General features: G+C 40.3%; 1 protein-coding gene across 2 annotated transcripts; it reads right to left on the reverse strand.

The window, feature by feature from the left end:
- Positions 1 to 31,792: 31,792 nt before the first annotated feature.
- LOC105034223 (uncharacterized) lies at positions 31,793 to 82,707 on the reverse strand. Of its 2 annotated transcripts, none has more exons than XM_073256721.1 (8): positions 82,401 to 82,707; positions 81,323 to 81,448; positions 56,208 to 56,273; positions 51,435 to 51,577; positions 37,358 to 37,466; positions 35,575 to 35,682; positions 32,545 to 32,685; positions 31,793 to 32,460 (listed from the first exon to the last, which is right to left on the reverse strand). In XM_073256721.1, exons 1-8 carry the CDS (start codon positions 82,470 to 82,472, stop codon positions 32,110 to 32,112), a joined length of 1,116 nt encoding a protein of 371 aa, XP_073112822.1. In that variant the 5' UTR covers positions 82,473 to 82,707; the 3' UTR covers positions 31,793 to 32,109. The 2 variants fall into 2 exon arrangements, with proteins under 2 accessions (XP_073112822.1, XP_010907580.1); XM_010909278.4 differs by having other exon boundaries at positions 56,208 to 56,306; positions 82,401 to 82,704.
- Between the last annotated feature and the right edge of the window lie 61,472 nt (positions 82,708 to 144,179).

Consider the following 144,179-nt stretch of genomic DNA (forward strand, 5'->3'; position numbering starts at 1 on the left):
GTTGGCCTTGGTATTTTTTGCTCTTGGGATCTACCTGATATTAAAGCTGCTGAAGGTAGGGATGATCTCCCTTACCTTTTCTAGATACTTGGCCATACTATCCTCCCAAGCTTCATAATTTTCACTGACCTGTCCCACTACTAATTGAGAGTCACTGTAGACTTGAAGCCGATCTACTTCTAACTCTTTGGCGATCTTTAGTCCCGCAATCAGAGCTTCATATTCTGCTCTATTATTTGTCGCAGAGAATTCGAAGCGCAGCGCATACTCCGTGATAACTCCATCTGGATTGACCAAGACCAGGCCCGCGCCTGCGCCTGACATGTTGGAAGAACCATCCACGTAGAGGGTCCAAAAACCATCAGGGAGATCTGTTCTTTCTTCTAGGGAGTTTGGTTGGAGCCTTGGGTTGTCGGCTTCATCTCATCCAAGTTCGGCCTCTTCTGGGATAGTGCATTCCACCCCGAAGTCTGCTAGTATCTGAGCTTTTATTGTCGACCGAGGTCGATAGTCGATGTCGAACTTCGTGAGCTTGACTGCCCACTTCGCTATCCTCCCAGAGGTATCCACTCGATGCAAAACCACCTTGATCGGCTGGTCGGTGAGCAGTATTATGGTGTGTCCCTGAAAGTAAGGTCGGAGCCTCCGAGCTGCAACCAACAAGTGTAAGTTAGTTTCTCTAACTTAGTATACCTGATTTTGACATCTCTCAATACTCGGCTTATGTAATAGATCGGCCGTTGAATTTTTGCTTCTTCCTTAATTAGAACTGCTGCAAGGGCCACAGGAAAGACCACCAGATACAGGAACAACTCCTCTCCAGGCTCGGGCTTTGCCAATAGTGGAGATGAGCCGAGGTAGTTCTTCAGCTCCTCGAACGCTTGCTGACATCCAGGGGTCCAACAGAAGTTCTTCGACTGCTTGAGAGTCTGAAAGAAAGGCAGGCACCGCTCGGCCGACCTTGAGATGAAGCGGTTTAGGGCCGCTACTCTCCCAGTAAGGTGCTAAACTTCCTTTATTGACTTCAAGGCGATCATTTCCTGGATGGTATAAATTTTTTTTGGATTTGCTTCAATCCCGCACCCCGATACCATAAAGCCCAAAAATTTTTCTGAGGTTACTCCAAAAGCGCACTTGGTCGGGCTCAGCTTCATCTTATATTTTTGGAGGGCGCTGAAGGTCTCCTCAAGGTCGGCAACATGGTTCATCGAGGATTTACTTTTTACAAGTATATCATCCATGTAGACCTCCATGTAGCGGCTGATCTGCTCTCTGAAGATCTTGTTTACCAATCGTTGATAGGTTGTCCCTGCATTTTTTAGGCCAAAAGGCATGATCCTGTAACAATAAAGACCATGGTTAGTAATAAAAGCAATTTTTTCTTCATCCTCTGGCGCCATCAAAATTTGATTATAGCTGGAGAATGCATCTATGAAAGTGAGAAGCTCGTGGCTCGAGGTTGCATCCACCAATTGATCGCTTCTGGGCAGAGGGTAGCCGTCCTTTGGGCAGGCTTTATTTAGCTTTTTGAAGTCTATGCACATCCTTCATTTATCGTTCACCTTCTTAACCAGGACCATATTGAAAATCTAGCTCGGATAGTTGACCTCTCTGATGAACCCAGCTTTCAGGAGTTTATCAACTTCCTCGGCTATTGCCATCTGCCTTTCTGGCGCATAACTTCGAACTTTTTCCTTCGTCGGTCGGTGTTCGGGATCAACAGCCAGACGGTGTTCCATAACTTCAGCATCGATCCTCGACATGTCCGTCGGAGCTCAAGCAAAAACATCCGCATTCTTTTGTAAAAAGTTGATAAGCTGTGTCCGCACCTCTTCCCCCAAGTTGGAGCCAATCTTCACCATGTGCTCTTCATTCCCATCGTTCAGAGGAATTATGAGAGATCTTCAACTGCTCACCTCTTTCTTCAGCAAGATCGTCGCGAGTGTCCAATCCATCAACCGGACAGGGGTCGGACTGTCCTTTTCTCTGAAGGGCTATGTTGTAGCAATGTCTTGCTAGGGCTTGATCTCCTCTGACTTCTCCGACCCCCTGGCTAGTAGAAAATTTCAACTTCAAATGGTAGGTCAATACTACAGCTCAGAGGGCGTTGAGGTTAGGTCGGCTGAGGATGCGTTGTAGGCAGATGGTGCCCTCACTACTAGGAAATCCATCAGTGCTCTAGATTATTTTGGATACCGACCTGCAACTACGGTCAAGGTTATTACCCCTTCCACTGGCACTGCATCGCCAGTAAATCCCACCAATGAGGAGCTAACCGGCCCTAACCGACCATCAGGGATGGATATTTTTGAAAATGCATCGTAAAATAAAATATCGGCCGAGCTTCCACTATCAACAAGAATGCGACATACATCACAATTAGCAATATTTAAAAAACTACAACCACATCATTATGGGGGAATTGGATCTCCCAGGCATCTTCTTCAGTAAAGGTTATAGGTCCTTCAGTTCTTTGCCGCTTGAGTGGTTCGGCCGATCCACTGGCCGCTCCCTTCCGGGACCCTTCAGAGATGGTGTTGATGATTCCGATTGGAGGCCGATCCCCAAGCTGTTCTTCCCTCCTTCACGGCTCCGGTCGCGGCAAGGCCTTTGGCCAATCTTTCCTACTTCCAGGTTGGCGTCGAATGAATCCGTCGACTGTCGTTGTCAGAGGAGGAGGAGCCTGGGAAGCTGGAGGCGAGGCCGGAGCCTGAGATCTGGCCGCGGAGGCCATGGATCGCCTGGTGGATGCCTTTCGGAGAGGCATCAGGTAGAGATCTAGTAGGAGAAGGAGAAGAGGATGTCGAAGGAGATGACTGGAGGTAGTCTCATTGAGCACTCCTTCAAGAACAAGGATACTGCGAAGACACAGGGGCCTTCCTCTAGTGCCAATTCTGTTGGTGCAGAATTTCGCTGAAGCCAGAGTTACTGGGGTCGAGATGACTGCGACCACCATTGGGACCTGCAAGAAAAGTCTAAACTAGAGTTGGGGGTGCTCCGGTAAGATCCTTCGACGCTCAAGTCAGTACTCTGCTTCAACAGAAATGGAGTGCTCGAGTGAAAATTTTAGCAGAGTTTTGAGATAAAGTTTTAAGCTTAGAGAAGAACGTATCTGGGGGTCCCTTTTTATAGATAGAGAGCGTAACTGATTGACAGCGACGTCTGTAACCACCTGGTAGTGGGCTGTTCAGAGCCGTCCGGAGTTTGTTATGGAGAGTAGTGGTGTCAGGGGTTGTTCAGGGCCACGTGGAGTTTGTTACGGAGGGTAGTAGCGTCAGGGGTCGTTCAGGGCCACGTGGAGTTTGTTACGGAGGGTGGAGTGGTGTCCGTTGTCATGACTTGCCAGAGAGTGGTGGAGCCATGCAGAATTCATTGCAGAGAGTGGAGTAGGGTAGTGGCCACTGTCGTGACTTACCAGAGAGTTCGGATCTGTCGGTTGGAGCTCGACTGGGATATCTGATGGAGCGGAATGGCTCTCTATCCTATCGATCTAGGAGAAGCTTTGATGTTTTCGAGGCTGCTGATGAGTTTACTATTGTCGGATGCCTTTGGCACCGATGTTGCAGGCGGGAGTCATCTGCTGTAGAAGCTCGGATGGAGATTTTCTGTTGGTGAAGTCCGATAGGAGTCTGGTTGCTAGGGAAGGCCGTTTGAGATTTGCCTGATGTGAAAGCTCGTCTGAAGATTATCCATCAGAGAAGTCCGATTTCATGAGGAATCTGGCAGAGGGTCGGTCGGTGGTGGACCTCGGATGGCGTTGGGGAGGTTCGGCAGACATCAGAGGTGATCGATCATTGTAGAAATCCAGCTGCTGGAGTCTATCCGTCGTAGGAGCTGATATCCATCCACTATGAAAGTTTGGATGGAGTCTGATTCTTGTAGAAGGCTGAAGGGAGATCGCTTATTGTAGAAGCTCGATCAAAGATCGGTTGTCGTGAGAGCTCGAAGTAGCAAGCTGGTCGGTGGGTCCTGCCCCATTATAGAAGCTCATCTGGGATCCGGCTACGAAGAAGCTCGGTTGAAGTCTACCTATAATAGAAGTTTGGAAGAAATGTGTTTACAGTAGAGGTTCGAATGAAATTTGCTTACAGTAGAGATCCGAGATAGACCGCCCGCTGTAGCAGTTCGGAGTAGACCGCTCGTAGTAGAAGTTCGGCTCTCATCGGAGCTCGGTTGGAATCCTGAAGGCAGTCGACCGTCGTAGAAACTTGGACGGAGTCTGATTACTGTAGAAATGTCACCGTTGGAGAAGCTCGGATATTGACGAAGTTTAAAAGAAGTTCGGAGAATAGTTGATCACTGTAGAAGGTCGGCTGATAGTGAGACCTAGAGAGCCTGTGGAGCGGCTCGGTAGATGGATGGAGAGGCTCCTTGTCGGAGAAGTCCAGAAGCTCGGACGATCGAGGGGGTTCAGAGAGACGCCACACAAGATCGGAAGCCAGAAAAGCCCTGGAAGGGTCGATCTTTTACAAACTTCGGCCGGGGGGTATTTTATACCCAACAACAGTTAAACCCTAAGTCATCCTCGAGCATTCGAGGTCAAAGGGATGTATTATACGATAACCATATACGTAGGTTCTTGAATATTGCCTTGCATATATTCGACCTATCCGGAGTCAGAAATTATTGCTAGATGGTAACTTCAATTAGTACAAGAAATGGTTCCTATGCTACCGACTTAGCATTCAAACCTATAGAGTCATGCACAAAGTCAAGCAATATAGGAAAGAATTGACCTAAGTCTATAAGTTCAATTTAAAAATACATGACTTGTTTGAATGAATAGATTAGCTTGATTAAGAATTAAGTTAAGAGTCATACGGGATTAAACAAGTTGACTATATCTAGCTAGTACTAGACATGAGATTCAAGTTTAATTCTGGAGATGATAATGATCTGATCAATGATCCAAAAGATTTATGAGAGATTAAATTTATGTTCTAATTAATTTTATATTAAATCTGATTTAATTAAGAATTAATTAAGTTAAAAATTGAAGTTAGACTTAATCCAGAATCCTAATTAAATTAGGATTGACAGGCTCTTCAAATTTGATTCGAATTAGATCAAAAATGAGTCAAATTTGAAAATTTTGATTTAGAACCAAAGAGTCCCACTCATCTAGGACTCTCTCTCTCTCTCTCAGATTAGCTGACCAAAGGAGGGAGTGGTGTGCTAAAAACTTTCGCCCCATCAGATGTGCGCGCATGAAGAGGAAGGGTGCTCTCCTTTCTACGTTAGGTTTCCTATTTGGACAATGATTGAAAGTTCAAAATTGATTTGAACTAATGTCCTAATTAAATCAGGTCATGAGGTGCCACATCTATAAAAAGGGAGTACTCTTACAACCGGTATCTCTGAGATTTGTGTGACAAAAGTTAAAGGAGAACCACCATGAGAAAGAGTGGGGCGTGAAGGGTGTGCACGACAAAAGGAAAGAAGGTGTTCTTTCTTTCTTAACATGGAGATTTTTGGGCATCTTATTTTCTTGGTGTGAGGACTCCTTACCAGGTGCACAAAATCAGATCTCCTCCCTTGTCATGTTCCCTCCTGTAGATTGACGAAAAGAAAATCATCTTTCTTCCCTATGAAGCTTGGTGTGTGCACGAAGTAGAGGGCCTATGCTTTCAGACCTCGTGAGGTATTGGATTCAAGCAACCTCTGGAGATTTGATCCTTATTCTAGTATGATTAAGGTAATCCATAATTGTTATGTAAGCTTTTGAATAAAAAAAAAATTCAAAACACATCCTGACGATCCGATCATATCAGATATTTTCTCTTCAGTTAGAAATATTATTTCTGCATATGTGTTATTGGAATAAGATTTTGAAATAAAAGAAAAGGACAATGGTTGCTCTATTTATTTTTTAATAAATGTTATGGTAATACTTTTATAGATAATGATCTTTTATTCTTATCACTTAATGATAATATTCTTCATGTTAATCAAATGAAGAAAAAAAAGAGAGAAGATGTGAATGTCACATATTTTGGCATTGCCGACTTGGTCATATCCATGAGTCAAGAATTAACAAGTTATATAAAAAAATTAATCCTTATAATTTTGAATCATATGAAATTTATGAATCTTGTCTCATGGGTAAGATGACCAAGACTCTATTTACTAGATATGGAGATAGGACAAGTGATTTTTTGGGCCTAGTACATACTGATATCTGTGGTCTAATATCAACTCAGACCATAGGAGGATACTCTTATTTCATCACATTCACTAATGATTTATCTAGATTCAGATATGTGTATTTATTGAAATACAAATTTGAAGACTTTGATAAGTTTAAGGAGTACCAAAGAATGGTTGAGAAATAAATTGATAAGAGCATCAAGGCTCTTCGATCAGATCGAGGAGGAGAATACTTAACTAGTGAATTTTTTGATTATTTAAAAAAAATAAAATTTTCTCTTAATGGATACATTTTTATACTCCATAATTAAATAGTATTATAAAAAAAAATCATACCTTCTTAGATATGGTGCGGTCTATGATGTGCTTCATAGATCTTTCGATCTCTTTCTGAGGTCATGCCCTAGAGACTACCGCACATATTTTAAATAGGATACCTTGTAAATTTATACCTAGTACTCTATATAAGATATAAAAAGGAAGAAAGCCTAATCTTAAGTATCTTAAGATTTGGGGCTGTCCTGTTTATATCAAAAATACTGAAGGACATAAGCTAAGTACTAGGTTAGATAAATGCAGGTTTGTAGATTATCCTAAGAAGAGTATAGGATACTATTTTTACCATCCTACTCAATAAAAGATATTTGTTAGTAGGCATGCCACTTTTTTTGGAGAAAGAGTTCATTTAAGAAGGGGGCAGTGGGAGGACAGTTGAACTTAAGGAAGTTCAAGACCTACAATCTATCCAGAAGCAACATGTGAAAAGTCCACAAGTTGATCCTCAACCAGATGTGCCCATTATTGAGGCACAGCCACAACACACACCTCCTCTTCAAAGATCAGGAAGAGTGCATAATATACCACTTAGGTATGGATTTATCATTGAAAATGATAACTCATCCCACATTATTGAGAATGATGATCCTATGACCTATTCGAAAGCAGTCATGAGTAGTAACTTTCACAGATGGTTTGAGGTTATGAAATTTGAAATAGACTTCATGTATGCCAATCAAGTTTGGACTTTGGTTGATGCACCTGAGGGTGTGACCCCAATAGGCTGTAAATGGATCTTCAAGAAGAAGATTGGAGCAGATGGTCAGATAAAGACATATAAGGCCAAGCTAGTGGCAAAAGATTTTAGATAAAGACAAGCTATTGACTATGAAAAAAAATTTTTGTCTGTAGCCATGCTCAAGTCTATTCGGATCATGCTTGCAATAGCTACATATCATGACTATAAGATCTGGTAGATGGATGTCAAGACTGTCTTTCTTAATCGAAACCAAAGAAGAAGTCTATATGACTCAATCGGAAGAATTTATCTCCAGTGGGAGGGCAAATTAAGTATGCAAGCTAAAAAAATTTATTTATGGATTAAAGCAGGCATCGAGAAGTTGGAACATCTATTTTGATGAGACAATCAAATTATTTAACTTTATCAAAAATATAGATGAACCATGTGTGTACAAGAAGACTAGTAGGAGTGCCATTGTCTTCTTGATCTTGTATATGGATGACATACTACTCATTAGGAATACATCCTTATGTTGCAATCGATCAAAACATGGCTATCTCAAAAGTTTGCTATGAAAGATTTGGGTGAAGCATCCTATATACTTAGTATAAAGATCTATAGGGATAGATTGAAAAAGATGCTTGGTTTGTCCCAGTCTGGATATATAGATCTTGTGTTGAAGATGTTCAACATGGAAGGAAGTAAAAGAGGTTACTTACCCATGAGTCATGGCATACAACTCTTTAAGAAGATGTCTTCTAAGACACCTGAAGAGAGAAATAGAATGAGCTCTATTCGTTATGCTTTGACTGTAGGATCGATTATGTATGCTATGCTGTGTACCAGACCTGATGTGGCTTATACCTTGGGCATTGTGAGTAGATTTCAGACAGATCTAAGAGAAGATCATTAAAAAGCTGTAAAAAATATTCTCAAATACTTGAGAAGGGCTAAAAATATTTTTCTTATATATGGTGGATCTGATTTGAAACTAAAAGGCTTTATTGATTCTAGTTTTCAATCTAATCTGGATGATAGCAAATCCATATCTGAGTATGTGTTCATCATGTATAGTGATGTAGTGAGTTGAAAAAAGTTTCAAATAGTAAATTATTGCTGACTCAATCACTGAGGTCGAGTATATAGCTGCTAGTGATTGAGGCTACTAAAAAGGCCATCTGGATGAAGAAGTTCATCTCAGAGTTGGGTGTAGTTTTTGAAATTGATCAATCAATGCCTCTTTATTGTGATAATATTGAGGCAGTTACTTAAGCTAAGGAACCGAGGTCTTACCATAAATCCAAGCACATCCTAAGACGGTTCCACTTCACTCGGGAGAAAGTCGAAAGATGTGATGTGATCGCAGAGTGAGTTGATACCAAGAATAATATAGCAAATTCATTCACTAAGACCTTGTCATTGCAGCAGTTTGATCGTCACCTAGGTTGCATGGGCATCAAGTATAGGAGCGTTGGCTTTAGTGCAAGTGAGAGATTGAAAGAATAATGCCCTATAAGCCAATCATATATATGATACGATGGAGTATTTTTCTATATTTTATCTTTCAAACTCATGTATTTGATATTATTTATTAATAAAATTAGATATTTTGGTTCATTATATGCTGCATCTTATATTTATTTAAGATTATAATGAACTCTTTAGATTAGGATAATAATTTTAGGACAATGATGAGATCATACCAGTAAGATCTAAATCTTTGATAGTCTTATTCTAAAATATTTTCAATCATTGGTTCTTAAGTTGGAGATCAATGATATTGGTAAGATGGCACATCCTATGTATGCTCGATGGAGAGGATGGTTGATCTCACAATCACTTATATAGTGATACTAATACAAAGATGTAGGTGCTCATTAGAGAATGAGTTCACTGAACTGACCTATGAGAGAACATCAGATAGGACCTTATTTGCATATCAGTAGGTTATTCTTTAGTGAGAGTTCTGCAAGTGATCTTTAAACCTGAGATCACCATGGTACCTTGTTTATATGAATCCATATTTTGGTTTATTTTCTAGCTTGATTCTCTGATCCTTGTGTGGGATATTCTGGATGTGGTGTAGTATGCATGAAAGTTGTGAATGGTCAATAAGGGATCAATTCTCTTAATAAGGGAAGTGAACATCCTATGTGATCTCACAAGTCGATGATTCGAGAAGTCTTTGACCAAAGCAGGATAATAATTAGAAAGAAGTTTCTAATACATCATCATCTGAATCATCATCTTCTGATCGAGATACATATAGATAAATATTTGGATTTGATATGATTTCATATCCATAGCTCATTTGAGATGTTGTATGACTGAAGGATTAAATTGTACGGTAACTTGCCACTAAAAGATATTTTTAATATTTTTATTAAATTCTATCTCTTTCGGATAGTCATGACATATTGCTAGATGTTAATCTTGACTTGTAGACTCATAAGAATTAAAGAAGTTTAATTCAAAAATTAATTAGAAAGTATTTTGATTAATTGATGCAATTAGACTAACATAATTTAATCATATTAGGTTTAGGTCAAGAGCCTGAGTCCATTGCTAGCTAGATTTGGAACCCAATGGGTCACACACTTTGGATTTGATCTTGATCTAATTTAATTAGGGTTTAATATAAATTTTAGGAGTTAATTTGATAAGCTAGCACATTATGTTAACCTAAATTTTCAATTAGATTAGTTCAAAGTATTTGAGCTAGTCTTAACATGTTGCCTTTGACCTAATTGGATTAGATCTATTTTAATTAATTTCCTACCAAACTTCAAAGTGTTTTAAGTATGGAAGGACTCCTCCACGCCATCTAATTTTCCACACCAAAAATAGATGCCGCCCCATTTATTTCTTGCATTGGAAGGAGAGTCCTTCTGGAGCAAGTCTCTTAATCAATCTGATTTATCCCACTCATTTTTCTTAAATGTTACATGCCTTATTTAATAGAATTTATTGGACAAGAAGAGGAGGAGTCCTTATGTTTGAAGGACTCTTCCACACCAATAATTAACACATGGAGAATTGTTCTCTGTGTGAAGGAAATGGAGCGCCAAGAGTTGGTGCCCCATGGGTCTCCTTGCCATCCCTTCCTTCCTATTTATATAGCACATCCCATATGGGATGAAGCCTTGAAATTCCTAGTTGTTAGGCATGTGATAAGAGAGGAAAAGAGAGAAAAAATCAGAGAAAAAGATAAGAAAAATAAGAGAGAAAAAATAGAAAGAAGAGAAAAGAAAAAAAAGAAAAGCAAAGGTTGCTTGTCCTAGGGTTTGATTTTTTTCAAGTGTTGAAGTTTCAAAATTAAATTTGGATGGTGAGATCTCTTGAAAAGAGGCTCTTAGCATGATCCTAGTGGAGGAATCGAAGGCATACAGGTGGTAGTGTGATCGTTCCTTGTGAAGGAAGCCCGCAGTGTTCTTGTGAAGAAAAGATTGCAGCACTACATCGGTTGGAAAGGATCTTGATCATTTTTCATGTGAATCACCATTGGAGGGCATCTACTTCGAAGTCTTATGAAAACCATCTTGTTACTTGACCATCTTTCTCAGAAACTATAACTTCTGACTTATTGCATGCTTGACTGGTTTAATTAGAATCTACAAGGTGATCTAGGGTTTGAGTTCTGGTCGGCTTGTTTTAATTGTTAAAACTCTTTTTATGCATGTTAAAAAATTTTAAAATTCATATTCCGCTGCATGACCGAAATCCAACAGAAAATCTATCCATGCAAAAATAAAAATCAAAATTTTATTTATGCGTAAATTTTAATCTTGTATATTATAATGATGTCTGGATTATTATTTGAGATATGATCTCTATACATGCTTGATTAGATTAGATCTAATTAGTAACATCGTTTTGACATAAGGTTGTCCAGGTATAACATTGATATGTTATGTTGTATGGTTATCCTAGAACGATGTTAAAAAATTTTTAAAATTTTTTTTCCGCTGCTTCATGTTTTTGAAAATACTGCATGTATACCTGTGGCCATATGATGGTGATTCCTATACTAAGTATCATCAATAACTTTAGTCATATCATTTTCAGATAACTAGTTTCGATCAAACCTAAATGGTACTTTCCTCTTAGGTACAGTAGTAATGGTTGGTTTCACGAGTATATGATCCGAGCATGGGTTGGCGAGTGCAACTTGTAGAGCATGAGGAAAGAGATCATCCCATTCAATGGAGACCAAGAATCTATCTAACTTGGCCAAAATTGGTGATTCCCTATGATTGTTCCAGGTGTATTTCTTATCTTTCAGAGGTAAGTCAATCAGATGAGATATGCAAATGAAGGAGATGAATACTTCAAACACTTTCTTAGATTGAAAGGCTCCATTCCTTTCATGCATCTTGATGGTGGCATTGAAGTCACCCCCCACTATCCAGGGGCCATTGAAAGTAGTTCTAGTCTGTCTAAGTTCGTGCTAGAAGGTGGTCTTCAAATCATAGTCAATGGGACCATACACAGTTGTGAAAGTCCAAGTAGTGTTTAGAAAAATTATCCAGCCAATAAATAGTTATAGAGAATTATCCAATTTCCTTTCTAAAAAGAATAAATCTTTTAGCATTCCAACCCAGCAGTAAACCTCCAGTAGAACCTATTGAGTTACAAATAACCCAACTGCAGATTTTCCCCCAAGAGATTGATCTTAGAATGGCTTCAGTTCCTGAAGGCCAACAGGATGACAATCATTCATTGCAATGAAGTCTTGCACAATCTTTCTTTTGACAAGATCTCCCAGATCATGAACATTCCAACTTAGTAAAGACATGAATACAGATCAAACAACCTAAGTTGAGACAAAGCAATATTCAAACAATGATGCAAACAAGTGGCAGAAACAGCATTTGTAGGTAAATGATCCCATCAGGAGGTAAGCACAAATTATATACCAAAACTAAGAGGAAAGTTTAGGATTGTAATAAAGATATATCATTCACCAGGATCTGAACGACCACTAACCACAATAGAACACAATAGGGTGCTAAAGTGATTAAAGCTTTGCCCTTCTCCACGGTGAGCAAAATTTTTGCAAAACGATCTGCTTCTGCATCTGAGAGACTAACTCCACAGTTTTTCCCCCAGCCGACAAGTCTGGCCCATGCGAAAGATGAAGGATGAGATTTTGGCAGTTGTCTTCAACAGCATACTTGTCAGCATCAAACTGACATGGATTGAAAGATTCAGGAAGAGGGTGAGCAGAGAATATCTTCAGAAGATTGCTCAACCACTAGGATGAAGTTTTCATCTTTGTTTTCAGAAAATATTTTCTTTTTCCTAGTAGGGAGGAGTTTCGCAATTGCCAATTTGACCGACTGAAGCACTTTTTTCATGGTACCCTAGCCCCCAATCCCATCGGTGCCGGAGTGAACTAAGTCATCCTTAAGGAGTTGGCTGTTTGCTAGGAGATATGCAACTCCAGAGTGGATGCAAACTCCTTCGCATGCGAGGCCCCGAAAGTAGTAGATGAAGGTGGAGCACAATCAGCCGAGCAGCCTTAAGACGAGTGTACCAGTCTATGGGGTGATAGGATGTTGCTGCAAGTTGAAGAGGTCTGGTGTTTAAGGGGAGAGATGTGTCGAGAGACACCAAGGAACGGAGGTGCAAGTCTGTGAACTGGCAAGGTGCGTTCAAAGGCGAGTTCTAAAGATAGGCTGAAGGTTTTAAAGTTAGGTGAAGGCCCAAAGTAAGAGGACAAATGCATGATTTCTCTTGGCCAAAAGTCAGGGGTTTCGATCGGGTGGGGGGGGTGGGCGCGGTGGGGAGGAAATTTTGGGTTGGAGTTGGCGAGAGAATTTGAAAATTGATCGAGCTAGATAAGGTTCACGTAGAGAAATAGAATAGGTCAATTAAGGCATGGGATCTGGAAGGCATAGAAATAGGAGAAGAAATCTATCCATCTTGAAAAGCACGAAAATATGAGTAAATTGGTCAATAAGAAACTTGATCAATTTTTTTATGAGATTTATCCATAAAAAAATAGGTCCTAAATACACAAAATTGGACTCGCACAACCAAGGCAGCCGTGCCTCTTAGAGTAGTGGGTGCTTGTAGGGTCTCTAACACATGCGACGCGCCTAGGTTGCCTGAGTCGGCAAGTGACTCAGCGATTCCTCCATACAACTCGAGAGCAATTGGAGAAGTAAGGGCAGTGGAGGATGGCAACAGGATGGGGTTTGGAAAGGTGTTGATTTGATGCATGGCAAAGGTTTCAGAGAGTCTAAACTCGCCAGCTGCATTCAACAGAGGTGTACCAACTCTGGTTCGACATTCTCATGAGCTTTCAAGAGGGTCGCGGTGATGATGAAGAGATTCTTACTGGGGGAAGGAAAACCAGAGGAATGATGAAACGGCATTTCCATCCCATCCTCATTGAGGACAGAGCATCCTCTGCATTTTGAAAATGGTTGAGATTAGAGGTGGTGGGTGGGCTGATGAAATGTCCTCGATCACTGTTGGAGAAAACTGACTGGTCCCCATTTGCCGATCAATCTTCGGAACAGTCCGACCAACACCCGACTCTGACCCACCAAATAAACGAACGATCCTAAAAGCGACTACCGACTATATGTCGGTTGAGTAGGCCAACATTACTTTCAACCGATCGATCGAACGCCATTTGCCGACCCAGATCGATAAGTGGTCGATGTTCAGACTCTACAGACAACAGACTACTTCGACCGTTGGTATTTCAGAGTTACTAACCGATAACTGATCCTCGACACATAGTCGGCCGACTCATTCAAATATATCATAACCGTCATGGACGGTTACTCTACTGATATTGCGGCGTAATCTATTGGGACTAATAACCCATTGTGAGATTACCACCCTGTGATTCTACACCGCTAAATGCGGGACCATATCCGACAGTTACGACCATCTACTCTATAAAAAGGGGTAAAGCAACAGTTTCGGTAAGCCATTTTTTTGACGCTGAGCTCTGTCACTGTTCTCATTCTACTATTATCCAGTCTCCTTCTCTGACTTAAGCATCGAAGGGTCTTCATCGGAGATAACTTCGGTCAGTGCGGATTTTGTTTTGCATGTGCTCATTCCCAACAAACAGGCGACGAGGAGATTGACAGCATTAGATTGGTGCATCAGGTAGGGGGAAGACAGTGGCAAGAAGGAAACTCGCAATAACGAGAACTAGAGCTCAACAATCAACACGATCGGCTCGACGAGACACTCTTCCCATCGGGAAGAGGCCCCTCCCTTGCCTTCGGTAGCAGAGCCCAGTCTCCACATCCTGTGGTTACCACAGACACTCAGATTACTATGATCGTGCAACAAATGAACGTCCTAATGGAGGCAGTCAAAAGCCTCCAACAACAGCAAACCTAGCCACCACAACCGTCGGTGGAGCAACCGGTGGTGCATTCAGCGCCTTCCAAGCATAGCCACCATCATCCGTGACGATCTCCGTCTCCTCCACCAGAGCGGCGATCTCGACTCTCTCAATGAGATGAGCAGCGGTACTTACGGCACTCTTGACGTGCCACCCACCATTCATGATGCCCCTCTCCTTCCTAGTTAGATCGAGCAAGGAAGGGGAAGCGACTGCAAACACCGTCTGCCTCTAATTCATCGAGAGAATCAACCTCCGAAGTCTCCCACCACCGGTGGCTTGAAGACTACGAACGTAAGTTCGAGAAAATCGATCGCCGACTCATCCAGCTCCAAACAGACAGTCAAAAATCGTTAAACGACTTCAATTTCCATACCACCCAGCCTCTCTCCTGACTTATTTTGAATGAACCGATCCTGACTCAATTCAAGATGTCGCATGTGGAGCCCTATGATGATTCCATCGACCCAATCGATCACCTCGGGAGCTATAAGGCTCTTAGACAATCCAGGAAGCAACCGATGCCCTCCTACATCGACATCTTGGCTATACTTTGGAAAGCTGCTCGAGCCTGGTACTCTGGGCTTCAGTCGAAAAATATCCGCTCCTTCGAGCAGCTGGAACATTCCTTCGTGGCCCATTTCAACACCAGTCGGAGGCTGCCACGAACCTCGGATAGTCTCTTTTTGATCAAACAAGGAGAGACCGAAACACTCTGAGATTTCGTGGTCCAATTCAACACGGCCACGCTTGAGATCAAGACCTCAACGAAGACATGGCCATATCGGCCATGAAAAGAGGTCTGAGGGGGTCTTGATTCACGTACTCACTAGATAAGACCCTCCCTCGGATGTATGCTGAATTTTTGGAGCGCGCATACAAATACATGCACGCGGATGAAGGAGCTTCTGACCGACACCAAACAGAAGGCAAGGGTCAGAAGAAGAAGAAACAGAAGAAAGAAGAAGCTCCGACTGAATCAAGTCAACCACCTACAGATGAACAAACTTCGCCTCGACGATGGAGTGAGGCCGAACTACGACAGGTATGACTCTTACACTCCTCTCTCTGCTCCTCATGCGCAGATTCTTATAGAGATCGAAGGAGCAGAATACCTACGACACCCTCTATAGATGAGAGCACCGTCGAAAGGCCGCAATTGGAAGAAGTACTGTCGGTTCCATCATGATCATGATCACGATACCGAATAATGTATCCAGCTCAGAGATGAGATAGAGATCTTGATTCGATGAGGCTACCTCGAGAAATATCGGAGGGACCCACCGATTCAACCTCCTGTCGATCGACGACTCCAGCCGACTGAGGAAGCTGTGAATAACCAACCGACTGCAGAAGTCATCAACATGATCTCCAGACAGCTAGACCGAAGGGCAACTTCTGACGAGGAGTCAACGAAGCGATTGCAGCTCCATAATGTAATAACTCTCTTGGAAGATGATGTTCGAGGAATTCAAACTCCTCACTATGACATTGTTGTTGTATCGACAATTAGCTAATAAGACTTCTTTCCGAATGCAACCACCCAGAGAATCAACTGCTTCGATGTCGATTATATTTCGATCTTCTTGCAAAAATCGACATCTTGACTGTGATTTTAAAGCGACATCGAATATACTTCGACTTTCACTGTAAAAGTCAGAAGATCGACAATCTTGACACCAAATTGAAGCAAAAATTTAGTGCAGGGGCAAAATGGTAATTTTAAAACTTTTTCAAAATTACTATTTTACAGCAAAATTATTAATTAATCTCATTAATTAATACTAATTAACCCTACACTAGGATCTAAATATGATACAACAGTATGCATTTAAATTTGAAATTCAAATTTGAATCAGTAAACGTTTTACAGTACTGTGTTCAGAACACATCACCTTTTGCGGGTAGTCGATCACCGCAATCTAATCACCGTCGGAGGGCTCTGATCGTCATGTCGCAACCACCAACTGTCTGGCCTCTGCGGATCGTCCACACGAAGCTCCCGTCTGATCAGCTCCTCACGAATGCTAGTTCATGATTTCACCCTTTTGATGGCAGATGTTGATCGAACTCCTTCGATCGATGTGTGCCGACTTCTCGGATACTCCAGATCGTCTGCACAGTTACTTGAGAGGCTGATGGATCTCTCTCTAAAATTTGGTAGACTCACGACACTCGTGGCACACCAATCTCAGTTCCCGAACCCTAGGTAGAAACCCTAGGGTACACACCAAAAACCCTGCGCCCAATTTTCTCTCTTTTCTTTCTTTTTCTCTCGGAAGGTTTTGGACCTTCACCTTGCGCAGAAGCCTTCCTCACGCCCCAAAGTTTCTCTCCTAATTTTCTATGCACGTCCCACCTTTCTCCTCTTTTTAAAACAACGTCGAACGTGTCTTATCCGCGTGAGAGGATAAAGACAAGAGGTTACACATTTGAATTCAAATCAAATTTGAATTCAAACGAAAACCAACTTATCCCTATCCTTTTGGGCGTGAGAAGAGAAGGGGCGTGGCTCTTTGTGCATGGAAAAAGTTTCACGAGAAACCTTTTCTCGTGTAAGTAATATGGTGCACAAAATGGATAAGGATGAAAGGGCAAGTGATAAGTTATCCATTCAAATTCAAACATGCTTTGAATTTGAATGGCTAACTAATTAATTTATCCATCCATATGGCGCACAAATGAGGATGTGGGGAAGGGTTTTATGTGAGAAAAATTTCACGAGAAGTTTCTTCTCGTGAATTCAAATGGGTGCAAGGAAGTTGGGTGACGCAGGGAATTTAAAACAAGGTGGTTTGATTCAAATTGAGCCAACCTAGTTTAAAATAGGTTGAGCACAATTAGACCAAATTAAACCCAAATAATTAGGCTTAATTAGCTTAATAAAATCTTAATCAAATCAGGAATTAACTAAACCTAACCCCTGATCAAATCAGGGACTAAACCACCTTAGCGATTAGGTCAACATTTAACCTAATCGGGTCAATCCAAACTGAATCCAATTCAATTGGACTTGATCCAAAAATAATTACTCAATCAAATTGAGTTAATTAGTGATTAAATCACTAATTAAACCTCTCATAAATGTTGAGTCCAAATTCGATGGGTAATCGGCATCAGAGACCATCGATATGAAACCCTGATCAAAGAGTTCAAATTTCAAATTCAAAATTCGAAATTCAAAATTTTGACCCCGATACCCAAAATGTGTGGAACTCATGATTAGAGAATCCTAATTCTCAATCATAGAGTCCCAGATAGATAAGACTCATAATCAGCCATCAGATCAGAAAGGAACCTCTAATGTGTGTGACCCCGCAGGTTCGAACCTAAGCCGGTAGCACAGGAACCAATTTCTGTACTAATCGAAGTGACCATCTAGCAATGATACCGACGACCGGATAGGTCGAATAATTGCAATCGCAACATTCAGAACCTACGTGAATATGGTTACCGTATAATTCATCCCTTTTGACCCCTGTGTTTAGGATGACTCAGAGTTAAACTGTCAACCCTGATGATATCATCCGAATCGTGCTCAACTCAATTAGTCCTGTGACTCCTCACTAGGACTACCCTGGCCAAGATTTTGCTAAATTGAAACATGACTGTACACAGCTCCTAAACTGGAGTGGTCAATCCCATCTTGAACACGCACCGACAAGTCAAGTACTTGACTACACCCAGCAACCTTCCGTCACTGAATTAAAATTCAGGTAGTCCAGTGCCTAAGTGCAGTGAGTTGCTTGCAAGTCACCGTGGCGGTCTCAGGTCGGAGGGACATTTATACCCATATCCCATCGGAGCAAATCTTGACAGCAGAAATAGCTCCAGAGTTGGTCACGTTCAGTGCAGATGTACCATTACATCTCACCTGTATGCCATACCAGTGTCTCCACACTCTTTGGTTATGAGGACAACCAACCCATATGGCACACAATGACCTATGCTCGATAAATGTTGTCGTCCTTGGTAACAACGTATCATTTGGTCGCGAACATGTTTAAGGACTAACGACAAATCCTCCTTTGTCGAGTCTAAATAGTCCTAAGGACTTCACCACAACACAGGAGTTCATTAGAAGATGAAACATTTGTGATGAAAAAATACCAAAATAACTTTTATTTATTTATAATTCATGTACTAATACAAAAGGAGCACAACCGTCAAAGGCTGACGATTGGCTTTGGGACACTATTCCCAACAATCTCCACTTGGCCTAAAGCCTATCGGTGCAGTATCTAATACCCATCTTCGACTTGTAGTCGTTGAACTCCTTCACCGCAATGGCTTTAGTGAATGGGTCGGCCAGGTTCTCCTTCCCGTCGATCTTCTGAAGGTCGACGTCACCTCGATCCACGATCTCCCGGATGAGATGGTAGCGGCGCAGAATATGCTTCGTCCGCTGGTGTGCCTTTGGTTCTTCGCCTGAGCAATGGCTCCAGAGCTGTCGCAGTAGAGCAGAACTGGACCAACAAGGGAGGGTGCTACTCCGAGCTCGGTGATGAATTTCCTCAGCCACACCGCTTCTTTGGCAGCATCTGATGCAGAATATACTCCGCCTCGCATACTGAATCAGCCACAGTGTGCTGCTTGGAACTCTTCCAGCAGACAGCCCCACCATTAAGGGTAAAAATAAATCCTGACACACTCTTGCTATCATCGCGATCAGACTGGAAACTAGAGTCTGTAAACCCTATAAGTCTCAAGTCTGATTCACCATATATAAGCCACTGGTCCTTAGTATTTCTTAAATACTTCAGGATGGTTTTAACAACCTTCCAGTGATTCTCTCCTGGATCAGATTGGTATCTACTCACTACCCTAGTGAGTATGCCACATCTGGTCGTGTACATGTCATGGCGTACATGATAGATCCCACTATCGAAGCATATGGAATCCTACCCATACGCTCTCTCTCTTGAGGTGTTGTCGGACAATCCCTCTTCGAGAGAGAAATTCCATGGCCTATCGGTAGATAGCCTTTCTTGAAATTTTCCATGCTGAACCTTTTCAGCATAGTATCAATGTACGTGGACTGGGATAAGCCAAGCAACTTTTTGGATCTATCCCTATAGATCCTCATCCCTAGGATGTAGGAAGCTTCTCCCAGATCCTTCATGGAGAACTGTGACGATAGCCAAATCTTTATTCCCTGTAATGCAGGGACATCATTCCCGATTAAGAGAATGTCATCCACATACAATACAAGAAATACTACTGCTGGACCATTAGCCCACTTATAAATGCAGGGTTCTTCTCCGTTCTTAACGAAGCCATACGTTTTGATCGTCCTATCAAAACGTATGTTCCAACTCCGAGATGCCTGCTTAAGTCCATAAATGGACCTCTGTAGCTTGCACACCTTAGACTCATCTGTGGATGTGAACCCTTCAGGTTGTATCATATACACCTCTTCGTCCAGCTCTCCGTTTAGGAAAGCTGTCTTCACATCCATCTGTCAGATTTCATAGTCCAGATGGGCAGCTATCGCAAGCATAATCCGAATGGATTTGAGCATTGCCACAGGAGAAAATGTCTCGTCATAGTCTATACCATAACGTTGACGATATCCCTTGGCAACCAGACGGGCTTTATAGGTCTCCACCTTTCCGTCTGCGCCCTCTTCCTTTTGAAGACCCACTTACACCCTATGGGTTTTACTCCTTCGGATGGGTCAACCAATATCCACACATCGTTGACCTTCATGGACTCCATTTCGGATTTCATGGCCTCTAGCCATTTCTCAGAGTCAGATCTCTGCATTGCATCCATGTAGGTGATCGGATCCTCATCGTTTTCATCAAGTTCGATAGGATCACCATCCCGGATCAAGAAACCATAGTATTGTCCGGTTGATGTGGTACTCTACCAGACCGCCTTAAGGGTGCATAATCAATGGGCTCCGGATCTGATCTAATCAAATCCGGTTCAGGTTCAGTAACATGTGTCGGTTTTTCCACCTGTCGAACTTCGTCAAGTTCGACTTTAGAGGCAACAGTTCCTTCACTAAGGAACTCCTTTTCTAAAAAGATTGCCTTAAGACTGACAAACACCTTTTGCTCATCAGCAAGGTAGAAATAATACCCTTTGGTCTCTTTTGGGTACCCTATAAAATTACACTTGTCAGACCTAGGTCCAAGCTTATCTGTAATTAAACGTTTAACATAAGCCGGACACCCCAAACCCTAAGGTGCGAGAGTACTGGCTTACGTCCTATCCATATCTCATATGGCGTTTTGGCTACAGACTTACTCGGAACTTTATTTAGAAGGTAACAAGCCGATTCGAGCGCATATCCCAGAGGGAGATCGACAGACCAGCAAACCCATCATGGATCGAACCATGTCTAACAGGGTCCGATTCCTCCTTTCAGACACACCATTATGCTGTGGTGTTCCAGGAGGAGTCCACTGAGAGAGAATCCCATTCTCCCCTAGATACGTCAGAAACTCATTGGAAAGGTATTCACCTCCTCGATCAGATCGAAGAGTTTTAATACACTTCCCAATTTGTTTTTCTACCTCATTTCGGAATAGTTTGAACATTTCAAATGATTCCGACTTATGCTTCATTAAATAGACATACCCATACCTAGATAGGTCGTCTGTGAAGGTTATGAAGTAGAAAAATCCACCTCTTGCACTTGAGCTCATGGGTCCACATACATCAGAATGTACCAGACCTAAGAGTTCACTGGCTCGCTCACCTTTTCCAGTAAAAGATGACTTGGTCATCTTTCCAAGAAGACAGGACTCACAGGTTGGAAGTGATTCACAATCACTAACTTCAAGAATTCCTTCTTGAGCCAACCTGTTTATCCTGTTCTTATTGATATGACCTAGCCTACAGTGCCAAAGGTAGACTTCTGACACATTATCTATTCTAGAGCGTTTACCGAATTTTTGAACCACATTAACAGGCTGTGATAGTAAGTAAATTCTATTATTTAATTATCCAACAAATATTGTAACACCATTCAAAATGATATTGCAAATATTTTTTTTATTAAAAAATCATAACCGTACATGGCCAAAAGGCCTACAGAAATAATATTTAATAAAAAACTTGGACAATAGTGACATTCACTCAGAATTACATTACGAGAATTGATTACAAGACTCATGATTCCTAAAGCTAGAACTGGAACTTTGCTTCCATCTCCAACATTCAGGAACCTCTCGCCTTCATCAAATCTCCTACTGACCTGCAGACCCTGCATCGAATTACAAATATGATAAGGGCTTCCGGTATCCAATACCCAGGCAGTAGTATCACAAATCGAAAAGTTGCAAGGAGTTATCATATAATTACCTTGCTTCTTCTTTGGCCTGTTCGGGTCCAGGGAGGCAATGTATTGAGGACAGTTCCTCTTCCAATGCCCGTGCTTCTTGCAAAAGAAGCACTCCGCCTGGCTCTGGTCATGCTTGCACTTCTTGGTCTGACCCCGTGCTACTGTCCCAGCATGAGATTGCACCTTCTTATTTTTCTTCTTCTTGTTCTTCTTCCCTTCCCAAAGGGTTGACGATGAGAAGAAGACCCTCCCACTACATTCACCGACTCCTTATGGAGTTGGAAATCCTTCTCAAAGTTCTGCAGCAACCCCAACAATCCGTGGTAGTTTACTGCAGGCTTTGTCATTCAAAAATGAGTAAGGAATGGGAGGAAGGACTTGGGCAAGGAATTAAGGATCGCATCCTTACCGAGCTGCTCGTGCAGAGAAAACCCAATTTGCTTAGGCGCTCAATCATCTCGATCATATACAGTACATGATCAGTGACTGAGGCCCCATCCCTCATCTGAGCATTGAAAATAGCACAACTAGTTTTGTGCCTTTCAACGTCGTCAGGCGTGCCAAAGGAGTCGTTCAACATTTGAAGCATCTCCTGTGGCTGGGCGTTCTCAAACCTTCGGCTGAACTCATCATTCATTGCTGCCAGCATAATACATCGAACGGTGGTGCGGTCATTGAGCCACTTCAAGTAAGTGTCTCGGATCGCTTTACTAGCGTTCGGAGCTGGCTCCTCAGGTGCTGGATCCGTTACTACATAAAGGATCCGTTCATGCTCAAGGACGATTTTCAATTTTCGATACCAGCTATCGAAATTGGGTCCCATGAGCTTGTCATTATCTAATAATGACCGGAGCGACAGGGTAGTGGCCATAGCTGCTTAAAGGAAAACGAGACCTCTATTAGTACATAAATTAATACTAAAGACTTGGACTTTAGTCTAAAGTTTTTCCCAATATTTTTACGAACTGGTAGCCTCATCCTCCAATTCGAGAAATTACTTTAATTTCATAATGGGTACTAGAATCCACACAGACTACACACGAGCCCAACTTTGGTTGGTCAACCCATGTGCATCTATGGGTAGGTTCTTAACCAGTTGTTTCTCTAAACAACTTCTAGTAATTTATTTTTGCCCCAGAACCTAATCAGTAGGCTTTGGCCTCCACTGAAAAGATCTGGTTAGGTCCAACCATTAACATGACTTAATTTAGTGAATCGGACCAATAAATGATCAGGCCCGACTTTGGCCGGCCAACCTAACCACCATCAGAAAGACTCAATCAAATTATCATATTATGAATAAAAATTCATTAGCCAATGAGCACCAGGCCTTTGGGCCTCCAATGATCATTGAACTAATGGACTCATTATCATTCACTTAATGGGAGGCTATGACTTAGTTATCATTATAACTTAATCATTTTAGGGACCTAATAATTTTGAGGATTTTATTAAAGAATAGTAGAGCAGAAATCATCCAGCCAATTTCAATCCTCCCACTGACTTCACCAAGTCAGATTAAAAAGATTTAATTAAAGCTGGCATTAGGAGCACCTAAATCAGTCATACTGATTTACCTAATGACATGGGTGAGCTCTAATCATCAAGTGATCTAATCAAAATCTAACTTACCAGATTGGCCAGGTAAGTGAGATCAGTGGTGGGGATTTGCCATTAACTCGTCAATGATCGAATCAATGCGAGTAGCTCCCGCTTAAGAACCACTGGTCAAAACTGCCGAACTTACCTTAGACACCAACCGGTTCATTAGTTTTAATTTTGATCAAATTAGTAAATAGAGCTCCACCGCGTAGCCATGAATTAAGTCCATCTTGGTCTAGTTAAAGACATGGACCCATTCAACTACAACTATTGAAGTTGAGTCTAGAGTATCCTTAACCTAATCTAATTCAACTTTTGATTAGATTTGACCAATTACTCCAATTCGTCCATTTTTTAAACTAACCTTAGGTCTAACCCAATTATGGACCTAATTCATCTAACCCATTGACCCAAAAGTTTATGCAATTGTCTTAGGTCTTAATTCACAATTCTAGACCTACTAGACAACACTTAATTTTTTTAATTAAGTACTTGGGCTGATGGGTCAGGGTTTGGCATTTCAAAAATAATTTTCAAATTTGAAAGATTTTATTTTCTGTTCACCAAATGTGTTAACTCATTTCACAAACGGGTCAGCACATTTCATAAACAGCAATTCTATTGCTCATTTCATAACAGAAAATAACTCAAAATAAATCATAAATTTTCTTTTAGATCTAATCTAACACATTCATGATAAATTTCTTAATTAAGTCCTTTCACTGCTTCATCGGCATGGGATATAATTGCATCGGCACCCCTACCGCCCTAGGAGACCCCATCGAATGGGAAGAGAGGACCTTTAAACCCTACTTTTCTCCTATGACCGGATGGCCATGGCAACCAACCCAATTAGATTACTTGCTACTTGGATCATGTATATCTAAATATACAAATTTAAAATTTAAATTTTGAATTTCAAATTTCAAATTTCAAATTTTAAATTTTAAATTTCAAATTTGAGATTTCAACCAAATTTCAAATTTCGAATTTTCAATCTTTAAATTTTAAATTTTGAATTTCAAATTTTGAATTTCAATTTTCAAATTTCAAATTTCAAATTTCAAATTTCAAATTTGAGATTTCAACCAAATTTCAAATTTCAAATTTTGAATTTCAAATTTGAAACTTCTAACAAATTTCAAATTTCAAATTTCAAATCTTTTTGAATTTCAAATTTCGAATTTTGAATTTTAAATTTAAACTTATAGATTACACCTTAATCTACGCATGCATATGTATATCATATTCTAGAACCTGGCTCTGATACCAATTGAAGCAAAAATTTAGTGCAGGGGCAAAATGGTAATTTTAAAACTTTTTCAAAATTACTATTTTACAGTGGAATTATTAATTAATCTCATTAATTAATACTAATTAACCCTACACTAGGATCTAAATATGATACAACAGCATGCATTTAAATTTGAAATTCAAATTTGAATCAGTAAACGTTTTACAGTACTGTGTTCAGAACACATCACCTTTTGCGGGTAGTCGATCACCGCAATCTGATCACCGTCGGAGGGCTCTGATCGTCACGTCGCAGCCACCCAACTGTCTGGCCTCTGCGGATCATCCACACGAAGCTCCCGTCTGATCAGCTCCTCACGAATGCTAGTTCGTGATTTCACCCTTTTGATGGCAGATGTTGATCGAATCCTTCGATCGATGTGTGCCGACTTCTCGGATGCTTCGGATCATCTACACATTACTTGAGAGGCTGATGGATCTCTCTCTGAAATTTGGTGGACTCACGACACTCGTGGCACACCAATCTCACTTCCCGAACCCTAGGTAGAAACCCTAGGGTACACACCAAAAACCCTGCGCCCAATTTTCTCTCTTTTCTTTCTTTTTCTCTCGGAAGGTTTTGGACCTTCACCTTGCGCAGAAGCCTTCCTCACGCCCCAAAGTTTCTCTCCTAATTTTTCTACACACGTCTCACCTTTCTCCTCTTTTTAAAACAACGTCGAACGTGTCTTATCCGCGTGAGAGGATAAAGACAAGAGGTTACACATTTGAATTCAAATCAAATTTGAATTCAAACGAAAACCAACTTATCCCTATCCTTTTGGGCGTGAGAAGAGAAGGGGCGTGGCTCTTTGTGCGTAGAAAAAGTTTCATGAGAAACCTTTTCTCGTGTAAGTAATGTGGCGCACAAAATGGATAAGGATGAAAGGGCAAGTGATAAGTTATCCATTCAAATTCAAACATGCTTTGAATTTGAATGGCTAACTAATTAATTTATCCATCCATATGGCACACAAATGAGGACGTGGGGAAGGGTTTTATGTGAGAAAAATTTCACGAGAAGTTTCTTCTCGTGAATTCAAATGGGTGCAAGGAAGTTGGGTGACGCAGGAAATTTAAAACAAGGTGGTTTGATTCAAATTGAGCCAACCTAGTTTAAAATAGGTTGAGCACAATTAGACCAAATTAAACCCAACATAATTAGGCTTAATTAGACTTAATAAAATTCTAATCAAATTAGGAATTAACTAAACCTAACCCCTGATTAAATCAGGGACTAAACCACCTTAGCGATTAGGTCAACATTTAACCTAATCGGGTCAATCCAAACTGAATCCAATTCAATTGGACTTGATCCAAAAATAATTACTCAATCAAATTGAGTTAATTAGTGATTAAATCACTAATTAAACCTCTCATAAATGTTGAGTCCAAATCCGATGGGTAATCAGGCATCAGAGACCATCGATATGAAACCCTGATCAAAGAGTTCAAATTTCAAATTCAAAATTCAAAATTCAAAATTTTGACCCCGGTACCCAAAATGTGTAGAACTCATGATTTAGAGAATCCTAATTCTCAATCATAGAGTCCCAGATAGATAAGACTCATAATCAGCCATCAGATCAGAAAGGAACCTCTAATGTGTGTGACCCCGCAGGTTCGAACCTAAGCCGGTAGCACAGGAATCAATTTCTGTACTAATCGAAGTGACCATCTAGCAATTGTACCCGACGACCGGATAGGTCGAATAATCGCAATCGCAACATTCAGAACCTACGTGAATATGGTTACCGTATAATTCATCCCTTTTGACCCCTGTGTTTAGGATGACTCAGAGTTAAACTGTCAACCCTGATGATATCATCCGAATCGTGCTCAACTCAATTAGTCCTGTGACTCCTCACTAGGACTACCCTGGCCAAGGTTTTGCTAAATTGAAACACGACTGTACACAGCTCCTAAACTGGAGTGGTCAATCCCATCTTGATACACGCACCGACAAGTCAAGTACTTGACTACACCCAGCAACCTTCCGTCACTGAATTAAAAATTCAGGTAGTCCAGTGCCTAAGTGCAGTGAGTTGCTTGCAAGTCACCGTAGCGGTCTCAGGTCGGAGGGACATTTATACCCATATCCCATCGGAGCAAATCTTGACAGCAGAAATAGCTCCGGAGTTGGTCACGTTCAGTGCAGATGTACCATTACATCTCACCTGTATGCCATACCAGTGTCTCCACACTCTTTGGTTATGAGGACAACCAACCCATATGGCACACAACGACCTATGCTCGATAAATGTTGTCGTCCTTGGTAACAACGTATCATTTGGTCGCGAACATGTTTAAGGACTAAACGACAAATCCTCCTTTGTCGAGTCTAAATAGTCCTAAGGACTTCACCACAACACAGGAGTTCATTAGAAGATGAAACATTTGTGATGAAAAAATACCAAAATAACTTTTATTTATTTATAATTCATGTACTAATACAAAAGGAGCACAACCGTCAACAGGCTGACGATTGGCTTTGGGACACTATTCCCAACACGAATATACTTCGACTTTTACTATAAAAGTCAGAAGATCGATGATCTCGACACCGAATATACTTCGACTTTCACTGTAAAAGTCAGAGGATCGACTATCTTGACACTGACGACATACCGATTCTCCCAAAGAACTGATCTATTAACTTCAACTAGAGGCCAGCGCCGGCGACGGCTGGTCGAGGGATTATCAACATCAATGGGAGGCCAGTGCCGGCAATAAAGATCTCCTTTGCGAAAGTCGTGCTTCCCCATAGTCAACTCACGATCCAAGCAGCTGGCTAATTTGCTGACTTAGCATCAACTAAGAAAGGCAAAATGCCAAGACGATTAAGGTCGGATTGAAATTATACGATATGGCCACAGTCAGACTAGAGATATTCGGCTTGCCACCGTTTATCAGACAATACGACGTATGAGCCCGATCAAGGTCTGGGTGATGGATATTCGACTTGCCATCGTTATCCTAACCAAATACATCAGATACCGCTCAACTAGTAGATTCCACAAAGTCCACGAAATAGTCGGATCTACAATCTACTTTTCGAGATAGATCAACAAGCAAACGCTACAAATTTGATGACACAGAAAAATATTTTAGAAAAGAACTTTCATTATTAAAAAGAGGAGTTACAAAATTGGATCGGAGTTCGATCATACAAAAAGAAAAACCAAAGGCACCGACTAATCTTCATTCCATCGAAGAACTGGCAGGTCCGTCTTGGATCGACATCTCTGATAAATTTCGTCTTCCAGCTTGAGAGCTACGCATCGAGCCAGACTGCAAAGATGGTTAGCTGATCATGCAGCCTGGCCAACCACATCAGCAACCTGGTCCACTTTTACATGGAGAATGCGGTTAATGACTGCACCCTCCTGGTTGGAGCCCGATCGAGAATTGGAGTTAAAAAAAGATTTCAGAGTACGACCAACAATCGAACTATCCTCGACGAAACTCGAGCAGCGGCCGCACCCTCCTCGGAAGAGGAGCTAGGGGCGGGCTTCAGATTTTCATCCACTGACAAAAATGACCTTGATCATGCAGCTGAGACGGGGATGCAGAATACACAGAAACGGATCATCGGCCCCACCATTAGCACCAGGAGTAAAAAGCTGACATCGGCCTGAAGCACGATGCTACTTCCAAAATCGACTAATGGTCAGACCCCATAACGAAAAAACCTCCGAGTCCGACAGAGAGTCATCGATCGGAACCCACGACCGACCATCCCTGTGACAACCTCACTCATCGAAAGTACTTAAGGAATCGGAACTGAAGAAAGTGACAAGAGGTGGTTTTTGCTCAAAAGCTGCTCTCTAACAGAGCCCTCTTTCCAGAAAAGACAAAATGAGGGATGAGTACCTGGCTGACAAAGGCCCTTTATATAGAGGAATGCCCAACAGATTGGATGAAAGTGGCCAGATCGAAGCCATGCCAGATGACGACGCATGGCAACATCTAAGCCCATCACCGGCTCACGGTTCGACGCACTTGCACCAGATTGAACCACATCACCTCCATCCGCGTGAACAACTCCGACCCAATGACGCCCCGACACATGGCAGGAATCTACAAGCCAGAGTTGAATCGCGCGACGCCTGACACCAGATCTCTCTGCCGATACGACAGTTCAAGGATGACAAAGGGGATGATCGGTCGTATTTTGGAGAATGTGGCGATAAAATCGAGACTCGACATGATGGATAACCGCTCTTTTCGTCCAAAGTAACCGACCACGTAGCTACGCACGCGATGTCTCGCCATTTGGACTCAGAAGTGGGGGGGGGCAATTGTTGGAAAAAACTGACTGGCCCCCATTTGCCGACCAATCTCTGGAACAGTCCGACCAACATTTGATTCTGACCCACCAAATAAACGGACGACCCTGAAAGCGACTACCGATTATATGTCGGTTAAGCAGGCCGACACTACTTTCAACTGACCGACCGAACCTCCTTTGCCGATCCAGATTGGTAAGCGATTGATGTTCGGACTCTACAGACAACATACTACTTCGACCGTCGGTATTTCAGAGTTACTAACCGACAATCGATCCTCGACGCATAGTCGGCCGACTCATTTAAATATATCATAACCGTCACGGACGGTTACTCCACTGATATCACGGCGTAATCCATGGGACTAATAACCCATTGCGAGATTGTCGCCCTGTGATTCTATACCGCGATCATTTACTCTATAAAAAGAGGGTAAGGCAACAGTTTCGATAAGTCATTTTTTTGACGCTGAGTTCTGTCACTGTTCTCATTCTACTATTGTTCAAATTTTTTTTCTAATTTAAACATCGAAAGATTTCATCGAAGATAATTCTGGTTAGTGCAGACTTCGTTTTACGATTGCTCATCCGTAACGAACGACGAAGGAATTGGCAGCAACAATCACAACTTTGGTAAGGTCGCCACAGATCACTTCAATTGTTTCTGGAATCCTAACAGCATTCTCGATGAAGATGAGGATGACGTAGAAGTCCTGGTCCAGTCTAGATAGGGAGGACGGCGAAGTTTGGTCGTAAAGGCCAAACCCTATAGTGATCCGTCGGAGAGAATCCGGATTCTAGAGAAAGAGAGGAAGACCGGAGAGTTTGACCAAGGCTCTGTGGAAAAGTTTGCAGACAGTTCCACCATCTGTAAGAGATCAAGGAGTTACTTTGTAAGAGAAGTGCTTAATTTTAATTTCCCCCCTGCAACTTGTCAAGATGACCTCCCTACGATTCAAAGAAGGCGCTCTGGCAAAACTTTCTAGGCGCCCCATTCGTAGCAAGCATGGCATTAAGATCCCAACAATGCCGTAGTAGAGAGAGAAACCGAAGTGCTGCAAGATGAAGTCATCCAGGGGCACATAGGCAAGGAGTTTCAGAGGTCTGCCTCTGATTTCCATCTTCGTTTGCTGAACAGGGGGAGGAGTAGATCTATAGGGACGATGATAGAAGATGGCTCTATGTCTAGGCCCACTGTAGTTGAAACAAATGAGAGGGTTTTCTACACTCTCTCCTAAGGTGATCCCTGTCTCCACAATGAAAGCAGCGACCCCTCTTAAAATCAAGACCTCTAGGGGTAGTAGGAGGCAAAGCAGCGCGTGAGTTGTGAAGTAAATACTTGTACCAGTTCCTCCATTCAAAGTAGAGGTACTATAACTGGCCCTCAGTTTGCCACTAATGAGCATTGAAGCGTGTAGGAGGGTTGTTCACCTAACAATCTCTTCGAGCTTTTATTCTAAATGGGTGGAAGAGAGTCATCAATGGGTTTGGAAGCAGGGGCAGCACTTCAAATCCCAATAGGGATAGCATTAGCATCTGGCACCATAGAGGTAAAGGAGGTGCAAGGGAGAGGATGACGACCAGAACGAAGAAAACCCACAGGAGGTCTTGGCCTTCTTTGGTCAAGGAAGCTTCGGCATTCAGGACCGCCGGCAGAGCATCTAGCAACTCTGCTGAAGCTATTCATGTCCTGCTCCAAAACTTCAGTCAGCCGGTGTCAAATTTTAAGTTAGAAGGGCAAGGGTACTCTTCTCCCAATCCCAAAAATCTTTCTAAATCTATAAAGATAAGAAAATGATATTGAATTTGCAAATTGAAAAGGTCGATGTAATTTCTTGCAAAACTCTCATCATCTGGTCCTCCAAGTCTATTCCACTTGCATTTGCATGTATCTGCACACATGCGTGATTGCATACATGCATGTGCAATGTAAGGTTAAAAATATAGAATTTTTTATTTTTAAAATTTTTCACTTATTGCAAATTGTGAGCAACGTGGTTTCACTTTGAAATGCATAAAGCTTGCCTAATAATGCTTAAATCAAAAACTCAATGCTATTGAAAGTTGAATGACCTCTTTAAGCCAAGGCCCATGTTGTGCCACTCAACATTGGCCAGCCTGACATCCATTCAGACCTGGAAGTTTAGACCGTCCCCCCTAGGCCTATTGCCCCTTCTTCCCGAGCCTGGACTTAAAATGGCTCATCGCGAACTCCAAGTAAGCCTTTCTAGAGTTTTGATCAATCAATATGACGAATCAATAACCGCCATAAAAAAGGCAAAGGTTTCACCTAGCTACCTTTGCTTGAAGCTACTGGATGTGCATTAACATTTCATACAGTTCTACAAAAATGTGTATCAAGATTATTTGAAATGTCTGGTTATCAACCATCTTAACATCACGATGCTATTTTAATTGGAGCCTATTTGGGAAACCCAGCAAGATTGAGCTGGATTTCCTATAGGAATCGGGCTTGCCCAGCCCCTTTCTTTTCTACAAGCCTGTTCAAGTTTTGGTCTAAATCCCATCTACAGGTCCATTGGACAGCAGGATTAAAATAAAACGCCTATAAATGTCTCTTTTTCATCTCACAGAATTTGAAATGAGAGCAATTGGATTGACATGGATCTTACGTACAACTGTCTGTCCATGATCTTACGAGAGATCCAGCCCAATCCTTTTGGATTTGCCAAACAGGCCCCTAATGTCCGATAAATGTTGTAGTTCGTGGGCTTTGGCTGTAATTTGTGCACATTATTACGTGTCCAGAGTTGATGATCATAACAGAATAATACATTCAACAACTCCGGTACAAGATTCTCATCAATTAACTCTTTACAAAATTGAAAATTAAAAAAAAAATCAAATTTCAGAATATAAGTGGTTTTCCTAGATCAGAGAAATGCACAATTCATGCACTCATGGCATTCGACCAAGGTAATCTCAAAAAGGAAATGGAAAGGACAGAAGGGTGCCTATATGTTACAGCCCATGGCCATTCTGGAAGAATAACATTCCAACCACTGTAACGAGACGGTATATTTTGCCCAGGCACTGGAGAACAGTAACATTCAGCAAATGACTTTCATATTTTACACAAATTCTGACCGCCGTTTGCAAGTAATGTACAATGCACCCTTGTAGAATTCCAGTAGAGATGGGATATATGGCGCTTGCATGAGAAAGAATAAAGTCCCAAGGGTCATGCTGGTAATCTCTCTATTACTCAAGAACTGTTCATCCAAACCATGAACTTCAGATCCTGAAGCTTGAGGCTGATGATCACCACCATCACCTGCCCCAGGGCTACCATGGTCTTCTGGGGGTTTATCCAAGTGCCCTCCACCTTTCTTCTCATCACTAGAACTCCCGGAACTACCATCTCCTGAAACACCTTGTAGGAGAGCTGGTTTTGCTTCGAGTCCTACTCGTCTCAGATGAAGCTGTGAGATTTTGGTCATGAGCAGACAGCAAGCCAAAAAAAATTGTGCAGAGACGAAAAAAATAAATGCTGAGTGCTGAAGTACCTGAAGGTATAAGTTAACCTCATCCGGGCGAGAAAGAAATGGAAAATCACCGCCAGTCTTTAATACTGCTCGCCTTGCTCCAGGGTATCTTTCACTCACTTGATCTTTCAGTTCTTGTGGAACAGCACAGTAGTCGTTTGTCTGCAAGGATCAAGATATAATACTTAAATGACATTGTTGAGATGGCTTTTAGTTCATCATTAAAGCATCAAATAGAAAAGCTCATAAAAATTCTGACTTGTTGCACTATCCATGATTGAAGTTTCAGTGGAAATTATGAAACAGGAAAGTTTCAATTTTAAGAGGAACCAATCCAAAACTGGAGACAATTTTAGAGTTGTAGGGCAAAATATATTCATGGCCAAATGTATTGTACATATTGGTTGTTGATGATAATTTTTTATGACTTCTCATCTTTGTAAAATTGGGAAATCATTTTCTCTAAATTAAACTTTAACCTTGCAATTTCTGAAAGATCTTAAAGCATTTTAGTATTCCAAGTTTAGTATATTAAATATGTATCACAAACTTGGGTATCCCCAAGCTCAAATTTCATCAATATATCTAATGTCATGTCTGATTGGCAGCAACCAATACAAGTACTTAAAAACACATTCAACTCCAAATGGTACATCCAAGGCCAAAAATGGTATATTCCCTCAAAAAAGAAGGCCTGAAACAGTTTCTGTTTAGTATGCCTCGAGTTCCTTGATCCACCCAATCCATGATTAGTTTGACAAATTTGGGGAAAGAAACTGATTGAGAACTTTTTGTGAGGCCTGTGGTGGTAGCGGAGGGCTTGGGATTGTTGATATGCATCTTCTTTTGCCTCATTTTGTAAGGTGAGTGAAACAGGGTGTACTTGGATTAGGGTTTGTTGAGAGGTAGCTCTATGTGTGTACTCCAACCTTTTTTTGATTATAGTGAAATCTCTACTTCATTCTCGCCTTTGGATGTATGCCTGTAACTGAACCATGTAAACTTGTGTTTGCCGTGTTTTCCTTCTCTCTATTTCTCAAATCTCTTTGTTCTTCTTCGATTTCATCTAGATCCATTCCAATAGTATTATATGCTCTAAAATAAATTTGTAATTATTTCTTATCTCACTTTTTTTTTACATTTTCTTAAATTCAACATACTTTTCTGAGCCTCTTTTAGATTTTCGGGAAAGAATTGTAAAGACTAGGATAAAAATCAGTCACAAGAAAAACCAAAACTCATCCAGTATGACAAAACCAAAACTAATGTATTTCTGAGACCTGCTTCTACTTTACATTAACTTATTTTCACTGAATGCATCTTGCCCAAAGGTCATACAAGCAAATGCTATCTTCACACATCAACTCTTTTATGGAGGTTAACATTGTCTTTTTATATAATTGGTAGTAGTTATTCATGATTACCGATTTGGATGTACTTCAGGAAATGTGAAATAAGAAGTTAGAGCCATCTCACAATAATTTAAATGATCATGGAATGGCTGAGACATTATCGTGAATGCTGATCCTACAGGCTACAGCTACTACAGTTAAGTGAATGGGTCGGTTTCTTCAGTGATCTCATCAATTTAAACAATGGGGCCCTCGCGATCCTTAATCATTGCTTTTAAATTTCCCTGCTTCTCTTGCAGATTAATGGACGTTGGATTATATTAGTTGAACCTTATTCAATGGGGTCAGCTTCCTCAAAACTTTGTTCCACCATATTAGATGGTTGCCCTTTCCATGTTGCTAACAACAGTGATCCTCAAACCATTATTCATCTTCTTTAACTGATCTAACATGGTTTACTGCTCTTTCAAAAACCGGATAACTTAAAACAAGCTCCAGTGTTGAGTTAGTTAACTTTGACATTGAATGGTGTCACACTATTTTTTTTTCCTTTAAATCAACCATTTTCAGAAGGAAATTTGATTCTAAAATAGGTTCCCTTTCCCTCTCTCTTTCTCACACTCCTTGTGCGTATCTGTGTTTATGTTTGAGAGAGAGATGAGACAGAGAGAGAATATAAAGTTGTGATGGCATCATCTGTGGAGAAGAATGATAAAAGTTGACTAAGTTTTCACAGTTTTTCTTATAAGCCCAAATAAAATGCAATATGCCTTGTATCAAAGCCTCATGGCCATTAACATGACTGCTATTCTGTCCATATTGTGGAAGGTACTTGTTCTATTTCAAATAATAAAATACAGTAGTATAATCTGTTCCTAAATAAAAGCCAAATCTTATAACTTATACCTCAAGCAAGTTATCTGGCTCCAAATAACCTTCACAACAATTCAAATGCAGAAAATTACAAATCCAAATGTTCATAACTTATCTCTTGTCACCTAACAACTGAACCCTTGAGGCCTATTAGACTCTATAACTGAAAATAACATGTAGCAGTAAGAATAACAGCACAAACAACTACAGTCAGAAAATTTCTAAATAAATCCCCCTGCCCCCACTCACCTCACCTCCCAAAACAAAAAAAAAGAAAGAAATTTAGAACAATCCTTATGTTCCTTTTCTCTTTGCTCATCCTAATGAAGATCACTATGTGCAAGAAAGCTAATACCCTAAAGGATTTTTCCCTCTTTCCAGAATTCATTTCCCATCCTAAGTCTGATTTATTTAACTATGGACCTTCCTCAGTACCTAAGGTCCTTTGTTATTATGCTAGCTATCTTAGCAAGAGATCTTCTCACTCCTACCCAACATTATGCTAGTCATCTTATCATGTTTCTTCATTTTCATTGACTTGCTAAAAGATAAACTTACCATCCATATGCATATGCACATTGAAATGGGCTCTTAACAAAATAGAGTGAAGGTGTATGTGTGTATGATGGACATAGGTGCAAAAGTTGTTCTGGAAAGCCTCCCTTCTGACAGAATGTCATACTATCAATGGAAACATTAAATCATAGACATGGAAAGCTAAATTCTCAAAGCCATTTTTCATAGATCTCTTGGCAAACATGACATAAGAAATAACTCATGATTAGAGACAAGAATTTATTGAAGACTGCAAATATGGATGACTTACATCCATTATAGTGATAAAGGAATCTGGTAGTAAGAGAGGACCAACTGACGTGACATTCACATTCAAAGTTAACCTTGATGAAATATCCTCTCTTGACAATTTCTCAACCTGAAAATTTCAAAATATTGCTAATGTTATGATAGAAAAGGGAAATAACATTTGTTCCCAATAGACCATTAAATTATATTCAGGGAGAAGGAAAAAAGGAGCATTGCATCTTCCAAGGCATGCAAGACTTAAATTAACAGCCCACAAATACGTGATGAAATTTAAATTACTACAGGAATTATTTAAGTTCAAACACAGGTTAATTCAAGCTTGTCATTGTCCTGTATATAGAGTTGCAAGAGACAGCACACGGGACTCTGGTGCTACAGCAAATCCAGCATCGTCCATGATAAAAACTCCTGTGGCCCTAGAATAAATAAAGCTAGTCTTCAGCACTATTACTACACCATCCTGTACTTGACTACCCTCAGTTTCATGGACAAATAGTAACGTTCTTGCCAGAAAGGGATTGACTAGTAAGTAGAGAGAGAGGCAAAGAAAACATTCTCAGCACTAGTTAGGATTTAAAGCATAGTGGGAAAATGAAGCTGAAAAGGAAAAATGCACCATGTATCCAAAATTAGGAGTAGCAAAATTTTCACTCATATAACCCGTAAATGAGTTTAAACTCACAAACATGTGACACGATAGAGATTATCTTGTAACTGCACTGTTTGAGAATAGGCAAGACAGGTCATCAAACCATGTATCTCTGTTGAGACACTACCACTTTTTCATTTAATTCCTTCAAGCTTGCATCTCAAAGCCTCCATGCCCTTGTGGTATTGTCTCTCAGGAACATACAGGCATGTGAATATGGCATCTATTATGGTATACCTTCTTTGATTATAATTACTAGATTCAATTTTACAGCAAGTAAAATATTATTTAAATTATTTTCTCTAAGAATGCTTTCAAATATAAAGAAAAAATGAGTCAGCTTAATTTCAATCCATCGATCCTATGTATAAATAATGATCTTGAATCTTTCATGCATCCATTTGGAAATGCAGGCATTAATTCTTTGAAAATTGAAGAATAAAAAAAAGAAAAATAAAAGAAAGAACCATAAAATATTCCAAGCAGGTGCATCAGAGAGATGAATCGGCAGATGTAAATATGCAGCAATAGGGGTTGGTATGGATGATCCCAAAGTTTGCATCCATATTTCATGTCGATAAACTTCTAGAATGATATTCTACTTGACAAAAATATAGTTAAACCCATCTTACAGCCCCCCACCTATCAAAACAAAGGGTGAATCCCATGTCTCACACTAAAAACGAGGAAATCATGTCACACATGCACACAAATACATCCAAGAGATGAAAACACAAGCATATGGATGTGGTCTGCAACTTTGAAAGAGTGAAATGCTTACAGAGCATGAATCAAATTCAACTAACACAATTCAATGATCAAAATGAATCCATGTCAAGCATCAATATATTCTATGTTCAATTAGATAAAATAGAACTTCAGGTAGCATGTTGTAATGCTTTTGTAGAATTAAGTAGATATACAAGATTGTGAAAGTATCATAATGACAAGGACACCAGGTGAAACATGCCTAGAAAAAAAAAGATTATATGACTTGAAATTCAGCTTTAACAAAGTCAGCTTTAGCAAGGCAGAACACCAAGAATTTATTGATGCCATCAGTGGGAAAAAAAAAGGAAGAAAATATGATAACCTATTCAACAACATATTAACAACAAATTCTATGTATGCATACCTGGCCAACAACGAAGTCCACAGAATCAGCTATAAATGGTTCATGTGGACCATCATGAATTCCTGTTAAGATGTGTCTCTTCAGCAAAAATGAAGGAGTCCAACTAACACTGCAACATTTAGAGAAAAAAACAAAATGACAATCAGATGAAAACTTCAATAATATCTATACTTGCCCTATGAATATCTTGGGTTTCTCAATTCTTTTGTTTTCTAGATTAGTAACAATATAGCAATAAGAATACAACTCAACTCAACTCAAGTCAATCAAGCCTTAATCCTAAGCTAGTTGGGTCAGCAACATGAATGCTTTTCCTCCATTCTGCTCGGTTTAGCCCAAAGTTTCTGCAAGATGTTGAGATATCAAATCCTTTCTTACTACATCCCATGTGAATATAGATCTAGCTCTACCCCTCTTCATTTATTCTATATAAGGTTGGGGGGCCTGGACCGGTCGGTTGGCAGCATGGTTCGGTACGACCTCGTGCCGTTCCATGTTGGGTCCAAATTGACACAACAAAAAAGGCAGGGGAGAGGGAATTCGGCAGAGAGGAAAAGATAGAGAAGGAGAGGGAGGGAAGAAAAGGGAGGGGCCATTGGAGACCGCTAGAGGCCTATGGAGGCCTTAGGAGAACCAAGGGGCTCTACCCTGCTTAGGATTGAAACAGGGGTGATGCGCTCCTGTTCCTTTTTTATTTTTGCCAACTCATGGTAAAGTTGAATCACCATGAGTCAACAAAAATAAAAAAGAAACAAGGGCGAGTTGCCCCTATTTCAATCTAGAGGAGAGCAATGGCCCTCCTCTGGTCCTCCGAATGCCTCTACTGCCCTCTGATGGCCTCCCAGCCTATCCATCTCCATCCCTTCCCCCTCTTTTTTCTCTCTCTCTTTCTTTCTCCCTCTCCCACTCCAATGGCCTCTCCAGCCTCTCCCTCTCCTTCCCTCTACCCCTCTCTTTTTTCCTCTTTCTTTCTCCCTCTCCCTCTCACTATTGGTTTCTCATTTGGAATGCTAGAACCATCCTGATTTGCTGCCGATACGATTCAATATGCTCTAAATCGGATAACTTGGGATGATTCTAGAATCCTTGATTCTATGTGTCAAATCACTTCTTTGTATAGGTGCATCCCTAGGCCTATGTTCTCCATGTTCAAACCATCTAAGTTATCCTTCTCCCAGTTTGTCCTCAGAATGGAGATATGAAAAAGAAAAGGAAAAAAGGCAGTCGCTACCTAAAAGGATAACACATTCAATTTAAAATACACATTAGACAATAATCAAAAAGTAACATAATGAATAGAACAACCCAATATTTGCAAAGCTGTCCAAGAGAAAGCTTAAGTAAACATATAAAGTCTAGTAGTGTTTGATGCACATCAAACATGCCTTGACATCCAATTCTGTCACTATATGACAGACAAATCAAAATGTGAATCCATTATGATACCCCATCTAGGTAGCCATGTCCCAAGCAATCTAAGTTGTCATGGAGAAGCAAAGCCACAAAGCTACCAAGGCATGCCATACTTTCCCAGACCACTAAGTTTGGGGCACACCAAATTGTACTACTCCTGAACCAAGATAGTGCACCTCCTTAGCACAGTTCAGGGCCCAAACCAAGCAGTTCGAACTCGACCCAAGCAGCACTCCCTGGCTCTGCTTCGTTCAGAGTGGTTCAAGCCCTGTTCCTTTAAAATAATTAAGAGGGAGGTAGAGAAGGCTTCCCCATGCCATCTCTACCTATCTCTATATCTTTTTCCTCCAATAGTGAAAAAAGAACGGATTTTCAAGGATGTCCACTCAAATTCAATCCAAAATTAGTTCAAAGGCCCTTTTCCCTTCTCCTTTTTCTCTCTTTTATGCTAAAAATCAGCCAAAATAGAGAAAATAAGGGCCATACACCAAAATTTTGGCATGATTTCATGATATATTGTAGATCTATAGATGATTTGCAGATGCAACCAAAATCATAATTTTGGTTAAGTACATAAGTTTTTAGATCAAAAAATATATGTTTAGATTAACAATAATAATAAATAAATAATGATAAAAATTCTTTTGAAAAGTTGGTGGCATGCTTAGGGATAACGTGCTACTTGCTATCTTAATTTGATAAAGAGATCCTGAGAAGAGGCCAGCATGGAACCTAGTCTAATCAAGATAGTAATCATAGTTGAACCATCCAACAAAGCTAAGCAGTCAGGTATATCCAGAGAAAGAAGGTAGTTCCTTAGGTTAGCAAAAATAGGAAAGAAAAGGAAATTCCAGTTCCATTTGAGAGTGGATGACGAATCTATTCACTCTAATTCGGAGATTAATGAACTCTCGAATGATAGATTGCCTAGATCTCGAGATACCAACAATGATGATAGTGATAGTTTGAGCAATGATGCATCTGATGAACAGGAAGGTTGCAATGGACATGGCACAATTGCATACAACTCATAGCCCTAGGATTTTTAGTTCATCGGTGAGTCCCAGCTCAATCATGCCACACAAGAGTGCACATATTGGTAGAGCCCATGAGGATACCATTGAATATAGGAGATAGGCCTCTCAAGATCATTCAAGATATGGCGCCATTGTTGCAGATGACCACACTTATGAAGTAGGGTTTGTAGACATATCTGGATCTAAGTCATCCACCGAATCCTATTCCACATAGCTAGACTATGACTTGCATGGATATCTTTTGTTTGGGATGTCACATTCAAGTGGATACTACCCTCTATAGCCTCCATCTTCAGATGACAAGTTTAGTATCAGACAAAGGATCAGTATCAGGATGGCTATCCAACAGGTGCATGTTATAGGATATAGGAATATGGGGCAAATTATATAAAAACTTATATAATATCCTAGACTCGATTCCCATATCTATGAGGGACATGGACACTTGACAAAACTTTAGATGTCAGTACATATTTGTACTTTTAAGTCCATTTGTTATATTATATGTGTATTCAATTATATGTACTTTAATTGTATTTCAAGTCCTTTTGATGACAAAAGACATCTGAAAAACATCAAAATACTAAACTAAACAACCATGATGATTAAAATAATAACTAAAAAAATGAATAATAAAAATAAAAAATAAAGAAAATGGTGTATCGAGGATACCGTAGGTATGTTACCGAACTAGTACCTAACATACCATCCTGATCACCAACTAGTATGGCACTCAGTACCGGTTCGTGGATATTGGTTTTTCCATTAGTTGAAGAAATATGTCAAGAGTTTCTAATGAAATTAGAAAATGTCTCTAGGCAGCCTAATATTCAACATAATGCTAGGGATGCCCCATTTTGATTGTTATGATAATGTATGATGATGTGCCCACAATTAGGATGCATGAATTTGTTGATTATTAACTTCATGAGGGTATAGTTACATGTTGACCTCTAATAACATGACAAGTTTGACCTAATGCCAAATATGATCATTATTCTAATTATGATAACTACAGTACATGACAAATACGTGATGGAGAACTTCAATAATGTTTGTTTTCTGGATTTTATATGAATGTGCATTTGTGTGCTAACAGGAGGCAAGCAAACAGCAAGAGTCAAGGTGTACGTGCATGTCAGCACCATGTTGGAGATGGTAACCAGGCTAAATATATTTAGATTGAGGATGATTGATTTTTTTTTCCATTGTCACAGATTAAGGATTTTGCTTTTGAAGATCTAATGCTAAAATTATAGGCCTTCTAATTCGCTAGACTGCTGGAAACAAATGACACTGAAGAAATATGTATTGAGGCTTCAAAACATGCAGACCTAGTTGTTCAAGATAGTGGTTGAAGGAGATAAGGGCCTGTTTGGATGCAGACGTTCTTATTGGCCTGATAGGATCTTATTGGCCCGATAGGATTCCATTTAAAACTTATGGGGGAAGCAGAGCACTTCTAAAAGATCAAGCAGCTGGTGGAAATATTCAAGCAGCTGGTGGACATATTGAATCCTGGGTTGATAGAGATAAGATAAATCACCAGAGACTTGGATTTACTTATCCCTTAAAAGTAGGGATCTGGGAATCTTCAATCCCCCAGCAACTTCTTTGTTTGTTTGCCACCACAATGGAGAGAGAAAACTATGGATTCAAACACCACCAGAATGGTGCAGTATTGAAGGTCTCATACCATTCTGATAAGAAACCGCCACTGGGATAGGTGTCGGGATGCCAAAACAGCCTACCGGCCATACTGGTACATACCACTAGTGTTATACTGACCATACCACTTGGTACAAATAGCTTTTTATTCTTTTTAATGATTTTGGTTTCTGTACATAACATTGGTACTGGTACCATACCGAAAGTTCTGATACAAGAAACAGTATGGGGTTCAATACCAGTTTTTGAAAAACTTGAAGAAAACACTGTGGACAGATTATCCATAGGTAGTGGCTCCCACTATCCAAACAGGCCTTAAGGGTTTAATAATTTTTTTAAGGGAATATTTAAGTGAAAAGTATAGAAAAGCCAAAAGAATAATATCCAAGTTTTACTAGAATGACAAATAATAACTATGGAAGAGTCAATATCACAGTAATACAAAGAAAACATCAGTATAAAGAAATCCACAGAATCTACACCACTAAAAGCACTTGGAAATCATCACCTAATGCTGGAGTGCCCACACGTGATCAAGAAGTGACAACATATAAGAAGATAAAGAGCTGTTGTGCATGTGCTGTTCTCATCATCATGATAGCCTTTTCCCATAAAAATGGGGTCTGTTATGGAGCAAACTCTAGGTCAAGAAGGTTCCAGGAAGGATACTGATTCTCACAACCATCTATCAGCTCAACATCTATCATCTAAAGATTAGTTGAATATCTAACCAAGGCAACTTTAAGAAGGAGAGGGTCCAGCCACGACATAAAGGGTGGTCGGGAATTAAGAAAGGGTAACCTACTGATTCCAGGTTAAGTTTATGCCTCCAAGGACCAACCCTCCAAAGTTCCAAAGTTTCCTGAAACCTAGAAGATTCTGAACAAATTAAAAAAAAAAAAAGAAAGGGTTTAACATTTATTGGTATTGACAGATAATGTTCATAACCAACAAAGTTACAGTTCCATATCCATAAACATGTCAAAATGGGGTAAAAGTTTTAAATTGTCACTAGTAATGCACACAGTATGGAAAAGAGACAACTGAAACAGTCCTAAATACATTTCCTGTCATCCACCCCATTTTGAACAAAAAGGAAAAGAAGCGCTCTACCTCTTGAGCCTATTTAGTCATCAAAGTTTTTCCCCATTTTACTGCATTTAACCACCCATTTCCTCAAACCCCACCCTTCTTAACTCATTTCTTAAATTCAAGGTATGAACTCATTTTAAATTAAAAACATGCAAGATCCAATAGTTCATATGGTAACTTATGTAATTATTGAAATTGCATTGGTGGTAACCCACCATTACTTTCAAAATTCAGAGGATTAGATGCTCTCAAGAGCAACTATCCCTACCATTTCTAGGCCTTGATCATTATCCCCACTCTCTAGATGGCAGGTATTGATTTTTGTCCCTAATTTTTCATTTGTTAATTTCCAGTAGCTAGGGGCTATTGCTTGGTGCAATGGTAAAGGATCAAGCTAACAATTGCAACAGCACAAGTTCGAGTCCTAGGGCAACCGCTGCATGTAGAAAAAGGAAAACAAAGATTAGGTATGTTCCCAATTCGCCCCTCCTAGAGCCCCAGATTGTTAGGAATATTACCAGATAATGCAGTTTCTTTTTTTATTAAAAAAAAATACTTTGGAAGCTAAAACATAAATAGATTTCTCGGATCATTGCTAAATTAATACAAGTTTTGCATCCCTTAAGCAATAGTGCTATCTCTGTTAGCTTTCCCTTTTACAGGAATCAAAATCATTCATTATTTTATACTAGCTTGTAGTAGTCATACCTTTTGTCTAATTATACCATGGATTTCTCATAAGATATCTTTTGTCACCTTTTGGAATTACCTACCTCTTTGTATGCTAATGCAAAGCACCATGAGTGCAAGAGCCTGACATGTCAGTCCCAGCCATAAAGGAAATGATATATTTAATATCATACAAATAAACATAATCTTTTTTATTCTTTTTCATTTCCAGATAAATTTCTATACTTTGTTGATCATTTAAAAAAAAATAAATCTATATTTAGCAGCTTTAATTATAAAACGACCACGTAACATATACAAAATACAAGGATATGAAGCAGACACTTGTAATGTGCAATAAATTTGTAATAAAAAAATAATCTATTAATCAAAGAAAATCTTCATGAGCATATTCTTTTCTAATGAGTTTATTAATTTTTCTTAGTGTTGTTTATTGTGGTAAATCAAGATTGTAATTGATGTTCAATGAATCTCCATTTAAGGAACAACACTGACCCTTGTTTAAAATCCTGGTTTTGCTCTTGCAAACATGTGTTGGAAACTTCAAGACTTGTCTCAGACACTTAAGGGGCTAGCAAGTTACAAATCTGATAAGTTCAACACCAAGATTCATGACCCACTATGATAAATAAAACCCTGTTTGTCCTTCAACCATCATGTTTGCCATGACCAACAAAGAAAGGGGAATGAGACAGAGGAATCCACATGGTAGCAGAATCAAGCACAACACCCAGCAGTGACATACCTAAACACCAAATGTTTCTCATTTTCCCCCATTTCTTCTTCCTTCTCTTCCTCCATATCAACCACCCAAGCTTCATAATACCCTCATCCTTTTTTCACCACTATTCCATCTCCATTCTACTTTTCTTTTGTTTCTTTTCTTGATGGGCCCTTTTTTCTGGATGACCATTAAATGATGAATATGTTGGCTGGTCTAGGGAAAAAAAAGATATCATGTTTGTGAGTAAGCATAAATGTCATTTGTTGTAATACAGCAATTATTACATAAATCTTACCAACATATATAATTAACCTAATATAGATAAATTAAAATAGAAACTAGTAATCTATATTGAGAAAAAATCTCAAGCCTATCATCATAGGCAACAATGGATCTAGTCCATCAACATCAATTGAATTACCAAAATCTATAAGAACCACCAGGTTTAAAAAGCCCTTCGTGGGAAGCATCAGCTTGACCAATCTCCAATGATCCCACAAAACATGGTTTAGACATTGCGCATATTAACAAGGATGAATGGCATTGAGCTGATCCTTAAGCAACTGGTATCTGACATTTCACCTCTACTATAGCATCCATGATGCCTAGATGTACATTCTTTGAGATTCCGCATTCCTTGAAGTTTCCAATTCATTATGCACTCAGAGGCAGTTAACACACAGTCCCATCACAATCCAAAGAGACAGGACAGGAGGATGAGTTTAGTGCATTCTCTTAAGTCATTCACAGGGCTTTACTGACATTAAGGAGCATATAATGAAGTCTGAATGGCCAAAACTTTTCTCAACTTTTAATGAAGTTTGGATACACTAATTTTTCTCGATTTCCACAGACAAATACAAATGACACAAGGAACTTGGATACAGATTCGGCAACAATCTACAACATCGAGCATCTTTTTTATAAGGATGATAAGATGAAATATTAAAAACAAAGAAAGAACAGAAAAAGAAAAGAGAACATTCAAACTCAAAAGACTGAAAAACTGAATAATGCCAGGATTTGGGACATAGAAACATACGTTACGTTTGGAATGATGATGGCTAGACAAAGTTTAGTTGGTTTTGCTTCGAATTCAGTCATATCCAATAGATCTCAAATTAATCATCACTTCGAAGTTGATTTTGCTTCAAACTGAATATACCATTCACATGATCATGATTTAGAGAAGAGACGGGTGGCTTTTAGGAGAGGGTGGGGGTTCAAAAGACTCAAAGTACAAAAGGAAAACCCTCCCACTCTTAGAGGTTTGAAGATACAAATATTGAAAGCATTGATGCAGACGTCACAGCCACCAGATACTTGGATCTGAGGGATAGGATCCGAAAGGGTGCAAATTCTACTTGACAACCATTATATTTGCCAGGATACTGACTGATCCAAGGTATCCATGGTGCATCCGAGATATACACTGAGCTATCCGAGGTATACACTGAGCTATCTGAGGTATATACTGAAGTATCCAAGGTACATCCGAGGTACCACTGATTTCTGTAGAGTTTTAACACAGTCTCAATAAAAAGATCATAACTTTGTCATCTGATGTCAGAATACCTCAGTTGACCCCATTCCGGAAAGCTCTTTTCGAGCTCTACAAGACTGACGCTTCGCCACCACTGCAAATTTCAGAGCCTAATTCAATCATCTGATAAACCTACGGGAGCATGCAAACTTCTAGTCTGACATGAAGTTTGTGTTTTAATTTGTTTAGTATTTTATTTTCTTTCAAATTTCTTTTTTTAGTTGAGTTAGGACTTTTACACTATAAATAAGGCCCTTGGCTATTATTGTAATCAGTTTATTTTGGAGATTATTGAATCAAACTCATGAAAAGAGAATTTCTTCTTTTTTTCGTCTTTCTTTGTTTCGTGCGTCTTCCATCCTTCTTTTCCAACGATTGTCGCACTATAGACTACGTCAATTGGTATCAAAGCCCTTTTAGATCCGTGAGTGTTGATTCTTCTCTGTAGTTCAGATGGCGGGTAGTGGTCGTAAGAAGAACCAACCTACGAATCAAGCAGCAGCCCATGAAGAAATCACGCAACAGGAACGGGATCTGATATTAGAGTGTGAAGATTTGAAGAGACAAGTGATGGATCTGACTGCACGTTTTACGCAGTTAGAAACCCAAGATGCGAGATCCGAGACGGAACCTGATGATCGCAGATTGAAAAGGTAGTTTTCATATTTCGAAAATCCTTTTCATGGGGGTCTTCCCACATGCCGATGAGAGGGTCATGGAGAATTGTTTGAGCGATCAACCCGTTGGTTCGACTCTATCAGAGTAGACTTAACTGAATATTCAGGCAGTCTACAAACGCAGGTATTCCTTAATTGGTTGGACCAGATCGAGCGCATCTTCGAATACAAGGAGATACCTGATGATAAAAGGGTAAAATTTGTTGCCTTAAAATTGACAGGCCGAGCTTCTGGATAGTGGCAACAGTTAAAGAAAACTAGGAAGCGCAAGGGCAAACCAAAGATCCAAAATTAAGAGAAGATGAAGAAAGCATTGAGGAAACAGTTTTTACCCTTCAACTATATGCAATCTTTGTACCAGCACCTACAGAACCTGCGACAAGGTCCTAGATCCGTGGATGATTACACGGAAGAGTTTTACCAACTCGTGGCTAGGAATGATCTGACGGAGAGCGAGGAGCAGATGGTCGTGCGATATCTTGGAGGTCTACGACAGCAGATCCAAGATGCCTTGAGGCTTCACACCATGTGGACAGTCAAAGAGGCATATCATCGGACTGTTGTGGCTGAGGATTAGCTGCTGTGCAGACCTATATCCAGATCTGATCCGCCCCAACAAAGCAAACAAGCAACGAGAAACCAGGGTGATATGCAGCGTAATACTACTAACCCTCCTATTTGTATTGCTGATACAAGATCCTTAAATCCAACTTCAGTTGGTTCATCAAATTTGTCGTGTTACAATTGCGGTGAGATTGGACACACGCAGAATAATTGTAAAAAGCCCGTGGGACGTCTTGAGAAATAATTGTTGATTGAAGAAGGAGAACCATCTAAGGAAGAACAAGAGCTTGTTTATGATGAAATGGGTAACAAAGAGGATGACTCCTTACTATTTGGCAATAGCAGGGAGGCTCTAGTTATTCGAAAGAGCTTGCTTGCTCCCAAAAGAGAAAAAAAAAGATGGAGCTGAACCAATACTTTTCATACCTACTGCACCATTGAGAAGGTCTGCAAGATCATCATAAATGGTGGAAGTTGTGAAAACGTCATCTCCCAGGAAGATGTAACAAAATTAAATCTAGCCATCGAAAAGCACCCGCGACCATACAAGCTGTATTGGTTTCAAAAAAGAAGTGAGGTGATTGTTGACAGTCGCTGTCTTGTTTCGTTCTCTATTGGGCAGAAGTACTATGACAAGGTACGGTGTGATATTGTTGCAATGGACGCTTGTCATCTACTCTTTGGAAGGCCGTGGCAGTATGACTGTGGTGTTATCATGATGGCCGTCGGAATACCTATACCTTCTGGAAGGATAATCAGAAGATTACTCTGGTGCCGATAAAAGAAGAGGACTTATCCAAACCTAAAGCAGAGACCAGCATCAACCTTCTGACAAAGCACACCTATTTAAAGGAGGCAATGGAGGCTGACTACCTGCTGGTAGTGGTGGAGAAGGACGAGTCAGCTAAGCATGACATTCCACTTCCGGTACGTCCTATACTCTAGAAATTTGCTGATGTATTTTTTGAAGACTTGCTTGCAGGATTACCACCAGAAAGGGACATACAACACCACATCGATCTTATTCCTGAGGCGAGTCTACCAAACAAGCCGACGTATCGTATGAGCCCAACTGAACATAAGGAGTTGTAGCGGTAGGTCCAAAGCTGTTGGACAAGAGATACATCCGTCCAAGCATAAGTTCATGTGCAGTACCTGCTCTGCTAGTTCCAAAGAACGGTTCGTGGCGTATGTGCATAGATAGTCGAGCCATCCATCGGATCACCATCAAATACCAATTTTCGATCCCAAGGCTGGACGACATGCTTGATCAACTTGCTGGAGCCAAGGTGTTTACCAAAATCGACTTGAAGAGTGGCTACCATAGTTGCGCATCAGACCTGAAGACGAGTGGAAGATAGCCTTCAAGATGAGGGAGGGTCTGTATGAGTGGCTGGTGATGCCGTTCGAACTTTCTAATGCACCGAGTACTTTTATGAGGTTGATGAACCATGTGCTGCAACCATACATTGGTAAATTCGTTGTGATTTACTTTGATGATATACTTATTCACAGTCCGACTTTAGAAGATCACTTGCAGCATCTCGAGAAGGTTCTTAGCACACAGAGGAAGGAGAAGTTATTTGACAATCCCAAGAAGGGCAATTTTATGGCGGATAGCCTGACCTTTCTGAGCTATATCATCTCTTTTGAAGGACTGAGGGCTGATCCATCCAAGATCCGAGCTATACAGAACTGGCAGGTGCCGCACAATATCTCTGAAGTCTGAAGTTTTCATGGCCTGACGTCATTTTACCACAAGTTCATCCAAAGTTTTTCTTCAGTGATGTCTCCTATGACTGACTGCATGAAAGGCGATTTCAGTGGACTCTGAAGGCACAGGCTGCTTTTGAAGAAATCAAACAAAAGATTACCTCTGCTCCTGTCCTTGCCCTTCTTGATTTCACTAAGATCTTTGAAGTGGAGTGTGATGCATCCTCTACTGGGGCCAGTGGAGTACTCAGTCAAGAGGGGCGATCCATTTGTTTCCACAGCAAAAAATTATCTGGGTCCAAGCTGAACTATTCAACATATGATGTGGAGTTTTATGAGGTGATCAGCGCACTTCGGCAGTGGTGACATTATTTGGTCCAGGAGTTCATCTTGTACACTGATCATGAAGCTCTGAAGTTCATCAATGAACAAGAAAAGCTGAACCACGGGCATATCAAATGGGTAAACTACTTGCAAGAGTTCCACTTTGTTCTAAAACACAAATCTGGTGCTCAGAATCAAGTGGCAGATGCATTAAGTCGGACAGCCAAGCTGCTAGGAGTTCTTCATGTGGAGGTGATTGGATTTGATACCCTGAAGTACCTCTACACCAGCGATCCAGACTTTGGCTAAATTCTACAAGAGATACATTCTAATGAATGAACTGATTTCCAATTACATGATGGCTTCTTGTTTCGAGGTGTACAGCTTTGTATCCCCGATTGTTCTTTACGGGAGAAGATAGTACAGGAGCTTCATGCAGAGGGTCATTTCGGCAGAGATAAAACTCTCACCTTGATTCACAGTAAATATTTTTGGCCCAAGATGAAGCGTGACGTGACTCGCCATGTGCAGCAATGCTGGATCTGTAAGTTTCTAAGGGAACAGCGACCAATGCTAGACTGTACACTCCTTTACCTGTTCCTGATCATCCCTAGGAGGAAGTTAGCATGGATTCCATATTGGGATTGCCTATGACTCAACGGAGGAGCGATTCGGTCCTTATAGTTATGGATCGATTTTCTAAGATGACCTACTTCATCGCCTGTCACAAGACCATGGATGCTTCAAACATTGCTCAATTATTTTTTAAAGAGATTGTACGACTCCATGGAGTGCTCAAATCCATTACATCTAATCGAGACACAAAGTTCATGAGTCATTTTTGGAGGAGCCTGTGGAGAAGTTTAGAAACTACTTTACAGTTCAGTTCAGCATATCATCCTCAAACAGATGGTCAGATCGAGTCCATTAACAAGAGCTTGAGAAATTTATTGAGTCTTACTAGCAAGCATCCGAAGCAGTGAGATTTGACCTTAGCACAGGCTAAGTTCACATTCAACCATTCAGTAAACAGAAGTACAGGCTACAGCCCATTTCAAATTATCTATGGATTGAATCCGAGCAGCGTTTTGGACTTAACCCCCATCAATTTCAAAGGACGATCCAGTACAAAAGCTGAGAATTTGGTGGCAGATATCCAAGCTACTCATCAATCAATAAAAGAACAGATTGAAGCCAGCAATGCCAAGTACAAGGAGGTTGCAGACAAACATAGAAAGAAGGTAACTTTTGAAGTTGGAGACTGTGTGAATTGTTCTAACCAAAGATCGGTATCCGATGGGAGAATACAACAAACTGAGCCAACGCAAGATCGATCCTTTCGAGATAGTCAAGAAAGTCAATGACAATGCCTACCAATTGAAATTATCAAGTCATCTTCGAATATCTGATGTGTTCAATGTGAAGCATTTAATTCCTTATATAGGTGATTCATCAGATGAGGAGGTTACCAACTCAAGGATGAGTTCTTTCCAGCCAGGGGAGGATGACGTAGATGTCACAACCACCAGATACTTAGATCTGAGGGATAGGACCCGAAGGGTGCAAATTCGACTTGACAACCATTATATTTGCCAGGATACTGACTGATCCGAGGTATCCATAGTGCATCTGAGGTATACACTGAGGTATCTGAGATATACACTGAGCTATCCGAGGTATACACTGAAGTATCCGAGGTACCACCGATTTCTGTAAAGTTTTGACACAGTCCTGGTAAAAAGGTCATAACTTTGTCATCTGATGTCAAAATACCTCAGTTAATCCCATTCCGGAAAGCTCTTTTTGAGCTCTACAAGATTGGTGCTTCACTGCCACTACAAATTTCAGAACCTAATTCAATCATCTGATAAGCCTACGAAAGCGCACAAGAGTCCTAGTCCGACGTGGAGTCTGTGTTTCGATTTGTTTGGTATTTTATTTCCTTTCAAATTCCTTCTTTTAGTTGAGTTAAGACTTTTATACTATAAATAAGACCCTTGGCTATTATTGTAATCAGTTTATTTTGGAGATTATTGAATCAAAACACGTGAGAAGAGAGTTTCTTCTTCTTCTCTCAACCTTTCTTTGTTTCGTGCGTCTTCCATCCTTTTTTCCCAACGATCGCCGCGCTATAGGCTGCGTCAAGCATTTAATGGTATTAAATAAGTCTTAGAAGTACCATTAGGTCCATTAATCACTAAAATTATCATTTCTCTTGTACAGTACATATTACAGATATTTTTTACTTGTTCAATACAATGACCTTGTGATACATAGGATCCACACAAAAGTGACCTTGAATCAAGGACCACATAGGACTTTTCTCAGCTTCAAGTCATTTGCATTTCAAATGAAAGGATGCACCTGAATAAAATTAACAATCAATATATCATGTATGAAATTGAACTTTCCATGCAACAGTTTAGAATGCAAAATAAAAAATGGATTGAGTAAACTCAAGTTAACAGCACTCGTTACAGAAAATCATCATAACCAAGGGACAAAAGTTTATGTCATTGGCAATATAAGATATGTCACTAATAGTCACACTAGAGCAAAGCATAATTTTGTTGATCATAAGACATGTACACTTGAAACCTTATAGAACATGTAGAGAAGATGAGAACACTACATTGGAGACCATGGCATGGCAGCCGCAAACTTGTGCGTCTCTAGAAAAGTATTTGATAGAACCAATGATTTAACACGCCTTGGTCGGTGTTGAGCAAAAATTTGTGCGAGAAATCCCCCAAGAGATGTTCCATAGAGATGAACCTGCAAACTGAGACTGGTCAACCTACTCATGAATGCTAACTTTTATGTGAGAGATGGTAATATGCACAAAATGAAGATAGAATTGTGTTATAGACACTACTCAAAACGACAGAAGAGATACCAACTACACAAGTTCTGCTGCTAATATTTACCAGGTGCAATGCATATTCAGATGCAGCAATCTAAACAGAACATAGCTCATTGTCTAATGCAATGTTAAAATGCATACATGCAAGGCAAGACATTCAGAATCTCAACGAGATGATATTAAAACTCTATCCATAAAGCATAAGTAACTTTGAATTTTCTTTTTATACAACTCAACTCAACCTAAATAAGCCTTAATCCCAAACTAGTTGGGTCAATTACATAACCCTTTTCCTCTATTCCACTCTATTAAGGACCACACTTTATAAAAGATGGAGTGATATTAAGTCTTTCCTTACTACTTCATCATATGTGATTTCAACCTACCTCTACCACTCGTTCTTTCTACATGTATCAAATCACCCCAACATATTGGTACATCCCTTGGCCTATGTTGTACCAAACTAAGTCATTCTTCTCTCAACTTGTCCACAATTGATGCTACCTCTACCATTTTACGAGGGCTTTATTTCTTATTCTATCTTGTATTACCACATATCCATCTCTACATTTTTATTTATGCAATAGACATCTTGTTGCACATGTTGTTCTTTAACCATCCAACATTCTATAGCATAAAGTATGGCTGGTCGTATGGCTGTCCTATAAAATTTTTCATCATCTTAGTAGGTATCCTACAATCACATAATATCCCAGTTGCACTTCACTATTTTAACCATCCTTCTTTAATCCTATGGATCAAGGAAAGTCAAACCAGCTAGTTAGGGCATACCGAGCCAGACCAATCAAGGAATGACATGGTTCAGGCTATATGTTCGGTTCATTCTAGTCCCAGGCTCAGAAACATTAAGACCCTTCCCCCACCCCCTAGCTTGGAAAAATCGAAAGAGCGGAAGAGAGCACTCCCCGCTGGCAAGCACTACGCCCCCCTCCTGATGGTCCGCCCTCCCACCAGCGGTAGGTCCCTCCCTCTCCCTCTTCTTCCCTCCCTCCCTCCTTCCCTCCCTTCTCATGTGCCTCGAGTTAGGATTAGGGTTAGGGTTTGCTAAGGCAGTCCTCCCCCTTCCTCCCTCCGTCCCTCAACCTCCCTCTCTCTCATGCATGCACTTGTCTTAAGGTTAGGGTTTGCCGAGGCATTCATCATTCCCTCCCTCGCTCCCCATTCCTCTCCCTCTCTATGAGAAAGGAAACGAATTGGTCCCCACTTTTTTTAAGTTTTCAAATTTTGAATTGAAATTGGCAAAACCATACGCCGATTTCAATTCAAAATTTGAAACTAAAAAAAGTGCAAAATGGACAAAAATGGCATGGTATAGACCTGTGCTATACCATTCTGTCTGCCCATCAACATGAGTTCCGATACCCAAGATTTTAAATCCTATGGAATAAAGATGTCCTGGTATCTCTATGGAACGAGACGCCCCACTGTCCTATCCCATCTCGACAGCCATCCCAGCCATACATCTCAATAGATATTCTCCATCTCTCTCCTCTTCTTTTTTTCCTTTCTTTCCTTCATTTCTTTCTCTTTCTTCTACATTCCTTTTTTCTTTTTTTTCCCTTCTTTTTGTCATCACTTCCTTTCTTTTTCTCCCTTTTCTTCTTCTTTCTCTTTCCTTTGTTCGTTCTTTCCTTCCTTTCTTTTTCTTTTCCCTTCCCTTCATTCTTTCATTTCCTCTTCTTCTTTTCTTTCACTTTTCACTTTTTTCATCTTCCTTTCTTTTTTTCTTCTTTCTTCTTCTTTTCCTACATAGATGGGTTTCGAAGTCCTGATCCCATCCCAATCTCATTTTCTTACAGGAACGGGATGAGACAGTTAGGACATAAAACCTTGCCGGTACCAATTCTGTAAACCTTGCTACAGTAACATCCTCTTCAGTCTTCCCTTCCTTATAAATAATCGATCCTAAACACTAAAAATGATCCCGCTTAGGAACTTCATGATCCTCAATCTTCACTCTATTTTCATTTCCATTTCTAATTTTAATAAAACTACATTCCATGTATTTTGCCTTGGTCCTACTTAACATAAAATCTTTACATTCTAATGCACTCCTCTATAATTCCAACTTATGATGAACTCTAGCTTTAATTTTATTCATGAAGATTATATCATCCACAAATAGCCTATACTAAGGATTATCATCTTGAATATGTCTACTAAGCTCATCTATAACTAGCACAAGAAGATAAAGACTTGGAGTAGATCCTTGGTGTAAACTATTATGATTGAAAACTCACTAGTACTACTAGTAGTAGTTCTCACACTAGTCATTATTCTATTACACATCCTTGATCACATGAAGATAACTAACGGAATTCTTTTCTTTTCTAACACCTATCATAAGACTTCTTTAGGGACTCTAACATATGTTTCTCTAAATCAATAACCATATAAAGACCTTGTCTCTTTTCTCTATAATCTTCCATTACTCTCCAAAAGTTAAAAATCACTTCCACAGACAGCCTTCCTAGCATAAACCCAAATTGGTACTCTGATATTTTTGTGTTTCACCTTAGTCTTAATATGGCTCATGAATTTAATACCACAATAGAAAAATTTTGAGTATCATCTTTATTTTTATAAATCAATGCTCTAGTGCTTTTCCTCCATTCATCAGGCATTTTTTTGGTCTTTAAAATCTTACTAAACAAATTGATCACTTAAGTTACTCCCAAGGTCTGCAGAACCGGTACCGATGGCCGGATCGGCCGATCGACGGTACGGTTCGACACGCCTCCGCTCCGTTCCGTTCCGAACCGAGGCGAACCGATGAAGGAAAACAAAGCCGAACTGAAGAAGAGAAAGAGAGAGAAATAGAGAGGAGGAAGAAAAAAAAAGAGGGAGGAGGTCCACCGGAGGGCCCGACGGGCCGCCGTGGCCGTCGTGAAGCCGGCAAACGACATGCCGGCTTCATTTTGAAAAATATTTTTAAAAACAAAAAACATGCGCGGAGCCGCGGGAGGCATTTACACCGCCCGACGGCCACGGCGGACTCCCCTCCCTCTTTTTCTTCCTCTCTCTCTCTTCCTCTCTTTTTCTCTCTCCTTTCTTCTCCGACACCGGCATGTGCCGTTTTGCATGCCGAAACCATCTCGATTCCCTACCGGGATGGTTCGACACGCCTCGTACCGAATGGTTCGGCCCAGTACGGCATTCCTTGGTTACTCCCATAGTTCCACATCACCTAAGCACCTCCAAACCTCCATAGAGATTCCACCAATATATTTTCTTCTTTTCATAGCCTTCATCAATTTATATATTAAATTTAACTCCAAGAAAGAAAGAAAAGGTAATGAAAATTGATAACCGATAATCAACAAATAAAAAATGAGCCTAACATGATTTTAAATACTAAAATATAACATAAAAACCATCTATGGCTAGTCTTGGTCAATTTGGCAGAATCTAGGCTATAACCACCAAAATTGGGACAAAACCAGCTAGTCCTAGTAAACAACGACAAAAATTCCTAAAGCTAATTGAAACCCAATATTAGCTATTAGTTTCAGTTAGGTCTCCACCAAAAAATAATCCACTTCAACTCAAATGGACTAGTTTCAGTGAAAATATAAAACCCTGCTGTAAAAAAGTTATTTTATAAGGATCGGATTGGGCTTGCTTGAGCTCAATTTTGGTTGAGCCCATATGGGCTTCAGTTCGGGCTCAAGCAGTCCTTGAGCTTGACTCTACAAGAAAATTTCTAGCCAAGGCCTAGCCCAAAGCCCCAAAAATTCATTTTAGTGGACCTTTTTATCAAACCTGACTAGCGCAGCCTTGTTCCAACCCTACACATCATGAGATCCTTGACCAGCAAGTACAATAGATAGTCCAGGTGAATCCTTAGCTAATGATCCTATTGATAAGTGAACCCTTCACCAACAAGTATAATAATTGGTTACTGTCTATTCTGTGTTAAAATAATTGTACCAAGGGTTTTTTAACTTTTCTGTGTTCAAGTTTTTGCGAGTGAATTCCAACGTATTCAAGCGTTTGCAACTGTACTTTAGTGTTTTGAAATTCTAAAAGGTGCATCTACTTTGATAAGTATAGTTGGTAACTACGTGAGTTTCAATAATAACCCATTTAGATTACCTTGGCCTTCTACTACCCTTAATTTTAATTTGTCTTTGGATCCTTGTTGAGCTATGTAGCTAGTCATTGAATTATGACATTTCAAAGTGAGAAGCTGATCTGCATTAGGCTATGAGCAAGCTTGAAGTGCTTGTTTTGTACATAACATCAATTCTCTACCTCTTCTTCCAGGCTGGAAATCAGCATTGGCAATGTTTGGTATGATAAGAAGCATCAAATTATGTCAGCCGGCACACATTACATAGCGACATTGTAGTATTTTAAACTAAATAAACTACACCATTGAATGCTTTTGAATTGTAAAAAACTTCATAATAAAGCATACAAAACATTACATTTCAAAGGGTAAAATCTCCTAAAAATAATTGTCAATCACTTGAAACTCAGCAATAAAAGATGATAATTGAAAGAATAGAACTTCCTTACATGATGAACATTGATTGTGTCCAAGAATTTCTCAAAAGCATGAATCCACTCGTGGTGATTCCAAACCTGAGGTATATCAATAGAAATCACTCGATAACCCTGAAAAGCAATTTCAAGGTCATTGACAATTAAACCACTAAAAAGACAGACAAGGCTTCATATAATTATTAACTGAAAAATGAATGATAACTGCTAAACATGTCAAATAAGAAAGGCATATAACTAATTACAATAACCTATGGGTGCAGCAGTATGCTGAAATTGCAAAGATGGATAGACCAACCTTAAGAGAAGTTCAAGATGATAAGGATAAAACACAATGAGTCAGTAGGATGCTACCTTGTGCATAACTCTTCTTCCTTTTATTAATTCTGAATTTGATACCATCGATTGTGATGGATGAGAGGTAGCGCTACATCTGACCTAGGTGTCATGGGTTTGGTATGTGAAAATAGCCCCTCCACATGCAGGAGTAATATATAACCCTTCCAAAGCCCATAGCGGCGGGAGGCCTATGCACTGAGCTGCCCTTGTTTCAATTATGATGAAAGGCCATGAAATAGGAAAGGCACATTTCTTTAATAAAAGATATGTTTCTAGAAAACATATTGCATATTGTAAACGTCTCTAAAATTCATTAACTTCAATATTAGGTAGGCATATTGACACAGAGGAGAAGTACACAATATTTAGAATATGTTAATGCTTGGCTCAACAACACCCTTCTGCTTATATACATGAGCATAGGGGAGATTCATTAAGTGCCTTATGAAAATATAAACAGTTGTATGATGGGCACTCATCTCTGGAGGTAAAATAGATAATATTAGTGGCTCTAATAACTTGTGTATGAACCAGTGCATCAAAAGTTTCATGATGTGAACACACTTAAAACTAATGGTTCATGATACAAGCCATCTAAAAGACATTATTAATGAATATTGCAACTATAATTTCCACAAGCCTATGAGCTTTATAATGCACTAGATCAAAAGAACAGTGGAAATAATGCGCTAGCATCAAAGTGAAGAGTTGTTCAGTTTGCAGATACATAGACAACAGAAGGCTTGGTAGAGATCTTCTTTTATGTTTTCTTCCCCCTTTTTTTTCGTTTGAGGTGAGGGGCTAAAAGCACAAATAGGTCTTATTTTTGAGGAAACCAATAGATGTTAGTTATAGGTGTTAGTTATAACATATTATTATTTAAAGAACAAGAGTAACAATAATACTATAATCAAAATATGCATGAGATGCATTGACATTTCTAATCCTTTCAAACTCATGGTGCATCTAGAAAAGAGAGTATACGAGGAGAAGGGAGAGATGGTGTTCGATATGTGAAGAAATGAGCAAATTAGAGAACAAAGAAAAAATGTGATACAAATAACAGTTCAAAGTAATAACAAGTAAACCCATTCATCAACCCTATTTTCTCTTTTTCTTTTGGCATAAGTTTAGCCCACATTTAGGATTAATTTAAGTAAACTATTATTCAAATTACATCTGTTTTTCCTCCTGTTGGTGCAAAAATCCGCCTGCGTCGGAGAAGCTGAAGTCGAGGGAGTCGCGGTCACCGCCGGGACCTGCAAAAGAAGTCTAAACCGGAGGTGGGGTTGCTCCGGCAAGACCCTCCGACACTCAAGTCAGTTCTCTGCCTCAACAAGAATGAAGTGCTCAAACGGAAATTTTAGCAGAGTTTTTAGGTAAAAACGAGAGCTTAGAGAATAACGTATCTGGGGTCCCTTTTATAGGCAGAGGGAGCAACAGACTGATAGCGACGTTTGTAACCGTCCGACAGTGGGCTGCTCACGGTCAGGAGGAGTTTGTTGCGAAGAGTAGTGGAGTGGAATCGTGGCTATCACCGGGACGTGCCACGTGGAGTCTGTCGCGGGGGGTGGAGCGGCGTCCGTTGTCGCGACTTGCCAGAAGATGGAGGAATCGCGTGGTATCCGTCGCAGGAAGTGGAGCAGGATCGTGGCCATTATTGCGGTCTGCCAGGGAGTGATGGAGCCGTGCGAAATCCGTCGCAGGAAGTGGAGCAGAGTCGTGGCCGTTGCTGTGGCCTGCTAGAGGGTCCAGGCCTGTCGGCCGAAGTCCGGCTGGAGTGTCTGGCGGAGAGGGGGTGGCTAGTTGCCCGTCTGAGAGGAGCTCGGAGTCCGACTCTCGTGGGAGTTCGGACGAAGTCTTCCTTCAGTTGAAGTCGGAGACGAGGTCCGGCTCCCACAGGAGTCCGGGCGGAGTCTACCTGCAATCAAAGTCAGGGGCGAAGTCCGGCTTCCTTAGGAGTCCGGACGAAGTTTACCAGCAGTCGGGGTCGAGGACGGAGCCCGGCTCCCATAGGAGTCCGGGCGAAGCCTTCCCGCAGTCAAGGTCGGGGACGAAGTCCGGACGGAGTCTTCCTTCGGCCGGAGTTGGAGACGAGATCCGGCTCCCGTAGGAGTCCGGGCTGAGTCTTCCTGCAATTGGAGTTGTGGGTGAAGTCCGGCTCCGTGGAGTCCGGACGAGTTTTACTTGTAAGTGAAGTCGTGGGCGGAGCCCGGCTCCCGTAGGAGTCCGGGCGAAGTCCGCCTGCAGCCGGAGTCGGGGACGAGGTCCGGCTCCCGTAGGAGTCCGGACTGAGTCTTCCTGCAATTGGAGTTGTGGGTGAAGTCCGGCTCTCGTAGGAGTCCAGATGAAGTTTACCTGTAAGTGAAGTCGTGGGCGGAGCCCGGCTCCCGTAGGAGTCCGAGTGAAGTCCGCCTGCAGCCGGAGTTGGGGACGAGGTCCGGCTCCCGTAGGAGTCCGGACTGAGTCTTCCTGCAATTGGAGTTGTGGGTGAAGTCCGGCTCCCGTAGGAGTCCGGACGAGTTTTACCTGTAAGTGAAGTCGTGGGCGGAGCCCAGCTCCCGTAGGAGTCTGGGCGAAGTCCGCCTGCAGCCGGAGTCAGGGACGAGGTCCGGCTCCCGTAGGAGTCCGACTGAGTCTTCCTACAATTGGAGTTGTGGGTGAAGTCCGGCTCCCGTAGGAGTCCGGATGAAGTTTACCTGTAAGTGAAGTCGTGGGCGGAGCCCGGCTCCCGTAGGAGTCCGGGCGAAGTCCGCCTGCAGCCGGAGTCGGGGACGAGGTCCAACTCCCGTAGGAGTCCGGACTGAGTCTTCCTGCAATTGGAGTTGTGGGTGAAGTCCGGCTCCCGTAGGAGTCCGGACGAGTTTTACCTGTAAGTGAAGTCGTGGGCAGAGCCCAGCTCCCGTAGGAGTCCGGGCGAAGTCTGCCTGCAGCCGGAGTCGGGGACGAGGTCCGGCTCTCGTAGGAGTCCGGCGAATGAAGTTTTCCTGTAAGTGAAGTCGTGGGCGGAGCCCGGCTCTCGTAAGAGTCCGGGCGAAGTCCGCCTGCAGCCGGAGTCGGGGATGAGGTCCGACTCCCGTAGGAGTCCGGATGAAATCTGGTAGTTGTAGGAATCTACCGTTGGAGAAGTTCAACTGTTGACAAAGTTCGGGGTAGTTCGGATTGGAGTTGAACCTGACTGGAAGAAGTCTGGAAGGGGTTCGGGGAACAGCTGATAGTCGTAGAAAGTCGGCTGGCGACGGAGCTCAGTGAGCACTTGGGGTGGCTTAATAGATGACTGGGGGAACTCATGTTGAAGGAGCTTGGGTGGTGCAGTGGGAGTTCGTCCGTAGGGAAAATTCAATCAGCATTGTGGGAATCCGGCTGTTGGAGAAATCCGGAGAAATACCATCTGCGGTCGAAAGCCGGAGGAGTCCTGGGAGGGTCAATCCTGTCAAGAACTTCGGCTGAGGGTATTTTATACCCAACACCTTCATTTTTAAAAATTTGCTACATGTCTAAAGTTCAAAATTAAATTCATCTGTTAACATGCATAAATGCTGAAACTATATCCAAATAACTACACTTCAACACCTTTATTTTTCTCGACTATCATGAATAGACAACTCAAATACTAGTTGTTGCAGTTAAACCTTCCTCCAAATAATTGATTTGGAACCTAAGTCATTCAAAATCAATTTTATATGTTAACATGCATAAATGCTGAAACTATATCCAAATAATTAGACTTCAACTCATCTATTTGACTATCATGAATGTACGACTCAAATAATTGATTTGGAACCTATGTCCTGGCTCGCATCCAACTCATATCCAGATTCCTTCAACAGAATATGGATATAACTAATATCAGACAAGAATTTGTATCCATTTTATAGCTGACCCCAACTAGTTTGGGATTAAGGCTTTGTTGAGTCGGTAGCTATATTTGTATCTGTTTAGAACAAATATGGGTGTGTTAGAACTCATACAGGTAACAATTTTAGCATCAATTCGATATCCATGTTTGCATCTATATTGACCAAACAGAAATGGATAAAAGTGTACCAAAACCTGATCCATCTTCAAACTGATATAGTGATTACTTAGTTTATTAAGATTATATGAATCTTTAAATTAAAACCTAATTTAAGATTTAATTTTTTATTTCAAAGTCCTAAGATTTTGGGCTTCAATCAAAAACTGAGTTCTTTTTAGATAAAATATATATGATTTTGAGGTGCCACTATGAGGAAAATCTTTTGGATGTGTTGCTTGCACCAAACAGTCCCATATTAACCAAAGTTAACATGGTACAAAGACATGGCGACAAGATTAGGGATATAAATCTTTTTTTTTTCTTGCTTTATTCTATCATGAGTCTAGTTTAATAGTTAAGATTAATTTAATCAAATAAATGATATTGAATAAGTACCTATTTTTAGAGTTAACACTGACATTATTAGTCCCAAGCCTAGATGAAAAGGAGGAGGGTTGAACTCGGGTTGAGAGCCAATTGCAAAAATATGTCAAAAACTATGAAATAGATCCAAACTTCATATGCATGATAAATAATAGGGCATTCCCTATTCTATTTAACATGCCACAGCTTGGCCTAATTATGGGATAACAAGGGAAGAGTTGGCTAGGTTATTGTGCATATGCAACACGCTACAGCATGATCTGGTTGTAGTCACAAATGAGCAAGGGTTACTGAGGATCAGGAAGTCTTCTGGTAACAACCTAGTATAGTGGTGGCCAGATGGAGTGGTAAGGGGATAAGAGAAATTACATCATATGAAGAAGGTAACCATATAAAATTAGTAAATTAGCTTTGTTGCTTGGAATATTGGAACTTTAAATCCAAAAAGTAGACACCAAATATAAGAAGTTATGTAAGAGAACCAATATTAGTTGCTTACAAGAAACTAAAAGAGAGGTAGTAGACATAAGAAGATTAGGAACAGGTATAAACTATTATATGATAATAGAAATGGAGTACGCATTGGTAGTGAGTAAAAAAATGATAGAAAAAAAATTGAACATGTAAATAGCACAAGTGCCATATTGGTAGCTACAAAATTAGTTTTAGGTGAGGAAATTATTGATTAATTAGTGCTTAGACACCACAAGTAGGTTCAAAGGAGAGGTTTAGGAAAAAATTTTGGGAAGAAATGAATGAATTAACCTACCCAATTATATGCTTGCAGGAGTTGGGAGTGCAAGCTAAGAGTGTGATAGCCCTCACTTAGACCTTAGGTACCCTCCCTCATCTTGGCTTCTCAAACCTTCCTCATTTTTCTCTTCTGTCCAACTCCATCACCCCCTTTTAACCTCCTCATTTCTGCACCCTTGCTAGCCTTCCTCTCCCTCTTTGGTTCTCGCTACTCAACCAAGCACCCAACCCACCTCTTGTCCCCTTTTCTTTTCTCCTTATCCGATCTCTTCTCTTCCTTAGTTTCCTTTGCCCTTAAGTCCTTATCAATCTTCACCTCTCCTCTCTAGACTTCCCACCATTATCCTCACTGGATCTCACCACCATTTGCAACCATCAATGCTTCCACAAGCTTCCCTAGCGGCACTAGCACCGACCACACTCAGGCCGCTATGCACCGCTATCTATCAGCATCAAGATTTTAAGTCCCGACAAGACATGGGCATTCCAGCTATCCTATTCCATTCCTATGAGAAAATGGGACTAAAACAGGGTCAAATCTCCAAAACCCATCAATGTGGGGAAAGAAGGAAAAAAGGAAAGAAAGAAAAGAAGGAAAGATGAAGAAAGATAAAAGTGAAAGGAAAAAAGAAAGGAAAAAGAAAGAAAGAAAGATAGGGAGAAGAAAAAGAATGAAAGGAAGAAAAGAAGAAAGAAAGGAAAGAGAAAGAAGAAGAAAAAGGAAAGAAAGAAAGAAGCAAAAAAAGGGATAAGAAAAAGAAAGATGAAGAAAAAAATATAAGAAAGAAAGCTAAGGAAAAAGGGAGGAAAGAAGGAATAAAGGAAAAAAAGATTAATGAGAAAGATAGAAAGAGAAAGAAAATAAAAGGAAAGAAGAAGGGAAGAGAGATGAAGGATATCTACTGGACACTCAACCGAGACTACCACTGGGATAAGATGCGATAGTAAGGCATTTCGTTTCATGGACAAACCAAGACGCTCTCGTCCCACAGGATTTAAAATCTTGACCAACATTGCAGCCTTCTTTTCTTACCCTTCTCGAGCTCCACCAGCACCTCATTGCCATCGGCCACCCCTATTCCACCACCGGCCGCTCTCCCTTCTCTCTCTTCCCCTCCCAATACCCAACTTTCCCATCAACCTTTCCCCTATGCCCCTTCTCCTTCTCCTAAATCCCCTACTTCCACAAACTCTCTCTCTCTGGGAATCTTCCATCCTTAATCCCTAATTAGCACCTCCTACTCTCTAATGAGATTCATTATTTTTCTCTAACTTTTGTTGGCTTAATTTTGTATAGGGGTGTGACCATCTAGGCAAGAAGGTTAGCATAAGGTTTTACACACCAGGCCCTAATTGAGAAAAAATCCCGAGATGCTCACTCCTTTAATTTAAGTAAATAGCATAGATTAGACTTAAATTAGGGAAACCATGGGGCTAGGGTTGGTTTTAAACACCAAAAAATTTGAGATTAGAAAATGTGGGAAAAATTAGTAATTATTTATGCTTCGAAGGTGACTAATTATATTGATTTCCAAGCAAGTTGGTCCTCCAATTTCATGAGAGTGATTAAATTTTATTATAATAATAATAATAAATATTAATATCAATTGAATTGGATGTGTTAAATGAACATGTGGACTGGTTGGCACGTCTTGATCAGGTAAGGCAGCCTGGTAAATATAAGAAACCCTTTTGTTTTCGATATAGATATTACAAAATTGTGAAATGAACATGCACATTATAATATTGAATGGCTTTGTTTGTGAATGACTTCTGAATTGGTCTTGAATGTGAATGCTTCGGGCTTCATTTAAATTGTGAATGCTTTGAATGATAATGATTATGAATACTCATGATTTGGTCTCGGGTGTGAATGCTTGTGAGTATTCCTAAATTGAGATATTCTGGTGGAATGAAAACCTTTCAGGTTGGAAATTATATTCTGGAAACCCTTAATGTGATTGCGTTGTGCATAGAAAATGATGGCATTTTATCTTGATAATGAAGAGAATAATGATTTGTTTCCAGCATAAACTAGAATTCCACATGATATGACTAAATGGATGGGTGTGAGCTGTGTGCCAGACTCATTATCAAGGTCAACCGAACTGGTACCAGGTTTCACAATGATTAGTGACTGGTAGGGTACAATATCTATTTAGATTGCACCTACACTCAGTATTTTGTACCAAGTCTATACTGATTTGATACGGTTCTACCATTAAATATTGTACCATACCATTCTGTAGCAATACACATTTTCCTTTTATTCCTTTTTTCTTAATTTTTTATAATTTAGTCTTGAGGGATTATTTCAAGGATTGTGGTTGTTTGAATGAAAGTACAATATTATTGAATGCACACATACATATAATTGAATCTACATCTACCAAATCGATTTGAAGTACAAAATACGTAACTAGATCTAATTCCTTATTGAGTGTCTATGTCGCTCATAGAGGCCAAGATCCTAGTCATAGTCTAGGCCTGAGATCTGACTCCAACCCAGATGATCTGTCCATCCTTGCATCCTATAACCTGAGCCTCTTAGATAGCCATCCTGACACTAATCCAATATCTGATACTGGGATGGCCGTCCCATTTGAGGGAAGATCAAGACAACAAAATCCAACCTGTAATTTGAGTGAGACTGTGGAGGGTACTACTACTCAAATATGATACCTTGGGTGAAGGGTTTCTATACAAGTCAGACCTTGGTTGTGTGGAATAGAATCCAATATATGATTTGGATCCAGAGACGTCCAAGAACCCTACTCCACATGCTAGGTCATCTGAGCAGCAATCCTGTGTCTTGAACCACCTCAACAGGCCCATCTCTTGTATACAATCCCATGGGTTCTAGGTTATGCAATCCATATCCTCTATGGCTTGAGTGAACTATGACTCACTGGTGAACCAACTAGAACCATAAGACTATGAATCGTATGAACACATACCATTCCCATTGCCACTTCCCTAATCACCAGGTGCCTCATCACTCAAACTGTCATTATCATTATTGCTCATATTGCGAAATATCCGGGCAACCAGTCATTCGAGAGATGATCTAGGCAACCAATCATACGAGAGATAATACAAGCAACCAGTCATCCATGGGCTTATTAGTCTTAGAACTAGAGTGAACATAGTTTACTTTCCTTTCCCTTTCTTATTGATCTAAGAAATTACTTTCTTTCCTTGCATACCCCTGCTTGCCTAGCTCTATGGGGTGGCTCAAGTAGGCCCACCACCCTATCCAGCCCTATCTCCTTAACTAAATTGCATGCATGGTGGCTTCTTCTTAGCATCTCTCTATCAAATCTCTAAGAGGATGCCTCCAATATACAGAGGCGATTCTAGCTTAGCAATGTTTGGCTGCTATTGCTGAACCTCAAACCCACCATTTATCAAATCCTTCTCACCATATACAAAGTCGTTGTAAAGTGGACCATCATGCTTCAATTCCACTTCTTGTACGCACTTCAATCGGAGTCTTATATGGTAGTGGAAATATACCAAATGATTCAGTCTAAGGTCTGCAGAATTGGTATCGAGACCTGTGTCAATTGATCGATGGTATGAGTCGGTACAGGTCCATATCGGATTGGACCAGCATGAATCGACACAGAAGCGAAAAAAGGAATCGAGGAGGAAAAGAAAGAGATGAGAGGAGGGAGGGAGAGCGAGAAGGGGGGAGAGAGGGAGAGGATGGCCAGAGGAATGCTGGCAGTGCCTACATCTCAGAGAGCCATGGGCACACTCGGAGGGCTGCCAAGGCCTCCACTTCCTTCGCCAAATTGCGGCGAAGAGAGAGAGAGAGGGGTAGGAAAAGAAAAGAAGGGAGGGGAAGCCAACAGAGATTTTTTTTAAAAAAATCCGACCATAGTGAAGCCGGCAATTGATTTGTCTGCTTCACTATTCATCATTGTTTTAAAAAAACATGATAAACAGGGACAATCGCCCCTGTTCCATAGCTCCATCCATGCCTTTTCCACCGCCCGATGGCCATGGGGACCACTTGATGCCTTCCGACAACCTCTCTGCCGACTGCACCTCCTTCCGATATCTTGCTTCCCTTCTTTCTATATCTCTCTCAATTAAACGTCCTATCAGACAACATGGAACTGTAGAGGCCTCCATGACCCTTCGACGGCCTCGATGGGCCACCGCCAGCCCTCCGATAGCCTTGGTCACCGCCAGCCCTCCGATGGCATCATCCCCACTTTCCCTTCCCTCCTCTCTCTCTTTCTCTCTTTCCCTCTCTCTCATCTGGTGTTTCGCTTCGAAAGGCCAATTGTCCCGCTGTGCGATTAGTATGGTTCGAAATGCCAAAGCTGCCCGATTTGGGATGGTTCAACGAACCATGATTTAGCCTCTTCCATATTAGGTGGTTCCTCTATTTGTTGGGAATTAATGTAAAGCTTGACAAATTGGACTCGGCCATCGGATGAGGCCATATGCAAGAGGATTTAGACTTCTATGGTATTTTAGTGACATGTCATGCTCCACATATTTTTTCTTCTTTATTCGATCAATTTCTACAAATTTGATGAACACATGATATTTTTAGTTAAACTAATAATTATTTAAATTATTATTTAAAAATTGCATAATTTACATTATCGTGCAAAATATAGTTGAATTACTATAGAAAATACTTCTATTTTGTCAATACATAATACTAATTTTCATAATTTAATGATTTTTAAGTAGTTCAATGTTTTTGGTAAGAAATTAATATTTAATTATAAAATATCTAAAAGTTAGTTTCAATTTGAATTAGTGTAGCATGCTATTAGAGGTGGTACATATGTATTTTTTAGTCCATGTATATGCACTAATCACCACTTATTTTTTAAATTTGTTTAAATTTGGGCATAGGTTCATACAGTCATGATCATGCCCAAATTTAAATAAATTGCTATTAATTAAGATAGCAAGTAGCATACATACCTCTAAATATGCTACTAATTTTACCCAACTTTTTTAAATAATATTTTATTTATTATTATTTTTAAATCTGAATGTTTTTTAATCTAAAAGATTATATGAAGAATAGAAAATTATAAATTATTTGGATTGTGTAGATCACCAATAGAACTCTAGCATATCATGAAATCATGCCAAAAAATAAAATTTTACAGAAATTTTAGCATTATGTCCTCTCATTTTCACCATTTTTTGCCGATATTAGGCTTCAAAAAGAAAAAACTTGGGAGAGGGAAGGGAAGAGGGAGTTTTACCACTAGAAGTTGGATTTTGGATGAAATCTAAGTTGTACCCAAAAAAAAAGATGAAAGCTAAAAATAATAAGCCTTCTCTGGCTCATTTTGGTTGGGGAAAAAAAAAAAAAAACTGAGAGAGCTAAGAAGATAAAAGAAGGCTCCTATGTGCTACCCCTCTTTTATTAAGGGCGAGATAAGCCAAGAACCGCCCAAAACCAAGTAGAACAAGGTGGTTATCCTTGGTATGTTTGCCAAATACAAACCCTATCAAAAACATTACAAAATGATAATAAACTATTTATCTAAACCATTGTTGAAAGGAATTATTTCTTTGGTTGTGTGACATACACTAATACATCATGATCTATCGAGTAGTCAACATGAGAATTAAAATACTACTTAACTAGAATAGAGATTTCATGGTAATAAAACTTTAATCATGATTTATTTCCTGTATTGGTATGGGATTGTTATTATTGTTAGATGTATGTCGTAGAAGCCAATTGTTGGCTGATATATTTTTATTTTATGACACAAATTTATATTTAAACTGTTGATTTGATCAATAAAGGGCAAGTTTTCTTTTTCCATTCAAGTGTTATGTGTCTTTAAATCGTTCTTGGAATTGATGTTACGATACATATTCTCAAATATTGAGAATTAGAGGCATGTATGATCGATTGCTAAATTACCCCCGATTTTAGGATAGTCATAGGGATGGTGATCCTTTCAGATAGACCGACACACAGTTCACTTCCTTCGGGATAGATGAATCTCTAATCTACAGTGTAGAGATACTGAACGGAAAGTACGGATAATTCTTAGAAAACAACTAGTACTGAGCGTGATCATACGAGAAATCACATGAATTTTTATTCGATCGTCAGTGATTATCTCGATGCTGTAGTTGTATGACTAGTCCTTTGACCTGCGGTGCCACAATTGCTCACAGTAAGGCTACTATAGTTTGACTACACATAAACATTAACTACATTATGAGTTTTTGCAGTGGATGTTAGCTTCAGTTAGTTGAGCTGTGCAAGCAACATGTGCATCTAGATGGGTCTATCGATTTTGATAGAGAGAAGTAGTCCTATGAGATTTGAGAAGCTGAATCCATAAATCTATGGCCATAGCAATGTGATTAATCAAAAGAAGTTTCTATTTGGAAGCACTATTAGACTTAAGCTGATCGGATCTATCATATAACTGATGATAAGATTTGATGATTTATCTATGACCTGCCATCTAGTCGGAACTCACAATAGACGGACTGTATCATACATTAACTACACCTAGAGATTCTATTTCAGTTCTGCTGGATTGCCACTACATATTGCTAGATGTCACTGGTAGATTGTGAGAGCTCAATAGGTTCGTTTTGGATCAATGATCCTTGTCGAGTTAGAGTGAAACTGTTCCAATCCACTGAAAGAGATTTCAATGATACCTATGATAGAGATCATGGTATGTCTCACTATCAGATAGAATTGAATCTATGGGATCACACATAAAGGGAGAAGATCTGGATTGATTATAATTGGGCTTATGAAGCATCAATTTATATAGATTTAGAGAAATTCTATTGGGTTCATGTTAACCTTGCTAGCACCTGGGTGAACCCAATTTCTCTTGTGATTGGTTTGCTTATATGATAAGTTTTTACCAATTTCTGCACTTGATTTGAACCTAATTGAATTTGATTCAATAAGATTCAATGGTTGGATGTTTAATTTATAGTTTGAATTAAATCACGAAAGAGTTTCTTGATTAAAAACCCTTGAAGAGAATTTATTGAACCATGTGGACTGATTTGTGCATTCAATTGGATCCCATATGATGGGACGCCTAGAGTAGGGTGTGGCTTTGGGTGAATAATGGGTGGCACCCCATTTATTTGGTCCAACTATATTTTGGCTAGAGATTCTAATATGATTAGAATGAGGGATCCTAATTTGATTAGGACATCCTTAAGTTATCTCTGTAAAGAACCCTAGTCCTTTAGTTGTGCCATAAGCTTTCTCTCCCATTGTTGCCGCCACCCTTCACTAAGCCCACGCCTCCCCTCCTCTTTCTCTCTCTAGCCCACGCCTCTCCTCTCTCTAGGCATCCTTCCTTGGAGCCACTAGAGAGTGGGCGCCATCAAGGAAGTGGGTCAATTATTGGCATCACTTATTTAGTTCTTGTTCCCTTTGCTCTCAAGTTTGTTGAGAGTTAATTACAACCACTTCTTGGCTGTTGTTCTTCTTGATTAGTTGAAGGATCAAGAAAGGTTCTTCATTTCTTTAAGAATCAAGCAAAGCAAGATCAAAAGGGTTCACAATTAAAAGCCTCTTCAGACTTGGTTCAAGCCTATTCAGGCTTTTGATTCAAGCAAGCAGGAGTCAAGAGGATCTATTCAGGTTGGCCCTGTGGATACCCATAGAGGCAGGACGCTTGTGCTGCTGATTCAAAACCTGTTCAAGCCCCAAAGGGAAAGCGATTCAGGTATGTGAATTGATTACGGGCTTTCGTTTGTTCTTCCTAAAATCAGTTTATGTTAATTTCAACATATGAACTAGATCCATAGGTACTTTTATATGATGAATGCATGCTAGATTAAAAGTATTTTAATCTGAATTTTTTGCTGCATTTTGGATTTAAAAAAATTTTGAAATCCACATGCACTAGCATCTTGAAAAAATCCAACAATGGTATCAGAGCCACATGTTCATATGTATGAAAGTAGCATAAAAATTTTAAAAATTATTTTCAAAATTCTGATTTTAGATTATACATGAGATGTATATGTTTATGTTCAGATCTGAAAAGTGTTTTAGATCTGATTTTTATTCATATATGCGACATATGAAAGCATGCATAGGCTAGAAATTAAATTTCTGCGATCTGAAATTTTCGTATGTGCGATATATAATGGTATGTTTAGATCTGAAATTGATTTCTGAAAGATCTGAAAATTTTTTACGTATATGATATATGATTGCATGCATGTTCTAAAAGTATTTTGAGAATCAAAAACTTATCTTTTATGCAATTAATTTAGATCTGAAATTTATTTCAATGATCTAAAATTAATGTTTGCATGAATTGTTGGACATGGATAGTTTTGCATTAGATCAATGAATTGCATCTTAGATTACAATTAGATCACATTAGGTTGAAATCGATATAGCTATTGATCAAACCGAGTCAAGTGTTAATTTGGATTTACATCAATTGAACTTATGATTCTACAAGTGTTGTAGATTGAGTTGGTTAAACTCCATATGTAGAATCGTATCAACTTAAGGACCTAATCCGGCTTTATGGCTTGAATCCAATTCACGTAAGCTGATTAATTAAAACCAATAAGCCACTTGGTGTCTAAGACAAGTCTCAATCGGTAGTTTTTAATTGGGAGGCTACTCACCTAAACAATTTTGTCTATGGCGAGTTAATGGCGTACCCTCCCATCGGTCTCACTTACCTGGCCAATTGGATGATTGAATTCACTAGTTGCTAAGGAGTTTTGATTTAGCCCATGTCAATTAGATCGGTCATATGATGACTGATTAGATGAGACCTAACCTAAACTTCTCTAATTAATATTAAGCCTTATGGTCTTCCACCATTGTAGAAGTGCGGGCATGCTACTGGCGTTGACTGTTCTCGGCTGGTTACAGTGGTTCAGTTGCATCGGAAACACGCAACCACTCTACTAGCAAAGAATCGCCCTAAGGTGAAGATGGGGTGGACCCAATATGTGTTATCTGAGGCAATCAATGACGGCTTCATACCTGCTTATGAATGGTAGGTTAGGCTTAACTAAAGAGTGGAACAATATGTGTTATCTGAGCTCTTATGACTTAGAGATCAAGTTGCTGCAATATGCTTAGAGAAGCATCTGGACAAAGAGTTGCCTATGCATCGATGTGCGTGTCATCAATAACTGTTAGATGAGGTGCACGGCATCGGTGAGACCGCAGCACCCACCAGAAATCTTGCATTGATCGCGTTAGGTTTTCATTTTTCATCCGAGTATCAAAATTCGAAAAAATAATGGAAGTCCATTTACATCTAAAAGTCTCTAGAGCAAATATAATTTTAAGTACAAATGTCTAACTAGAATATCTACTCTCACAGATAAACAATATCGGCCTCTAAGCCACTAGTCCGCATCGTTGAAACCAATCGACTGATCGGTACAAATTATAAGGAGTGGCTCAGAAACCTCAAGATAGTCCTGACAACAGAAAAGATTGGGTATGTGCTTGATCAGGATGCCCCAGCCTTACCAGCCCATCCTATGGCAGAGCAAAGAGCTACTCTGGACAAGTGGACGGATGATGACCTTAGGGTGAAGTGCTATGTTCTGGCTTTCATGTCAAACGAGTTGCAGAGTCAGCATAAGCACATGCCCACTGCCCATGCCATGATCACTCACCTGTAAGAGTTATACAGTGAGTAGAGCCGGACCACACACTTCGAATTGTCCAAGTGGTTGTTCAATATGAAGATGCGCGACAGGCAGTCAATCCACGAACATTGTATGACAATGATCAAGAACCTTGAGAAGCTTGAGAAGCTCGGGCTAAATATGCAGAGGGAGTTAAAGATGGATTTGATCCTCCAATCTCTAACCAGTTCGTTTGGACAGTTTATCGTAAACTACAATATGAACAAATTGGACGCAACTTACCCGAATTGATCAAAATACTAGTCACTGCTGAGGGTACCTTGAAAGGTTCAAGGCACTCTTTCCTGGAAAGCCTAAAGAAAAGGGGTGAAACGCCTTGCGAAGGCATGCTCATAATAGAATCTAACCTAACGGTTTCTTCTACTTCTAGTTGGGTATTGGACTCTGGTTCTAGTGCTTATATATGCACTTCAATGTAGGTCTAATAGGAAGTAGGAGGTTAAGAAAATGTGACATAACCCTTCGGATCGACAATGAAGCAAAAGTTGCTGCAGAAGCCGTTGGAACCTATCCTTTTCGATTACCGTCACGTTTTAGATTAGATTTAAAAGACTGTTATTTTGTTCCTATAGCTAGCCAAAATTTGATTTCGATCTCTGTACTAGCACAGGATGGATTTATTTTTCAACTTAATAAAAACTTTTGTTCTATTTATTTACGAAATAAATTGATTGCATCTGGTCTTTTGATTGATAGTATTTATCATTTGCATGTTGATGCTAATGTGAACTTAAATGAGCAAGTAGTGAGTACCGTAGACCAAAAGAGATCTAGAGATGAATTTAACCATAAGTACTTGTGGCACCATAGACTTGGCCATATTGGAGAGGACAGGATAAACAAACTGAAAAATGATAGAATCCTTGACTTAGTTAAATCTGAGTCAATTCCAACCTATGAATCATGTCTTTAAAAAAGAATGACTAGGTTACCCTTTGTGGGACAAGGAGAAAGGGCCATTGAGTTACTAGCTCTGGTACATACCGATGTGTGTGGCCCATTTGATGTGCAGACTAAAGATGGTTATAGCTACTTTATTATCTTTACTGATGATTTGTCACGGTACGGATATGTGTTTCTCATGAAACACAAGTCTAAAGCCTTTGAAAGGTTCAAAGAATTCAGACAAGAGATAGAGAAGTAAACAGATAAACCCATCGAAGTCCTACGATCTAATCGAGGAGGAAAATACCTGAGTGCTGAATTTTTGAAATATCTTAAGGAGAATGGCATTGTCTCTCAATGGACTCCTTCCAGCATATCTCAACTCAACGAGATATCCGAAAGGAGAAATAGGATCCTATTGGATATGATCCGATCCATGATGAGCTTCACTGATTTACCCATATATCTTTGGGGACATGCCTTACTGCGATGCATATTTTAAATAAGATTCCTTCTAAGTATGTTCCTACCACACCATATGAGATATGGCATGGTAAGAAGTCGAGTCTGAGTTACTTTAAGACTTGGGGATGTCCAGCCTATGTTAAGAGATAGAAAGCTGACAAGTTAAAGGATAGATCAGTTGTAGCTCAATTTATAGAGTATCCCAAGAAATCCATTGGGTACTACTTTTATTTTTCATAAGATCGTAATATGATTGTAAGTCGCAATGCCACATTCCTAAAATAATAGTTATCCAGGATGGCGGCAGTGGGAGGTTAATTAAGCTCGATGAGAGTCTCTGAAAAGCAACGAGCTATAGATCCTCAGGAACCTGTTCATGATGAGTCAGTAGTTAATGTTCTACCTTCACCTCGTAGATCAGGTAGAATCTTCCGTCTTCCTGAAAGATACATAGGTATACTGAAAGAGGATGTAGAGGAAGCATTCCTTGTGGAAGATGGAGGTCATGATGATGATCCTAGTACTTTTGATAAGACGATGTCTGATATCGATTTCGAGAAACGGTTAGATGCGTTGAAGTCAGAAATTGACTCAATGCATTTGAACCAAATATGGTCCTTAATGGATCCACTGGAAGAAATTATTCTCATTGGGTGTAAATGGATCTACAAAAGAAAATTAAATGCCGATGGCAAGGTAGAGACCTATAAGGCAAGGTTGGTGACGAAGGATTATAGTCAGCATGAAGGCATTGACTATCATGACACCTTTTCGTCTGTAGCCATACTGAAATCCATCCGCATATGACTTGCTGTTACAGCTTACTATGATTATGAAATCTGGCAAATTGATATGAAAACTGCTTTCCTAAATAAATATCTTGAGGAAGATATCTATATGGAGCAGCCTTTGGATTTCACATGTGGTGATAGTGATTACCGAGTCTGCAAGCTACAAAAATTCATCTATGGACTAAAGCAGACTTCTCGAAGTTGGAATCTTTGTTTCAATAATTCGATCAAATCGTTTGGCTTCATAAGAAACAAAGAGAAACCTTATATTTACAAAAAGGTCAGTGGGAGCGTGCTCATCTTCCTCCTACTGTACGTCGATGACATCCCCCTTATTAAGAATGATATTCCTATGCTGACTTCAGTCAAAGCTTGGTTGTCTAAGAAATTCTCCATGAAAGATCTAAGGGAAGCGTCCTATATCCTTGGGATAAAGATCTATAAAGATAGATCTAGAATGATGCTTGGTCTGTCACAAAAACTGTACATAGAGAAGATGCTGAAGCGATTCAGCATGAAAAACTCCAAAAGAGGTTTGCTACCCCTTAGGTGTGGTATTCGACTCTCCAAGATGATGTATCCTAACACTTCTGAGGAGATCAAGTGCATGAGTAGGATCCCTTATGCTTCGGCAATTGGGAGCCTCATGTACGCCATGCTATGTACTCGACCTGATATTGTCATTGCTGTAAGTGTCACAAACAGATATCAGTCGAATTCAGATAAGAAGCACTGGATGGCTGTGAAGAACATTCTTAAGTACTTACGAAGGACTAAGAATTTGTTCTTGATCTTTGAAGGAGCACATGAACCATTGATTCGGTATATTGGAAGAGTTCCAAAGTAATTGATCAATGGAGGCTGAGTATGCTGTAGATGTGTAAAATGCATTCTGATTCTTTTGTTAGTTGCAAAACTGGATGTCGTGCCATCAGATGCCATGACATTATACTGTAAAGATAATGGCCCCATACCCTTTTCTAAGGAGTCAAGATCTTATCAAAAATCCAAACACATAGATCAGCAGTATACGCGACTACCTCGAGTAGAAATACATAGAGGCACGAAGAATTGACTCGCAGATAACGTGGCAGACCCGCTGACTAAGCAGTTGAGCCAACCCAAAATGGAAGCTCATCTGGAGAAGATGGGGCTTAGATTAATGACCAATTGGCTTTAGTCTAAGTGGAAGATTGTTAGATGTATGTCCTAGAAACTAATTGTTGGCTGATACATTTTTATTCTATGACACAAATTTATACTTAAACTATTGATTTGATCAATAAAGGATAATTTTTTTTTTCATTCAAGTGTTATTTGTCCTTGAATCGTCTTTAAAATTGATGTTACGATACATATTCTAAAATATTGAGAATTAGAGACATGTATGATCGATTCCTAAATTACTCCCGATTTTAGGATAGTCATGGAGATGGTGATCCTTCCAGATAAACCGACATACAGTTCGCTTCCTTCGAGGTAGATGAGTCTCTAATCTACAATGTAGAGATACTGAGCGAAAAGTGCAGATAGTTGTTAGAGAACAACTAGTACTGAGCGTGACCATACAAAAAATCACATGAATTTCTATTCGATCGTCAGTGATTATCTCGATGCAGTAGTTGTGTGACTAGTCCTTTGACCTGCGGTGTCACAATTACTCAAAATAAGACTACTGTAATTTGACTACACATAAATATTAACTAGATTATGAGTTTTTGTAGTGGATGTTAGCTTCAATTGGTTGAGCTGTATGAGCAACATGTGCATCTAGATGGGATCTACCAATTTTGATAGAGAGAAGTAGTCCTATGAGATTTGAAAAGTTAAATCCATAAATCTATGACCATAGCAGTATGATTAATGAAAAGAAATTTCTATTTGAAATCACTATTGGACTTGAGCTGATCGGATCTATCATATAACTGATAATGAGGTTTGATGATTTATCTATGACCTGCCATCTAGTCGGAACTCACGATAGACGGACTGTATCATATATTAACTACACCTAGAGATTCTATTTCGGTTCTGCTGGATTGCCACTACATATTGCTAGATGTCACTGGTAGATTGTGAGAGCTCAATAGGATCGTTTTGGATCAATGATCCTTGTCGAGTTAGAGTGGAACTGTTCCAATTCACTGAAAGGGGTTTCAGTGATACCTATGATAAAGATCATGGTATGTCTCACTACCAGACAGAATTGAACCTATGGGGTCACACATAAAGGGAGAAGACCTGGATTGATTATAATTGAACTTATGAAGCATCAATTTACATGGATTTAAAAAAATCCTATTGGATTCATGTTAACCTTGCTAGCATCTGGATGAATCCAATTTCTCTTGTGGTTAGTTTGCTTATATGATAATTTTTTACCAATTCCTGCACTTGATTTGAACCTAACTGAATTTGATTCAATTAGATCCAATGATTGGATGTTTAATTTATGGTTTAGATTAAATCAAGAAAGAGTTTCTTGGTTCAGAACCCTTGAAGAGAATTTATGAAACCATGTAGACTGATTTGTGTATTCAATTGGGTCCCATATGATGGGACGCCTAGAGTAAGGTGTAGCTTTGGATGAATAATGGGTGGTGCCCCATTTATTTGGTCCAACTATATTTTGACTAAGAATTCTAATATGATTAGAATGAGGGATCCTAATTTGATTAGGACATTCTTAAATTGTCTATATAAAAGACCCTAGCCCTTTACTTGTGACATAAGCTCTCTCTCCCATTGTTGCCGCCACCCTTTATTGAGCCCATGCCTCCTCTCCTCTTTCTTTCTCTAGCCCTACCGCTCCTCTCTTTGGGCATCTTTCCTTGGAGCCAATAGAGAGTGGGCAGCATCAAGGAAGTGGGTCAATTGTTGGCACCACTAGTTTGGTTCTTGTTCTCTTTGCTCTCAAATTTCTTGAGAGTTAGTTACAACCATTTCTTGGTTGTTGTTCTTCTTGATTAGTTGAAGGATCAAGAAAGATTCTTGGTTTCTTCAAGAATCAAGCAAAGAAAATCAAAAGGGTTCACAATTAAAAGTCTCTCCAGACTTGGTTCAAGCCTATTCAGGCTTTTGGTTCAAGCAAGTAGGAGTCAAGAAGATCTATTCAGATCGGCCCTGTAGATACCCATAGAGGTAGGACGCTTGTGCTGCTGATTAAGAACCTGTTCAGGCCCTAGATCCAGAGATTAAATCAGATTTAACCCCAATTACAGGTTTGAAGCAAAGAAAAAGTGATTCAGATATGTAAATTGATTACAGACTTTCGTTTGTTCTTCCTAAAATCAGTTTATGTTAATTTCAGCATATGAACTAGATCTATAGGTGCTTTCATATGGTGAATGCATGCTAGATTAAAAGTATTTTAATCTGAATTTTTCACTGCGTTTTGGATTTAGAAAAGTTTTGAAATCCACATACACTAGCACCTTGAGAAAATCCAACAGTTATTAACTTGTAACAACCTAGGACCTCATCCAAAAAGACTAGTCAGAAGATATTAATTGGATTTCTTTGTCCTATATAAGTATCCAAGATCTTTCCAACGAATAAATGATATAAAACTAAATACATGCCCGTACAGATCCTCACATATTTCTGCTATTTAAGTCCTGATGTTCTCATCAGAGTAATGATCCAAATCTATGTATTCATTCATAAACACCATGATCGGCCTATGGTCAGTCTCAATGAGCCTATGCTACAGTATTTTCTAGTCCACATAGATAATGGGCTAGATCAATTCTGATATCATTTCTAACAATCTAGGATCTTATCCAAAAAGACTAGTCAGACAGTATTATTTGGATTTCTTATCCCTACATAAGTTCCTAAGATCTTCCCAACGAATAACCGATGTGAAACCAAATACACGTCTGCACAGGTCTACACATAATAACAACATAGGATCTCACCCAAAAAAGCTAGTCGGAAGGTATTATTTGGGTTCCTTGATCTTGTATGAGTGCCTAAGATCTTCCCAGCAAATAACTGATGTAAGACTAAATATACACCATATGGATCCTTACATATTCTTCTCATAAACCCTAGCATCCTCATCGAGCTAAGAGTGCAAAGCCATGCATCCATTCATAAACATCACAATCGATCCATAATCAACCCTAATGAATCTGTGCTATAGCATTCCATAGTCTATATAGACTATGGGCTGAATCAGCTCTGATACTATTTGTAACAAGCCAGGACCTCATCCAAAAAAGCTAGTCGGACATATTATTTGGATTCCTTGATCCTGTATAAGTATCCAAAATCTTTCTAGTGAATGATCGATGTGAGACTAATACACGCCCGCACGAATCCTCACCTATACCATTTTTAAGTTGTAACAATTGAGGACCTTATCCCAAAAGGTTAGCCAGAAAATATTATTTAAATTTCTTAATCCTGTATAAGTATCCAAGATCTTCTCAGTGAATAAGTGATTTGGGACTGAATATACACTCTTACAGATCCTCACATACTCCTCCCATTTAAGCCCCAACATCCTCACCAGACTAAGGTCCAAATCTATCATACTTCCATTCACAAATAACACGATCGGCCCGTGATCAATCCTAATGAATCTGTGCTGCAGTATCCCCTAATCCACATAAGCTATGGGCTGAATTAGTTCTGATACTATTTGTAACAAACTAACAACCCAGAACCTCACCCTAAAAAGCTAATTGGAAGATATTATTTGGATACCTTGGCCCTATGTAAGTATCTAAGATTTTTTCCACGAATAATCGATATGGAACTAAATACACGCCTATATGGGTCCTCATACAACTGTTATTTATTTATGTTATATTGGTATGGGTGTCAAGATTCTTACTGTGCTATTTATCGCATATCTTTTCTTTTATCTTTCTTTTTCGAGATGCAAGACACTTAGTAGTTATCTATCATGTATGGCTACTAGTGAGAGATGGATCACTTAGAATATATCTAATACTATTTTGAATTTTTGGAATCCTAACTCATGCTCATTTGCAATGGTGGGATCTAGTTGCTCCATTTTGAAAAGATATTTATAGCTTGTGTCTTCTCTGATATTGTTGATATTTTTTACAGCTTTCTTGTCCCTGCATATTTCCAAGGATCAAACCTATGGAATGTACAGCATGTCACGTGCCCAGCTCGAGTGATAGGTTGGCGCGTGACATATAGGTAAGCATATAAATGGATATGTAGGCATGAAAAATATAGGATATGAAAGTGCACAAAGGTCCCAGTTTTGGAGATAAGAATTTAATGAGAGGTTGAATTCTTGAATTTGTAGTAGCTTATGATTTAGCAATTGCAAACACATATTTTAGTAAAAGAAATGGACACTTCATAACCCTTAAAAGCTGATCAACTTGATCACAAACAATTTTTTTTAATTAAGCTAAATGGAAGATCAATACATTAAGACTATAAGGTGATATCAAAAGAAGTTTGACACTACATAGATTACTATTTTTAGTGTGTATATTAAGTGCAAGAAGAAAGAAAAAGAAATTAATCCATGTCCAAACATAAGATAGTGAAATTTAAAAAGGGAAAAAATTATACATTTTTGGGATAAATTATCAAAAAGGAAAATGGAATTTTAAAACTGAACCAAACGAAATGAGATCAAATGGCCAACCGCATGAAGAGAGTGGCTAAACATGTTTTAGGAGAGACAAAGGAGGAAAGATATACACACAAAAAAAAAAACTTGGTAACGGAATAATGAGAAACAAGAGGCAATTAAAACAAAAATGGAATTGTTTTAAAGAATGACAGCAAACAAAAGATGTCAAGAATTTTATAAAATATAAGTTAAAAAAGATGCAAAAGGGGTAAGAAGTACTGCTAAATATGTAGTGTCTGATAATTTATCTGATAGGTTGGGTTGAAAAGAAAGTGGAAATGAAATTAACACAACCGTTGAATTTAGAGAACAGAAAACTAAAAATATTGACCAAGTTAAATAGACTAAAAGTGAGGATAATCAAATATTAGTGAAAGATGAGGATATTAAAGAAGGATGGAGGCATTATTTTGAAAGATTACTAAATAAGTGTTCTACTAAAGAATTCCTTATTAAAAAAGGTACAGCAAGAAGAGTTTTTAAATTTCTACTCATGCAATTTATAAAACTGAAATAACAATAACTTTGAGAAGAAAGCAAAAGGATAGTGTGCTAAGGCCAGATGAAAGACTTGACAGAGATTTGGAAAAAAATTATAGGAGATATCAAGTTAAATTTGCTTCCTAACCTATTGCATGAAATTATGAAAATTAAGAAAACGTCAGATGATTGGAGAACTATTGTACAAAACCATTCCAGTTATCCGGAATTAACCTTATAAGTCACTCTAGATTTAATTGAACAAAGATTAAAACAGACAAAAATTGTTTCAAATAACTAATTTATATTTGTGCATGAAAGATCAGATAATGGAGGCTATCATTTTCATTTAGACAATTGATATAAGAAAAACAGAGAAAAGGTAAAAGTCTATAATGGTCATTATTGGTCTAGATAAAGCTTATGATATTGTGCCAAGAAAAGTGATCTACTAGACTTTAATAAGGAAGGGTGTGCATAATGATATATCCAAATAATTAAGGATATGCATGCTAAGGCATTAGCAAGTGTTGGGAATTGTTATGGTACGGTTAGTGGATTCCAGTCAAAACAGGCTTACATTAAAGATCAGCACTAAGTCCATATCTTTTAATATTAACCATGGACAAAAGCACATATAAAATTCAGGACAATGTACCATGATATATGTTATTTACGGATGATATAGTATTATATAAATTGGAAATATAAAGAAAAATTTCAAAGAATAAGGGCTGAAAAGTTAGTAGAACAAAGAGAGTATATGAAATACAAATTTAATGAAAGGAAATAAAGACACAATATCAATTAAGATCGATGACAAGAGATGCCATGGAGTGACCAACTCGGTTATTTAGAATCTATCACACAAAATAATAGGGAGATAGATTAAGTATGTAATAGAATTATAGCTGGTTGGATGAAGTAGGGAGGTGCATTTGGAAAATTACATGAACCATAGAAATTGCAGATTCAATCCATGTATTGTTTTTCGTATCATCTTATCTTAGTTCAAGGCTTCAAGCTATAACCTGGACAGAAATGAAAAGGCCTTTAGACATGATTAAAGGAAGAGCAAAATGTATCCTTTCTTATGTGTGTGTATTTGGAAGGATATTACAAAAAACAAATATTAGTTTCTCACACATTTCTAGGAGAGAAACCATTTTGAAAAAAATTTGCTCTCCAACATATAAAAGGGTTCATCTATGGCATAGATAGTCATGTGTCACCAGTTCTATATAATGTGTGTTGCTCAGCAGCTCAGCGTAAAACTTGAAATATTTAAGGAGAAACTGAAGGCACTAAGAAGCTAAATTCAAGCTTCGTTTTTCAAACAAGAACTTGATTTACCTAGGAACTAGGAATTTCTGTTCAAACACTGAGAATCCTTGATTTTCTTATCGTTTGTCTTCTTTGTTGTATCTACAATTCATAGATTCCTCATATCACATAAAGATTTATTTTATGAACAATACTAATATTATTAGCAACTAGTGCAGGAGAAAAAAGAATAAAAGTGAATGTTCAAACACTGAAATCTGGTTCTAGATTTTACAAACATAGCGCAATCATGATAACAGTTAGAAAAAAAGGCCTTGATAGGTTTTAATTCTATATAAACAGCATCTCTACAAGGAAGTTCTATGGAAATAGAAAGTAATAGACACTATAATTGAATGGAAACATTTTCTAACAGTAGTACCTTCAAGGACAGGAACATGATCTGTTTGTAGTAGACATCAGCAGTTCCTGCAATTCCAGGGATGCAGATGAGGGGAAGCACAGACTTGGGACCAAAATCATAGTACCTCCATTGTTTAGATCCAATCTGAAAATAAAGATATTTTGCAGGAATGAAGACTCAGCAAGGCAATTATAGGTTTGATAATCTATACATTTAGGCACTACAATAACTAAACAAAACAGGAAGAAAAGAAAATTAAATACCATGATATATAAACAGAAGCAAGTTGTTTTATTGTGATGGCATGGTTAACATCTAGAAATACTATAGTAATCAATATACTTGTGCCATATATTGCTTCATTCTCGAGAGTAAACATTGTATACAGTTTTGAAGTAAGCTAACACGTACACGAGTCCACAATTTATGCATCCTCAGTTCTTCAAACACTATCTAAGCATCAAAACCATTCATTTCCCACAATCAAACTAGGTTTTCAGTTATCTATAACTATTAAATATCACATTTTCTTCTCAAAATGCCAATTCATACAACACTGGCGATTATTAATGTTGTTATAATAACAACAACCACTGTACTAATCATATGAATCAAGAAAATTTGATCAAACAAGACGATAGCCCTCACAAACTTCTGAGTGAAACACCCAAAAGCACCCACTCTTGCCAAATACAGCAGAAGAATTACAATCAGCAGGTTATATTAAAACATAAATAAATAAATAAATAAACAGATTTTCTCTAAAAATCCAATCGAAACAATTCACTCATTTAGAAAGGAAACAGAACCAAGTATCAGGCGAAATCGTGATAGCAATCCAACAGACCTGCTTAGCTATTTTTATTTACATGCCCTACTAAAATTGGAGAGCGAATCTTGTATAAGCTATTTTCATTTACACGCCTTGGTAAAATTGGAGTGCGTGTTGGATATCTTGTCAAATTAAGGTCCGAATCGCTTAGAAGTTAGCAGACAACAAACATGTTTATATTAGACGAAATTAAATACGAGGAAGAAATTGATAGCCAGCCAGCTCTAAACTAGATGGTCTGAGGGGAGGGAGGAGAGCACATACGGAGATCTTGTAAAGTGGGACCTGCGACTTGAAGTGGACGTAATCTCCCGGCGCCGACGAGATGCCTTTCATTGCTCGCTCACTTTTTCGAACGGATTCTCGAACAACAGATAAAATTCAAAACCAACGCCCGAATAATTTCTGAGCCATCGAAGGAAGACAAGAGGCCAGACAGAGGGGGGTGGGAGAAGGAGAGGAGAGGACGGGAAATCGCAATGATTGCAAATCTTTAGGGGCAGAATGGGAAAGGTCTCGGACTAGGGGAGCTTATTTTAGAAAAATGAAAAAGAATACAGCCGAAATGCTATGGAAGTAGCTGTCAAGAAGGCGTGAGATGAGTTTGCGCCCTCAGGCGAAGGAGTAGAAAGGGCGACGGAGGGGCTGTCCAGCTCATCCAAAGTAACGTTGGAATATAAAAAGGCCCCACGAGATGGGCTGGGGCATTGCACATGGGCCTGGCAGTACGCCGATGCTAAACTCTAGCGAACTCGCGTTACGCAGATAAAAAAACCAAAAAAAGAAAAGAAAAGCAAAGAAAAACTCTTACAATCTTGCACCCAGGTGGTGGGAACGGTAGACGAGCAGAGCCAGTTAGTGGCTCCCTCAACCGCCGGTCATCTACACCTACAAATAAAAGAGGCAGGTATCAACACCCGTCAAATAACTGAGCCGGGATTCATTTCGGTTCAGGGTTCAAGTGTCAGACTCTAGCTAGAACTGAACATAGGCAGGCAGCCCGCCTGGCCCAATAGTCCCGGCCCGATTTTGGTGTGCTTGGACATGAAAAATTTATATGAGGCCCAACCCGGCCCGAGAGGCTTATTACTTTTATAGTCAAGCCTGAGAATTTATACAAATAATTAGCACGGCTCAGCCTAGCCGACAACTAAATGGAGGTTTAAAAATCCTTCGTCTTCCCCACCTCACATTTTGCTATAAGTGGACTCATATACTAGACTTGTTTAGAGAAACTTCTTATTGTTTTTGATTTATAGAGCTATAATATGGTGTCAATGGTGTACTTTATGATTTTTGACTCTTTAGACACAATTGTCAATCTTGATCTTTGAATATAAATTTTTGTTAATTACATAAAAATTGCTCATGTTTTACTTTATTTACCCATATGTTTTTTCATATAGGATCTTTACTGTTCAAAAGAAAAAAATAGGTGGGCCTCTTGGGCAGGCTTAGGCAATCGGTCTATCATCTAGGGCCAAGCTTAGGTAGCAAAGATAAGCTCGATGGTCAGGCCAGATCTAGGTTAAGAAAAAAGTACTAATATCTTAGCAAGGCCCACCCATTGCTTAGGTCTAAGCACAGTCTCTCAAATCTCAATTGACTAGCTTTCGTTATGTTAGCATAGAGCATCCCATGCCATGGGTTCAGGTTATATCTTTCACGTGCAAGAATGACTGATTTTCTTCCTTAACATCAACCATTGAATATATCATGCTCTAAACTCGAGTTTGCAAGTCAGAGGTTGCAGCAACCACCACATACTCATAAAAAATTCTTTCCACAAATATACAAGATATCTCATCATGATATTATAAACAAATGGCAGAATAAAATTCAGTAATATTTAAAAGATCTTACATCAAACTTCTATACACCTTTTAATCTAAAATAAAGATATCAAAGTTTTACTTCTAATCACATTTTCATACATATTTCATATCATCTTAGTTCTCAAAATCTATAAAAAAAATAGTAAAATATGGACAATAAGTTAACAAACCAGTAAGCAATGAATACTTCACTAGATAAATATAATCATTTATATAAAATAAGTATTGCCACTGAGCTCCAATGGTGCCGCATTGGGAAGTCGGTGGGTACACCTAAGGATGCAAGTTGCTCTCCACGGTCAAAAAACCTGCAAAAAAAATCCTCTTGCTAGAGTGTGTCTGACAGAGGACCCTTTGATGCCAAAGTTAGTCGGAGCTTAAGAAATAGTTGAAGAAGAAAAAAAGATAAAGGAGTGACAGCACTGGTCCTTTCCATCAGGAGTTTGCCCTTTTCTCGAGGGTCTCTTTTTTCCTTTTATATAAAAAAGGTGGTGTAGGTTGTTACACCGAAATCTGGTAGGTTGATAGGGCCTACAAGGGCACGATCTAACAGGCTATTGAGACTTGCCCACCATCCTGTAATCCAGGTTGTTAGTCATGCTTGTAGATTATGTCAGTTAATCATGGGCACAAGTTGTGTCCATGTCCTAAAGGTTGCTGGAGAATCTCAGAGATCACTCGTACGCCCGAGTGAGCTGGAATCTGGGATGAGGTTCCATCCAGGGGGTGCGGGTGTTTGCACAAGTAGTCGGATGCTATTGGCCACATCCTGACCTTAGGATCGGTAGTTGGCAGAGGTGAAGGTCAGGCAAAGACCAATGTCATAGCACCACCTAGTCTTGGGAGGCGGTCTAGTCTTGTCGGACTTTTAATGGGTATTTGGCTTCAACCTATGGAGAAGAGGTTAAGTCTGATAATGGATAATCTCTATAACAGTTGCCTCCCACTTTCGAGTCTAAAGTGGCTTCACTATTTTGGGTGAAGGGAGTAGTCAATTACCGATCCCCCCCACCCACCCCGACCTCTCTCTTTAGAGCATCTATTTGCTAGCACATGGCAAGTGGGGTCTTGGAAATCCCAAGTTTAACTGCATCCACCACATGTTGGACATTGGTAGGCATTATGTTGTGCTTCATACCTTATTAGAGGTGGTCTATTTCAAGGATCGTACAACGACGAGTCATATAGTTTGGAGGCTTAGGTGTGCATGGCCTTTGTTGTGAATGCATGGTGCTCCCAAGCCTTGGGAGGCCATGAGAGGAGTCACGACGACAGCTCCGACAGGCTAGGACCAGATATGAGTCCTCAGGTTAGAATGGGAGAGATCCTAGGGTGTGAAGGAAAAAACTAGCTTTTTCTGTCGTAGGATCTTCCAGATCTAATGAGATCTGGGATGGAATATTTCAAAAAAAAATCCTATGATTATTTCAGATCTAAAATCGATTAGATCTAATTTCTATTATCTGATATTAAATCTAAAATTAAATCTAAAAATATGAAGAATAGAGAAATACCTCTAGGATAATTTGATTACCTTGTAGATGATCGCAGCAATGCCCGAGATTCTGATGTAGCCACGCAGTCATCTGGCCTCTATCGGTATCCACTCGAGCAGGATCTGGATCATCTTCTCTTCACGGATCTTCGCTCTAAAAATCAGATCTGGATCTGATCTGGAAGTTCTTCAAAAGACCTTCTGAAGCTGGAGCAGTGGCTTCTCGACAGATTGCTGCAGCCTCCTGATCAGGCCGCCACCACGTCTTGGATTAGCACCAGATGGATGCTTAACTTCTTGGGCGTGAAGAGGGGAGAGAGAGCACCAGAGGGGGCATGGAGAGGTGGAGGGGTTTCAGGCTTTTGTTGGGTATGGCGCAGGTCTTTCTTTAACCCTAGGCGCAGATAGGGTTTAAATAGACCCTGCTGCGCCACACAGTGCCACATCATTCGATCAATCAAAAAATTTTAATTAATTCTAAAAAATTCTGATTGGTGGAGTGATATCATCTGATCAAATAAGATGAGAATCTCCACAATCTCTCCTACTATTGGCGCCAACACTGGATAAGCCCAGTGAGGTTGGCGCCCAACAGTCCAGGTTGATCAAGGCATCAGAGTTCTCATCTCATGAGACTCTGATCCTTATTCAATTGGGATGCAAGCCCAATCTGATTATTGTTGTAATTTCAATGCAAGGGTAAAAAGGTAATTTTGAAACTTTTTTAAAAATTATAATTTTACAGTGAAAATTATTAATTAATCTAATTAATTAACATGTATTAATCCTACACAAGGATCTAAATATGATATATGTAGCATGCATTTAAATTTGAAATTTAAAATTCTACAGTAAATATTTTACTGTTATGTGTTCAGAACACATTACCTTCGTACGGATAGTCGATCGCCGCAGTCTGATCACCGTCGAAAAGGTCTGATCATCGCAATGCAACCACACAATATGTCTGGCCTCCGTGGATCGTCCACACGAAGCTCCCGATCTGATCGGCTCCTCTCGAATGCTAGTTCGTCGCAAAATCTTTTCGACGGTCGATGCTGATCGAACTCCTTCGATCGATATCTGTCGATTCCTCGGATACTTTGGATCATTAGCAAAGATACTTGAGAGGTTGATGAAGCTGTCCCTGAAGTTTGATGGGCTCACAACACTCGTAGCTCACCTTCTCACTTTTCGAACCCTAAGCAGTAACCCTAGGATACTCGCAGAAAATCCTGCGCCCAAAATCTTTCTATTCTTTTCTCTCAAAATTTTTTTTGAACTCTCAACTCACGCACAAGGCCTTCTCACACAACCTTTTCTCTCTCAGAAAAGTTCTTACGCACCCCCACCTTCTCTTCCCTTTTAAAACAGTGCAAGAGCGCATCTTCACCGCGTGAGAGGATAAAGCTAGGTAGTTGCTCACTTGAATTCAAATCGAATTTGAATTCAAATGCCAACCAACCTATCTTTATCCACTCAAGATGAGAGAAGAGAGGGGCGTGGGCTTCTCTGTGCATGGAGAGTCTACATGAGAAACCTTTTCTCGTGTAGAGCAAGTGGTGCACAAAAGGATAAGGTGGCGCATGGGGTTAGTTGCCCATTCAAATTCAAACATCATTTGAATTTGAATGGCCAACCAACCAATCTTTATCCACTCAAATGGCGCACAAAGGAGGGGTGTGGGAAGGCTTCTGCGTGGGAGAAAATTCATGAGAACTTATTTCTCATGAATTCAAATAGGCACAGGTGAGGTGAGGTGGCGCAGGGAGACAAGTCAAAGGTGATTTCAAATGTTAAACCAACCTAATTGAACCAACCTTATTAAAATAGGTTAGGCACAATTAGACTAAGTTAAACCCAACATAATTAGGTTTAATTAGGCTCAATAAAATCTTAATCAAATCAAAAATTGACTAAGCCCAACCCCTGATCAGATCAGGGACCAAACCACCTCGGCGATTAAGTCAACTCTTAACTTAATCGGGTCAAACCCAACTGAATCCAATTCAATTGGACTTGATCCAAAAATAATTACTCAATCAAATTGAGTTAATTAGCAATCAAATCACTAATTAAACCTCTCATAAATATTGAATCCAAATTCGATGGACAATCGGGCATTAGAGTCCATTGATATGAAACCTTGATCGAAGAGTCCCAAACCAGTGGGACTCTTGACCCCGGTACCCAAAATGTATGGAACTCGTGATCAGAAAATCCTAATTCTCGATCACAGAATCTCAGACACGTAGGACTCAGAGTCCTCGAGCATTAGGACTCTTGGTTGAAAAGTTTCAGTCCAGTGGAACTTTTCACCAACCATCAGATCAGATAGGAACCTCTAATGTGTGTGATCCCGTAGGTTCGAACCTAAGCCGGTAGCATAGGAACTAATTTTTGTACTAATTGAAGTGACCATCTAGTAATGGTACCCGACATCCGGATAGGTCGAATAGTCGCAATCGTAATACTCAGAACCTACGCAAATATGGTTATTGTATAATTCATCTCTTTTGACCCCTGTGTATAGGATGACTCAGGGTTAAACTGTCAACCCTGATCAGATCATCCGAATCATGCTCAATTCAAACAGTCCTGTGACTCCTCACTAGGACTACCTTGACCAAGATTTTGCTAAATTGAAACACGACTGTACACAGCTCCTGAACTGGAGTGGTCAATCCCATCTTGACATATGCACCGATAAGTCAAGTACTTGACTACACCCAGCAGCCTTCTGTCACTGAATTAGAAATTCAAGTAGTCCAGTGCTTAAGTGCAGTGAGTTGCTTGCAAGTCACCGTGATGGTTTCAGGTCGGAGGAACAGTTATACCCATATCCCATCGGAGCAAATCTTGACAGCAGAAAAAGCTCCGGAGTCGGTCACATTCAGTGCAGATGTACCCTTACATCTCACCTGTATGCCATACCAGTGTCTCCACACTCCTTGGTTAAGAGGACAACCAACCCATATGGTACACAATGATCTATGCTTGATAAACATTATCGTCTTTGGTAACAACGTATCATTTGGTCGCGAACAGATTTAAGGACTAAACGATAAATCCTCCTTTATCAAGTCTAAATAGTCCTAAGGACTTCACCACAACACAGGAGTTCATTAGAAAATAAAATAATTTGTGATGAAAAATATTAAAATAATTTTTATTTATTTATAATTCATATATTAATACAAGAAAGAGCACAACCGTCAACAGGCTGACAATTGACTTTGGAACATTATTCCCAACAATCTCCCACTTGGCCTAAAGCCAATTGGTGCAGTATCTGTGGGAAAATCAGTGCAGAAGTAAAATGATAATTTTAAAACTTTTTCAAAATTATGATTTTATAGTGAAAAAATATTAATTAATCTAATTAATTAATATAAATTTATCCTACATTAGGATCTAAATATGATGTTGGTGCAAAAATCCGCCTGCGTCGGAGAAGCTGGAGTTGAGGAAGCCACGGTCGCCGCCGGGACCTGCAAGGGAAGTCTAAACCGGAGGTGGGGTTGCTCCGGCAAGACCCTCCGACGCTCAAGTCAGTTCTCTACCTCAACAAAAATGGAGTGCTCGAACGGAGAATTTAGCAGAGTTTTGAGATAAGACAAAAGAGCTTAAGGAATAACGTATCTGAGTCCCTCCCTTTTATAGGCGGGGGAAGCAACGGACTGATGGCGACGTCTGCAACCGCCTGGTAGTGGGCCGCCCATGGTCAGGGGAATTGATTGCGAAAGATAGTGGAGCAGACACGTGGCCATCATCATATCCCGCCACATAGGGCCTGCTGCAGGTAGTGGGGCGGCATCCGTTACTGCTAGTTGTCAGCGAGTAGTGTGATCGTGCAGCACCTGCCGCAGGGAGTGGAGCAGCATCATAGCTGTCGACACAGCCTGTCAGAGAGTAGTGGGATCGTGCCACACCTTTCGCAGGGGGAGGTGGAGCCGCGTGGAATCCGCTACAGGATCATGGCAGTTATTGTTATCTGCCAGGGGACACAGATCTGTTGATCAAGGCTCGGCAGTAGTCGGAGTTCGGCCTTTGCAGGAGTCCGGGAGGAGTCTGCCTGCGGTTGTAGTCGTTGGCGTCAGGGATGAGGCTCGGCTCCTTTAAGGCTCGGCTCTTTTGAGGCTCGGCAGTGGTCGGAGTTCGGCCTTTGCAGGAGTCCGGGAGGAGCTGCAACTGCTGTCGATGGTGGAGCCCGGCTCCCGTAGGAGTCCGGGCGGAGTCGTTTTGCTGTTGATGGAGGAGCCCGGCTCCCGTAGGAGTTCGGGCGGAGCCGTTCTGCTGTTGATGGAGGAGTCCGACTCCCGTAGGAGTCCGGGCGGAGCCGTTCTGCTGTTGAAGGAGAAGCCCGGCTCCCGTAGGAGTCTGGGCGGAGCCGTTCTGCTGTTGAAGGAGGAGCCCGGCTCCCGTAGGAGTCCGGGCGGAGCCGTTCTGCTGTTGAAGGAGGAGCCCGGCTCCCGTAGGAGTCCGGGCGGAGCCGTTCTGCTGTTGAAGGAGGAGCCCGGCTCCCGTAGGAGTCCGGGCGGAGCCGTTCTACTATCGATTTCGACTGCGGGTAATTTATACCCAACACCAGTCCCCCTACTTCCAAGTTTGAATTTCAAGCGAAGGAAGTATGCAGAGAGAGATGTGCGCAGCCGGAATCATCCCTTCGAATCCTGCGCACTGCCGCCCCTATTTAATGCGCGCACGTCAGAGTCCATTTTTCGGTGAAGGTGACTTGAAAAGTCTTTTCGGAACCCCCGCTGAAACGCGATCCCAAGCGTCGCTTTGCGGGAATTTGTGAGCGGTCAACCCTCGATGGTGGTGAAGGGGATAAGCGCGCCACGCGGCACACCTTAGTTGGCCCAGGAATACCCGCCGCCATAACTGCGCCAGGATTCATCGGCTATTTAAACCCCTCGGCCCCTTCGTAGCTTCATTCTGGCGTTGTTCTTTCATCTGAGAGCCCTGCTTCTCTCGCCCCAGTCCTTGTCCCCTTCCCTTAAACCATGTTATCTACTTGGGAGGCTGTCCTCGAGGGAGTTCTTAGGGTTTGGAGGAAGGAGAGAAGGAGAATGGCGGCCGGTGAGAATCTCCGTCGCTCTAGAGGGAGCCCAAGGAAGAATTCCTTCAACAACAGGGGTTTAATAATGGGGGCTGTCGGGGAAGCTATTCTGCCCGCGAATCTCGGGGCAGCAAGGCGGGGTGATACCGGTCAAGAGGGCAGAATAGACGTCACAAGCCATGACGGGATCCTTGACGCCGTCGGGGCCAAGAGACCAGAGACGGTCGGTGTTGACGGTGGGGCAGTAGAACTTGTTGCGGGGGCGGTGGAAGTAACGCATGCCGACCTTGCCGGAGCGTCTTGGGTGGCGGCCGTCGTTGCCCCCTCCGCCTCCGGGGATCTACCCCACCCCTTTTCTGCCAAGGTTGGGACTCGGGAACAGAATGAGGTGAGATGGGCGAGAGCTGTTACACGCACTGGAGCATGCGATTGAGAAGGACAGAGACGGAGTTCGTAGCTCGGAGCGGTCTTCGGTTCATCCTGCCCGAACCGTGCCCGCGATACTTGCGATGACGTGTATCTTCTTTTTTCTTGACCCATCGGGTCCTGTAATGTGTACTTCTGTTAAATGAAAAAGTGATTTCAGTACCTTGTTTGCATCTTGTGTTAAATAGTTGTCTGCCGGACTTCTTCATTTTTTTTTCGTTCTCTTTGTCTGTGTTACGTTGTTCCAAGGTCGTCAGCGACTTTTTCAGTTCATGTGGCGTCGTCATTTGCCGAGCTCCTTTTCGGCTTTTGTGCCGTTCGGGGATACCCACTTGTCAGGTTCGCTCAGATTCTTCTCCGCTGAAGTCGGGGCCGAGTTTGGCCCCCTTGATAGTCCGAACGGAGAAGCCTTCCGGGAGTTGGAGTAGCTCGATTCTCGTAAGAGCCAGGGCAGAGTTTTTCTGCAATCAAAGTCGTAAGTAAAGTCCGGCTTCTGTAGAAGTCCGGACGGAGTCGTCCTGTAGCTGTCGTTGGCGGTGGAGCCCGGCTCCCGTAGGAGTCCGGGCGAAGCCTTTATTGCTGTCGATGGCAGGGCCCGGCTCCCGTTGGAGCCCGGGCGAAGTTTTCTTTGCGGCGGAACCCGGCTCCCGTAGGAGTCCGGGCGAAGTTTTCCTGGCGTAGGGACCCGGCTCCCGTAGGAGTCCGGGCGAAGTCTTTTTTTGCGGCGGAACCCGGCTCCCGTAGGAGTCCGGGTGAAGTCTTCTTGGCGGCGGAACCCGGCTCCCGTAGGAGTCCGGGCGAAGTCTTTTTTTGCGGCGGAACCCGACTCCCGTAGGAGTCCGGGTGAAGTCTTCTTGGCGGCGGAACCCGGCTCCCGTAGGAGTCCGGGCGAAGTCTTTTTTTGCGACGGAACCCGGCTCCCGTAGGAGTCCGGGTGAAGTCTTCTTGGCGGCGGAACCCGGCTCCCGTAGGAGTCCGGGTGAAGTTTTCCTGGCGTAGGAACCCGGCTCCCGTAGGAGTCCGGGCGAAGTCTTTTTTTGCGGCGGAACCCGGCTCCCGTAGGAGTCCGGGTGAAGTCTTCTTGGCGGCGGAACCCGGCTCCCGTAGGAGTCCGGGCAAAGTTTTCCTGGCGTAGGGACCCGGCTCCCGTAGGAGTCCGGGTCTTCCACTTTGCTCATGTCAGGACGAGGTTCTTCTCCTGTTCCTGACAGGGCTGCGGGGGCACATATGGGCATTGCAAGGCCTCTCCCCCCATCCGGTCTAAAAGAACCGGGCCTTCGACTTTGCTCAAGTTAGGGCGAGGTTCTCCTCCTGTCCCTAACAGGGCTGTGGGGGCACATATGGGCGTTGTAAGGCCTCTCCCCCCATCCGGTCTAAAAGAACCGGGCCTTCGACTTTGCTCAAGTTAGGGCGAGGTTCTCCTCCTGTCCCTAACAGGGCTATGGGGGCACATATGGGCGTTGTAAGGCCTCTCCCCCCATCCGGTCTAAAAGAATCGGGCCTTCGACTTTGCTCAAGTTAGGGCGGGTTCTCCTCCTGTCCCTAACAGGGCTGTGGGGGCACATATGGGCATTGTAAGGCCTCTCCCCCCATCCGGTCTAAAAGAACCGGGCCTTCGACTTTTATAAGGTTGCCCTCTCGTTCTTGATACCGCCTGCTTGAATTGTCCTAAGACAAATGGGCACGCATTTTTTGATTAGGACGAAATCACTGGTAGTACATCCGCAAGTTTTCTGAGCTCCACGGTCGCGGGAGGTCAGCTCCCCCAAGCTCCCTGAGATAATAAGTTCCAGGTCGGACTACTTCCTTGACCTCATAAGGTCCCTCCCAGTTTGGGGCAAGCTTCCCCTGGCTCTGAGGTTGTGAGACAGCAGCTCGTCGGAGCACTAGATTCCCTGCTTTGAATGCCTTGTTCTTCACTCGGGCGTTGTAATATCGGGCAACTTTCTGTCTGTAGGCTGCCATTCGAACCTGAGCAATCTCCCGCCTTTCTTCCAGTAGGTCGAGGTTGGCTCTGAGACTTTGCACGTTTTGGGGTTCGTCGAATGCCACGACTCGTGCCGACGGGAGCTTGAGCTCGATCGGGATGACGACTTCCGTACCAAAGGCTAGAGCAAAGGGAGTCTCTCCTGTAGGCAACCTCTGGGTGGTCCGATAAGCCCATAGTACATGATAAAGTTCGTCTGCCCAAGTCCCTTTTGCTCTTTCGAGCCTGGTCTTAATCTCCTGCAAAAGGGTTCTGTTCGTTACCTCGGCTTCGCCGTTCGCCTGAGGATGGGCCACTGATGTGAATTTGTGGGAGATGTTTAGGTCTTCACAGAATTCAGCAAATCTGGTTTCCGCGAATTGCCGTCCATTATCAGTGATGAGGGTCCTAGGTAAACCGAACCTGCACACGATCGATTTCCAGACGAAATCCTGCACTTTCGCTTCTGTGATCTTGGCCAGTGGCTCGGCCTCGACCCATTTGGTGAAGTAGTCGATCGCTACAAGGAGGAATTTCCTCTGACCAGACGCCATGGGAAAGGGGCCAAGAATATCCATTCCCCATTGCGCAAAAGGCCATGGGGCGCTCAAGGGTGTAAGCTCGGTAGCAGGTTGTCTCTGGATGCTGGCGTATCTCTGGCATCGATCACACTTTTTGGCATATTCAATTGAATCATGGTGCATTGTTGGCCAGTAATACCCTTGACGGAGTAGCTTGTGGGATAGAGACCTGGCACCTAAATGGCTTCCGCAAGCTCCCTCGTGCACTTCCATAAAGCGTAGTCAGCTTCTGAGGGTCGGAGGCATCTCAAGAGAGGCAAGGAGTACGATCTTTTGTATAATTTGCCCTCATAAAAGATGTACCGGGAGGCTTGATTTTGGAGTTTCCGGGCTTCTTTCGCATCCTGGGGGAGAATCCCATCTCTAAGATAGGTTATTAGCGGGTCGACCCAGCTGGGCTCATGGTCGATCTCCATTACGAGTCGCGGCTCCTCCGTACTCGGATGCTTTAGAACTTCAAAGAGGATGCCTTTTGGCAATTCGGCCGGAACCGATGTCGCCAGTTTGGAGAGAAGATCGGCTCTGGTGTTCTCCGACCTTGGAATTTGCCTGATGTCGAAATTGCCAAAGGCAGGGATGAACTCCTTCACCTTCTCAAGATATTTGGCCATACTGTCCTCCCGTGCCTCAAAGCTCCCGCTGACCTGCCCTACCACAAGTTGGGAATCGCTGTGCACCCGGAGCTGACCTATTTCAAGCTCCTTAGCGATCCTCAACCCTGCGATCAGAGCTTCATACTCCGCTCCATTGTTCGTTGTGGAGAATTCGAAACACAGAGCGTACTCCACAATGACTCCCTCCGGGCTGGTCAAGATCAGGCCTGCACCCGCGCCTGCCATGTTGGACGATCCGTCCACATGGAGGGTCCAAAAGTCATCGGACGAACTGGCTTCTTCGTCGGGGGAGTTCGGTTGAGTCCTCAGGTCGTCGATTTTGTTTTGCTCGAGTTCGGCCTCCTCGGGGATGGTGCATTCTACTATGAAATCCGCCAACACTTGGGCTTTTATCGTCGGTCTAGGCTTGTAGTTGATGTCGAATTCTGTGAGCTCGATGGCCACTTCGCCATTCTTCCGGAGATATCAGCTCGGTGTAAAACCGCCTTGATCGGTTGGTCGGTGAGTAACGTCACCGTGTGCTCTTGAAAGTAAGGTCGGAGTCTCCGGGCTGCAATCAACAAGGCGTAGGTTAGTTTTTCTAATTTAGTATACCTGGTCTCGGCGTCCCTCAACACGCGACTAACGTAGTAGACCGATCGCTGGACTTTCATTTCCTCCTTAACAAGGACGGCTGCAAGGGCTGTGGGAGAGACCACCAGGTACAAAAATAATTCCTCCTTGGGCTCGGGCTTTGCCAGCAGCGGGGGTGAGCCAAGATAGCTTTTCAACTCTTCGAATGCCTGCTGGCATTCAGGGGTCCAACAGAAGTTTTTCGGCTGCTTGAGAGTTTGAAAGAAGGGCAGACATCGCTCGGCCGACCTTGCGACAAAGCGATTGAGAGCCGCAACTCTTCCCGTGAGGCACTGAACCTCTTTGATCGTTCTTGGGGCAATCATATTTTGGATGGCGCGGATTTTCTCCGGATTGGCCTCGATCCCGCGCCCTGATACCATGAAGCCCAGGAACTTCCCCGAGGTTACCCCAAAGGCGCATTTGGTTGGGTTCAGCTTCATTCTATACTTTCGAAGAGCGCCAAAGGTTTCTTCGAGGTCGGTGACATGATTCCCGGAAGACCTGCTTTTCACGAGCATATCGTCCACATAAACTTCCATATTTCGGCCGATCTGTTCCTTGAAGATTTTGTTCACCAATCGTTGATAGGTTGCACCCGCGTTCTTGAGGCCGAATGGCATAACCCTGTAGCAGTAAAGGCCGCGATTAGTGATAAAAGCAGTCTTTTCTTCATCTTCCGCTGCCATTCTAATCTGGTTATAGCCGGAGAATGCGTCCATGAAAGTGAGAAGCTCATGGCCCGAGGTAGCGTCCACCAGTTGGTCGATCCTGGGAAGGGGGTAGCTGTCCTTTGGGCAAGCTTTATTCAGCTTTTTGAAGTCGATACACATCCTCCACTTGCCGTTTGCTTTCTTGACCAAGACAACATTGGAGATCCATTCTGGATAATTGACCTCTTTGATGAATCCGGCCTTGAGAAGTTTATCCACTTCCTCGGCTATCGCCTTCTGCCTCTCCGGGGCATGACTCCGGATTTTTTTTTTGTTGGCCGATGTTTAGGGTCGACCGCCAGATGATGTTCCATGACTTCCGTCTCAATCCCCGACATATCCGTCGGGACCCATGCGAAAACGTCCGCATTCCTTCGGAGAAAATCCACGAGATGCGTCCGCACCTCCTCCTCCAGGTTGGAGCCAATTAACACCACATGCTCCGCATTCCCATCATTCAAAGGAATTGGTATTAAGTCCTCGATCGGGCTGCCCCTCTCTTCAGTAGGTCGTCGCACGCATCCAACCCGTCGACTGGACAGAGGTCCGCTTGATCGCTTCTTTGCAGGGCAATATTGTAGCAGTGCCTGGCCAGCGCTTGGTCTCCCCGAACTTCTCCAATCCCCTTGTCAGTGGGGAACTTCAACTTCAAATGGTAGGTTGAAACAACGGCCCTAAGGGCATTGAGGCCGGGTCGGCCGAGGATTGCATTGTAGGCAGACGGCGCCTTTACCACCAGGAAATTCACCAGGGCTCTGGACTGCTTTGGATGCTGACCAGCGGTCACAGTTAGAGCTATCATTCCTTCCGTCGGGACGGCGTCACCAGTAAACCCTATCAGGGGAGAGCACATCGGTCTTAGATGACCGCCAAGAGTGGCCATTCTCGAATAGGCGCTGTAGAATAAGATGTCGGCCGAACTTTCGTTGTCGACGAGAATGCGACGGACATCATAATTTGCTATGTTCAAGGAAACTACGACCGCATCGTTATGAGGGAATTGGACTCCCCGGGCGTCTTCTTCAGTGAAGGCTATGGGCTCTTCAACTTTTTGCCGCTTGAGGGGTGCAGCTGATGTGCTGGTTGCCTCCAGCCGGGATTCTCCCGAGATGACGTTGACGAAATCCGGCGAAGGCTGGTTATCCGGCCCCCCTTTATCATCAACCATAGTCGGAGGTAGTTGTGCGGAAACCTCACAGGAGGGCATCGGATGAGAAAAAGAGGATTGGGTGCCGGAAAAGATGGCCGGAAGCGGGTCCGTTGAGCGCTCCTTCAAGAACAAGGGTGCTGCGAAGACAGCCGCCCTTCCTCTAGCGCCAAACCTGTTGGTGCAAAAATCCACCTGCGTCGGAGAAGCTGGAGTTGAGGAAGCCACGGTCGCCGCCGGGACCTGCAAGGGAAGTCTAAACCGGAGGTGGGGTTGCTCCGGCAAGACCCTCCGACGCTCAAGTCAGTTCTCTGTCTCAACAAGAATGGAGTGCTCGAACGGAGAATTTAGCAGAGTTTTGAGATAAGGCAAAAGAGCTTAAGGAATAACGTATCTGAGTCTCCCCCCTTTTATAGGCGGGGGAAGCAACGGACTGATGGCGACGTCTGCAACCGCCTGGTAGTGGGCCGCCCATGGTCAGGAGAATTGATTGTGAAAGATAGTGGAGCAGACACGTGGCCATCATCATATCCCGCCACATAGGGCCTGCTGCAGGTAGTGGGGCGGCGTCCGTTACTGCTAGTTGTCAGCGAGTAGTGTGATCGTGCAGCACCTGCCGCAGGGAGCGGAGCAGCATCATAGCTGTCGACACAGCCTGTCAGAGAGTAGTGGGATCGTGCCGCACCTTTCACAGGGGGAGGTGGAGCCGCGTGGAATCCGCTACAGGATCATGGCAGTTATTGTTATCTGCCAGGGGACACAGATCTGTTGATCAAGGCTCGGCAGTGGTCGGAGTTCGGCCTTTGCAGGAGTCCGGGAGGAGTCTGCCTGCGTTGTAGTCGTTGGCGTCAGGGATGAGGCTCGGCTCCTTTAAGGCTCGGCTCTTTTAAGGCTCGGCAGTGGTCGGAGTTCGGCCTTTGCAGGAGTCCGGAAGGAGCTGCAACTGCTGTCGATGGTGGAGCCCGGCTCCCGTAGGAGTCCGGGCGGAGTCATTTTGCTGTTGATGGAGGAGCCCGGCTCCCGTAGGAGTCCGGGCGGAGCCGTTCTGCTGTTGATGGAGGAGCCCGGCTCCCGTAGGAGTCCGGGCGGAGCCGTTCTACTGTTGAAGGAAAGCCCGGCTCCCGTAAGAGTCCGGCGGAGCCGTTCTGCTGTTGAAGGAGAAGCCCGGCTCCCGTAGGAGTCCGGGCGGAGCCGTTCTGCTGTTGAAGGAGGAGTCCGGCTCCCGTAGGAGTCCGGACGGAGCCGTTCTGCTGTTGAAGGAGAAGCCCGGCTCCCGTTGGAGTCCGGGCGGAGCTGTTCTGCTATCGATTTCGGCTGCGGGTAATTTATACCCAACATATGATATATAGCATGCATTCATTTAAATTTGAAATTCAAATTCGAATAGTAAACACTTTACGGTAATGTGTTCAGAACACAATACCTTTGTGCGGGTTGTAGATCGCCATAATCTGATCACCGTCGGGAGAATTGATCATCGTGACACAGCCACACAGCATGTCTAGCCTCTGCGGATCGTCCACATGAAGCTTCCGGTCTGATCGACTCCTTACGAGTGCTAGCTCATTGTAGAGCCCTTTTGACGGTCGATGCTGATCGAACTCCTTTGATCGATGTCTGTCGATTCTTTGGATGCTCCAGATTATCAACAGATGTGCTTGAGAGGATGTTGAAGAACTTCCTAAAATTTTGTGGGCTCACGACACTCGTAGCTCACTTTCTCACTTTCCGAACTCCAGGCTAAAACTCTAGGAAACTCACTGGAAACCTTGCACCCACTTTTCTTTCTTTTCTTTCTTTTTTTCTTGGAAAGATATGGACTTTCTTCTCACGCACAAGACTTCCTCACACCCCAAAATTTTTCTCCAAAAAAATATTCTTCTTACACGCCCCACTCTTCTCCTCCTTTTATAACAACATCAAACGTCTTATCCAAAAGAAAGGATAAAGATGAGTAATTACACATTTGAATTCAAATCAAAATTTGAATTCAAATGGACACCAACTCATCCCTTATCCACTAAAGGTGTGAGGCATGGCTTAAATTGTGCATGGAGTGATTTCATGAGAAACATTTTTCTCATGTAATAAATGGGGCGTTAAAAAAGGGATAAGGTGCAAAGATTGATTGCCCATTCAAATTCAAACTTTATTTTGAATTTGAATGGCCAACCAATCATCCTTATCCATTCATTTGCCACATTAAAGTGGGGTGTGGAGAGGGCTTAGCATGAGAAAAAAATTCATAAGAAGTTTCTTCTCATGAATTCAAATGGGTGCAATGGAAGTGAGGTGGCGCATGGAGATTGGGTCAAGGTGGTTTCAATATTTAAACCAACCTAATTGAACCAAATAAGTTAAGTTCAATTAGACTAATTTAAACCCAACTTAATTAAGCTTAATTAGGCTCAATAAAATCCTAATCAAATCAAGAATTGACTAAGCCCAATCCCTGATCAAATCAGGGACCAAACCATCTCGACGATTAGGTCAACTCTTAACCTAATTGGATCAAACCCAACTAAATCTAATTCAATTGGACTTGATCCAAAAATAATTACTCAATCAAATTGAGTTAATTAGTAATTAAATTATTAATAAAATCTCTCATAAATATTGAGTCCAAATTCGATGGATAATCGGGTATCAGATTTCATCGATATGTAACCCTGATCGAAGAATCCCAACCAGTGGGACTCTTGACCCCGGTACCCATAATGTGTGAAACTCGTGATCAGAGAATCCTGATTCTCGATCACTGAGTCTCAAACATGAAGGATTCTACACCAGCCATCAGATCAGATAGGAACCTCTAATGTGTGTGACCCCGTAGGTTCGAACCTAAGCCGGTAGCATAGGAACCAATTTCTGTACTAATCAAAGTGACCATCTAGCAATGGTACCCGACGTTCGGATAGGTCGAAGAGTCACAATCACAACACTCAGAACCAACATGAATATGGTTACTGTATAATTCATTCTTTTGACCCCTGTATTTAGGATGACTCAGGGTTAAACTGTCAACCCTAATCAGATTATCCGAATCGTGCTCAACTCAAACAGTCCTGTGACTCCTCACTAGGACTATCCTGGTCAAGGTTTTGCTAAATTAAAACACGACTGTACATAGCTCCTAAACTGGAGTGGTCAATCCCATCTTGACACACGCACCGACAAGTCAAGTACTTGACTACACCCAGCAACCTTCCGTCATTGAATTAAAAATTCAGGTAGTCCAGTGCCTAAGTGCAGTGAGTTGCTTGCAAGTCACCGTGGCGGTCTCTGGTCGGAGGGATATTTATACCCATATTCCATTGGAGCAAATCTTAACAACAGAAATAGCTCCGGAGTTGGTCACGTTCAGTGCAGATGTATCCTTACATCTCACCTGTATGCCATACCAGTGTCTCCATACTCATTGGTTAAAAGGACAACCAACCTATATGGCACACAATGACCTATGCTTGATAAACGTTGTCATTCTTGGTAACAACGTATCATTTGGTCGCGAACAGATTTAAGGACTAAACGACAAATCCTCCTTTGTCGAGTCTAAATAGTCCTAAGAACTTCACTACAACATAGGAGTTCATTTGAAGATGAAATATTTTGTGATGAAAAATGTCAAAATAATTTTTATTAATTCATAATTAATGTACAAATACAAAAATGAGCACAACCGTCAACAGGCTGATGATTGGCTTTGGGACACTATTTCCAACAATCTCTCACTTAGCCTAAAGCCTATCGGTGTAATATCTAATACCCATCTTCGACTTGTAGTTGTCGAACTCCTTTACCGCAATGATTTTAGTGAATGGGTCGGTCAGATTCTCCTTCCCGTCGATCTTCTAAAGATCGACGTCATCTCGATCCATAATTTTTGGATAAGATGGTAGCGGCGCAGAATATGCTTCATCCGCTGGTGTGCCTTTGGTTCCTTCGCCTAAGCAATGACTCCAGAGCTGTCACAGTAGAGCAAAACTGGACCAACAAGAGAGGGTGCTACTCTAAGCTCGGTGATGAACTTTCTCAGCCACACCACTTCTTTGGCAGCATCTGATGCAGCGACATACTCAGCCTCGCAAACTGAATCAGCCACTGTATGCTGCTTGGAACTTTTCCAACAGATAGCCCCACCATTAAGGGTAAAAATAAATCCCGACACACTTTTACTGTCATCGTGATTAGACTGGAAACTAAAGTCTGTAAACCCTATAAGTCTCAAGTCTGACTCACCATAAACAAGCCACTGGTCCTTAGTATTTCTTAAATACTTCAGGATGGTTTTAACAACCTTCCAGTGATTCTTCCCTGGATCAGATTGGTATCTACTCACTACCCCTAGTGAGTATGCCACATCTGGTCATGTACATATCATGGCGTACATGATAGATCCCACTGTCGACGTATATGGAATCCTACCCATACGCTCTCTCTCTTGAGGTGTTGTCGGACAATCCCTTTTCGAGAGAGAAATTCCATGGCCTATCGAAAGATAGCCTTTCTTGAAATTCTCCATGCTGAACCTCTTCAGCATAGTATCAATGTACGTGGACTGAGATAAACCAAGTAACCTTTTAGATCTATCCCTATAGATCCTCATCCCTAGGATGTAGGAAGCTTCTCCCAAATTCTTCATGGAGAACTATGACGACAGCCAAATCTTTATTCCCTGTAATGCAGGGACATCATTCCCGATTAAGAGAATATCATCCATATACAATACAAAAAATACTACTACTGGATCATTAGCCCACTTATAAATGCAGGGTTCTTCTTCGTTCTTAACGAAGCCATACGTCTTGATCATCTTATCAAAATGTATGTTCCAACTCCGTGATGCCTGCTTAAGTCCATAAATGGACCTCTGTAGCCTGCACACCTTAGACTCATCTGTGGATGTGAATCCTTCAGGTTGTATCATATACACCTCTTCATCCAGCTCTCCATTTAGGAAAGCTGTCTTCACATCCATCTGTCAGATTTCATAGTCCAGATGGGTAGCTATCGCAAGCATAATCCGAATGGATTTGAGCATTGCCACAGGAGAAAATATCTCATCATAATCTATACCATAACGTTGACGATATCCCTTGGCAACCAGACGGGCTTTATAGGTTTCCACCTTTTTGTTTGTGCCTCTCTTCCTCTTGAAGACCCATTTACACCCTATGGGTTTTACTCCTTCGGGTGGGTCAACCAATGTCCACACATCGTTGACCTTCATGGACTCCATTTCGATTTCATGGCCTCTAGTCATTTCTCAGAATCAGATCTCTGCATTGCATCCATGTAGGTGATCGGATCCTCATCATTTTCATCAAGTTTGATAGGATTGTCGTCTCGAACCAAAAAATCATAGTATCTGTTCGGTTGATGTAGTACTCTACCAGATCACCTTAAGGGTGCTTGAACAATGGGCTCCGAATCTGATCTAATCAAATCCGGTTCAGGTTCAGCAACTTGTGTCGGTTTTTTCACCTGCCAAACTTCATCAAGTTCGACCTTAGAGGCAACATTCCCTTCACCAAGAAATTCCTTTTCCAAAAAGATTGTCTTAAGGCTGACAGATACTTTTTCCTCATCAGCTAGGTAGAAGTAATACCCTTTGGTCTCTTTTAGGTACCCTATAAAATTACACTTATCAGACCTAGGTTCTAGCTTGTCCGTAATTAAACGTTTAACATAAGTCAGACACCCCCAAATCCTAAGGTGTGAGAGTACTGGCTTACGTCCTATCCATATCTCATATGGCATTTTCGTTACAGACTTACTCGAAACTCTATTTAGAAGGTAACAAGCTGATTCGAGTGCATATCCCTAGAGGGAGATCGACAGACTAGCAAACTCCATCATGGATCGAACAATATCCAACAAGGTTCGATTTCTCCTTTCAGATACACCATTATGTTGTGGTGTTCCAGGAGGAGTCCACTGAGAGAGAATCCCATTCTCCCTAAGATATGTCAGAAAATCATTGGAAAGGTATTCACCTCCATGATCAGATCGAAGAGTTTTAATACACTTTCCAGTTTGTTTTTCTACTTCATTTCAAAATAGTTTGAACATTTCAAACGACTCCAATTTATGCTTCATTAAATAGACATACCCATACCTCGATAGATCGTCTGTGAAGGTTATGAAGTAGAAATATCCACCTCTTGCACTTGAGCTCATGGGTCCACATACATCAAAATGTATCAGACCCAAGAGTTCACTGGCTCGCTCACCTTTTTCAGTAAAAGGTGATTTGATCATTTTATCAAGAAGACAGGACTCACAGGTTGGAAGTGATTCACAATCACCTACTTCAAGAATTCCTTCTTGAGCTAATCTGTTTATCCTGTTCTTATTGATATGACCTAGCCTACAGTGTCAAAGGTAGACTTCTGACACATTATCTATTCTAGGGCATTTACCAGAGGTTTGAACCACATTAACAGGTTGTGATAGAAAGTAAATTACATTATTAAGTTGTCCAATAAACATTGTAACACCATTCAAAATGATATTGTAAATATTTTTTTTTATTAAAAAATTGATAACCGTTCATGGGCAAAAGGCCTACAGAAATAATATTTAATAAAAAACTTGGATAATAGTGACATTCACTCAGAATTACGTTTCGAGAATTGATTACAAGGTTCAGAATTCCTAATGCTAGAACTGAAACTTTGCTTCCATCTCCAACGTTCAGGAATCTCTCGTCTTCATCAAATCTCCTACTGACCTGCAAACCCTGCATCGAATTACAAATATGATAAGGGCTTCCGATATCTAATACCCAGGCAGTAGTATCACAAATGGAAAAGTTACAAGGTATTATCATATAAGTACCTTGCTTCTTTTTCGGCCTGTTCGGATCCAGGGAGGCAATGTATAGAGGATAGTTCCTCTTTCAGTGCCCCTGCTTCTTGCAAAAGAAGCACTCCGCCTGGCTTTGGTCGGGCTTGCACTTCTTAGTCTGACCCTATGCAGACGTCCCAGCATGCAGCTGCACCTTTTTATTCTTCTTCTTCTTGTTCTTCTTCTTCCCTTTCTTAAAGGGTCGACGATCAGAAGAAGATCCTCCCACAACATTCACCAACTCCTTATGGAGCTGGTGATCCTTCTCAAAGTTCTGCAGCAACCCCAACAAGTCGTGGTAGTTCACTGCAGGCTTTGTCATCCAAAAATGAGTAAGGAAGGGGAGGAAGGACTTGGGCAATGAATTAAGGATCGCATCCTTACCGAGCTGCTCATGCAGGGAAAAGCCCAGTTTACTTAGGCGCTCAATCATTTCGATCATGTACAGTACATGATCAGTGACTGAGGCTCCATCCCTCATTCGAGCATTGAAAATGGTACAACTAGTTTTGTATCTTTCAACATCGTCAGGCATGCCAAAGGAGTCATTCAACATTTGAAGCATCTCCTGTGGCTGGGCGTTCTCGAACCTGCGGCTGAACTCATCATTCATTGCCGCCAGCATAATGCACCGAATGATGGTACGATCATTGAGCCACTTCTGATAAGTATCTCGGACCGTTCCTCTAGTGTTTGGGGCTGGCTCCTCAGGTGCTGGATCCATTACTACATAAAGGATCCGTTCATGCTCAAGGACGATTTTTAATTTTCGATATCAGCTATCAAAATTAGGTCCCATGAGCTTGTCATTATCTAATAATGACTGGAGCGACAGGGTAGTGGCCATAGCTGCATAAAGGAAAACCAGACCTCTATTAGTACATAAATTATAAATACTAAAGACTTGGACTTTAGTCTAAAGTTTCTCCCAGTATTTTTACGAACTGGTAGCCTCAACCACCAATTCAAGGAATTACTTTAATTCCTTAGTGGGTACTAGAATCCACATAGACTACACACGAGCCCAACTTTGGTTGGTCAACCCATGTGCATCTATGGGTAGGTTCATAACCAGTTATTTCTCTAAACAACTTCTAGTAATTAATTTTGCCCCAGAACCTAATCAGTAGGCTTTGGCCTCCACTGAAAAGATCTGGTTAGGTCCAACCATTAACATGATTTGATTTGGTGAATCAGACCAATAAATGATCAGGCCCGACTTTGACCGGCCAACCTGACCACCATCAGAAAGACTCAAATCAAATTATCATATTATGAATGATAATTCCATTAGTCAATAAGCACCAAGCCTTTGGGCCTCCAATGATTATTAAACTAATGGACTCATTATCACTCACTTAATGGGAGGCTATGACTTAGTTATCAATATAACTTAATCATTTTTAGGGACTTAATAATTTTTGAGGATTTTATTAAAGGATAGATGAGAAGATAATATCCAGTCAATTTCAATCCTCCCACTGACTTCACCAAGTCAGATTAAAAAAAAGAATTTAATTAAAGCTGGCATTAGGAGCACCTAAATCAGTCAAACTAATTTACCTAATGACATGGGTGAGCCCTAATCACCAAGTGATCTAATCAAAATCTAATTTACCAGGTTGGCCAGGTAAGTGAGATCAGTGGTGGGGATAAGCCATTAACTCGTCAGAGATCGAATCACTGCAAGTAGCTCCGCTTAAAAACTACTGGTCAAACTGCCAAACTTACCTTAGACACCAACCTTTTCATTAGTTTTAATTTGATCAACTTAGTAAATAGGGTTCCACCATGTAGCCATGAATTAAGTCCATCTTGGTCTAGTTAAAGACATGGACCCATTCAACTACAACTATTGGGGTTGAGTCTAGAGTATCCTTGACCTAACCTAATTCAACTTTTGATTAGATTTGACCAATTACTCTAATTTAGTCCATTTCTTTAAGCTAACCTTAGGTCTAACCCAATTATGGACCTGATCCATCTAACCCATTGACCCACAAGTTTATGCAATTATCTTAGGTCTTAATTCACAATTCTAGACCTACTAGACAACACTTAATTCTTTTAATTAAGTATTTGGGCTGATGGGTCAGGATTTGGCATTTCGAAAATAATTTTCAAATTTGAAAGGTTTTATTTTCTGTTCACTAAATATGTTGACTCATTTCATAAATAGATCAGCACATTTCATGAATAGCAATCCTATTGCTAATTACATAACAGAAAATAACTCAATCAAAATAAATCATGAATATTCCTTTAGATCTAATCTAATATATTCATGATAAATTTCATAATTGAACCTTTATAATTAATTTCTTTCACTGCTTCAACTACATGGGATATAATTGCAGCGGCACCCCTACCGCCATAAGAGATCCCATCGAATGGGAGGAGAGGACCTTTAAACCCTGCTTTTCTCCTATGACCGGATGGCCATGGCAACCAACCCAATTCGATTACTTGCTACTTGGATCAAGTATATCTAAATATACCAATTTCAAAACTTAAATTTCAAATTTTAAATTTCAAATTTTAAATTTTGAATTTCAAATTTTAAATAAATTTCAAATTTCAAATTTTAAATTTCAAATTTGAATTTTAAATTTTAAATTTCAAATTTGAAATTTCAACCAAATTTCAAATTTTAAATTTTGAATTTTAAATTTTTGAATTTTAAATTTTGAATTTCAAATTTCAAAATTCAAAATTCAAAATTCAAATTTTGAATTTCAAATTTTTTTGAGTTTTGAATTTCGAACAACTTTCAAAATTTAAATTTTAAATTTTAAATTTTAAATTTTAAATTTAAACTTTTAGATTATAACTTAATCTACGCATGCAAATATATATATCATATCTAAGAACCCGCTCTGATACCATTTGTGGGGAAAATCAGTGCAGGGGTAAAATGGTAATTTTAAATTTTTTTTAAAATTATGATTTTACAGTGAAAAATATTAATTAATATAATTAATTAATATAAATTTATCCTACACTAGGATCTAAATATGATATATAGCATGCATTCGTTTAAATTTGAAATTCAAATTCGAACAGTAAACACTTTACTGTAATGTGTTCAGAACACAATAGCTTTGTGTGGGTTGTAGATCACCGCAATCTGATCACCGTCGAAAGAATCTGATCATCGCGATATAGTCACACAGTGTGTCTGGCCTCTATGGATCATCCACACGAAGCTCTCGATCTGATCGACTCCTCACGAGTGCTAGCTCGTTGTAGAGCCCTTTTGACGGTCGATGCTGATCGAACTCCTTCGATCGATGTCTGCCAATTTTTGGATGCTCCAGATTATCAACAAACATGCTTGAGAGGATGTTGAAGATCTTTCTAAAATTTTGTGGGCTCACGGCACTCGTAGCTCACTTTCTTACTTCCCGAACCCCAGGCTAAAACTTAGGAAACTCACTGGAAACCTTGCACCCACTTTTCTTTCTTTTCTTTCTTTTTCTCTTGGAAGGATATGGACTTCCTTCTCATGCACAAGACTTCCTCACACCCCAAAATTTTTTTTCAAAAAAATATTCTTCTTACACGCCCCACTCTTCTCCTCCTTTTATAACAACATCAAACGTCTTATCCAAAAGAAAGGATAAAGATGAGTAATTACACATTTGAATTCAAATCAAAATTTGAATTCAAATGGATACCAACTCATCCCTTATCCACTAAAGGCATGAGGCATGGCTTAAATTATACATAGAGTGATTTTATGAGAAATATTTTTCTCATGTAATAAATGGGACATTAAAAAAGGGATAAGGCACAAAGATTGATTGCCCATTCAAATTCAAACTTTATTTTGAATTTGAATGGCCAACCAATCATCTTTATCCATTCATTTGGCACATTAAAGTGGGGCGTGGAGAGGGCTTGGTGTGAGAAAAAAATTCATGAGAAGTTCCTTCTCATGAATTCAAATGGGTGCAATGGAAGTGAGGTGGCGCATGGAGGTTGGGTCAAGGTGGTTTCAATATTTAAACCAACCTAATTGAACCAAATAAGTTAATTTGGCTTAATTAGGTTCAATAAAATCCTAATCAAATTAGGAATTTACTAAGTCCAACCCCTAATCAAATCAGGGACCAAACCATCTTGACGATTAGGTCAACTCTTAACCTAATTGGGTCAAACCCAACTGAATCCAATCCAATCAAATTAAGTTAATTAGTGATTAAATTACTAATAAAACTCTCATAAATATTGAGTCCAAATCTGATGGATAATCGGGCATCGAAATTCATCGATATATAACCTTGATCGAAGAATCCCTACCAGTGGAACTCTTGACCCCGGTACCCATAATGTGTAGAACCCATGATCAGAGAATCTTGATTCTCGATCACTGAGTCCCAAACATGAAGGATTCTACACCAGCCATCAGATCAGATAGGAACCTCTAATGTGTGTGACCCGTAGGTTCGAACCTAAGCCGGTAGCACAGGAACCAATTTCTGTACTAATCGAAGTGACCGTCTAGCAATGGTACCCGATGTTCGGATAGGTCGAAGAGTCGCAATCGCAATACTTAGAACCTACATGAATATGGTTACTGTATAATTCATCCTTTTGACCCCTGTGTTTAGGATGACTCAAGGTTAAACTGTCAACCCTGATCAGATCATCCGAATCGTGCTCAACTCAAACAGTCCTGTGACTCCTCACTAGGACTACCCTGGCCAAAATTTTGCTAAATTGAAACATGACTGTACACAGCTCCTAAACTGGAGTGGTCAATCCCATCTTGACACACGCACCGACAAGTCAAGTACTTGACTACACCCAACAACCTTCCATCACTGAATTAAAAATTCAGGTAGTCCAGTGCCTAAGTGTAGTGAGTTGCTTACAAGTCACCGTGGCGGTCTCTGGTCGGAGGAATATTTATACCCATATTCCATCAGAACAAATCTTGACAGTAGAAATAGCTCCAGAGTTGGTCACGTTCAGTACAGATGTACCCTTACATCTCACCTGTATGCCATACCAGTGTCTCCACACTCATTGGTTAAGAGGACAACCAACCTATATGGCATACAACGACCTATGCTTGATAAACTTGTCTTCCTTGGTAACAATGTATCATTTGGTCACGAACAGATTTAAAGACTAAACGATAAATCCTCCTTTGTCGAGTCTAAATAGTCTTAAGGACTTCACCACAACATAGGATTTCATTTGAAGATGAAATATTTTGTGATGAAAAATATCAAAATAATTTTTATTAATTTATAATTCATGTACAAATATAAAAATGAGCACAACCATCAACAGACTGATGATTGGCTTTAGGATACTATTTCCAACAGTATCTAATACCCATCTTCGACTTGAAGTCATCGAACTCCTTCACCGCAATGGCTTTAGTGAATGGGTCGGCCAGGTTCTCTTTTCCGTCGATCTTCTGAAGGTCAACGTCACCTCGATCCATGATTTTTCGGATAAGATGGTAGTGGCGCAGAATATATTTCGTCCGCTGGTGTGCCTTCGGTTTTTTCGTCTGAGCAATGGCTCCAGAGCTGTCACAGTAGAGTAGAACTGGACCAATAAGGAGGGTGCTACTCTGAGCTCGGTGATGAATTTTTTCAGCCACACCACTTCTTTGGCAGCATCTGATGCAGCGACTACTCCGCCTCGCAAACTGAATCAGCCACAGTGTGCTGCTGAAACTCTTCCAGCAAACAGCCCCACCATTCAGGGTAAAAACAAATCCCGACACACTCTTGCTGTCATCATGATCAGACTGAAAACTGAAGTCTGTAAACCCCATAAGTCTCAAGTCTGATTCACCATAAATAAGCCATTGGTCCTTAGTATTTCTTAAATACTTCAGGATGGTTTTAACAACCTTCCAGTGATTCTCTCCTGGATCATATTGGTATCTACTCACTACCCCTGATGAGTATGCCACATCTGATCGTGTATATATCATGGCGTACATGATAGATCCTACTGTCGAAGCATATGAATTCTATCCATATGCTCTCTCTCTTGAGGTGTTGTTGAACAATCCCTCTTCAAGAGAGAAATTTCATGGCCTATCGGTAGATAGCCTTTCTTGAAATTCTCCATGTTGAACCTCTTCAGCATAGTATCAATGTACGTGGACTGGGATAAGCCAAGCAATCTTTTAGATCTATTCCTATAGATCCTCATCCCTAGGATGTAGGAAGCTTCTCCCAGATCTTTCATGAAGAACTGTGATGACAGCGAAATCTTTATTCTCTGTAATGTAGGGACATCATTCTCGATTAAGAGAATATCATCCATATACAATATAAGAAATACCACTACTGAACCATTAGCCCACTTATAAATGCAGTGCTCTTCTCCGTTCTTAATGAAGCCATACGTCTTGATCGTCCTATCAAAATATATGTTCCAACTCTGGAATACCTGCTTAAGTCCATAAATGGACCTTTGTAGCCTGCACGCCTTAGACTCATCTGTGGATGTGAACCCTTCAAGTTGTATCATATACACCTCTTTGTCCAGCTCTCCGTTTAGGAAAGCTGTCTTCACATCCATTTGCCAGATTTCATAGTCCAGATGGGCAGCTATCGCAAGCATAATCTGAATAGATTTGAGCATTGCCACAGGAGAAAATATTTTGTCATAGTCTATACCATAACATTGACGATATCCCTTGGCAACCAGACGGCTTTATAGGTCTCCACCTTTTCGTTTGCGCCCCTCTTCCTCTTGAAGATCCACTTACACCCTATGGGTTTTACTCCTTCGGGTGGGTCAACTAATGTCCACACATCTTTAACCTTCATGGACTCTTTTTCAGATTTCATGGCCTCTAGCCATTTCTCAGAGTCAGGTCTCTGCATTGCATCCATGTAGGTGATCGGATCCTCATCATTTTCATCAAGTTCGATAAAATCGCCATCCCGGACCAAGAAATCATAGTATCTGTCCGGTTGACATGGTACTCTACCAGACCGTCTTAAGGGTGCAGGAACAATGGGCTCCAGATCTAATCTAACCAAATCCGATCCAAGTTCAGCAACTTGTGTCGTTTTTCCACTTTCCAACTTCCTCAAGTTCGACCTTAAAGGCAATAGTCCCTTCACCGAGGAACTCCTTTTCCAAAAAGATTGTCTTAAGGCTGACAAACACCTTTTGTTCATCAGCTAGGTAGAAATAATACCCTTTGGTCTCTTTTGGGTACCTGATGAAATAACACTTGTCAGACCTAGGTCCAAGCTTGTCCGTAATTAAATATTTAACATAAGCCGGACATCTCCAAATCCTAAGGTGCGAGAGTACTGGCTTACGTCCTATCCATATCTCATATGGCATTTTGGTTACAGACTTACTCGGAACCCTATTTAGAAGGTAACAAGCCGATTCGAGCGCATATCCTCGGAGGAAGATCGACAGACCAGCAAACCCCATCATGGATCGAACCATATCCAACAAGATCCGATTCCTCCTTTCAGACACACCATTATGCTGTGGTGTTCCAGGAGGAGTCCACTGAGAGAGAATCCCATTCTCCCCAAGATATGTCAGAAATTCATTGGAAGGGTATTCACCTCCTCCATCAGATCGAAGAGTTTTAATACACTTCCCAGTTTATTTTTCTATCTCATTTCAAATAGTTTGAACATTTCAAACGACTCCAACTTATGCTTCATTAAGTAGACATACCCTTACCTTGATAGATCGTCTGTGAAAGTTATGAAGTAGAAATATCCACCTCTTGTACTTGAGCTCATGGGTCTACATACATCAGAATGTATCAGACCCAAGAGTTCACTGGCTCGCTCATCTTTTTCAGTAAAAGGTGACTTGGTCATCTTCCCAAGAAGACAGGACTCACAAGTTGGTAGTGATTTACAATCACCAACTTCAAAAATTTTTCTTGAGCCAACTTATTTATCCTATTCTTATTGATATGACCTAGCCTACAGTGCCAAAGGTAGACTTCTGACATATTATCCATTCTAGGGCGTTTATCGGAGGTTTGAACCACATTAACAGGCTGTGATAGGAAGTAAATTTCATTATTTAGTTGTCCAACAAACATTATAACACCATTCAAAATGACATTGCAAACATTTTCTTTTATTAAAAATTCATAACTATACATGGCCATAAGGCCTACAGAAATAATATTTAATAAAAAAACTTGGACAATAGTGACATTCACTCAGAATTACATTACGAGAGTTGATTACAAGGTTCAGATTCCTAAAGCTAGAATTGGAACTTTGCTTCCATCTCCAACATTCAGAAACCTCTCACGTTCATCAAATCTCCTACTGACCTGCAGACCCTGCATCAAATTACAGATATGATAAGGGCTTTCGGTATCCAATATCCAGGTAGTAGTATCACAAATGAAAAAGTTGCAAGGTGTTATCATATAATTACCTTGCTTCTTCTTCGGCCTGTTCAGATCCAGGAAGGCAATGTATAGAGGACAGTTCCTCTTCCAGTGCCCCTGCTTCTTGTAAAAGAAGCACTCCGCCTGGCTCTGGTCGGGCTTGCACTTCTTGGTCTGACCCTGTGCAGACGTCCCAGCATGCGGCTGCACCTTCTTATTCTTCTTCTTCTTGTTCTTCTTCCCTTTCTTAAAGGGTCGACGACCAGAAGAAGACCCTCCCACAACATTCACCGACTCCTTATAGAGCTAGTGGTCCTTCTCAAAGTTCTGCAGCAACCCCAACAAACCGTGGTAGTTCACTGCAGGCTTTATCATCCGAAAATGAGTAAGGAAGGGGAGGAAGGACTTGGGTAAAGAATTAAAGATTGTATCCTTATCGAGTTGCTCGTGCAAGGGAAAGTCCAGTTTACTGAGGTGCTCAATCATTTCGATCATGTACAGTACATGATCGGTGACTGAGGTCCCATCCCTCATCCGAGCATTGAAAATGGCACAACTAGTTTTGTGCCTTTCAACATCGTCAGGCATGCCAAAGGAGTCATTCAACATTTGAAGCATCTCCTGTGGCTGGGCGTTCTCGAACCTGCGGCTGAACTCATCATTCATTGCCGCCAGCATTATGTATCGAACGGTGGTGCGATAGTTGAGCCACTTCTGGTAAGTATCTCTGACCGTGCCTCTTGCGTTCGGGGCTGGCTCCTCAGGTGCCGGATCCGTTACTACATAAAGGATCCACTCATGCTCAAGGACGATTTTTAATTTTCGATACTAGCTATCGAAATTAGATCCCATAAGCTTGTCATTATCTAATAATGATCAGAGCGACAGGATAGTGGCCATAGCTGTATTAAAAAAAATCAGACCTTTATTAGTACATAAATTATTAATACTAAAGACTTGGACTTTAGTCTAAAGTTTCTTCCAGTATTTATATGAACTGGTAGCCTCAACCTCCAATTCGAGGAACTACTTTAATTTTTTAGTGGGTACTAGAATCCACATAGACCACACACGAGCCCAACTTTGGCTGGCAACCCATGTGCATCTATGGGTAGGTTCATAACCAGTTGTTTCTCTAAACAACTTCTAGTAATTTATTTTGCCCCAGAACCTAATCAGTAGGCTTTGGCCTCTACTAAAAAGATCTGGTTAGGTCCAACCATTAACATGACTTGATTTGATGAATCTGACCAATAAATGATCAGGCCCGACTTTGACCGACCAACCTGGCCACCATCAGAAAGACAACCAAATTATCATATTATGAATGATAATTCCATTAGTCAATAAGCACCAGGCCTTTGGGCCTCCAGTGATTATTAAACTAATGGACTCATTATCCTCACTTAATGGGAGGCTATGACTTAGTTATCACTATAACTTAATCATTTTTAGGGACCTAATAATTTTTGAGGATTTTATTAAAGGATAGAAGAGAAGAAATTAACCAGCCAATTTCAATCCTCCCACTAACTTCACCAAGTCAGATTAAAAAGGATTTAATTAAAGCCGGTATTAGGAGCACCTAAATCAGTCACACTGATTTACCTAATGACATGGGTGAGCCCTAATCACCAAGTGATCTAATTAAAACCTAACTCACCAGGTTGGTCAGGTAAGTGAGATCAGTGGAAGGGATATGCCATTAACTCGTCAGAGATCGAATCAATACGAGTAGCTCCCATTTAAAAATCACTGATCAGACTGCCGAACTTACTTTAGACACCAATCGGTTCATTAGTTTTAATTTGATCAACATAGTAAATAGGGTTCCATGCGTAGCCATGAATTAAGTCCATCTTGGTCTAGTTAAAGATATGGACCCATTCAATTACAACTATAGAGTGTCTTTGACCTAATCTAATTCAACTTTTGATTAGATTTGACTAATTACTCTAATTTAGTCCATTTCTTTAAGCTAACCTTAGGTCTAACCCAATTATGGATCTAATTCATCTAACCCATTGACCACAAATTTATGCAATTGTCTTAGATCTTAATTCACAATTCTAGACCAACTAGACAACACTTAATTTTTTTTAATTAAGTATTTGGGCGATGGGTCAGGGTTTGGTATTTTGAAAATAATTTTTAAATTTGAAAGGTTTTATTTTTTGTTCACCAAATGTGTTGATTCATTTCACAAATGGATTAGTACATTTCATAAACAGCAATGCTATTGCTAATTACATAACAGAAAATAACTCAATCAAAATAAATCATGAATATTTTTTTAGATTTAATCTAACACATTCATTATAAATTTTATAATTGAACCTTTATAATTAAGTTCTTTCGCTGCTTCGTCTGCATGGGATATAATCGTTCGGCACCCCTACCATCATAGGAGAACCCCATCGAATGGGAAGAGAGGGCCTTTAAACCCTACTTTTCTCCTATGATCGGACGACCATGACAATCAACCCAATTAGACTACTTGCTACTTGGATCAAGTATATCTAAATATATTAATTTCAAAATTTAAATTTTAAATTTTGAATTTCAAATTTAAAATTTCAAACAAATTTCAAATTTCAAATTTTGAATTTCAAATTTTAAAATTTGAATTTCAAATTTAAAATTTCAAATATATTTAAAATTTCAAATTTTGAATTTCAAATTTCAAATTTCAAATTTCAAATTTCAAATTTTAAATTTTAAATTTTAAATTTTAAATTTCAAATAAATTTCAAATTTTAAATTTAAAATTTTGAATTTAAATTTTTTAAATTTTAAATTTCAAATTTTAAATTCAAATTTTAAATTTAAACTTTTAGATTACTACTTAATCTATGCATGCAAATGTATATCATATTTTAGAACCCACTCTGATACCAATTGTTGTAATTTCAGTGCAGGGGTAAAAAGATAATTTTGAAACTTTTTCAAAAATTATAATTTTATAATGAAAATTATTAATTAATCTAATTAATTAATATATATTAATCTTACACAAGGATCTAAATATGATTTATGTAGCATACATTTAAATTTAAAATTTAAAATTCTACAGTAAATATTTTACTGTTATGCATTCAGAACACATTACCTTCGTGTGGGTAGTCGATCACCGCAGTCTGATCCCCATCGAGAAGATCTGATCATCATAATGCAGCCACATAATACATCTGACCTCCGTGGATCATCCACATGAAGCTTTCGATCTGATCGGCTCCTTCCGAATGCTAGTTCATCGCAAAACACTTTCGACGGTCGATGCTGATCGAACTCTTTCGATTGGTGTCTGCCGACTCCTCGGATGCTCTGGATCATCAGCAGAGGTACTTGAGTGGTTGATGAAGCTATCCCTAAAGTCTGGTGGGCTCACGATACTCGTAGCTCACCTTCTCACTTCCCGAACCCTAGGCAGTAACCCTAGGATACTTGCAGAAAACCCTGTGCCCAAAATCTTTCTATTCTTTTTTCTCGGAATTTTTTTGAACTCTCAACTCACACACAAGGCCTTCTTATGCAACTTTTTCTCTCTTAAAAAAGTTCTTACGCACATCCCACCTTCTCTTTCCTTTTAAAATAGTGCAAGAGCACGTCTTCACCGCATGAGAGGATAAAGCTAGGTGGTTGCTCACTTAAATTCAAATCGAATTTGAATTCAAATGCCAACCAACCTATCTTTATCCACTCAAGGTGAGAGAAGAGAGGGGCGTGGGATTCTTTTTGCTTGGAGAGTCTACATGAGAAACCTTTTCTTGTGTAGAGCAAGTGGCACACAAAAGGATAAGGTGGTACATGGGGTTAGTTGCCCATTCAAATTCAAACATCATTTGAATTTGAATGGCCAACCAACCAATCTTTATCCACTCAAATGGCGCACAAAGGAGGGGCGTGGGAAGGCTTCTACATGGGAGAAAATTCATGAGAACTTATTTTTCATGAATTCAAATAGGCGCAGGTGAGGTGAGGTGGTGCAGGGAGACAAGTCAAAGGTGGTTTCAAATGTTAAACCAACCTAATTGAACCAACCTTTTTAAAATAGGTTAGGCACAATTAGACTAAGTTAAATCCAACACAATTAGGCTTAATTAGGCTCAATAAAATTTTAATCAAATCAGGAATTGACTAAGCCCAACTCCTGATCAGATCAGGGACCAAACCACCTCGGCGATTAGGTCAACTCTTAACCTAATCGGGTCAAACCCAACTGAATCCAATTCAATTGGACTTGATCCAAAAATAATTACTCTATCAAATTGAGTTAATTAATGATCAAATCATTAATTAAACCTCTCATAAATACTGAGTTCAAATCCGATGGGCAATCGGGCATCAGAGTCCATCGATATGAAACCTTGATTGAAGAGTCCCAAACCAGTGGGACTCTTGACCCCGATACCCAAAATGTGTGAAACTCGTGATCAGAGAATCTTAATTCTTGATCATAGAGTCTCAGACACGTAGGACTCAGAGTCCTCGAGTATCAGGACTCTTGGTCGAAAAGTCTCAGTCTAGTGGAATTTTTCACCAGCCATCAGATCAGATAGGAACCTCTAATATGTGTGACCCCACAAGTTCGAACCTAAGCGGGTAGCACAGGAATCAATTTCTATACTAATCAAAGTGACCATCTAGCAATGGTACCCGATATCTGGATAGATCGAATAGTCGCAATCGCAACACTCAGAACCTACGTGAATATGGTTACTGTATAATTCATCCCTTTTGACCTCTGTGTATAGGACGACTCAGGGTTAAGCTGTCAACCCTGATCAGATCATCTGAATCATGCTCAATTCAAATAGTCCTGTGACTCCTCACTAGGACTATCCTGATCAAGATTTTGCTAAATTGAAACACGACTGTGCACAGCTCCTGAACTGGAGTGGTCAATCCTATCTTGACATACGCACCGACAAGTCAAGTACTTGACTACACCCAGCAGCCTTCTATCACTGAATTAGAAATTCAGGTAGTCCAGTGCCTAAGTGCAGTGAGTTACTTGCAAGTCACTGTGGCGATCTCAAGTCGGAGGAACAGTTATACCCATATCCCATCGGAGCAAATCTTGACAGCAGAAAAAGCTCCGGAGTCGGTCACGTTCAATGCAGATGTACCCATATATCTCACCTGTATGCCATACCAGTATCTCCACACTCCTTATTAAGAGGACAACCAACCCATATGGCACACAACGATCTATGCTTGATAAACATTGTCGTCCTTGGTAACAACATATCATTTGGTCGCGAACAGGTTTAAGGACTAAATGACAAATCTTCCTTTGTCGAGTCTAAATAGTCCTAAGGACTTCACCACAACACAGGAGTTCATTAGAAGATGAAATAATTTACGATGAAAAATATCAAAATAATTTTTATTTATTTATAATTCATATACTAATATAAGAAAGAGTACAACCGTCAACAGGCTGACGATTGGCTTTGGGATACTATTCCCAATAATTATGGTGCCCACTTTGAGGCTGAATTTAGCAGGTGGACACTCCATAAAAATTCTCCAATGACCTCTTGCCAAGTGGCCTTCAGTCCAAGATCTATGGGTTAATGTTTGACCGATGTCCGAAAATGAAAAATGGCAGGTGACAGAAATTAGCAGGTGTTTGTCTTTAATTTATCTCATGAATTAAGACAAGTTCTTTCTGAGCTAGACTGGCTCCTGTCAGATTGAGAGAAATCTTCTCAAGGTTCTCTGGATGAGTCAAATCATATTTGGCTCAATTGAGATAGAAAAGATTACACGAGGAGAAAGTTAGGCTCAATCATGTGCTAGCATGATTTTTTTGAACCTAATTGGATCTAATCCAAATCAATCAAACTGGACTAGCTGAATTGATGACATCTAGACCCTAACCCTTATTTGTGTGACCCAGTTAGATTCATTTTCGTATGGTAATGAGATATGTCGTGATCTCATCATCGACATCATCGAAACTTCTTTCGATGGATCAGAACTCTTCTGATTCAGACAATTAGAATGATCGATCATCAAGATCATTCTAATTACTCCTAAAATCCATCAGTGACACCTAGCAGTATATGATGGCAATCCATTAGAACTGAAGATGAACCTCTCGATGCAGCTACCTGTGTGATTGAGTTTCTCTATCATGAGTCCTGACTGAATTAGAGTTAAGGTGATCTTGTCAAACCCAATATCAGTCATATGAATTAATCGATCGATCCAAGTTTGATGTGAAATCCTAATGAAAAATTTTTTCCATTATTTTACTCTGTCATAGCCATGGGCTTAAGGACTCGATCTTTCGATCATCATAGGACTACTCCTCTCATCTACCGAGGTTGATAGATCTCATCTTGGTGCGATTTGGTTCCTACAATGAATATGCTACAGCCAACATACACCTCAGGGTTTCGAATGACTAGGAGACCGAGTTATGGTGTAGTTAAACTATAACACACTCAAGGTGAAAGAACTAGACACACAGCTACAGCATAAAGCTAGTCATCGACGAGAAGGTAGATTTCCTTATGACTGCTTGAGGTGGTCACGCTCAGTACTCTCATTCTCAATGAATATCTGTGCTCTCGCTCCAGTGTCTCCACACCGTAGACTCAAGATATATCTATCCTAAGAAAGTGATCGTACACCAACCTTTCAGATTGATCACCATCCTCGTGATGATCCTATGGTCAGGAGCTATTTATGAGTTAGTTATGTAAATTGATGTCTTAAATTTTTAACTCTTAAAAATATGAATTAACATTCCTACTAACTCAAAGGATGTATCACAGACATAATATACACAATGTGATAGTAGAATAACCCTTTTATTCATTTATAGTCAAAATTATAAATTTGCCTTTAGATTTGTACAGGAATATGTCCGCCAATCTGGCATCTAGGGCACACATCTAATAGGATGAAGGTCTGTTTCTGCAGTAGAAGAGTCGATTCGGATCTGGATGGAGTGACTTAGACTGGGTTGAGCCAGCTCGAGATCTTGAGAGAGTCGACTCAGATGTAGAACGAGAGTAGGTTTCACTGGCATGCATAGTGGCACAGCAGTCGAGCCGACTCGAGGTCTGATCGAGCTGGCTCGAGCTAGGAATAGAACAGTACGTGGATTTTGGTTTCAGCTAGGATTGGATTTGATCTTAGGGGTCTTGAGGCCTTATTTATGAGGTCTTAATGGGGTTAACTCAAGAGCTTAGGCTGGGATTAAGTCTAAGGAATGAGAGCATGTGAGACATGGATGAGACATGATTCGATGAGTACTTTTATATATTGAGTTGAGCCAAGAAAAGTTTTTGGTCAGTTCTAATAACTGTGTATAAATATACATAGGTTGTATTAGGATTTTATATGACATAATGTGATTGAGTGAATAAAAATCTTTTCTCCCTAACTTTCTCTCCCTCTCTGATTCCAATGCCAAACCCTAGCATCCTTCTCTCTTCTTAGTCAATTGCTAGAGTAACATCTTGGTTCTATGCAAAGTGTTTACGATTAGGTATGAAGGAGGTCATATCAGAGTTTTTGCTACAATTGGTATCAGAGCCCAATTACATGGAGGAAAGAAGAAGACGTCGAAGATCAATTTACAGCCTAGATTTCTACAACGCCTAGGTTTTTCGTTGTTTTTTTCTTGTTGCTTCCTTGGTTGAGGTAATCTCTCCATTAGGTGGAGGATTTTTGACTCAAGGAAAGGTTGGAAGAAGGTGGAGGAAATCTGTTTAAAATCTGATCCTGTTTTAGGGGTGTGAGGCGTGGTATTGCAGAAGGGTCAAGGGTTGGTTGATTGCTTGAAGGGTGTGATGGCTTCAAGCAGTTTTAAGGTGAAGTTTGAGAAGTTCGATAGTAATGGAAACTTTACCTTGTGGCAGCAGTGGGTGAAGGATTTATTGGTGCAGCAGTGGATCTATAAGGTCTTGATAAGAGAGAGATCGAAAAAGATCCGTATGAGGATTGAGAGGAGTTGGAGGAGATTGTCTTCAGCATGATCAGAATGTGCTTGGCGGATCAGGTGTTATTAAAGGTCAGCACAGAGGCCACAGCAAGAGGTCTTTGGGAGAAGCTAGAGAATATGTACATGGAGAAAGATATGATAAATAAACTCTGGCTGAAGAAGTAGTTATACAGCTTATGAATGTCCGAAGGAGGCAATCTGGCTGGTCACATCCAGAGGTTCAATCAGGTATGTTTTGATTTGTTAAATATGGATATGAAGATCGAGAAAGAAGATTGGATGTTGTTATTATTGTGCTCACTTCCATCGGCATACGATGGTCTGATCACAACCTTAGTATATGGCAAGGAGTCCTTGGAGTATGAGGAGGTTATGGGTGCCCTGAGGTCAAACATGCAGTGAGAGAAGATCTGCAAGGGAGACTCTACTTCGGAGGCATTCACTATTCATGAGAGGCGAGGAAGGCCTGGAAAGAGATGAGAATCTAGGGACAGATCGAAGAAGGTTCTGAAGTGTTACAGGTACCATAAGACTGGACACTTCAAGAAGGATTATTTGTTACAGAAGAAAAGAGGAGAAGAGAGGGACTCAGTCGGGACAGTCACTGAAAGTAAAGGGACAGATGATCTCTTGATAGTTTCAGAGGAATCCACTGGATGCGGAGGGTCTGAGATGGCTTTGGAGAGGTCCACAGAGTGCGGAAGGTCCGAAGGAGCAGTGACGGAGGTCAAGGCATAGTTGGGACACAAACAACTGTGAGATACGATAGAGACAAAATTAGAGACAGATGGTTGTGGAGTCATGACACGGATGTAGTTAGGAGATCCAGGACATAGGCGACTGCATGAAGTGACATAGAGGTAGCTGGAAAATAGGCAACTGCAGACTACAGGGATGGCTCAAGGGCAACTAGGAGACAGATAGCTGTGGATCGGAGGTGCGGCACTGAGGCAGCTGGAGGATAGACAGTTACAAATTATGAGATAGATGTAGTCGGGATACACGCAGCGGCATGGAGCTGCAATAAAGGTACGATTGAAAAGAGGCAGCTATGGTGTTGCAGCATAGATACGATCATAGATATAGGCAGTTGTGGACCGTGGCATAGGCGCTGCTCTAGAGACAGGCAGCTGCGGAGCTGCAACAGGGGCACAATCGGATATAGATGGCTGTGGGACAGACATGCAACTGGACTATAGGTAGTTGTGGAATTTTGAGATTTAGGTGGAGGCTGTGGAGTATCGAAATCGAGGAGGATATTTTGAAGGATGCAAGCTTCGAGTTCCTTGGTGGTGGAGGCACGCAGGGTGTAGGGACAATGCACAAGGTGTGGTGCATAGGAGATCCACTATGGCAGTAGCAGAAACAAATGCATCGGATGCGTGAGCATGGAATAGTGGAGGATAATAGGATACTGGAGGGTGCCAATAGATAAGCAAGATAGCAGGATCATGTAGGTGGATTGCACGAGGTTTGCCAAAGCTTGGAGCACCAAGATAGAGATGTTGTGAATGCATTGTGCTCCCAAGCCTTGGGAGGCCATGAGAGGAGTCACGATGATGACTCCGAGAGGCTAGGACTGGGTATGAATCCTAGGGCTAGGATGGGAGAGGTCCTAGGGTGAAGGTCTATTTTTGTAACAGAGGAGCCGACTCGGATCTAAATGGAGTTGACTCTGACTGGATCAAGCCAGCTCGGGATCTTGAGAGAGCTGGCTTAGATATGGAATAGAGAGTAGATTTCACTGGCACACATGGTGGCACGACAGTCAAGCTGGCTTGAGGTCTGACCGAGCTGGCTCGAGCTGAGAACAAAATGGTGCATGGATTCTGGTTTCGACTAGGATTGGATTTGATCCTAGGGGTCTTGATGCCTTATTTGTGAGGTCTTAAGGGGGTTAACTCAAGGGTTGGGCTAGAATTAAGTCTAAGGGGTGAGAACATGTGAGACATAGATGAGACATAGTTTAATGAGTACTTTCATGTATTGGATTGAGCCAAGAAGAATTTTTGGTCGGGCCTAATGGCTGTGTATAAATTTACATAGGTGGTATTACGGTTTTACATGACATAACATGATTGAGTGAATAAAGATCTTTTCTCCCTAACTTTCTCTCCCTCTCTGATTCTAATGCCAAACCCTAGCATCCTTCTCTCTTCTTTATCAATTGCTGGAGTAACAGCCAGGTTCCACATGAGGTGTTTATGATCAGATATGGAGGAGGTCATACCAGAGTTTTCATTACAGCCTTTAATGCTGGCACTTTCCAAAAATAACAGTCTACCGGAAGGGACGGTTGGGGCTCCCTTCCCTGAGAGGAGTGGCCTCAGAGGCCTTTTAGGTGATGACACTTATTGTGTGACTAAGGAGGTGGCAGAATGTGCCATTGGTCCACCTCTCCTATAAATAGGAGGTTTGCCGCTTAAAGTTGATCTCGTTCCAATCATATTCCACAATATTATGATGGAGCCATTCCGCCTAGCATCTAAGAGTCACCGACAGACACTTCTTCTTGGAGGGGCTTTCCCCTACCTTCGATTGGCCACAGAGTTCCTTAAGGGAATGTGCCATTAAGCACTTTGATTTGGGATGGAAAGTAGTGGAAAATTTTGCCATTCCAACAATGGAGCTATAATGGCAATCACTTGGGGGCTTCTTCAGTATTGTGCTCTACAAAAAGATCTCAATCCTTCCTTAGGGGCAGTCTTTCACCTCCCCCATGTTATCTTTCCAGCTCTCCTTGAAGAAATATTTGGGAGATGGATGGGTTCTCAAGGAGGGAACTAACTATTCCATCCTCAACATCCTTCGGTAGGGACCAGTAGCTGTCAAAGGGGGCTTCTCTGCATGGATATCACTGAGGGTTGTGTCGAGCAAGGTTTGATTTTGTGTCGGAGGATGTCGACCGATCCCAAGGACATCAATTGAGTCTAAGGACATTGATCGAGCCCATGTTTTGTGCTTTTTCCCCTTGGTATAACAAAATTGATCTATAATGAATTTTCTTACATGAATTGAATGCAAACCTTTTGAATGAAGTGGTTCCTTGCCAATGTTTCTTTTATTTGTTTTGTGTGGTCATCAGCTTGATGAATTGAATTTTCAGTAGAGTGAGGATTTCTGGTTCTGATCTACATTCAAAGCCTTTTCCTTTATAGTTGTGATGCTTTAGGTCGGTCTTCAACCAACCTTTTGAAGGAAAAACCATCTTTTTCCTTCTAGGATCTTTCAGATCTAATGAGATCTGAGACAGAATATTTTAATAAAAAATTATCCTACATTATTTTAGATCTAAGATCTATTAGATTTGATTCTTATTATCTGATATTTAATCTAAAATTAAATTTAAAACTTGAGGATTAAAGAAATACCTCTAGGGTAACTTGATTACCCTGTAGATGATCGCAGCAATGCCCGAGGTTCTGATCTAGCCACGCAGTTGTCTGACCTCTATCGGTATCTACTCGAGTAGGATCTAGATTGTCTTCTCCTCATAATTCTTCGCTTCAAAAATTAGATCTGGATATGATATGAAAGATCTTCAAAAGATCTTCTGAAGCTGGAGCAGCAGCTTCTCGATAAATCCCTGCAGCCTTCTGATCAGGGAGCCACCACGCCTTGGACAAGCACCAGATGGATGCCCAACCTCTTGGACATGAAGAGGGGAGGGAGAGGAGTAGAGGGGGCATAGAGAAGTGGAGGGGTTTCACATTTTTGTTGAGTATTGAGCAGATTCTCTAAACCTTAGGTGCAGACAGGGTTTAAATAGACCCTGCTGCGCCATGCAGTGCCACATCATTCGACCAATCAAAAAATTCTAATTAATTTTAGAAAAAATTGATTGATGGAGTGATATCATCTAATCATATCAGATAAGAACCCCATAAAATCCTCCTACTGTTGGCACCAACACTGGATAAACACAGTGAGATTGGTGCCCAACAGTTTGAGTCGATCAAAGCATCAAAGTCCTCATCTCATGGGACTCTATCTTTATCCACTTGGGGCGCACGCCATATCTGATTATGGTGCCTACTTTGAGGGTAAAATTAGTAGGTGGACACTTCATAAAAACTCTCCAATGACCTCTTGCCAAGTGGCCTCAGTCCAAGGTCCATGGGTCAACGTTTGATCGATGTCCTAAAACAGATATAGCAGGTGACAGAAATTAGCAGGTGTTGTCTTAAATTCATCTTATGAATTAAGATAAGTTCTTTCTGAGCTAGACTGGCTCCAGTCAGATTGAGAGAAATCTTTTCAAGATTCTCTGGATGAGTCAAATCACATTTGGCTCAGTCGAGATAGAAAAGATTACACGAGGAGAAAGTTAGGCTCAATCGTGTGCTAGCACGATTTCCTTGAACCTAATTGGATCTAATCCAAATCAATCGAACTGGACTAGCTGAATTGATGACATCCAGACCCTAACCCTTCTTTGTGTGACCCAGTTAGATTCATTTTCATAGGGTAATGAGATATGTCGTGATCTCATCATCGACATGATCGAAACTTCTTTCGATGGATCAGAACTCTTCTGATTCAGACAATTAGAATGATCGATCATCAAGATCATTCTAATTGCTCTCAAAATTCACCAGTGACACTAGCAGTATATGGTGGCAATCCATCAGAAATGAAGATGAACCTCTCAGTGCAGCTACCTGTGTGATTAAGTTCTTCTATCATGAGTCCCGACTGAATTAGGGTGAAGGTGAACTCGTCAAACCCAACATCAATCATATGAATCAATCGATCGATCCGAGTCCGATGTGAAATCCCAATGAAAAACTCTTTTTCATTATTTCACTCTGCCATGGCCATAGGCTTAAGAACTCAATCTTTCGATCATCATAGAACTACTCCTCTTATCTACCGAGGTTGATAGATCCCATCTTGGTGCGATCTGGTTCCTACAATGAATATGCTACAACCAACATACTGTGAAAATTTCAGTGCAGGGGTGAAAAGATAATTTTGAAATTTTTTCAAAAATTATAATTTTACAGTAAAAATTATTAATTAATCTAATTAATTAATATGTATTAACCCTACACAAGGATCTAAATATGATATATGTAGCATGCATTTAAATTTGAAATTTAAAATTCTACAGTAAATATTTTACTGTTATGTGTTCAGAACACATTACCTTCATACGGATAGTCGATCTCCGCAGTCTGATCATCGTCGGGAAGGTCTGATCATCGCAATGTAGCCACACAATTGTAGGAACCAGATCTAGAATTTCAGGGTTAGATCTTGAAACTTTTTCAAGATCATACAGCGGAAGACTAAAATAAATCAAAATTTATTTTCTAAAACTAGAGAATCTCTAGATCTAAGATCTTATTACATGATTATTACATAGTATTAAATCAAAAATTAAAATATATAAATATAACATGAACTACATGTTGATCATATCAACATGTTTCTATACCACATCTAATGTATGTATTAAACAATAGATCAGATCTATTACCTTGCAAGTTAGATGCTCTAACCTCACTGATCCGGGCTTAAGGATGATGTTGCAAGCCGTACATACTCTGGCTTCTAGGATTCGTCCACATGAGCCCACGAATCTCGATCAGAAGTCCTGCTTCAGGAAATTAGCACAGTATGCTAGTACTGCGCTGATCCTTCTTTGATGGTTGATCAGGTGCCTCCTTCTTCTTGATTTGGACTCTTCCAAAGATAGAAAGTAAAAGAAGGAGTTTCAGATCTGAGACACTCTCAGAAAACTCAAGATGGAGGGAGAAAAGATATGAAAACAAAAAATCCTAGAAGAAGACCCTCTTCTTCTTCACGTTTTTCTCTCTAGACACCCTAACTTGCATCTTTTATATCTCCACGACTCAAAGGTCTTTCTCTCTGATTTTTGGATGGAACAAAGGTCTCTCAAATCTCTATCTTCTTCTAAAATTTCACAAAGAAACTTATTTTATATAGAGAGATATAATAGAGTCCTTGTCTAGGTCAAATACCTAGTCAAGGCTTATCCAAACATGGCAAGTTAAGGGCGCCCAACTCTTGAGCATATCCTCCATATTTTTATGCATGGATTACTAGAAAAGGGTGCACAATGTATACCCTAAAAGCCACGAAAATTTCAAAAAAGATTTGGATAAATTCGGTGCAAAATTGAAAGAGTTTTGGATTTCTAAAACTCTATCTCATAGAATTTGAAATCCAAACTTATTCCTTTTTGATTTGATCCAAACCACCTTCCAGGTAAGAAAGAAGAGAGAAAACCTTTTGTGAACATGGGAGAGACCTGGGAGAGGGCTTTTGTCACACAAAATAAGTGGAGATTGGCGTTGAAAAAGAGAGAGGGCATGGGGAAGGCTTATGTGGCGCAAGGTGGAATCCTAGTCTTACTAGGATTCTATCTCATGACTTGTTTTAATTTGGTTTCTCAAACTAAATCAAACCAAAATTAGATCAACCTAATTAAAATAGGTCTTAACCCAATTAAAAACCTAATTTAATCAGATTAAATTAGATTTAAATCTGATTTAATTTTTAATCAATTAGAAATTAGATTGACCCAAGTCCTAGTTGAACTAGGACTAATTTTTTCTTGCACTTGGCTTATCCAATAAACCAATTGGACTTGATCCAATCAAACCCAAACTAAATTTAATTAAATCATATTTAATTAGACTTAATCTCAACTCATTGGCTTAATCAAATTAAGCCAATTAGCAATCGAATTGCTAATCGATCCTCCTGCAACACTTGCACTGGGTTAAATGTCAATCGTATTGATCATTTAACCCTAGAACGATTCTTAATCGTTGATCAACCATCCGATCAGATCATGAACTCTAATGTGTGTGACCTCATAGGTCCAAACCTAAGCTGGTAGTACAGGAACAAATTTTTATACCAATCGAAGTGACCATCTAGCAATGGTACCCGACGATCGGATAGGTCGAATATATAGAACAACATCCTTAGAACCCATGCGGATATAGTTTTCATATAATTCATCCCCTTGATCAAAATGATCATAGGACACCCTAGAGTTCAACTGTCAACTCTGATCAGGTTGTCCACATTGTATTTCAAAATATCAAATCTATCTGATGGATTACCCTGGCCAAGGTTTTGCTAAATTGAAATACAGCGACTCATTCTTCTCCAACTCTTGGAGTGGTCAATCCCATCTCGATCACACTCTGACTTCGCAAGTACTTGACTGTGCCCAGAAGCCTTCCATCCCTAAATTAGAAATTTAGTTAGTCCAGTACCAAAGCACAGTGAGTTGCTTGCAAGTCACTAAGGCGATCTCAAGTCTAAGGGACACTTATACCTATATCCCATCAGAGACATTCTCGACAGCAGAATACTCTGGAGTTGGTCACGTTTAATGACAATGTACCCTTACATCTCACCTGTATGCCATACCAGTGTCTCCACACTCTTTGGTTAAGAGGACAACCAACCCATATGGCCTACAGCGACCTATGCTCGATAGAAGCTGTCATCCTTATTAACAGCTTATCATTTGGTCGTGAACAGTTTTAAGGACTAATCGATAAATCTCTCTTTATCGAACTTAAATAGTCCTAAGGACTTCATCATAACAAGGGGTTCATTAGAAGATGAAAGCTTATGATGAAGATGCCAAATATATTTTATTTATTAACAAATCAATTACAATACTTGGTTGCTTAACCGTCAACAGCTTGACGATTGGCTTTTTGGGACACATTTCTCAACAACTCCCACTTGTCCTAAAGCCACTCGGCACAGTATCTAATACCCATCTTTGACTTGTGGTGTTGAACTCCTTTATCGCCAGGGCTTTAGTGAAGGGGTCGGCTAGGTTCTCCTTTCCGTCGATCTTCTGAAGGTCGACATCACCTCGATCCACGATCTCCCGGATTAGGTGGAAGCGACGTAGATGTGCTTCGTCCGCTGATGTGCTTTGGGTTCCTTCACCTGAGCTATGGCACCAGTGCTGTCACAGTAGAGCAGGACCAGACCATCGAGGGAGGGTGCTACTCCGAGCTCGTTGATGAATTTCCTCAGCCACACAGCTTCCTTCGCGGCATCCGATGCTGCGATGTACTTCGCTTCACAAACAGAGTCTGCCACAATATGCTGCTTGGAACTCTTCCAGCAGATGGCTCCACCATTCAGAGTAAAGATATAACCTGACACGCTCCTGCTGTCATCATGGTCAGATTGGAAGCTGGAGTCTGTGAACCCCACAAGTTTCAGATCTGACTCGCCATAAATCAACCATTGGTCCTTAGTATTTTCAAATACTTAAGGATGGCTTTAACCACTTTCCAGTGATTTTCTCCAGGATCAGATTGGTATCTACTCACTACTCCTAGTGAGTATGCCACATCTGGTCTTGTACATGTCATGGCGTACATGATAGATCCCACGGCTGAAGCATATGGGACTCTACTCATACGCTCTCTCTCTTCAGGAGTTGTCGGACAATCCTTCTTAGAGAGAGAAATTCCATGGCCTATCAGTAGATAGTCCTTCTTGAAATTCTCCATGCTGAACCTCTTCAGCACAGTATCTATGTACATGGACTGGGATAACCCAAGCATCCTTTTAGATCTATCCCTATAGATCTTCATCCCTAGGATGTAGGATGCTTCACCCAAGTCCTTCATGGAGAACTGTGATGACAACCAAACTTTTATTCCTTGTAGTGCGGGGATGTCATTTTCGATTAAGAGAATGTCATCCACGTACAAGATAAGGAATACCACAACTGGACCATTTGCCCATTTATAGATGCAGGGCTCTTCTCCATTCTTAATGAAGCCATACATTTTGATCACCTTATCAAAATGCATGTTCCAACTCTGAGAAGCTTGCTTCAGTCCAAAATGGATCTCTGAAGCTTGTACATCTTGGACTCATCTGTGGATGTAAACCCCTCAGGTTGTATCATATACACCTCTTCAGTCAGCTCTCCATTCAGGAAAGCTATCTTTACATCCATCTACCAGATCTCATAATCCAGATGGATAGCTATTGCAAGTATTATCCGAACGGATTTGAGCATTGCCACAAGGGAAAACGTCTCGTCATAGTCAATACCATAACGTTGACGATACCCCTTGGCGACCAGATGGGCTTTATAGGTCTCCACCTTTCCGTCTGCGCCCTCTTCCTTTTGAAGACCCATTTACACCCAATGGGTTTAACTCCTTCAGGTGGGTCAACCAATATCCATACATCGTTGACCTTCATGGACTTCATTTCAGATTTCATGGCTTCAAGCTATTTCTCAAATCAGGTCTCTGCATTGCATCCATATAGGTGATCGGATCTTCATTATTCTCATCAAGTTCGATGGGATCACCGTCCCAGACCAAGAAACCGTAGTATCGTCCGGCTGATGCGGTACTCTACCGGATCACCTTAATGGTGCAGGTACATTGGGCTCTGGATCTGATCTAATCATATCTGACTCAGGTTCTGCTATTGGTGTCGGTCCTTCTACCTATTGAACTTCATCAAGTTCAACCTTAGAGGCAACGGTTCCTTCACCAAGGAACTCCTTTTCTAAAAAGATTGCCTTAAGGCTGACGAACACCTTTTGTTCATCAGCATGATAGAAAAAATATCCTTTTGTCTCTTTGGGGTACCCTATTAATGAGCATTTATCAGACCTAGGTCTAAGTTTGTCTGTGACTAATCGTTTGATATAGGCTGGGCACCCCCAGACCCTAAGATGTGAAAGTGCTGGCTTACGTCCCGCCCATATCTCATATGGAGTCTTAATTACAGACTTACTTGGAACCCTATTTAATAGATAATAGGCCGATTCGAGTGCATATCCCCAGAAGGATATCGGCAAGCTAGCAAAACCCATCATGGATCGGACCATGTCTAACAGAGTTCGATTCCTCCTTTCAGACACACCATTATGTTGTGGTGTTTCTGGAGGAGTCCATTGGGAGAGAATCCCATTCTCTCCTAGATATGTGAGAAACTCATTGGAAAGGTATTCTCCTCCTCGATCATATCGAAGAGTTTTAATACTCTTCCCAATTTATTTTTCTACTTCACTTCGGAATCGTTTGAACATTTCAAATGAATCGACTTATATTTCATCAGATAGACATATCCATATCTGGATAGATCATCCGTGAAAGTTATGAAGTAGAAATATCCACCTCTAGCACCTGTGCTCATGGGCTCGCATACATCAGTATGTACTAGGTCCAAGAGCTCAGTAGCTCTCTCACCTTTTTCAGTAAAAGGTGACTTGGTATTTTACCAAAAAGACAGGACTCACAGGTTGGAAGTGATTCACAATCACTGACTTCGAAGATTTCCTCTTGAGTCAACCTGTTTATTCTGTTCTTGTTTATATGACCTAGCCTACAGTGCCATAAGTAGATATCTGACACACTATCTAATCTGGGGTGCTTGCCAGTAGAATAGACTCTTATCAGGCTTGATCTTTTTGGTCTGGCTCTGCACTGATGTTCCAGCCTGAACTTACACCTTCTTCACTTTCTTCTTCTTGTTCTTCTTTCCCTTCTTAAAAGGTCGAGAACCAGAAGACGAACCTCCCACTAAGTTCACCGACTCCTTGTGAAGTTGGTGATCCTTTTCAAAGTTCTGAAGCAACCCCAGTAACCCGTGGTAGTTCTCTTCAGGCTTTGTCATTCTATAATGAGTGAGGAATGGGAGACAAGACTTGGGCAGCGAGTTCAGTATTGCATCTTTTTCAAGCTGCTCATGCAAGGGAAAGCCGAGCTTGCTCAATCGTTCCATCAGCTCGATCATGTACAATACATGATCAGTGACAGAGGCACCATCCCGCATTTTGGCGTTGAAGATGGCACAACTAGTCTTGTGCCTCTCCATGTCATCGGGTGTGCCAAAGGCATCCTCCAACACTTGAAGCATGTCCTTTGGCTGAGCCATCTCGAATCTGCGACTGAACTCGTCGCTCATAGCAGCCAGCATGATACAGCACACCGTGGTGCGGTCACTGAGCCACTTCTGGTGAGTATCTCTGACTGTTCCACGTGCATTGACAGCTGGCTCCTCAGGTGCAGGATCCATTATCACATATAGGATCCGTTCATGCTCCAGGACTATCTTCAACTTTCGATACCAGCTACCGAAGTTGGGTCCCACCAACTTATCATTGTCCAACAATGATCGGAGCGATAGGAAAGTGGCCATATTTGCACAAAGGAGAACCATAACTTAATTAGTAATTGATTCATTAAACCTAAAGATTTGGACTTTAATCAAAAGGTTTCTTCCACTATTTTATTCGAATTGGTAGCCTCTACCTCCAACTCGAGGAATTACCCTAATTCCTTAGCGGGTACTAGAATCCACTTAGACTGCTCACAAGCCCAACTTTGGTTGGTCAACCCATGTACATCTAAGGGTAGGTTCATAACCAATTATTTCTCTAAACAATTTCTAGTAATTTTAATTTTGCCCCAGAAACCTAATCAGTAGGCTTTGGCCTCCACTGTAAGGATCCGGTTAGGTCCAACCATTAACATGATCATACTTGGTGTATCTAACCAACGAATGATTAAGTCCGACTTTGGTTGGCTCACCTAACCACCATTAGAGAGACACTTCCAAGTCGTCATATGATGAGTGATAATTTCATTAGTCAACAAGCACCAGGCCTTTGGGTCTGCAATGATTATTGAGTTAATGGACTCATTATCAAACACCTTAATGGGAGGCTATGACTCAGTTATCTCCATAACTTTATCATTTTAAGGACCTAATAATTTTAGAGGATTTAAATAATATAGAGGATGAAGTTAGATGAACCAGCTTATCATGATCCTCCCACTGGCTTCACCAAGTCAGCTTAAGGGAGATCATTAAAAGGGCTGGTCTAGGAGTACCTAAATTAGTCACACTGATTTACCTAGCTGACATGGGTCAACTCGAATAGTCAAGTGATCCGATCAAAATATAATTTTACCAAGAGGCCAGGTAAGTTCGATCAGTGGGAGGGTCTACCAAAGCTTGCCTTAGACACCATCAGAAATGGCCAGGTAAGCGGGCTCCCAATTAAAAACCACCGGTCTGGTTTACCTTAGACACCAACTGGTTTAATTAGGTTCGATTAGATCAACCTAACAGTTCGTGCTAGACCGCTTAACCAAGAATCAAGTCTATTTGGTTCTCGTTAAAGACATGGACTTGACCAACTACAACTATTGTAATTGATCTAGAGAATCCTTGACCTAATCTAAGACAACAATTGATTAGATTTAGTCAATTCTCTAATTAAGTCCATCTTTAATCTAACCATAGGTCTAACCTAATTAATGGACCTAATTCCACTAACCCAATAACCCAATGTGTTATGATTTGTGTCTTAGGTTCTTCAATTCACAATCTTAGAACCTAATCAAACAACTTCTTAATTCTTAATTAAGTTTTGGGCTGAGGGTTGGGTTCGCTTTTCAAAAAATAATTTTTATATCTGTAAAATAATTTTACAATATGATTCTACCAACCATATTGCATGTTTGATTCATAATCAAGATACAACTGAAATAAACATGAAACTACTTTAGATCTAATCTAAACAGGTTCATGTAATTGAAACAGTTTCAACTTTAAACAATTTCTTTGCATAAAAATTATTAACAAAGAGATTTTATTTTAGATTTAAATATCTTTCAAATCTAATAAATCATAAATTTAATCTAAATCATATCTAACAAATTTATGATTAAAGATAGATCTACACAAACTAGGACAACCTTTGCACTGTAAGGGGTAAACCTTACAGCAGGACAACCTTGCAGTTTGTGATTGATCTAAAATTTTAATTTCAGATTTAATAATTAGATTATAAATTAGATCTAATCTAAGAAATAATCTAAGCATGTATAAATAATCATGTAATAAAGAACCTAGGCTCTGATACCAATTGTAGGAACCAGATCTAGGGTTTCAGGGTTAGATCTTGAAACTTTTTCAAGATCATACAGCGGAAGACTAAAATAAATCAAAATTTATTTTCTAAAATCAAAAATTCCTAGATCTAAGATCCTATTACATGATTATTACATAAAATTAAATAAGAAATTAAAATATATAAATATAGCATGAACTACATGTTGATCATATCAACATGTTTCTATACCACATCTAATGTATGTATTAAACAATAGATCAGATCTATTACCTTGCAAGTTAGACACTCTAACCTCACTGATCTAGGCTTAAGGATGATGTTGCAAGTTGCACATGCATCCGGCCTCTAGGAGTCGTCCACATGAGCCCACGAATCTCGATCAGAAGTCCTGCTTCAGGAAATCAGCACAGTATGCTAGTACTGCGCTGATCCTTCTTTGATGGTTGATCAGGTGCCTCCTTCTTCTTGATTTGGACTCTTTCAAAGATGGAAAGTAAAAGAAGGAGTTTTAGATCTGAGATGCTCTTAGGAAACTCAAGATGGAGGGAGGAAAGATATGAAAACAAAAAACCCTAGAAGAAGACCCTCTTCTTCTTCACGTTTTTCTCTCTAGACACCATAACTTGCATCTTTTATATCTCCACGACCTAAAGGTCTTTCTCTCTAATTTTTGGATGGCACAAAGGTATCTCAAATATCTATCTTTTTCTAAAATTTTATAAAGAAACTCATTTTATACAGAGAGATATGATAGAGTCCTTGTCTAGGTCAAATACCTAGTCAAGGCTTATCCAAACATGGCAAGTTAAGGGGCGCCCAACTCTTGAGCACCTCCTCCATATTTTTGTACATGGATTACTAGAAAGGGTTCACAATTTATACCCTAAAAGCTACAAAAATTTCAAAAAAAATTTGGATAAATTCGGTGCAAAATTGAAAGAGTTTTGGATTTCTAAAACTCTATCTCATAGAATTCGAAATCCAAACTTATTCCTTTTTGATTTGATCCAAACCACCTTTCATGTAAGAAAGAAGAGAGGAAACCTTTTGTGAACGTGGGAGAGACCTGGGAGAGGGCTTTTGTCGCACAAAATAAGTGGAGATTGACGTTGAATAAGAGAGAGGGCATGGGGAAGGCTTATGTGGCGTAAGGTGGAATCCTAGTCTTACTAGGATTCTATCTCATGACTTGTTTTAATTTGGTTTCTCAAATCAAATCAAATCAAAATTAGATCAACCTAATTAAAATAGGTCTTAACTCAATTAAAAACCTAATTTAATCAGATTAAATTAGATTTAAATCTAATTTAATTTTCTAATCAAATTAGAAATTAGATTGACCCAAGTCCTAGTTGAACTAGGACTAGTTTTTCTTGCACTTGGCTTATCCAATAAACCAATTGGACTTGATCCAATCAAGTCCAAACTAAATCTAATTAAATTATATTTAATTAGACTTAATCTCAGCTCATTGGCTTAATCAAATTAAGCCAATTAGCAATCGAATTGCTAATCGATCCTCCTGCAACACTTGCACTGGGTTAAATGTCAATCGTATTGATCATTTAATCCTAGAACGATTCTTAATCGTTGATCAACCATCCGATCGGATCATGAACTCAAATGTGTGTGACCTCATAGGTCCAAACCTAAGTCGATAGTAAAGAAATAAATTTTTATACCAATCGAAGTGACCATCTAGCAATGGTACCCGACGATCGGATAGGTCGAATGTATAGAACAACATCCTTAGAACCCATGCGGATATAGTTTTCATATAATTCATCTCCTTGACCAAAATGATCATAGGACACCCCAGAGTTCAACTGTCAACTCTGATCAGGTTGTTCACATTATATTTCAAAATATCAAATCCATCTGATGGATTACCCTGGCCAAGGTTTTGCTAAATTGAAATACAGCGACTCATTCTTCTCCAACTCTTGGAGTGGTCAATCCCATCTCGATCACACTCTGACTTCGCAAGTACTTGACTGTGCCCAGAAGCCTTCCATCCCTGAATTAAAATTTAGTTAGTCCAGTACCAAAGCACAGTGAGTTGCTTGCAAGTCACTGAGGCGATCTCAAGTCTAAGGGACACTTATACCTATATCCCATCAAGACATTCTCGACAGCAGAATACTCTGGAGTTGGTCACGTTCAATAATGATGTACCCTTATATCTCACCTGTATGCCATACCAGTGTCTCCACACTCCTTGGTTAAGAGGACAACCAACCCATATGGCCTACAGCGACCTATGCTCGATAGAAGCTGTCGTCCTTATTAACAGCTTATCATTTGGTCGTGAATAATTTTAAAGACTAATCGATAAATCCTCTCTTTATCGAACTTAAATAGTCCTAAGGACTTCATCATAACAACGGAGTTCATTAGAAGATGAAAGCTTATGATGAAGATGCCAAATATATTTTATTTATTAACAAATCAATTAGAATACTTGGTTGCTCAACCGTCAACAGCTTGACGATTGGCTTTTTGGGATATATTTCCCAACAACAATACATCTGGCCTCCACAAATCATCCACACAAAGCTTCCGATCTAATCGGCTCCTCCCAAATGCTAGTTCGTCGTAGAACCCTTTCGACGGCCGATGCTGATCGAACTCCTTCGATCGGTGTCTGCCGACTCTTTGAATGTTCCAAATCATCAACAAAGGTACTTGAGAGGTTGATGAAGCTCTCCCTAAAATTTGGTGGGCTCACGACACTCGTAGCTCACCTTCTCACTTCCCGAACCCTAGGCAGTAACCCTAGGGTACTCACAGAAAATCCTGCGCCCACTCTCTTTCTTTTCTTTTCTCTCGGAATTTTTTTGAACTTTCAACTCATCACAAGGCCTTCTCACGCAACCTTTTCTCTCTCAAAAAAGTTATATGCATGCCCCACCTTCTCTTCCCTTTTAAAACAGTGCAAGACGCGTCTTCACCGCATGAGAGGATAAAGCTAGGTGGTTGCTCACTTGAATTCAAATCAAATTTGAATTCAAATACCAACCAACCTATCTTTATCCACTCAAGGCAAGAGAAGAGAGGGGCATGGGCATCTTTGTGCATGATGAGTCTACACGAGAAACCTTTTCTTGTGTAGAGCAAGTGGTGCACAAAAGAATGAGGTGGTGCATGGGATTAGTTGCCCATTCAAATTCAAACATCATTTGAATTTGAATGGCCAACCAACCTATCTTTATCCACTTAAGAAGAGAGAAGAGAGGGGCATGGGAAGGCTTCTACATGAGAGAAAATTTATGAGAACTTGTTTCTCATGATTTCAAATAGGTGCAGGTGAGGTGAGGTGGCGCAGGGGGACAAGTCAAAGGTGGTTTCAAATGTTAAACCAACCTAATTGAACCAACCTTATTAAAATAGGTTAGGCACAATTAGACTAAGTTAAACCCAACACAATTAGATTTAATTAGGCTCAATAAAATCCTAATTAAATCAAAAATTAACTAAGCCCAACCCCTGATTAGATCAGGGACCAAACCACCTCGGCGATTAGGTCAACTCTTAACCTAATCGGGTCAAACCCAACTGAATCCAATTCAATTGGACTTGATCCAAAAATAATTACTCAATCAAATTGAGTTAATTAGTGATCAAATCACTAATTAAACCTCTCATAAATATTGAGTCTAAATCTGATGGGCAATCGGGCATCAAAGTCCATCGATATGAAACCTTGATCGAAGAGTCCGAAACCAGTGGGACTCTTGACCCCGGTACCCAAAATGTGTGAAACTCATGATCAGAGAATCCTGATTCTCGATCATAGAGTTTCAGACACATAGGACTCAGAGTCTCCAAGCATTAGGACTCTTAGTCGAAGAGTCCCAGTCCAGTGGGACTCTTCACCAGCCATCAGATCAGATAGGAACCTCTAATGTGTGTGACCCTGCAGGTTCGAACCTAAGCCGGTAGCACAGGAACTAATTTTTTTACTAATCGAAGTAATCATCTAGCAATGGTACCTGACATTCGGATGGGTTGAATAGTTGCAATCGCAACACTCAGAACCTACGCGAATATGGTTACTGTATAATTCATCCCTTTTGACCCCTGTGTATAGGACAACTAAGGATTAAACTGTCAACCCTGATTAGATCATCTGAATCATGCTCAACTTAAACAGTCCTGTGACTCCTCACTAGGACTACCCTAGTCAAAATTTTGTTAAATTGAAACACGACTGTACACAGCTCCTGAACTGGAGTGGTCAATCCCATCTTGACACACGCACTGACAAGTCAAGTACTTGATTACACCCAGCAGCCTTCCGTCACTGAATTAGAAATTCAAGTAGGCCAGTGCCTAAGTGCAGTGAGTTGCTTGCAAGTCACTGTGGCGGTCTCAGGTCGGAGGGACAGTTATACCCATATCCCATCGGAGCAAATCTTGACAGCAAAAAAAGCTCCGGAGTCAGTCACGTTCAGTGCAGATGTACCATTACATCTCACCTGTATGCCATATCAGTGTCTCCATACTCTTTGGTTAAGAGGACAACCAACCCATATGGCACACAATGACCTATGCTTGATAAACATTATCGTCCTTGGTAACAACATATCATTTGGTCATGAACAGGTTTAAGGACTAAATGACAAATCCTCTTTTGTCGAGTCTAAATAGTCCTAAGGACTTCACCACAACATAGGAGTTCATTAGAAGATGAAATAATTTATGATGAAATATGCCAAAATAACTTTTATTTATTTATAATTCATATACTAATACAAGAAAGAGCATAACCATCAACAGGCTAACGATTGACTTTGGGACATAATTCCCAACACATACATCTCAGGATTCTGAATGGCTAGGAGATCGAGTTATGGTGTAGTTAAACTATAACAGACTCAAGGTGAACTATCGATACACTTCAGGTCAAAGAACTAGACACACAGCTACAGCATCGAGCTAGTCATCGATGAGAAGATAGACTTTTTTATGACTGCTCGAGGTGGTCACGCTCAGTACTCTCATTCTCAATGAATGCCTGTACTCTCGCTCCAATATCTCCACATCATAGACTCAAGACACATCTACCCTAAGAAAGCGATATACACCAACCTTCCGGATTGATCACCATCCTTGTGATGATTTTATGGTCAAGAGCTGTTTATGAGTTAGTTATGTAAATTCATACCTTAAATTTTCAACTCTTGAAAATATGAATTAACATTCCTACTAACTCAAAGGATGTATCACAGACATAATGTACACAATATGATAGTAGAATAACTTTTTTATTTATTTATAGTCAAAATTATAAATTTGCCCTTAGATTTGTGCAGGAATGTGTCAGCCAATCTGGCATCTAGGGCACACATCTAACACCTTTAGCAAGGAGTTTCTCATTCATTGAGTTAGTGATGCTGTCCTTCAGCTGGTTACATATGTATTCGGTCATGGCCGATAAGGCCTTGTTTGAAGTGGATTGATAGCAGCACTATCTCTGATCATCATTGTCCTCAGTTATCATTGGACTAGAATGAGGGCGAGCGGTGTGAGTAGGTCAGTTCTCGAGGACTTCCTTGGTGTTTGAAAGTGGTTGAGAGTTGGAAATGCCACCGATTGAAAAATGTATCTCAAAGTCAATCGTCAGTCTGTTGATGATTGTACTATTTGATATAATTGTATATGAATTAATTAATAAAATATTTATTTGATAATTTTTATCATAAGCTTGTACATCTTCTACATCAAACTTCTGTGTTATGATGAAAGTCCTTAGGACTATTTTAAATCGATAAAAGAGGATTTATCATTTAGTCCTTAAATGAGTTGTGACTAAATAATATGCTATTACTAGGATGATAGACATATCAAGTGTAGGTCATTGTGTATCATATAGGTTGGTTGGCCTCTTAACCAAGGAGCGTAGAGACATTGGTATGACATGCAGGTAAAATATAGGAGTACATTTCACTGAACGTGACCAACTTCAGAGTACTCTGCTGTCAAGAGTCACTCTGAAAGGATATGGATATAAGTATCTCTCTGACCTGAGATCACCATGGTGACTTGCAAGCAACTCACTGTGCTTTGGTGCCGAACTATCTGAATTTTTAATTCAGGATCGAAAGATTTTTAGACACAGTCAAGTACTTGTGAAGTCGGTGCGTGAGTCAAGATGGAATTGACCACTCTAAGAGAATGGAGAGAATACTTTATGTTTCAATTTAGTAAGACCTTGGTCAGGACAATCTTTGTGAGGAGTCATAGGATTTATCAGGTTGAGACACATAATGGATGTACTGTTAAGAGTTGACAGTTTAAACTCTAAGTCATCTTAGCATCAAGGGTCAAAGGGATGAATTATACTATAACTATATCCAAATAAGTTCTTGAGTATTGCTTTGTATACATTCGGTCTATCCAGACGTCGGGTATCATTGCTAGATGGTTACTCCGATTGGTACAGAAATTAGTTTCTATGCTACCAGCTTAGGTTCAAATCTATGGGGTTACACACATTAGAAGTTTCTCTCTGATCATATGGCTAATCTGAAGAGTCCTAGTGAATAGGGACTCTAATGAAAAGTCCCACTAGATGAAGACTCTAGAGAAGAGTCCCACTAGACTTGGACTCTATCATTAATGGAGGATTAATTAGTATTTAGATCATTAATTAGCTTAATTTGATTGAGTATTAAAGTTTGGATCAAGTATGATTGAATTGGATTCAATCAGATCAGGTCTGATTAGGTTATAAGATGACCTAATCAGTAAGAGAGAAGTGATCCTGATTTGATCGGATTTATGACTCAATTAATTTATTAATTTAATAAAATTTAATTGAGATTATAAAAGTCTAATTAGATTAGATTCATCATATTTTATTTGGATCTAATTAGATTGGGTTTGAAAGAAATCTAATTGGTTAAACCCTAGAGCTCCAAATGAATAGGACTATCTCCCTTGCGCCATCTAAATTGTCTCACATCTTTTTTCACCACAAAAAATCATTTTATATATGAAAAAATTAAAAAATAACTCTTCTTTTGTCACCCATTAAGGATAGGAATTGGTTGGTTTTGATTTGAATTCAAATTGGTTGGAATTTCAACTTAAAACTTTATCCATATCCTTCCACACGTTGGCAGTTTCTAAAGGTGCCCATTGTGTATGAGAAATAAAGTCTTTGCAATTGATTTTCATACCCAATTTTCTCTGATAAATCTCTCTGTAAGTTAGATAAGGATGAGAAAATATTAGACTCAAATTGAAATTCAAAATAGTTTGAATTGCAATAAACTTCAGTCCTTATCTTATCTTATCTGGTTTGTGCGACAATTATAAAAAGGCCATAATTTTGTATGCCAAATGAAGAGAGCTTTTCACTGTGAGATACTAGAGAGAAATAAGGTTGAAAATTCTTCTTTGAGATGTGAGGATTGGGTGGGTTTCCTTCCTCCTTGGTGTGAACAAAAGAGGAGATTGATCTCCTCTCGGATGAGCGACCTAGAACTGTTCTAGCATTTTGGATGAGAGAAAAACCATAGAGAAGAGAGTCTTCATCAAATTTTTCTCCACCATCTAGTATCTTTCTCTACTCCATCTTTGATATTGAAAAGGTTTGAGGTGATTGAAGGAAGAGATCAAATCAGATTTATCATCAGAAGCTGACTGCGCGAGCTAGCACTCCTGTGGGGGGCTGATCGGTTCGAGGTGCTTTGTGTGGACCATCCGTAGAGGCCGGACGCTTGTGCGACTGTGAGCGACTAGAAAAAATTTTTAGATCTACATTCTCAATCATAGAGTTTGACTATCCATGCTCAGGTATTGGGTTTAAAATTCTAGAAGTGGTAGATTAGATCTATTCATAAATGTTGTTTTTGATTCACATGCTTGTCATTTTAGATTCATATTTTTATGCATATAAATTTATATCATCGATCTATTTGTAGGAGTTTTAAGATTAAATCTTATGTATATATTTATAGATTAAATAGTTTAATCTAATATTCTTCTACTGAAAAATTTTTGAAATGCATGCATGAAACCTCTATGCATCCCAACAGTGGTATCAGAGCCACGGTTCGATATGATATGATATTATATGCATTTGAATCTATAATTTATTTAGATTAGATTTAATATATAATATTAAGATCTAAAATTAGTTATAGATCTGATCATACAAACTGGTATAAGGTTATTCTGCTATAAAGTTTATCCCTTACAGTGCAAAGGTTGTCCTAGTTTGTACTAATATTTATAAAATCTGATTTTAATTTGAAGTATGTAAAATTTATTTATGATAATTATTATTTAATTTTAATATAATTAAAATATAATAATTAAATTTGAAATAATTTAGATTAGATCTAAATAATTAGAATTAGATGATCTAAGTAGCGAAGTAATCAGATCGGATTTGTCACCAGGCCATCCGATCATAGAAGGTAATAGAGATTAGATCTCTCTTTTTTTCATTCAATTGGATCTTCTTATGATATGTAGGAGTGCATTGTAACTATATCCCATGAAGATAAATGTGAAAAAAAAAATTATTTTTCTTAAAATCTAAGATTGTGTATATGATATATTGTATGAAAAGTAGTTATATCTAATCTTTGCCAATAAAATCAAGAATCATGAATATATTTAGAATAATTTTAAAATAATTTATGATTAATTTTATTATTATTTATATAAAATTATTTTGATCTGAAATTAATATAATTATTATAGTTCGCCTATTGAGTCGATTCAGTAGTATTTGGGTCGACTTAGGATCCTGGTTTCTCAGTTCAATTTTTGTTGAGCTGATTCATTATTACAGGCTAAAAATTATGATTAATAGTTTATCATCAATGAGTCAACTAAGTCTCAAAAATTAGTCAATTCATTGTGATGAGTAGGCTCAATCCAGGGATGAGCCGATTTAAGTTTTAGATCTAAATGATAGTGCATAAAATTAATTATAAAAATATTTTATAAAATTTGAAATTATTTTCAAATACTGAACTTCTACCCACAGTCTCAAACTTAATTAAAAATTAAGTTAAACCTATTAGATCTAGAATTGTGAATTAAAGATCTAATGTCATTCACATAAAACATGGGTGATGGGTTTATGGGTTAGCTTGATCAAGTCCTCCTAATTGGGTTAGATCTAGGGTTAAAATCAAAGATCAAATGGACTAAGAAGAGAAATTAGATTAAATTAGGATTTTTCTAGAGCCAATACAATAGTTGTGTTGGTCAAGTCTATGTCTATGATTAGATCGAAATGGACTTTGATCTTGAGCTCAGCGATCGAACCCAAATTCATAAGTAGATCCAATTGAAATCGATTAACCAGTTGGTGTCTAAGATAAGTTTGACAGTCTTGACTGGTGGTCATTAATTGGGAGCTACTCGCATAGATTGAGTCTATGTTAAGTTAATGGCATATCCCTCCCACCGATTCTACTTACCTGACCAATATGGTGAATCAAGATTTGATCAGATCACTTAATGATTAGGGTTAACCCATGCTTACTAAAAAATCAGTTCGATTGATTTAGATACCCCTAGTTTGACTTGTCTTTATCCTCGACATGATTTGGTGAAGTCAGTGAGAGGATTGATGACTTGTCAGTTGGACCAACTTATTTTTAGTCCACCTTGATCTGACTTGGTGAAGTCAGTGGGAGGATTGAGATTAGTTGGTCTATGTATTTAATTCTAATAAATTATATTAACTAAATTTTTTAAATTATTAGGTTCATAAAATGAGCTACTTATGATGATAACTAGATCATAGCCTCCCATTAAGGTGAATGATAATGGATCCATTATTTTTGATTGACATTGCAGGTGCCATCCATTTAGTATTTCTCTGAATGATGAAATTATTATTCATTATATGATGACTCTATTGTACTATCTGATGAATGGTTGGCTGGCCGAGCCATACTCAGGTTTGATTATTTATTAGTTAGAATCACTTAGTAGGTTCATATTAATGGTTGGACCTAACCAGGACTTTCAGTGGAGGTCTATCGCCTACTGAAATAAAAATTGAGATAAAATTAATTACTAAAAATTATTTAAAAAATAATTGGTTGAGAACCTACCCATAGATGCATATAGGTTGGTCGAGCCATACTCAGGCCTGTATGCAGTTTGTGTGGATTTTAGTACATGCTAAGGAATTAAGATAATTTTTCAAATTGGAAGTAGAGGCCATCAATTCGTATAAAATAGTAGGAGAATCTTTAGACTAAAGTCTATATCTTTAGGCTTGATTAATTCATATACTAATTAGGTCTATATTTTTTTTTCTTTTCAAAAATGGCTAGTAATTTATCGCTCCACTCACTGTTTGACAGTGATGAGCTTATTGGACCCAACTTCGATAGCCAGTATCAGAAGTTGAATAATGATCTTTAGCCCAATCTAGCTAAAAAGTTTAGGGCTAAATCGAGTCAAGCAGACTATGACCCAAATAGGCTAAAGAAAAACGAGCAATTAGTTACTGATCAAGGTGCTTATATGATAACACCTTATAATTTTTACATATGTGATACTACTACCTGGGTATTGGATACCGAAAGTTTAGTTCACATATGCAATTCATTGCAAGGACTTCAAGTTAGTAGAAAATTTAAGAATGACGAGAGATTCCTAAATGTGGGAGATGGAAGTCAAGTTCCAATCTGGACTTTAGGAGTCGTCAAGCTTGTTTTCAAGTCTAATAGTATCATTTTAAGTGATTGTCACTATTGTCCATCTTTCTTGATGAATATAATCTCTATTGATCTTTTGATCAAAGATGGTTATAATTTATCAATAAAGAATGATTATTGTGATATCATTATGAATGATGTTACAATAATATGAGGATAATTAAAAAATGACATCTATGTATTGTCACAATCTATGCATGTAATGTACACTCTAAATAAACATCCAAAGTTAGATAATGTCACAGATGCCTACCTTTGGCATTACAGGCTCAGTCATATTAACAAAAGTAGGATAAATATGTTAGCACAAGAGGATATCCTCAATATCAATTATTGTGAATCATTGCCGACCTGTGAGTCTTGTCTTCTTGGAAAGATGACTAAGTCACCTTTTATTGGAAAAGGTGAATGAGCTAGTGAAGTTCTAGGTCTGATACATAGTGATGTTTGTGGATCTATGAACATTAATGCCAGAGGAGGGTATAGCTATTTCATTACATTCACATATGATCTATCTTGGTATGGATATGTCTACTTGATGAAATACAAGTTCGAATCATTTAAAATATTCAAACAATTTCATAATGAAGTAAAGAAATAAACTGAAAAATATATTAAGACTCTTCAATCTGACCAAGGGGGTGAATACCTTTCTAGTGAATTTCTGACATATCTTAGAGAGAATAGGATTCTCTCACAATGGACTCCTCCAGAGACACCATAGCATAATAGTGTCTCAGAAAGAAGGAATCGAACCTTGTTGGATATGGTCAGTCCATGATGGAATTTGCAAGTCTGTCGATCTTCT

This window comes from Elaeis guineensis, chromosome 4, assembly GCF_000442705.2.
Source record: "Elaeis guineensis isolate ETL-2024a chromosome 4, EG11, whole genome shotgun sequence".
Classification (NCBI taxonomy): Eukaryota; Viridiplantae; Streptophyta; class Magnoliopsida; order Arecales; family Arecaceae; genus Elaeis; species Elaeis guineensis.

Excerpts from the sequence above, each read along its gene's own strand:
- LOC105034223 (XM_010909278.4), bottom strand. The coding sequence starts at position 82,472 with ATGAAAGGCATCTCGTCGGCGCCGGGAGATTACGTCCACTTCAAGTCG. Across the intron at positions 51,578-56,207 it reads ACACAATCAATGTTCATCAT|GTTCATCTCTATGGAACATC; the intron begins GTAAGGAAGTTC and ends CTCAGTTTGCAG. Across the intron at positions 37,467-51,434 it reads GCCATGCCATGGTCTCCAAT|TGTTAGTTGGACTCCTTCAT; the intron begins GTAGTGTTCTCA and ends TAAATGTTGCAG.